Consider the following 144,179-nt stretch of genomic DNA (forward strand, 5'->3'; position numbering starts at 1 on the left):
GGCCTCCTTGCTAGGTGGTGTTACATGTGGAGATGGAAGATAAGTCAGCAAGAACTATTGAAGCAGTTGCCTTAACTATGCCCTTATTCAGTGCCAGAATTTGCACCAGGGCTATTTAATAGGTCATAACAGATGGAAATGGAGGCACAGACTTTGTTTACATCTGATCAGCAAATCCAAACCTGAAGTAAAATGCTTCAAGTGAAGCATATTTGGGGCAAATAATTTGAGACAGGGGAGACTGTCTGCAAAAATAAGTTGGAGAGAATAGGGCATGAGATTTAGGAGTTGCAAAAATCAGGCACTGCAGAGAGAAACTGACCGATTGTGCTGCCTCTTCATGTTAAAAAGATGCAAGACTCAGCAGAGACAAACATCCTGGTGGAAAAAGCCCCTATGTCCCATGATAGAACCCATGAAGTGGGGGAAAACTTGTCTCAGACGAGGAGGCAACCACTTCCGGAGACCACCATAGTGGAAATGGAATCAGGGGATTCAGTCATGTAGAAACTTGGCGTTACCCAGCTGTTGTGAGACTTCAAAATGAGAAGCAGGAACAGGGGCTATATACAAGCCCTTTTTTAATCAGGGCTAGGTAGGCGTGCAACTAGTCTGGCACTGCAGTGAGAAAGTGACACAAATTATGTATTTTCTGTCTTCCTTACTGGCTCTGCATAGATTGGCTCTCTTGTCTCCTTGGTTTCGGGTAAATATACAGTAGGGCCCCACTTATACGGCAGGTTAGGGACCAGACCCCCGCCGAAAAGTGAAAACCGCCGAAAAGCAGAACATCAATCAGCTGTAGTGTGGGGAGCTCCAGCTGACAACGCTATGCCCCTGAAGCTCCCCGCGCAACAGCTGATCGATGTCCCGCTTTTCCATGCATTGCCCTCTCCCTCCCTCCTGCTCGCTCATTCACTCACCCTCATTATGGTGGGGGAGTAGTGCTCCCCTTCCTGCCATGGATCACAGGGAGGGAGCTGCCTGGCTGCTGGCACCTGCTTGCTTGCCCTCCGCCACCTCCCTCGCTCGTCACCCCTTGCCTGCTCCTTCTCCCCCTGCCTGTTCACTTGCTCTCCGCCACCTCCCTCGCTCATCTCCTCCTTGCCCGCTCACTCTCCCCCCTGCCTGTTCGTTCATGCACTCGCTTGCCCTCTGCCACCTCCCTTGCTCATCCTCCTTGTCCATTCGCCCTCTCCCTGCCTGTTCACTCACTCACTCTCCTCTGCCTCCCTTGCTCGTCCCCCCTTGCCTGCCCGCTCTCCCCATCTCCCCTTGCCCGCTCGCTGTCCCCCCTGCCTGTTCGCTCGCATGCTCGCTCACTCTCCACTGCCTCCCTCGACAATAAAATGGCACTGGATGCCCTTCTCAGCTGCTGAGCGCATCGTCAGAGCTTGGAAATGTTTCTTTTTTGAACTACAACTCCCATCAGCCCAAAGTTTTAAAAAGGAACGTTTCCAAGCTCTGACAACACGCTCAGTAGCTGAGTCCGAGAAGGGCATCAGGCGCCATCAATTTGTGCACTCACCGTCTCTCTGTATGCTGGCAATTTTCCACCGCAAAAATGGACAAGCGCCAAACATATGGAACATCGATACTATTCAAAACCACCGCATTAGCGAAGCACCAAGAAGTGAAGCACCAGAAAGCAGGGCCCTACTGTATGGTGCGTGGTGAGAACGTAGGTTCTGGTGGGTTGGGGAGTTGTTTGTTTGGGTGGAGTGCCTCCATCTTCCATATTAATGCAGCATTGGTTAGGGTTATGGTATCCTTCCTCCATTTTTGCATGTGGTGTATTACTGTAACAACTTGCCAGTTCACACAGCATTGGATTCCTCTCTCCAGAAATAACTGCCCCTTCCCAATTCAAGTGGCATTTATCCCCCCCCCCCGGATTATTGCTGAAGCTATGCCATCAGTCCATCTCAGTCCATCTCCTCCTCCCCTCCAGGGTACTGAGTTGCTCCTTAATCTGTTGGTGCAGATGAGGGCTTGGCTGCCCTTTCCTCTCTCTCTTTTCAATAGACTGTTCAGCCTTAATAGCCGTAAGAGGTTGGTGGACAGAATAGAAATCTAGAAGCAGTTTGAAGACAGAAACAAAAACATTTTGGTTTAAATGAGTTTGGGGAACTACAAGAAACCATACTGTTGATCTGTGGAAATCTGACACAGGATCAGTAGCTTTGCAGTTTATTTTAAGGAGATGCTTCCTTCCATAGGTTTTGCATCTATATTTTTGTACACAAAACACTGCAAAGACATAAAAGTCTACTGTGCTCTCTCATCCGAAGGAGCCTTTACCTTGTAGCATTGTATCTGAACCTCTTCCTGCTTCAGAAGTGGGTAATGGTTTTAACAATATCAAGATGATCTGGCATCAGAGATTCACTCTCTCATGATAGTATTAAAACTGTAATGGTAGCTCTCATTATGTCTGTGTGTCCCCATCATTAATAATTCCTGGACATAGCACTGTAGTAACTGCTTAGGCAGACTTGGGACTTATCTACATGGGAGCATAACTTCGTCCTAAATACGCTGTTTTTATCTCCATTTTCTGTTTGCACTGTCCACAGTAAGAGCTCAATGCCAGCTGCAAATATGTTTTCTAGTCACATTTGAGGGGAAGCATCAATTACTCAGTTTCCTAAAGACCACACCCTCTAATTTAACATTTCTACTCCTTCTCGTTACCTAGCAACTAAGCATGCACAGTTTGTTCTACCAGTAAGTTTCATTTTAAGAACAAACAAACCAGAAGTACGATTATTTGTATTTTCACTGGTACAATACAGCTGAAATACAAATCTTTGTTTGAGCAGTGTTATGTTTTTGTGCACAAGTTAGGGGAAAAATAAAATAGAGGCACCGTTTGCAGCAACATAAAAAAGAATTTCAGAATGGGGGAGAGCAGCTGTAGGTTGCAGGAAATAAAATGAATGAAGGGAGGAGGAGGGAATGGGTGTCGAGGAGGGAATGGGTGTCGAGAAGGGAATGGGTGTCGAGAAGGAAACAATTGACACAGCCACCTAAAAGCATTGGAGGAAAGCGTCTGCAAGCACTAGAGATATGGACTGAAGACATTTTTTCCTTCCTTTTTCAGATTATTAGTACGGATTTACAGGGGGAAAACTGTGTGATAGCTTTTGTTTGCCAGTAACGTCATGTGAACCATGTGAGTTAAAAGGGGATGCAAGTAGCACCAGACACACAGTAAAACCCTGCATAGATGAGCCCTTGTTGCCTGCTTTCTTCCTTCTGAACTAATGAACACAGAATCAGCAGAAACCCCCCAGAGCAGTGGTTCGCAACCTGGGGGCCGCAAAGTAATCCAGAGGGGGCCGTGAACAGTAAAGAAATGGATTATTTATTAATTTTTTTAAAAAGTCTTCACTCCTTCTACATTGTCTGCTTTCCACTGCCGCTGCAGATGACACCTCCCCCTTGCTTCAAACAAGAGGGGAGGCCTTTTGCTGAAGTGCCAGAGCTTCTTTCAGGCGCACTAAGGGCAGGCATCTGCCTATAAAATACATGGCAGATGCCAAAGGAGGCTGAGGGTGGAGCTACCAGGAAGAAGAGGGGATTACTATCACTGATTCCTGTCTCCTTGCACTGCCGCTACTGGCAACGCCCTTACTTAGAATGAGAGGAGAGGGCTTTTTGTGAAGCAAAAAGTGAGCCTGCAAAGAAAGGCTGCTTTCCCCCTTCCTTCCTGGCAGCCAGTCTGCCTACCTGCGGGGAGGGGGTCACAAAAAATTTTAAGCTTATAAAGGGGGTCCTGTGCTCATAAAGGTTGGGAATCACTGCCCTAGAGGCTTGATATGGAACATACATTCCCAATGGGCTAGAGCTCTGAAATGTGGTAGTAATATAATCCAAACCATCCCAGTTACAAAACAAAAGAAAAAGAAACTAGAAACTGGCAGTTTTTAGCATTTCAAATGGTTAAGCTACTCATATTAGCTAAGAGGCTAGAATTTGGTACACACATTGTTTAAGACACCTTGGTTAACCCCATATGTCTGGAAGGGGCCATTTCTACAACTCTCATTCAAATAGGGAGATTCAAAGTGCGCCACCAATTGATTATGGCACATCCAGGATACACAGAAAGCTGAAATGTATAACACATGACCCATAACATGCCAAATACCATAAACGTCTGAAAACTGTCAAAATTTGGGACATGAAGTTTATCTCATAACAGAGGCCAATATTCTAGCACAGAAGGAGTAAATTTTGCACATGGCACCAAATGTTGGGATGTTGGAGTTCTGCTGCCTCTGGTTTTGATTTGGTAGCTGTGTCCATTAGCAGCCTCAAATGTAGGTCTATGCTTTTAGACTTCAAAGTTCAGTCACTATTAAATGATAAAGCAACAGCTGTTCATAGTATTACATGCCAACTTATTATAGCTTATGCCTTGGAATTCCTTTCTTTTTAATACAAGTATATGCATGAGCTGAGTGAAGGAGCATCAACTACTAAGCTGAACTGATTTTTTTTCTTTAAAAAAAGGTTTCAAAGAGCTAGCAGAATGTGCATGCTCATTCTTACATTGTTCTGAATGATTTGGATATACAGACAACGAAGACATGGGGTGGCATCCAGTGATGTCTGTCTGCTTGCAGAATGGAAATCTTGTTGTGCAATGGGATTTCTGGTTTTTCTTCACCTCTTCCAGCCCCTTGTATGCTCCCGAGATCTGCTTCAGAGGGTCCCCCAACCTGCAACGTACTAACAGCTCCAGTAGAAGAGAAGGAAAAGTACACCTGCTTATGCTATATTGGATCTCACCCATGCACTACTTAAAATATGTACAAGCACATTTGCTATATAGGAATGCTACTTTATATGGCTATTAACCATGATGGCTATATATTATTCTCAGATCAGAGGCAGTATGCTTCTGAATACTAGTTGCTGGGGAACAATAGTGAGAGAGGACTATTGTTCTGATGTCCTGCTTTTGTGCTTTCCAGAGGCATCTAGTTGGCTATTTAGAAACAGAATGATGACCTAGATTGGCGTTGGGTCCAATCCAGCAGGGCTCTTTCTTATGACATTTCTAGCATATGTCTGAATAACATGGCTAAAAATATGCCTATAAGATTTCCTGTTTTTATTTTCTCTTATTTGTCTTCACTTTGGCATCTGCTTCCATTTTAAAGTCTTTAAACTATTTCCAATATATACTTCCTTGCCCATAATGAGAACTACTTTAATCTTCTGTGCCTCAATTCAGCCATGTATCCATTAGCAGAGAGACTTGAAAAAAACAGAGGATGACCAACAAACCAGATCGCTGAATGCATACAAGTGCATCCTTTTTAAAAAACAGAACCAGATAAAGGCCCTTTAAACACACACACACACACACAGAGGCTGTAATCTGAAAGTAATGTTTACATTTTGCTCATTGTTGGAAGTGTCAGAAATGCAAACCAGTTTAAACAGATTGATAACCCTGAAGCAGAGATGCCACTTTGGCTGAGTTTCTCCCTGCCCCCCAACCAGATGTTTTTAATTTAATGGATTTGGTTCATTGCAAGTCAGTATATAATTCTGACTTTGGACACGTATGCAAAATAACATCAGCAAACAAACAGTGGCATTTATTTAAACTACTGGAAGATTCAGATCCATTGTTGAAAAGTTATTCAGCATTTAAGCCACGCATTCTTAATGTATTTAACTGATTAATCACCACCATCATCATTACCATATTCAGACTTTAAAAACATGCTAAACCCTATTAAAGAGAAAGTGTGGTTTATCCAAAGGTTTACACTATCACAGAAATGACACAGGAAGGGAGGGAGTTTAGAAATAAAGCAAACATCCCCAGTACCAGCTCTCCCATACATCTATGAAGAAAGGCATGGATCTCTCGCCTCCACCAGGCAGATTGTCTGCAGTATTATTTAGGTCTTTCATGTGGTTGATCTCAGAGAGGCCCAGCCTGTGTCATTCTTCCCCATTAAAAATGTAGGTGGGGGATAATACTTTTTTCCATGTGATCCCACCATGACCAGAGAGGAACAAAAATAAACAGAACCTTTAAAAACTTACTCGATTTGTATATCTCTGTGCAGGGAAAGCTCACAATGTCACTTTGATATGTTTCTAATGCTAATTCTTTGGAAAACAATAATTATATAATAAAGATATTCCATATGCCAGGTTTACCCAACCATAAATCCAGGGTTAAATAATACGATGAATGGGTGTTGCGATTTTAAAATTTCCTCTTCTTAATAATATTTCATAAATTGTGTATAAAGTTTGTTGTTTCTTTAATTCATCAAAGTGTCTCAATGTTTTGTGAATGCTGAAATCTAAAAAGAAACAAACCAATCTATGGAGCCATTCTGAATAACAAAAGTTGACCTAATTGTGGGAAAATTTGTTGATACAGTTTTCATTATGGCTGGAAGTCAGATGCTGGCATCTGAGAAGTTTGGAAAAATCCAATTTTGTTTATTCAGATGTTTACTTTTCATGCAAGAGATAAAGCTGAAGCAGAAGATTAAAGGCAAATAATGGTTGTTCATTTCATTTTCTGAGAAGCTGTCTTTGCACATTTATCCATTCATAAGATTATTTCCTTTTACATCTGACCTGTACAACTTGAGGCCCTCTAAGCCAAGTAAGATTTACCAGCAAGTATTGTGGCTTTCCAGGGATGGACTCTCTCTCTCTCTCTCTCGTAGAAACTCTCAGACAGCAAAATTGAGCCTTTGGTGGGCTGTGTGGCAAAATGGACAATCGTACTTCACGTAGCTACTGACCATCTTGCCTAGGAGGATGACCTATTTCATTGGCTCTGCACTAACACTTCATACATTTAACTGCCACCATTCAGAGTTCTCTTTTAACTGCTCTGTGAGTATGGTCTCAGCTTCACCTAAGAAAATCCTATGTCAAATAACAAATTTCCTCCTGTCACATTACTACTAAGCCGGTATTAGTTATAAGAGAAATGGGGATGGATGACTCTGTCTATATTTTTAGTCTGTATCACTTTTGCACGTGCTCACTCAGAAATCTGTTCAATCCCAATCCTACATAAACCTGTTTTTTTCACAAAGTGTGCCGAAATTTGCATAAAATACACATGAAAATATATTTTCTCTCAAAACATGACTTTTTTGGGCCACGAACTACACTGGCACACTTGAGAAGTATGAAAACCGGTGGATATCTGAGTTACAGTCTGCACATTTATCTGGGTGGTGTGGATAAAGTCAATTCATATCAGAGTTCACAAAGATCAAATTCCTCAAGAATCCCTAGAGGGGTTAAAAAGTTACTCATCCAGGGTTTCTTTAAAAAGAAACAATTTATTCTTAGGAAAACAAAACAAACAAAACAATATAATGTAAATCACTGAAAAATTCTGTCTCCAACATGAGCCTTGGAATTAAAGCAGTTAGTAAAATACATACACTTTTCTACCCAAACTTTTCAGCTGTCTACTGTTTTGTTAGACATGTCGACTAATACAATTTTCTTTAACCTAAAGCCTCTTTTTTCCTGTTCCTCTAGTATTCATCTTTCTTTTCTTTTTACTCTGCTTTCACATAGAATCTTTACCAACAAACAGAATTGGAAATATTTATCCCAAATGCATTCATAAAAAAGTTCAACACACTAAACAACCATAGCAAAATGTGATTCAGTTTGCACTTAAAGGCAAACCTACCTAATTTGCACTTTCTGAAATAATGTGGGAACTGAAACACAGCCACCTTTGAAAACTACACTTCTTCTAATTTTGCAGTGCAGTTCTTCAACCAGGTAACGTATATAAAAATGCATATACTAAAGTCACATGGGCATCAAAACACATATATTAGTTGAAACAACATGTGAAAATGCATTATATTAGGGAAAATTGCTTTGTGAAAATGTGCATATTAGGATAAATTCACACTAAAAAAAAATCACAAACTGAAGTGGAAATGTAGAGAACTGACTGAGATTGGAATACTGAAAACCTGAGTGAAACGAAAATTGTCGTATTTGCCCATTCCTAAGCACAACTCATAAACACATATATAAACCAACTCAGTGTTTATACTGTCTCAGGCTACTATTGTCAGGCCCAAAGTCAAAAGGGACAAATATTATCTGGTACATATCTTTCAGCACATATTATGTTATATTATTCCATATCCCCTCTCTCATTTTGCACACATACTGGTCATATAATGTATGTTGTTGTTGTCATTGTTATGTGCCTCCAAGTCGACTGCGACTTAGGTGACCCTATGAATCAGCGACCTCCAAGAGCATCTGTCATGAACCACCCTGCTCAGATCTTGTAAGTTCAGGTCTGTGGCTTCCTTTATGGAATCAATCCATCTCTTGTTTGGCCTTCCTCTTTTTCTACTCCCTTCTGTTTTTCCCAGCATTATTATCTTTTCTAGTGAATTGTGTCTTCTCATTATGTGTCCAAAGTATGATAACCTCAGTTTCATCATTTTAGCCTCTAGTGACAGTTCTGCTTTAATTTGTTCTAACACCCAATTATTGGTCTTTTTTGCAGTCCATGGTATTCGCAATGCTCTCCTCCAACATCACATTTCAAATGAGTTGATTTTTCTCTTATCCGCTTTTTTCACTGTCCAACTTTCACATCCGTACATAGAGATCGGAAACACCATAGTCTGAATGATCCTGACTTTAGTGTTCAGTAGGGTTGCTAGGTTCAATCCCTGAGACTGATCCTGTATCTTTAGGAGAAGAGAAAGTCATCCAAGTGCAGGTGTTCTTGCAACCCTGTAATAGGAAAAACCGCAAGGTGGAATTCTCCCTTCCCCTTGCACAACTTTTAAAGATACAAAAGACCTCTCGGTTGCCAGGCCCAGCCTCCAAGAAGTCTTTTGTATCTTTAAAAGTGACACCTGCTCTACACATAAGAAAGTAGGTTTTGATAGGATTCCTCCACTCAAATGGTGGCTAATTTATTCACATAGCTGAACAAGCTAAGGGCACACCTGGTTTCTTAATGCAAACCCTTTAGTTCAATATCCAAGAATGAAAGCCAGTTAAAAAGTCCAACATGGCTCCCTCTTAGGGGAGGTGATTGCTGACTCTGGGCATGATAGAGTAATATCACCTGTTGCATTCTTGTTGAACATTTATTAACCTGAGACCAAGGAGCTCAGAATTTCTGCGAAAGTTTCTTCTGAATGGGGACGAAAGACAGGTAAAGTAATGAATTTAACAGTATTTACATCTGAATGCTGTGCAGTTTCTGAAGAGTGTAGTAGGAACTAGTTATTGCAAGGACTATTATTTAGTTTAATTGACCCCAGCTGGGCTTGGGAGATTTCTGGCTCAAAGCATTTGAGTACTTGCCAACAGCCTGTCATATTTGATTGCTCACACTGCAATGAACTTGGCGAAGAGAGGTCAGTCACATAAGCAAAAACTAAATCCTCCTCTGTATCCAAGCTTGCATAAAAATGTAGAAATGCTGCCAATGACTAGCAAGCTATTCTCTTTTCAACTTTGTTTTAAGGGGCCCCTGGTTTCTTGGAACTGGGGGAGTGATGTGCTGGTAAGCAATGAGATGTTCCACATGTGGAGTGACGGGCAGACAGAGCTGCTCTACAGTCTTTTAGGCATCTGTTTTTATTAAAGGTCTACTTAATATGAGTTAGACCTAGCAATGAGATTCAGCATATGCCTGTTGATAAAGATGCAGTCTAGGAAGATAGGCAGCATGTTTTACGTCATCAGCATTGCTTTGGTATCAGTATTTCATTCAAAATAGTTTGATGGTTTTATTTTATGGAAATTGATGTCTGATGTGGAAAAAAAATCTGATAGTTAGTCCACATGTTTCCAGAATGATGACCTCTATGTGGCTAATCAAGTAGTACCTACATTTTGATCATGGTGTAAGTAGTCCCAGCAAGAAAAAAAGACCCCAGGAAAGCCATGTGTTTTGCTAGTCTACAACTCATAATTTCTACCTTTAGATGATATTGGAATACAGGAAAGTGACTTTAGTTAAAATTCCTAGAGAAAAACACCATCCTGTCTCTAGCATATACCTCAGAGGAAAAGGGGACCCACCTCAACCACTAAGCCACAACTTGAGGCATCAGAATATAAATCACAGGATATCCTTTATAAATTTGTCCATTTCCTGAAGTGAATGAAACTCTTTGCTTCAACAACATACCACTGGCATCTATTGAAACGTATGGCCTCATCTTAAATTTTGTGGCTATGTAAGATACGGTTTTAAAATCAAATTTTCAATTGAATCCTATCATTATATCAAAAGTATGTCTTTTATTATTCTAGTTATGGATAAGATGATTTTTTAAATCATTTATTGGACTTCTTATGAAAGAAAAATGGCCTTTTGAGTTTATTAGACTCATTTTCTGAATCCATTTACTGTTGTAATTTTTGGTTCGTTCCCCCCCCCCTATATTTTGCCTTTCTAAATGTTGGTTAATTAAGAGAACAATGTGGCTTCAAGTAATGTAATCTTGGATGAAAATCAGCAGCTTCAAACTGTAAAGTATGTACACATTTTGGAACCAGAAATAACAACAGTCATGGAAAGTAATACATTTAGGTTTTAGGGTTTGTTTGCAAACAGTGGCTCCAATCCAAAGATAAGGATGGATAGCAATGGGATGATTCTATATATCTATTTCTTTGAGCATCTAGCCACTCATGAGAAGCTTGGTGATATCAGTTTTGACAGTTCTGATTGCCTATCCAGAGGGGCATTGAAGCTTGATATCCAAGCAGTGTAGCATTCAGTCCTATTGCCCACAAAATCAAGAATCTGCTGAGCATTGAACATTCAGTTCTAAAAGCAGTGGCAGGATCTGTATCCATAGCCCTGGTTTCTGGATACAAAGAGATACAGCCTTGGGAACCATAAGTGTACTATATTTTTGAATGCAGGAGGTTCCCAGGTGGTGTGTATATCAGAAGTGGGATGATTTTGAGGGATTTGGGAATTATTAGAATAGAACAAGGTGGCACTAGATGAAGATGGTACCCCTGAAGTACTTCATGGCACCTTAGCAATACAAACATTTTTAAAATCCTGCAGTCAAAAGTACTAAAAACAAAAGTAAAGTCTTTGAGCTTATCATACAAGGAATAACGCCAGGTGTTGGGGATAGTGAGAGCAAACACAAGCATGGGGAGAAAGCGGAATGAGACCTCTGTTGTGATAGAATGGTCAAGTTTGTTATCAGAGGAAAGTATTTTACTCAGAAATCAAATATTAATTCTGCCACCCAAAACATTTTTCAAGGTATCTAGCAGAAAAACCCCTGTACCTATTTGCAATATGACAGGTTTCTTACCTAGGGGGCACCTCTCATCTGCAGCTTTAAGATCAATTGCCCACAAAACACTAGGAGAATTTCAGTGATTCCTTTGTTAACCACACCAAAATTGTAATGGCTGCCCTCAGAAAGAAACCACTCCAGGCATCTTTATGAAATTTGGCAGAATTCATGTCCTCGGAAGGAGCACCCTTGCCTACAAATTTCATCCAATTATGCCTATAAATAACAAAGTTATATGTTTTCTTTTTAAAATTCAAACTTTAAAGGTGCCCAGAACAAAAACCTCTGGGCCCATTTGCTTGTAAGTTGCAGGCTTTCTAAGTCTAGTATGCCAGCCAAATTTCATCTACTGTCAAAAGGGAAAAAAACACAATCATTTTTTGATTTCCCATTAATAAATTTGGGAGGGTGAGGGAGGAAGGGAGGAACAAAGCAAACATGGGCAGATGCCAAACTGAATTGGGCAGCCTATGGAACATCTCAGATCAAGGCAGGCCATTTTCTAAAAATTGGCAGATACATAATTTTACACATGGGTAAGTTTACACTATATTGCACAATATGAAGCTGGAGTGGGCATAAAACAGGGATGGGGAACCTGTGTTGCTGGAGTACGACTCCCATCATCCCTGATCCCTGACTAGAGCTGCCACATCTGGAGAGTCACAGGTTCCCTATGCCTGATGTAGAACTATATTTCTATCATGCACACCCCAGCATATGCACCCACATAGGCTTTTCCTGGTGCCCACAAGTTCCCCTCCCCTATTGAAATTAGGCTTGAAAGAAAGCCAATAGAATAGATTGTAAAGTGTGCTTGGTTGCAGTGTGTGTGTACAATTTCTCCAGTTTGCAAATGTGCCCATGGGTTCAACAACTTTGCAAACCCCTGTTCTTTGTTATACTATTGGCGTGCTTTAATTAAAGCATCACCATTTTGGCCTTATGACAGTTGAAGTTGCTCCCTACAACCAGGCATCACCAGCATGCAACAAAAATGGTGGTAGGCTCTTTCTCACATTAGAGGGAAAATTTATGGTTTGGGATTACTTGTAGTTAAAGGGTAAAGGGTCTTTGTGTTAGGGTAATGTTTAGTAGTTTCAGAACAGCTCTGTGGCCTGTTTTCTTTTTCCAATCCTAGCTAAAGGTTTGCCTTATGGTGTATAAATATGAAATGCCATATGCAATCAGCAATTATTTGTAACTTCTCAGGAGACCTTTTTAAAAGGACATGTATGTCAGCCTAATTGTTTGGCTTGTAAAAAACTAAATGTATTGTGCTTGCGACGATGTGGCCAGCCAAGTGTCCTCTCGACCTTTGCCCTTCTTGGCTTAGTAAAGCTTGCTGAGGGGGTATGGCTGAATGGATCCAGGGTGTGGTAAATGCGTCTTTGTGGGAGGGAGTGGTCCCAGCCGCCCTGAATGAGGTGATCCGACTGCTCCTGAAAAATCCCAACCTGGACCCGTTGGTTTGTGACAACTACTACCCAGTTGCAAATACCCCCTTCTTAGGGAAGGTGATTGAGAGGGTTGTGGTACAGCAATTGCAAACACTCTTGGATGAAACAGGTTATCTTGACCCATTTCTATCTGGCTTCAGGCCTGGTTATGGGACTGAATTAGCCTTGGTTGCCCTGATTTAATAAATAGTATTAATAATAAACCATAGTTACACAAATTAGATATTCAATTTGGAAAGTAGCATTCAAAAGCGCTGTTTAAATATATTCTTCTTGTAGAATTTGTGTCTCGAAACTTAGATCTCAGCTGTAAGAGATCTAGGCCAGGATCCAAAGAAGGGACCTGATCTAATGAGCTTAAGTTATAGGAGGATAGATTTCAGTTGAAAATTATGAGAACCTCTTGATGGTAAGAGTAGTTTAACAATGGAACCAATCACCTAGGAAGGTGGTGGGTCTCTCCTTTACTAGAGATCTTCAAGCAGAGGCAGGGCAGGCTGTGAATGCTATAACTCTACATTTCCAGCATTAGCAGGAGGTTAGACCAGATGGTCTATAAGGACCCTTCCAACTCTACTATTCTATGTACATGAAGGATAGAAATGCGGGGACATAGGAAGCTGTCTTATACTGAGTCAGGCCATTGGTCTATCTAGCTGAGTATTGTCAACACTGACTGGCAGCAGCTCACCAGGCTTTTCGGTAGGAATCTCTTCCAGCCCTACTTGGAGATGCCGGGGGTTGAACCTGGGTCCTTCTGCATGAAAGACAGATGTTCTACCACTGAGCTATGGCCCTTTTTCGGTGTACACAGAGCTAAAGCTTTGCTGTTTTCTCTCAGCCGGGTCTCATTGTTTATCTTCCCTTTTCACATATTGTGAAGCAAAATTAAAGTTTGTTTAAACAGCAGACAAAATAAAAAGTGGGTGACAGGACCATGGAAAGTGTGGAGTGGGAAAAGTGAAGTGAAAATCAAGGGTTCTCTATTTGTTTTACTGCTGCTGTCAGGATCTCAGATCTGTGACCTAGCAACCCAAGGAGGTGGTTACACTAAACAATCGCCTTCAGTGGAGCTCAAGACTAAAATCCAAGCAAATCAGGCATTTTTGTTTTCACTTTCACAATTGCCAGAAAGCATCTCCATGTTTTTCGTGTCTTCCTTGTTGACTCATCCAAATTTCGACTATTTTTCAAGCAAGGTAGTGTGCAAAATTTCCTAAAAGCTGATTGTTAAGATTCTGGGAGACTGTGGTGTCCCTGAATTAGCCCACAGGGCACAGCAGGAAAAAAAGCACCTGAAGGTTAGATAGAGTCCCTTGATGTGAATAGCCCATGGTGGCTCTCAAGGTTCTGCCAAGCCATTCTCTGGAAGAGACAGAGGCTGCACAGAGCTTGGTAGGTGTTGCAGGACAGGGAGAGCAGAGCATTTTGGAAGTGTGGATTTGACACTGTCAAAAAGGCATCCCTGCCTGATTAAGGAGGGGGTCTGGCCACTTCCTCGCTTAATTTCATGTAGATGGTAAGGAGGGAAAAACAGGATGAAAGATGGTGAAAGAGGTGGCTGAAAGAGGCAGAAAAGGGGATGGCAAAGAGAGCAAGAAAATGGTATGGCCCCCACTCAGTTTTAGCTCTGACTCTGCCTACCTTTGATGCTGCCTTGTCAACTGCTGCTATGTGCTCCCCCAAGATTACTCATAAGGAAATGTGACCCTCTGCAGAAGAAACTGTTGCCCACACCTGCTTTAAAGAAACAAGTTCCACAAATCACTTTCTATGTGAGCATCACATTTAAAGTTCACAAAGATGATATGATGGCCTCTCCTAGGTGGAATCAACTCCACAGTTAAAAGAAAGAAAAGTTTAATCATATTTTAGCAGAATCTCTAGTTCATTTCTCAGGATTTTATCTTTTTTATTGAAGATTAACAGTATTTGAGATAATCTACCTCTGTTATACATTTAGTTTTTGTCTCGCCCTTCGTGGTTTGTTTTTATTCTAGCCAAATCTATCTCAGTGTCTACCAAGTGTTTATTTCTTTATTCTGCAAAATGATATTGGCTGTTTAGAGAATAGGAACAAGAGCTAAACAGGCTAAACTATTCCAGACCTTGTAGCACAAACTCTGCTCCTTAAGATGATAAACTTCAGTTTGCAAGTGTTTAGCACCAAATAAATTGAGATTACTGTTACTGAAGGTTAGGAATATAACTGGTTATGAATATAATTATAGAAATTGCATACAGTGCTCGGACAGTATGGTTCTAAATAGGCCAACCTCCTCCATGTCTAAGGGCAAGGTTGAATGTAGTTACAATTTATTGATTTTTGTTTCACCCAGACACTGAATGTGCATTGCCTTGGACAAGCCTGGACAAACCCAGATTTGCCTTGTCAGATAATCTGTACCAGAAAACTATTCCTTGCTATGTTTTTTACTTTTGTGTCCATTTCACAGACAAAATGTCTGTAAATTAATAACCAAATCTTCAGTTATCAGAAGTCATCCGTCTAGAGTCAGCAGATGCCCTCTGGACAGGGTGACGGGGTGCTTTATCTGAAGTAATCTTCTGTTTAAAGAGAAAGGGAGATCAGGGGCCTTGAAGTTGCCTATTAATACTAAGACCCTGGAGAGCAGACTGAGCAGGCACACAGTCTTCCCTACTATGGTGTATTGTGATTCTATTTAAGTTATAATCATTATTTCTAAATTGCATCTATGCATATTCATTATCAGCACATGCATATTTTATTCACATCTGTGTGCTCTTCGTTTTTTAAATAAATATTTTGATTTCGGTTTTCCAGAACATAACAGAAAAGAACATCATCGAAAATGTTGGGAAATTAATACCCATTCCTTCCTCCCCTGGAATAGGTACAGAGTAGTCAACAGCTGCTCATGAGTCGACAGAGGATGTCAATCATATTATTATAATTCATATAGGCTATAAAAGGGTACCACCTCTCTAAAAAGCAGTCATTGCTCTTTTGGCCATTCAGGACTCCCACTTGTTTAGTCAGTTTTTTTCCATAAGTGTGACAGTCCACACTTTGTGTCTCCAGCTACATGTACATATATTGTCCAAATCTTTCCAGTTTTGAGTAATCCATTGTCTTGCTGCAACTAAAAGGAAGGTGATTAATTCTTTATGTAACAGGTATTTCTGTTCTTCATGAAACATTGTCAATAAAGCCAACCATGGTATACACTTGATGGTCTGTTATGTTATTAAGCTTATTTCTTTGAATACATCTTCCCCAAAGCGGGTGATCACACTGCACGTCTACGTCCACCACATATGAAATAGATCCCAAAACAACCACAGCCCCTCCAGTGCAGGGGCGAGGCTTGTGGATTTATTCTGTTGTATCTCTGTGGAGTTAAGTACCACCTATGCAGTATTTCAAGTGTATTTTCTCAGATTTTAGCAGGAACAGATAATATAGGGTTTTTTAGCCCACATATTATTCCAATCAATTTGTTCAATTTTGAATTTGAAATCAGATTCCCAGAGATGTTTTAAAGAGTCCAAATTTCCTGTGTGAACATCACAGATAATTTTGTAAACTACAGATAGTGTTTTTTCTAAGAATGAGGAAATAGTTCAAGTTCAGGTTTTCAAATGGAGTCCTCTTTTGACCTTTTTCTCTCTCTCTGGTGACACATTGCATTTTTTTTGTCATTTCTAAGACACCATTCTATTTTTGGATTCCATACTACATCTTCTGCTAAGTAGGAAAGAGTCCTTCCTAATCATTCTAACTTAAAACTACTGCCCTTGTCTACATATCTTCTATAGCCAAACAAGAAGATTGCTCCCTTTCTGCAACTAATGTTTCTACTCATACCATCCAGGAGAGTTTTCCAAATGGTAAAATGCCCACAATGTGAGACCTGCTGTGACCTTTTGCTGAGCATTTCAGTGATTAATCACTCATATCCCACTTAACTTAGATGTCACTACTTACGCAGTGCTGTCAGTGGATGTGCCTAGAGCACTGTCTGGTTTTAATTTATTAGATTCATGTCAGAAATCTAGAACCATTTCAGTCTGGCTTCAGCCCTGGATATGGCAACAAAACAGCCTGGGTCGCCCTGACTGAAGATCTTTATTAGGAGAAAGATTGAAGATGTGCTGTCTTGCTCATTCTCCTTAACATCTCAGTGCTGTTTGGTATCATTGATCATTGTAACCTTCTAGAGCAGCTCTGTGGGTTGGAAAGAGGGATGGAAAGATCAGTCAGTTTATCATTTTCCAATCTTAAATTCAGTTCTCATTTCTGCAGCTATTGCTATTTTTTTTTTAAATCCTCATGAAAATTCTCCAGCATTTTAGGCAATTTTTTCCTAATAAACACATTTTTGTAGGCAGTTTTGACTATTGTACACATTTTTGCATGGAATTTCTCATATACTGCATTTTGTATATTATATTCACTCATATTTATTTTTATGCACACTTTCCCGTAACATAGGCATTTTTGTAACCATGGTTTGGTTGGTGAATTGCAAACTGAATTGAAATTCTCCCCCAGCCCTACCGACAAGTGCAGACTCTTCCTGTGATGTATGGCATTCATAATGGTATACAAAGCCCCCAGAAGAGTCTGATATTTCAAGGAGCTGAGCATGTGCTCTCTGATATTTAGTCAGCAAACTTTTGCATGTTTCCCACCTAGACATCCATTTGATCCCCAGTCCTTTAACTTTTCTGGCTATTTTATATTAGATGAGTTGTATCCTATGTGATGCCCTTATTGACCAGCAACCTGAAAGGGAGGTGTGAGAAGCAAGACTGGACTGGATCTCTCATGTTTGGCTCTGATAAATGCATCCCAGCATGACTTCCTAGCCAAACCTCTTGCTTTGTTGACAGAACTGGGGATCCATTTGCTGAGCCATGTAGAAATTTGAGAGAGGGATGCCTCCAAGAGAGGTCAGGTCCCACCAGATACAAAATTGCTGCTTCACCATTTTGAAGGAGGTGAAACAAACAAACAAAGGAGCTAGATTGCATAAGTGAAGTAGTGCCAGCCAAATCTGTCAGGGGTTTACTTGAGGTGTTTTCTCCCAGGCAAAGGAATGGGCAGTCCATCCAAGGCATCAAGCTTCTATGTAGCATAAACAAGCCAGAGACTGGAGATGAGTTGCATCATTGCCCCTCTCTGTCTTCAGACTTCTCCAGCTGGACTTAGGAATAGGAGTTTCTTCAGAAAATGGATTTAAAAAAAACCCAGAGCAGGTGCAGCATCCTGTATTTGTACCTGTAGTAAAGATGGAAGGAATTTTTACACAAATGTTGAATGTACAGTAATCATGGATTTCTAGATCTATTGTGGGAATCTGTAGTAAAGAGGCTACTGAGTTACTGGATATTGTTTGGTGTCTGTGTGCATGTGTGATTTCTGTGTAAATTCATACAGTGATACAAGGACACACATGGATCTCCACACAAATAAGCAGACCGCTGAATTCTCTTTGCTATTGGCTGAGTAATGCTCCATGCATACAATGGTGATGAGCTTGGGGAACCATGAAAGCAACGGGGCAGCCTGTTGTGAAAAAGAAGCTCCAGGTGTGTGTGAAACATTCATGAAGATATAGATCATATTTGCAGTGTATGTGTTTGTCTGGTCTGGATTGGTTTGAGTGGGGTCCCTTTAAGAAATGCTGCTCAGAGCAGGGTGAGGAAGCTGAAACTTGAAGCTAAACCCTGGCACAGCTAAATGTTAGCTTTACAGTCCAAGATCTAATGTACAAGATTAAAATCCATTAGCACTGGAGTACTTGGACTACAAAGGTAATTGCTTTGAAGAAACTGTTCAATAGGCATGCCTTTTATTTGGGAGCAGAGACAGCGATTCAGGGAAAGCATGTAGCCGTGATACACACAGGGCTTAACTTTTAGCTAAACAACCATCACCACCTTTACATTGCTATTAGATTAGTAAAATGTTTGCATTTGCCAAGTTCAATGTTAACAGCAGTCCAAGCATTCATTTAAACTAGTGTTGCATTATTAGACCAAACCTGTGTGTGATTAACCAAATATATATTTTAAAAGAACACCCTTATTTGCTAATCTTTCATCTGAATCTAGTTCAGATGTGTGCTGAATAATGAGATGTCAGCACATACATGATTCCATTATTGTATAGCCAAGTAGAAATGACTTTCCAATAATCTAGTTAAGGTATAGTTAGATTTTGTTTTGATAAATATATTAATAAAATACATGAAAACGTGCTTGTTTTTAACACAAATCTCTGTGACTGTTACAAGAACCTCTTGTTGCACCCAGAAAACTAGAACTTTTCAGATGCTGTAAAGTACCAAATGCTTTTTGCCATTCATTTTCCACTGTATATACTTATAGTGAACTCATTTTTGAGTAGCCAAAACAGCACCATGAATGCATATGATGGAGGTTTCAGCAGAAACCCAAATGCTTACAGATGTATAAAAACCAACAGAAAAAACACTAACCATGCAATCTTATGCATGCCTATTCAGAGTAAGTCCTACTGAATTTAATGCAATGTACTCTCCAGAGTATGGAAAAGTTGTATGTGTACAACTGTGGCCTATGAGAGTAAAAACCTTGAAAACAGCCCTATGAGGTCTGAGCATGCTCATTAGCCACAGAATGCTGAGTGTCTGTTGGGTGAGAAGGGATAATGAAAAACTGTAGGGGGAGGAGTGGAGAAAGAATAGTATGGCATATCCTGGGGGAAAAAGTCATGGCTGGCTGCTGGAACCCCAGACAGGAGCACTTCACAGAACAATGTTGCTGTAGATCCCACTTGTGATCGTCTAGTGACTTCCTAGACTGGTTTGGTTCTCATGACATTGTAAGGTGAACCGTGACTTATCGAGACTGCACAAACATGTAGGCTCCTGGAGACGAGCTTGCAGTCACTTGCTCCTCCCCATTCCCCCCCACACACCACACTGAAGTAAGCCAAGGTTTGGTTTAGTGTGTCATCCAAACCTGTGCTCATGGTTAAGGTCTCTCCTCACTAACTATGAGTTGTATCAGTAGGAGATCCTGATCTGACTTCTGCCTGCCGCTGACTTAAACACTAAACAGATTTATGTTGCATAGGTATGGGTTCTCCACATTTCCACATTTTTGAATGAAAATTCATCAGCACTTGAGTGTGCATTTCTCCTAATATGCATATTTTTGTATGCAATTTTGCCTGCGCACATTTTTGTATGCAGTTTTCACTCATATTTGTTTTTTATGCACATTCACCCTAGTATCTGTGTTTTTGTACACATTACTTGGCTATAGAGAATTGTACTGCAAAATTTGTAGAAATGCAAATTTTGAAGGATAGCTATGTTAAGTAGGTTTGGCTTTAAATGTGAACTGAACCAAATTTCTCCCCAGCCCTAAAGTGGCATAAACCTTCATGGATTACAGTCCTCTTCATCAGATGAGCTAGGAGAATTACACACTTCTGAAAGCAGAACTCACTGTATTCCCCAGTAGAACTCACTGTATACAGGCATTCAGGAGAAGAGCAGAAACAATTATCTATAAGATCCCTGTTATTTCTTTAGATATACTTAGGGTTATATATAAATGAATATTAGTTATCTTGAGAGGGGCATCTTTTATATTTTCTTCAAGTTTTGTTTGGGCACTAAGTGTGATACTGTGGCCATTGTATGTATTTATACTTTATTATTCATCACTTTTGGACTTGTCAGAAAGTATCTAAATTCTCAGAATAAATGCATGATACTTGCTTATTTAGAACATTGTATAATTCCATTGTACCAAAGAATCAAGATGAAGGAATGCATGCATAAGCACATATTTTGTTATGTTGCTGTATCATACTCTAGCAGTTCCTGAATCAACCAAATCTCCATAAGGTATTTCCTAGCTTGTTTGAAAAAAACCCTTTGGAATATCACTATCATACTCTTTTTATAAATGTGTTTTAAAAGGCTCCTGCATCAAATGGCAAGAGGAGAAAATGAAGATCCTGTAGATCCAAAGCCAAATTCTTCTGTCGATTGAATAATTTTTAAAACCTTGGATGAATATTCCATCTATCTGGGAAACTTAGCTGGGAAGAATTTTTGCAATTGATTCAACATGTGTTGATTAAGACTCCAGGACACTGTGAACTTAGAAAGCCTTTCCTGTTCTTAGTGCTAAATATCGTGCCATATTCTTACCTTCCATTTTGTTTTTGTAAGGATTACATGTTATGAGATGCAGTTGAAAAGCAAGGAAACATATTGTCTCCTATAGTGTGCCTGATGCTTAATTATGCAGCCAGATATTTGGTGTTTCTTGGCAGTATTTAAGTCCTTTAAAACTTAAATGATTGCTTTAGATTTTATCCCAGTCCATAATGTAAGTGATTGTTGCAGATTTCACCCATCCTTAAAAACTACACTTAGTACAGCCCATCAGTAAAAAATACTGTCTGTCTTCAATTTTATTGTTGCCTGCCACTATCTGCCAATGTGTTGTTTTTTTAAAAAAAAATTGGTTCAGAAATTACTTGCATAAAAAACATCCACACTATCAGGAAACAGACTGAAATTTAAGCACTAATCATTTGTTAGCAAGGGAAAAATAAAATCTAGGGGGAAAGATAAAAGTTTGCCCAAGTGATCAATCCTGAGCTGCATGTCAGTTTTGACACCCTTGGTGAGGCAAAATACTGTATGATCCCTTGGATTTCTAACCTTTTGATACTAACTCTGTCTAGACACATTTATGTTAAGTGATATTGCAAAAATAACATGCACTTACCACTCTCTTATATAAGATAACTTCCTCAATTCCACAAACATGCAACATTCTTTTGTTTTTATATCCATGAGCGATGTTTCTGATAAGCTTTCACTGCTCTGTTAATGTATTCCTTTGACATAAAAGAACTTGCATATCTGCAGTACTTTCAGACAAAGAGGATAATATGAAGGCTTACAGGAATACACAGAAAAAGATGAGAGAAGGAAATTTATTCTTCACATCATTTACATGCACAAATATCATAACGCTTTCTCAAGCTTTTGAGCAATACACATTTTCCTTCATCCATCAACAGATTGTGAGACCTTCATGTATTTCAAGTCCAAATGCAGTGTGAAGTCACCATAATAGGATGGCAGAGGCTGAATGGTTCATTTCACTTGGCCTTAAAGAAGTTATGAACTTTCATCTGAGGGTCAAACACAGATGCTTTTAAATTGGTGTTATATGTCAGCACCTGCGCAGAAGCATTCTGCACTAGCTGGAGCTTTCAAATTATCTTCAAGCGTAACCCCATGTAGATCACATTACAATAACGAAGCAGGGAAGTTACTAGGGTATGGATTACTCTGGCCATGCTATCCCTGTACAGGAAGGGCCAGAGCTGGCAGTAGGTACTCTGCACAACTGTAGCTACCTTAGCCTTCAATGACAAGGTGAAATCAAGAAGTATTCCCAAGATTATATGCTTGGTCCTTTAGCAGCGAGTGCAAACTCATACAGAACAAGCTGTGAACCCAGTTCCTGGACCCAGGAACCATCAGTCCATAGGATCTCCAAGTTGTCAGGATTCAACTTCAGATTATTGACCCCCATCCAGTCCATTTCTACCTCCAGACATTGATTAAACACCTGCACAGCTTCACCCAATTCCAATGGAAAGGATAGTGTCTGCTGCATAGTGATGACACTTTGTCCCAAATTCCCTTATGTTGTGGCCAACAGCTTCATTAGAGGGAACCTTGCTCCAAATCACCTGATGATTACTCCCTCAGTTTCATATAGATGTTAAATAGCATGGGAAGTCTATTGTGGCACAAATGTCATGGGTCCAAACAGAAGTCCCCCACTGCTACTCTCTGAAACTGGTCCCGCAGGTAGGAGTCAGTTGCCTTCAGTAAGCTCCTACAAGCCACAATGGGCAAGGGTTGAGATTACAGCTGGTAGACTGAACACCTTCAACCATCTTGTCCATATCATCTGGCTGCAACAGCTCATACTGATCCTACCTAACCAGTAGTGCTCAAAATGATCCCTTTGGACCTCTCATAAACAGTGGAGTCAAGGTCAGTGTTATCTGTAAAACTGCAAGGACTGACAGATATTGACTAAAGCAGAACAAATATTTCAAAATTTAGATGATTGGCACTCAGTTCTGGGCTTTGCCACACATCCTCCCCCCACAATGCTACTGTAGAAACCCTGTAGAAAACAATAGGCTGTCATATTGTGAACACTTAGATGGGAATGAGTCCCATTGGACACAATAAGACTTACTTCCAAGTAAACATGCATATCATCACACTGTAATTGTTTTTTCACAGGCAAGGGAACAAAGTTCTGCAGAAGGTTTGTGAACTTGTACATTTCTGCTCCACCTCACTTACATTAGTTTAACACTAAGACTTGTTGGAGACATATGTTGTTTGTTGTATTATAGTCATTTTAAAATAGTAATGCCTGGGTTAATTTTGTTCTGGCACATTTCACAATGATATGGTTATATGATTTGGAAATCACTTCCCAAAATCTTGCAAAAAGGGAATGGCATGTGTAAAGGCATTTTAAAGTGTATTTTTATAGTATTTTATTACTATGTTGTATTCAGGATGTTGTTTGGTTCTTGTATTGTTTGTATGTTTTTGTTTTTTGAGTTATGGTATTTATTGTATTTATATATTGTCCTTGCTTTTACCTTTTATGTACACCGCCCAGAGAGCCTTCGGGCTTCGGGCGGTATATAAATTAAATAAAATAAATAAATAAATAAATAAAAGTGACTCAACTAGTAATTTTGCTATAATCAGATGCTTGGCGAACTAACTACAAGCATAAATGTGACTACCCCTGCATCCTGCAATCTGAAGTTGAACAATCCCAGATGGCATTACATGTGATCTTGCTGAATATGTAGATAAGCCCTTAGACTTTGTTGTGCTACTATATACTTCAATTAATTATCTGAATTTTGTAAAAACAACACGCACATCCACCATGGGGTAAATGGTCTTACAACTGCCTGTTAAACAAACATGCTGACTCTTGCTGGAGATTGTCACTTTTAAACAATCAAACATTCAAAACTGAAATATCTTTTCCTTCTCTTATAGAAGTGTTTGAATAGAAGCTATTTCTACCAAGGCAAAAACCAAAGAATTTGCCTTCTAAAAAGTACCATTATGCATACCCCCCCTTTCAATTGCCCCATTAGGACAATTAAAATCATTTTCATGTAGTTCCAGCAGAAGGATCATTTTTATTCCTCTCAAAGATCTATTGTAATCACTTAATCCCTTTTGTTTACATTATTCCTGCTGCCTAAGCCCCCCTCCCCCACCACTTTTTAATAATATCACTACCTCTAGGACTGCATTGTTTCCTCAAAACCTTCACAGATACATCAGTCCTTTCACCTTTTTCCAGCATTTGTTTTAAAAAGGATTAGAATGAGCTTTGATGAATATTTCACTCTCAAGTCTCCACTAAAGTAATATGGTTATCAGAACAACAGACCTTCTCTACATCACCATGCTCTTTGCATTATTTATGTTATTGTTGTGCTTTCTAGCCATGAATTTCTAGCCAGAGAGTTTCGGCTATGGGGTGGTATACCAGTTTAATAAATAAATAAATAAATTTATATCAAATTTTTATTTATTCATGTACTCATTAATCAGTTGCTTTATACAACAAAAAAAGTTTCAAAGCGACTTGACAAAATAAACATACAATACACGGGCAGCCAGTGCAGCGCTTTCAAACTTTGTATGCTTTAATTTGTTCTCTGGTGCTAAAAACAATTAACCCCAGAAAAAAATTAAAACAATTATTTTTAAAATGGCTGCCAGTGTGCTACCAGTCTCAGTTCCAGCGGTGGATAGACACCTTTGGATTTCACTCCCCTCCTTTTTATTATACTCAAACTATCAGGCTACAAATTATAGTTAGTATTATATTTTTGCAGCCACTATATTGCACCTGCTGGGACAGGTTTAAAGGTTTCCTGTATTATCTAACCAAGGGGAAATGTGATGTGCCTGGACACCCATAGACTTTTAAGGGGCATTTCCCATGACTATCTCATAGGATGGCATGGCATTGTTTCATCTGATCAGTAGCAGCTGAGAAGCCATTTGTCCAGAAGACTGAACAAAAACCAAAAATGCAATGTTGTAGGTGGCCTGCAGCCACAAAGATGGGATGCTGTTACTAGTGATACATAAACATATTAGGTTTTTAAGTACAGTTTTGAAGGGCTTAGGCATTCTATCAACTTAATTACATGCCTGGAAATGGAGGCATAAGAACAACTGTAAAACCTATACAAATCTACTGTGCTTCTTCCAAGGTCTGACGAGGCAAAATCTGTCATGGGTGATTCTGTTACACTGTAAGATCGGAACGCCAATGAAGATGTGCATGTTTCCTCAATATCTTCTTTCACTATTTATTTTGAAATTACAGGACATCCATAAACCTTCCTTCTGGTTTTCCATGTGAAGAGAGTCCAAAAGCTGCTTTTTTCAGTTGAGAAATTGAAATTATTAATGAAAACACACATAAAATTAATGGGCACTGAAGTTTTGGATATTCGGAAGCATCCATGCTGAAGACCCATTCCCTATGTATAATTTTTTGCTGCCTCAGTGCAAATATTAGTTTGTAGTATAAAAGATAACAAAGTTTCTGGTATCTTCTAAAGAAAGCCCCTGAGTCTAATATTAAGAAAAACGTCATTGGCAAGTCATTACTATTCTTGGTAATCATAGAATTGGAAGGGGCCTATAAGGCCTATAAGGCCATCAAGTCCAACCCCCTGCTCAATGCAGGAATCCAAATCAAAGCATTCCCGACAGATGGCTGTCCAGCTGCCTCTTGAATGCCTCCAGCATCAGAGAGTCCACTACCTCTCTAGGTAATTGGTTCCATTGTTGTATGGCTCTAACAGTTAGGAAATTTTTCCTGATGTTCAGTCGAAAACTTGAGCCCATTATTCCGTGTTCTCTGGGACGATTGAGAAGAGATCCCGGTCCTCCTCTGTGTGACAACCTTTCATGTACTTGAAGAGTGCTATCATATCTTCTCTTCTCCAGGCTAAACATGCCCAGTTCTTTCAGTCTCTCCTCATAGGGCTTTGTTTCCAGTCCCCTGATCATCCTTGTTGCCCTCCTCTGAACCTGTTCCAGTTTGTCTGCATCCTTCTTGAAGTGCAGAGACCAGAACTGGATGCAGTACTCAAGATGAGGCCTAACCAGTGCGAAATAGAGGGGAACTAATACTTCACACAATTTGGGAACTATACTTCTGTTAATGCAGCCTAATATAGCATTTGCCTTTTTTGAAGCCACATTGCACTGTTGTCTCATATTCAGCTTGTGATCGACAATTCCAAGATCCTTCTCACATGTCGTATTGCTGAGCCAAGTATCCCCCATCTTATCAGTGCATTTGATTTCTTTTTCCTAAGTGTAGAACTTTACATTTATCCCTGTTGAATTTCATTCTGTTGTTTTCAGCTCAATGCTCCAGCCTATCAAGGTCCCTTTACATTTTGTTTCTATCTTCCACGGTATTAGCTATGCCCCCCAATTTTGTATCATCTGCAAATTTGATAAGCATGCTCTGTACCTCCTCATCCAAGTTGTTAATAAAAATGTTGAAGAGCACTGGGCCCAGGACCGAGCCTTGTGGTACCCCACTCATTACGTCCGCCCAGTTTGAGAAGGAACCATTGATAAGCACTTCTTTCAGTACGATTCTGGAGCCAACTGTGGATCCACCTGATAGTTGTTCCATCCAGCCCACATTTAGTTAGCTTGCTAATCAGAATATCATGGGGCACTTTGTCAAAAGCTTTGCTGAAGTCGAGATATATTATGTCCACAGCATTCCCACAGTCTACCAGGGAGGTTACCCGATCAAAAAATGAGATGAGATTAGTTTGGCAGGATTTGTTCTTCATAAATCCTTGTTGGCTCATAGTAATCTCTGCATTGTTTTCAAGGTGCTTACAGACTGACTGCTTTATAATCTGCTCCAGAATTTTTCCAGTGATTGATGTTAGGCTGACTGGTCTGTAGTTCCCCGGTTCCTCCTTTTTGCCCTTTTTGAAGATAGGCACAACATTAGCTCTTCTCCAGTCATCCAGCACTTCACCACTCCTCCATGATTTAGCAAAGATAATAGACAGCGGTTCTGAGAGTTCTTCCGTCAGTTCCTTCAATACTCTAGGATGCAGTTTATCGGGTCTTGCTGATTTGAACTTGTTCAAAGTGATTAGGTATTCCTTGACCGTTTGTTTATCTCAAGCTCCAAATCCTTCCCCTTCTATTTCATGTTTCCTCGGAAGGTCAGGGACCCTTTTTTGGGAGAAGACTGAGCCAAAGTAGGAATCGAGCACTTCTGCCTTTTCTTTCTCATGTGTTATCATTTTGCTATCCTCACTGAATACCTGTGCCAGCATTTCTTTTCTCTGTCTTTTACTATGGACGTACCTGAAGAAAGCTTTTTTGTTGCTTTTCGCATCCCTCACTAACCTCAGCTCATGCTCAGCTTTAGCCTTCCTGACGCCATCCCTGCAATTCTGTGATACCTGCCTGTACTCTTCCTTTGTGGCCTGGCCTACTTTCCACTTCCTGTATGTGTCCTTTTTTGTTTCCAGGTCATCTCTAAGCTTTTTGTGGAGCCATATTGGCTTCTTCTGCTGTTTTCCCCCTTTTTTCCTTGTTGGAATTGCTTGCCATTGTGCATTTAGAATTTCCTTTTTTAGAAACTCCCACCCATCTTGGACTCCTTTTCTCATTAGGGTTGTTTGCCATGGAACTGTACTAACAATTGTTCTGAGCTTATTAAAATCAGCTTTCCTGAAGTCCAGGGTAAGCGTACTCTAGCTTTTGCTTCTGTTAAAATCAAGAATTCAAATATGGTGTGGGCACGTTCCTCCAGAGTTCCCGTAACTGCCACTTCATTCGCCAAATCATCTCTATTGATTAGAATCAAGTCTGGGATAGCTGATCCTCTGGTTGCTTCCTCCACTTTCTGTAGGAGGAAGTTATCTCCAACACATGTCAGAAATTTCTTGGAGATGCTGTGTTTGGCAGAATTTGTCTCTCAACAGATATCGGGATAATTGAAGTCCCCCATTACTACTACATCATGTCTCCTCAGAACATTGGCAATTTGCTTTTCAAAAGTTACATTCTCGTCTTCTCCCTGATTGGGTGGTTGGTAGTAGACTCCAAGCACCACATTCCTTTTATTACTTGCCCCATTAATTTTAATCCAGATACTCTCGATGAAGCTACCAAAGCTCATCTTCCTGTATTTCTGTGCAGGGATATTTTTTTTATTGAATAGTGTGAATCCACCTCCCTTTTTATTCCTTCTGTTCTTTCTGAACAAGTTATATCCTTCAATTGCTGTATTCCAGTCACTGGGCTCTATTAGAGCCAATCTCTGTGTTCCCGTTACTGTGCACAAGCCTTCATCAGTTGTTACCACCAAGTTTAAGTCTCCCTTCCACTTAAGATTCAGTTTAAAGCCCTCCTGATGAACCCCTCCATGCTGTGGCCAAACACATTCTTCCTAGTCCTTGTGAGATGCAACCCATCACTTGCCAGCAGTCCACCTTCCAGGAACCATAGCCCATAGTCCCAGAATCCAAATCCCTCACGTTGGCACCACCTTTGCAGCCATTCATTCACACGGAATATTTTTCTTTCCCTTTCTACTCCTCTTCTAAGTACTGGAAGGATGGATGAAAAAACTATCTGGAACCCAAAGTCCTTGAGTTTCCTTCCCAGAGCTTCAAAGCCTGATGTGATTTCTTCATAGCTCCGTTTGGCAGTATCATTTGTTCCCACATGGATGAGGAGAAAGGGATACCTGTCGGTGGGCTTCATGAGTGATGGCAACCCTTCCGTCACATCTCTAATCCGTCCTCCTGATAGACAGCATACCTGGTGAGTCCACGGATCTTCTTGGGTTTCAATCCCATGCAGTAGGGAGTCTCCCACTACTAGTACTCTTCTCTTGTTGTGGGGCAAGGTTTCATTGGCCCTGCTTGATTGAGCTTCAGCCTCTTGCTCATTGTTGCATGGGGTTTCCTTTAATTCTTCCACCACAGGCTGTCCTCCACTCTCGTCCTCCAGTAGTTGAAAGTGGTTCCATAGTTCCACAAGTGAAGGGTGTCTTGTAGCTCTTCTGCTCCTAACTGTCACCCTTTCCCACGGACTTTCCTCCACTTTGTTGCTCCTCTCCAAAGCAGCCTCCTCTTCTGCTACCACATGCTGTTGCTCTTCCACCTCCACTTCTCTTTGCTGCTGTTGTTCCAGCATTCTGTCTAAGAACTCTTCATCTTCTCTTATAGTCCTCAGCGTGGCCACCCACTGTTCCAGGCCTCTCACTTTTTCTTCAGACAGTGCCACAAGCTTGCACTTGTTGCACATGTACACTATGTTGTTCTCAGGCAATAAAACAAACATGGCACACACCTTGCAGGTCACAACCACTGGAGTATCCTTCCCGTTCATATTCTCGTCTACACTTTGTTTCTTTCTAACTACTTGCTTTGGAGTGGCCTGTGCTTTGTCCTGTCCTACTTCAGGGTAAACTTGAGAGTCCCATGGGTATGCGGTGCGCTGTACAAGAAGAATTAGTATTTTAATTGGTTTTTATGGTTATCTTATTATAGGTAGGTAGATAAGAGTTTCTGAAATTCTTCTAATCTGAATTTGTTTCTCAATTTTGTAGTTCCAGGTTATCTGGTCTTGTTTCCAAAGTGAATCTGCTGCATTTATTATGTTATTGTCATTGTTGATGATGATGATGATAATTTTATAGACCACTCTTAGTAAAAAAACAAAACAAATAAACACTAGGATGGTCTACATTACATTAGATGTAGTGCTCAGGAACTAAGTGTATGACCTGTTCTGGGATGGGTTGTACTCACCCTGAAGGAACAGGTTCCTAGTCTGGGAGTACTCCCAGCTTCCAATTTGTCACTAGAATCCCAAGAGGCTTCTGTGGCTAGGAGTTTTTATGCCCAGTTGAGGTTGATTTACCTGTTACGGTCATTCCTGGACCAGGATATTCTCAGTTGTCCATGTTCTGGTGATTCCTGTCTGGACTACTGCAATAGGCTGTACGTGGAGCTACCCTTGAAGATGGTCTGAAGGCTGCAGCTGGTGCAGAATTTATTTATTTATTGTATTTATATACCACCCCATAGCCGAAGCTCTCTGGACAGTTTACAATAACTAAAAACATTAAAAGCAAATATACAAATTTAAAAACACATCTTTAAAAAACCATTTAAAACACATGCTAAAATGCCTGGGAGAAGAGGTAAGTCTTGACCTGGTGCCGAAAAGATAACAGTGTGGGTGCCAGGTGCACCTCATCAGAGAGATCATCCCATAATTTGGGGGCTACCACTGAGAAGGCCCTCTCCCTTGTTGCCAGACTCCCAGCTTCCCTCGGAGTAGGCACCCAGAGGAGGGCCTTTGATGTTGAGTGCAGTGTATGGGTGGGTTCATGTCAGGAGAGGTGTTCCATCAGGTATTGTGGTCCCAAGCCGTGTAAGGCTTTAAAGGTTAAAACCAGCACCTTGAATTGAGCTCGGAAACATACAGGCAGCCAATGCAAGTGGGCCAGAATCAGTTTTATATGTTCGGACCGTCTAGTCCCTGTTACCAATCTGGCTGCTGCACTTTGCACAAGCTGCAGTTTCTGAACCATCTTCAAAGGCAGCCCCATGTAGAGCTCATTGCAGTAATCTAACTTGGAGGTTACCAGAGCATGGACAACTGAAGCCAGGTTATCCCTGTCCAGATAAGGGCATAGCTGGACCACCAACCCAAAGTTGGTAGAAAGCTCTCCATGCCACCGAGGCTACATGAGCCTCAAGTGACAGAGATGGTTCTAGGAGAACCCCCAAGCTATGAACCTGCTCTTTCAGGGGGAGTACAACCCCATCCAGGAGAAGGTTGGACATCCACCATCTGGTCAGAAGAACCACCCACTAGCAGCATCTCAGTCTTGTCTGGATTGAGCTTCAGTTTATTAGCCCTCATCCAGTCCATTGTCGCAGCCAGGCACCGGTTCAGCACATTGACAGCCTCACCTGAAGAAGATGAAAAGGAGAAATAGAGCTGCATGTCATCAGCATACTGACGCCAACGCACTCCAAAGCTCCGGATGACCGCAACCAACAGTTTCATGTGATGTTGAACAGCATGGGGGACAGAACTGACCCCTGCAGAACCCCATACTGGAGAGTCCAGGGTGCCGAGCAATGTTCCCCAAGCACCACCTTCTGGAGCTGACCCGCCAAGTAGGAGCAGAACCACTGCCATGCAGTCCCTCTCACTCCCAACTCAGCCAGTGTTCCTAGAAGGATACCATGATCGATGGTATCGAAAGCCGCTGAGAGGTCAAGAAGAATCAACAGAGTCACACTCCCCCTGTCTCTCTCCCGACAAAGGTTATCATACAGGGCGACCAAGGCTGTTTCCGTGCCAAAACCAGGCCTGAAACCTGACTGAAATGGATCCAGATAATCAGTCTCATCCAAGAGTGTCTGGAGCTGGCCCACAACTACTCTTTCAAGGACCTTGCCCAGGAATGGAACATTTGCCATCGGCCTATAGTTATTAAGATTTTCTGGGTCCAGGGAGGGTCTCTTCAGGAGTGGTCTCACTACTGCCTTTTTCAGGCAGCCAGGGACCACCCCCTCTCGCAGAGAGGCACTAATCACTTCCCTGGCCCAGCCGGCTGTTCCATCCCTGCTAGCTTTTATTAGCCAAGAAGGGCAAGGATCCAGCACAGAAGTGGTTGCATGAACTGGTCCAAGCACCTTGTCAACGTCCTCAAGCTGTACCAACTGAAACTCATCCAAGAAATCAGAAGAAGTCTGTGCTTGATACCACGCTTGATTCACCTGCTATAACACTGGAGTCTAAGTCCTGGCAGATGCCAGAGATTTTATCCTGGAAGTGCCTAGCAAATTCATTACAGTGGGCCTCAGATGGTTCTACCATGTCCCTGGGGCCAGAGTGTAACAGGACCCGGACAATTCTGAAGAGGTCTGTTGGGCGGCAGATTGATGATTTGATAGTGGCAGCAGCATATTGTTTTTTTGCTGCCCTCACTGCCCCTAAATACAGCTTACCATAGGCACTTACCAGTGTATAATTGCATCCACTAGGAGTTTGTCTCCATCTGCACTCAAGCTGTCTCCTATATTGTTTCATTGCTCTCAGCTCTGGGGTATACCATGGAGCTGTACGAGCTCTATACAGGAGAGGGCGCTCAGGAGCAATCATGTCAACCACCCAGGTCATTTCTGCATTCCACAGTTCAACCAGGGTTTCAACAGGAGCGCCAGCCCTATCAGCCGGAAAACTCCCCAGAGCCCTTTGGAAACCATCCAGATCCATTAGTCTCTGGGGACGGATCAACCTAATAGGTCCCCCACCCTTGCAGAGGGGAAGAGCCACTGTAAGTCTAAACTTCAGCAAGCAGTGATCTGTTCATGACAGAGGGACTGATGTAAGGCCCGCCACATTCAGATCACCAACTCCATGTCCAGTTGCAAAACCAAATCTGGAGTATGTCCTGCTACATGTGTTGGGCCAATGGCATATTGGGACAGTCCCATATTTGTCATGGAGACCATGAAATCCTGAGCTGCCCCGGGATGGATGTTGACATCCTCCAGAACAACAGTCTGGGGGATTTCAACAGTACACCTGACACCACCTCCGTCAGCTCAGCTAGGGAATTTGTTGGGCAGCGGGGTGGGCAGTACACCAACAGAATCCCCAGTCTGTCTCGGTGTCCCAGCATAAGGTGCAAACACTCCAGACCAGTAGTCACATGGGCAGGGTGCTTGCAGAGGGAGATGGAGCTTCTATAGATCACAGCAACCTCCCCTCCCCAACCCTCAGGTCTACCCTGATGCTGAACCAGGTACCCTGATGGGCATAACTGGGAAAGACTGACTCCTCCCTGCTCACCCACCCAGGTCTCTGTTATACATGCCAGATTGGCTGTCTCATCCACAATTAAATCATGAATGAAGGAGATCTTATTATGTACTGATCTGGCGTTTAGGAGCAGCATCCGGAGGTCTGAGAGCTGGCTGATAGGGCAACCAACAAACCTGCGGGTGTGGGGAGGACCAGAACAAGGCACAGTCGTTAACTGCCTGGCCCGCGTTCCCCTTACCTGGCGAGCCCTCCTCACAACGCCTTATCTCCCTCTACCCATCACTCAAGTCTCCTCACTTGGCTCTGAGTCTTCTCTCCTAGGCATGTGATTCAAGACCCACAAAAAGGCAGGCATAGCAGGAGCCGCCTCAGCCAGCCAGCTTATATATCCCTCTAGAGAAGGGACAGGTGGAAGAAATCAGCAACAGCTGGCTGAGTACCTGAGGCCTGGTCCTGCCAGGCGTGACACCTGACGAGCAGAAGTCCAACAGGGAGAAGGTGGTGGTGGTGGTAGCTGAGTGGCGGCGGCGGCAGCGGCAGCAGCAAGCAAGCAGGCAGGCAGGCAGACAACAGCAGCAGCAAACGGCTCTCCTTTCCTGGACGGTGGTGGTCCCCTTCCTCCTGCAGGCAGAATGCAGCTGCTAGGCTGGTAAGTGGGGCAGTCCAATGGGATCATGTGTCCTGAAAGCACTGTGTAGGCTGCCAGTGACCTACTGGGCCCAATCCAATGTGCTAGTCTAGCATATAAAACCCTAAATGGTTTGGGACTCAAGTATCTAAAAGAGCATCTTTCCCATTAGGGTTGCTATATTCCAGCCTAATTTGCATATTATGCAATTATGTAAATTAAGTATATTAATGGTTGCATTGTCCAGTTGTTTTCTTTTTGTACCTAGTAATTACCACCAAAACTGGGGGAGGATATGAGGAATCTTTTTTTAAAAAAAACAAACAAACCACAACCTTACATTTTCAGCCTTTAACGCCATAAGTCGGAATCGAAGGCAGTCCATTTCCATTTTTGGTTTCCAATACTATGGAATATTTATTTATTAAGAGGATTTATATCCTGCCCTTCCACTGTTAAAAACAAATCAAAATTCAGATAATAAATTTAGAAATACTATAAGTTCTAGATCTAAATCCATTGTGCTACTGGTCCAACTTTGTAAATATTATTTCCCTGCTGATTTTGTTCCTTATAGTTCTTTAACATCTGTTGTAGCTTACTAATTCTGTTATTGTAATACCATGATGTTGGTCTGTACAGAAGGCTTTAAAATATATGAAATATCTCTCACTGACTTGTGAAACCTTACACTGAATATCTATGCTTAATGAGGCAGGCAGAATAGCCTTAACTGGGAACAATAACAATATATTCCAGGGCTATGGGAAATTCTGATCATATCCTCAGTATGAGGTAGTGAAAGAAAATGAACAAAATCTATTTGAATTACTCCACATATCTTTTTTTTAAAAAAATGCATAGAAAATCTAACAAACATAAAAAAACAATTAAGGCTGCAATCCAATACACACTTACCTGAGAGTAAATCTCATTGAACCCAATGGAGCTTACTTGAGTAGACATGTATTGGATTGCATTGTAAATGACACAAGTTTACTAGTCTCATCTAAAGAGACAATCTGATCATATATTCTACTACAGTAATCAACACATTTATACTGTTTCTCTAAAAAGATATATATTGTCCCTCTACATTTAATATTTACTCTGCATCTTTCTAGCTCTGTTTAAAAAAACCTATAGGATAACACAGGGGCAGAATGGCTATAATATGTGATCAGTGCAGTTTGTAGCAGTGTACACAGGAGAATGTTATTATAAACTATGAATCAAAGTCTATGTAGAACATTGGTGTGATATTAGAGTTACCCAAGATGCAAGGTTTAAATCTTTTACAGAAATTGTGAAAGGATTTTAGACTTGATTTCGTAGACTAGACAAGAGATTAGCAGGACCTCCTCTGTGACTAAAGTATGCTCTTACATTGATCCCTTTGGGTTGAACATTGCCTGGGACTCAGGAGCCACCAGTCTTCCCCCCCAGGGCCCACAGCCCAACTCGGCTCACTCACAAGAAACACCATCCCCTGGACTCACCATAGCACCTGACCAAGGAAAAGGCAGCTGCGGTAACAACAGAAAATTACTCGTGGGCAGCACGTGCGCCTGCCAGAGTTCTAAAAGAAAAAGCAAGGAAGTGACATAGGCTTATGGCCTTTATGGATGGAGACTGGTGTCACTCTAAAGCCCTGGTAATCTCTATGGTAAAAACTCTAAATACTTTGCATTGGAAGTCTCGGCAAAATGGGCAGAAAACTGCCTCCACATTTTGCCTTCTATCTCTGGATCCACAAAAGCTAGAGACTACTTTTCTTTTTTTTTTTTAAATGGAAGCTGAAAATCCGGGCTGCCTAATGGACGAATTTGCCGGTTGACCTTCTTTCGCACTTGGTCCATCCCTATCGGGCTCCAGACACCACGCCAACCTCTTCGCAGGAGTATGTCTGACCAAAGCAGACGTACCCAAGGCCAACATTGCCTTATCAACTGCATGCCATGCATGCCTGCCAAACTGAGGGCCATGCCCTTTCGTTGCAACTGAGGGCCATGCCCTTAAGTAACTGAGGCCATCGTTGCCTCCTGAACTGCATGTCTGCACATACCTGCCAAACTGAGGGCCATGCCCTTCCGTTGCCTCGCCAACTGCATGTCCGCACATGCCTGCAACTGAGGGCCATGCCCTTAGGTAACCGAGGCCATTGTTGCATCCCGAACTGCATGTCCGCACATGCCCATCACCTGAGGGTTTTGCCTCAAATACTGAGGTCCCAACTCGGGGAATGACCACCACATGCGGAGATGTCCACACTGAACCAAGCTGGAATAAAGTGGGTAGGAGCCCGTCCCAAAGTATTCCCCACCAGCCAAGTCACCACACTGCAGCCCATTGACTGAGGCCTAACTGTAAGCCCAGGATAGGGTGCGCAGCTGCTCCATCCCTGTCCAGCAACATTGCCGGTCCACTGGGTGTCATGGATAAAATCTGTGTAAAACATGGCTAACCGGGCAATATGGCAACCCTACCTACGATCAGCCTTGTTGGTGCCGCCACTGGGGGCTGCCCAGTTGGTGCTGACGTGTGATAGGGCCTTTTCAGTAGCGGCTTCCCATTTGTGGAATGCCCTCCCTGGTGAGGTGTGTCTGTCTTAGTCACTGCTGCCTTTCAGGAGGAATTTGCGAACATTCCTGTTTACCAAGGCATTTGATTGCTGAATGTGACTGTTCTTGGCAATCTGGAAATCACTGGATGAGCTAATGTTTTTAACTGTAATTATGTTTTAGAAAAAAATTAACTGTAATTGTGTTTTAAAATGTTTTTAATTGTATTTTAGAAGTTTTTCACTGTTTTTAGAATGCTTTTCTTTTTGTTGTTAAATTGTTTTGTTGATGTGTTTGCCACCCTGGGCTCCTTTAGGAGGAAGGGCAGGATATAAATTCAATAAATCATCATAATCAAATAATGAAAAGTTGTTATGAACAAATCACCAGAAATATACATTAAAACCAAGAATTGACAATTCATTAACAATCCAACAGCTGAAAAAAATGAATAGTTAGCCTAGCACCAAACAAAATGTCCCAAAAGCGTGAGTGAAAAGATGTCTTAAGAAGGCTACATAAGCTTGACACCGAGGATGCTTGGTGCACCTCTAAGGTAAGGGAATTCCACAAGCAAGAAACCGCCACTGAGAAGGTCCTATCTCGGGTTACCACACTACGGGCAATGCCCGTCAGTGGGACTGCCACACTGGAGATCCTCCCTTGTTAAAATTATTTATTTCAGAATTTTACACAGAGCTTACAGTATCTTCAGTTCATTCCTTTTCTCTTCTCCCCATTCCCAGGGTCCATTTATATTTTGATACAGCACTGCAAAGGAATAGGACTTTCAGCAATATTGCATTTGGTTTATGACTGTAAAACCTGAGTTATAAAATAGTTGGAAAGTCATAGGAAGGTTAAAAATGTAAGGGAGTGTTTTGCTCAGGAAGTTCTGTACAGGAGGATCAAAGACTCAGCCTAGGAACCTGGCAATTAAGGGGAAAGAGTAAAATCATATTTTGTGTTGTTAAACAATGGCCTGATGCCTTGCTATTTACCCCATGTCTAACTGCCATGTCCCTTTACCCAGTATTGGGAGTAGGATGGGTCAGCTGAAGTCCAGAGATTAAAGGGATGCTTAGTGTAGACAGCCAGAGAAAAATACATGTATAAAGAAATAAAGACAGAAGTGAGGAAGCCCAGGCCAGGAAGTACCATCAGCTCCTGAAGTTGGCCTGAGAATATTTTGTACCATTTGTTTATTCTAATGTTTTAAATTGTCAGGCGCTTTGGGTGCCTTCGCAGAAAGATGGTATATAAATACAATAGATAAATAAATAACAAATATCCACATGTGGCTACAGTGAAGTTAACAAGAAGGGTCAATTTGGCTAGTGTGCATGCCTCTCTTCTCTCTCACAGTGCAGGCTACAATACCAAAAGTATTATAATAAAAAGTGCAGAGTCATCGCATGTTGCAGGAAGGTTCTTTTTGTACTGTATTATTTCAGAGAAAGGGTTCTCTTTCTCTCATATAATGTAGTGAAAAGCAATACCACATTCTCTTCTACAGAGGAACAACACCCCTAGCTTATTTTTTTGTTTATCTAATGAATATATATAGCCTGAACAACTAAGTTGTCAAACGCAGGGGTGCACAGAGGCAAGCCGCTAATTAACAGATACCAGCCGCAGGCCAGACCATAAATCTGCCAGGCAGCTTGTTACCATTTGGGAAGTGCCGAAGGGGAATGCAGATAGTCAAGTCCTTAAGGCAGTCCAATGTTCATAAACCAAGAGATTCCGTTCAGGCAGGGCAGGGTCCAAGGGTACAGGTCGACCGAAGAGCTGGAGTAATGTCTGCAGCAAGGCTTGATGTTGACTCTAGCAAGGAGTCTCCCTTTCCTTCCAGTCTTTTGTACTCTTCAGGCTTACAAGGTCCAGGTGCTTACAATCAGCCGGTGTTCTTGCGAGCTCTCCCACTCCTTAATCATGCTGATTACCTTCATTGCTGCAACACTTGTTGGTGTTTTCTCTCTGCTGGGGAAGGGGCAGCCTCCTGGTCACTTCCTGACTCTGACAGGCAGGCTCCCTCAGGGGCTTGTCCCTGGTCTGGCGAAGGGTCCTGGGCTGTCTCCCTGCTTGTCCCCTCTCCTGCATCTGTGGTCTCCCATTCCTCTTCCTCCTCAGATGAGTCTTCTGAGGGGGGCATGACATAGGTTGTGTGAGGGGCAGAGCAATACAACCCTGCCATGCTGGAATGGGTTTGGAATGTCCATTTGCCCAGCTCTCTCCAGCTCCACCAGCCTCCATCAGCAGGGCTGCTGTGCTGCCAGTGGGGAAGCCCTGCCATCAGCAGGGAAGCCAGGTTTGTGAGGAGATGTGCATGTGGCCACCCAAATGGCAGTAACCACTGGAAAATTACTGGGAGAGGAATGGGCCTTGCTGGATCGTGAACCTGCCCTGCTGCCATCCGGTGATGGCAATGGGCCCAAACCAGACTTCTTTGCTGCACGAGCCTGAGAGCCAGTATAGCAGAGGGGCATGTCTTTCGCCTCGCCACCCAACTTTCCACTCTGAGAATCCTAAAGTGCTGAAAAGACACTATATTACTTGAAAGCTGAAGAACTAGAAAATGTGTGGAGAAAGAAATCTTGCATTTCTTTGTGGCAGTTTCTTTAGGAAAAATTAGGTGGAATTAAAGATGTCACTAACTTTATTGCCTTGAAACACCTTCAGACTGATCTGAATTGCCTGATTGGAACTCCCCAAATTTCCCCTCAACTATCATTTAAGCAAAGTCCACCAGCACTTCAAGTTGGTAGAAGGTTTACAAGCAGCTCAAACAGTAGCCATCTACATGCTAAAGTGTCTAAATGTCTGCAGTGAAAGTGTGATCTAGCATTCCCTGCTCCATTTTGCATATACACATAAATATAAATCCTAGAAGCACAAATAAAAACCTTAACTGTTGTGCCCAGCCATTCCCATTGTTTCACAAGATTAAGTGAAATCTCTTTACAAGGCTGCTATTTTAATCACTTCTTTCAACCTTGAAACACTCTATAGCTGGGACCTGCTTTCTTTTTATACGCCTTCTAAAAATAGATTTTATTGTGGTTTCAGCCTGTTGTGTAACTGATCCTCTTTTAATTATATGGCCTGCACTTCTTGTGGCAATTTCTGTAAATCCCTCATAATGCATTAACTCTTCTAATGAGACATAATTTTAAAGAAATAATGCTCCACAAAAACATCTTGTCTTCTAATGACCAAATCTCCCTCCCTCCAAAAACCAACTAGGCCTATTTTTCCTACTGTTCTGGTGGTCTTAACTTTTGCCAACAAACTACTGATTTATAATATGTATAGTTAAAACAAAAAAAGTTACATTTTTAGTGTGCATTCTAATCAACCAACAGGACTAATAATCCTAAACATTTTAATAAGAATGGCCAGAACTGTTGGGTTCTGCTCCACTGAATTTTGGCAGACCACAGAATGATTTTATATGAATGTGAGTACTAAAATATAAAATCTCATGCGGGCGGGCAGGCGGGGGGGGGATAACTGTTGAAAGCAGTGCTGATTTAGAAGAAAGGGACCCATTTATTTATTTATTTGTATCCCGCCCTTCCTCCCAGCAGGAGCCCAGGGCAGCAAACAAAGCGCTAAAAACAATTTAAAACATCATAAACACAGATCTTAAAATACATTAAAACAGCATTAAAACATTTAAAAAAAACAACTTTTAAAAAGGGTTAAAACATTATTAAAAAACATTAAGCAATTCTAACACAGACGCAGACAATTAACAATTCAGAATGTTAATAGAATAAACTCAGTGACAGAAAGAATTGTATAAAAAACATACAAGGCAGGTATCCTGTAAAAGGCAGGAATATGTAAGGGAAAACATATCAGAAGAACAACCTAGTGTTTGTTTAAATATTTAAAAATGGCACTTCTACAGAAAAATAACAAGGTGACGTATGCAGGGGTAGGAAACTTTTGGCCCTCCAGATGATGTAGAACTACAACTCCCCTCAGCCCCAGCAAGCATGGCCAATGGCCAGGGATGATGGAAGTTGTAGTTCAACAACAGCTGGAGGGCCATAGATTCCCCACAACTGGTGTACAACAAGAAAACATACTACTACAATATTAACACCAATAAAACCATTACAACTGGTTGGTTAAAAAATATCAACGTCTAAAGGCCTATCTGAACTGTACAGCTTTCAAAGGACATCTAGAAGAAAGCAAGGACAACTGGACTTCTGTTGGCAAGGAGTTCCACAGGGCAGGGTCTGCCACACTGAAGACTTGGTCCCTGCTGAAGGCCAGTCGAACCCTGGGGGCATGAGGAACCCCAAAAGTGCCACATCAGAAAATCTCTGTGATCAAGGTGGAACATATGTCATCAGGTGGTTCTTAAGGTACTTTGTACTAGTTGTTTAGGGCTTGGTGCATTAAAACAAGAACATTGAACGTGGCCCAGTAGCACATTGGCTTAAGGCAAGGGTTCACACATTCATAAAAGTCCAAACCAAACTGACATAAAAATGCATGGAAAAAAGAAATCTGAAGGGGAAAATAGACTAAATAAATGTTTGCAACTACTTTCTCACAAAGACAATAAACACCAAAACAATTTGGAAGACTCTCGCCTTTTGTGAAGGAAATCAGAAGGAAATATTGTGTAAATATAATATTTTTTAAAAAGGAAGAAACCCACAAACAGTTAGCAACACACATGAAAAGTTGTTCCTCTAGCTCACTTCAAAGATGGGACCAGTGAGCAAAGGCAGTAAGGGGAAGAAGAGCATCCAAACCTACTGCACAAACTCATACTGGACATGTCAGTTGAACTTATTCCCAGGTAAGTGGGCATAGGATTGTAGCTGAAATCACTGGGTGCAAATAATCATTCAAAGCAGGATGACATAAATGTGTGCATGTGCGTGTGGGAAAGCTAGCTATAGAGGTAGGAATCAAGACCGTTTCTAAAATAAACTAAAGAACTATTTGAAAGTATGTTATCAAAGAGAAAGTAATGGCATTTTACTATGCAGGAAGTATTACCTTCAGGATAAAGTGTGATCTAGTGATGACATAATTATTTTTGTAGCTTCTTCCTTATAAGGAGAACACAGCAGACAAGCATGAATGCAAACAATCTGCTTCTTTATTTGTCTTTTTTGTTTGTGCCATTTCTGTCTCTCTCTTCCCTTCGTTTTTCCTTCTTCCCCTTTCTTTACCCCCTGCTCCTGCCCCCTACTGAGGCCCTCTAGGAATAAATGTCTGAAAAACAAACTGGAAATGGACTGCAGGTATAAGGGTATGACAATGTTGTTAGCCAGTATTCCTCATCCTGCTCAGCTTTGTTCTGAGCCCACTTGAACTTTTCTGGTCCCTTTGGCTTCAGCCTCTCAGAAGCCCCTGTGAAATGAATTAAGAAGGAGGTGATGCCCAGGCCAATAGGTCCATTCAGAGCTGATTCACTGCTTCTGATCTTGCAGAGCAAAGAAAAGTCCTGGGGGTGGGGTCTAACTCTAGCCCTTAATACAAAGTTCTAATATTTAACTCTTCAAGGCTTACTATACAGGCTATATGTTCAACCATTTTATTTCCCTTTTACTGAGTCTATTTGCCTTGAGTTCTGCCTGATCTGTTTACCCCAGCCATGTAGCCAGCCTTCCTTGTTAGGTGGGCCAGCCATATTTCTAGGTGGGCATTTGAGGGGGGGAGAAGACACATACCACCAGCCACATCCCCCTCCACACTCACCGGTGCAGAGGATGTGAGGGCCAGGCCAGGGTAAGGGAAAGGTAGTGACCTTGTCCCTCACTCCTCCTCCATGCCCATATAACTTACGTAATAACGGGCTATGTAAAGCTCAAGTTAACAGAAAACTTAGTATGAATGCAGGAATTAAATGACTGGAATGTTTTTTGTTTCATAAGAAACAAGGATGTCAACAATACCATAAACAAGGGGATACCCAAATGTGCAAAACAAACAAAATAGATTATGCTCTAACAGGTTAAAAACGTCCATGGAGCTTGTTTTCCCAGAAATCCAGTTTTAATCTTGTATCACAACACCAATACAAAAAACGGGGTTAAACCAGAGTAAGAGCACATTATAATGTAACCATAGTCATGCATTTAGGGAGACTGATGCTGAGAACAATATGCATAACTGTCTTGTTGAAGTCAATGACACTGAGTCCTTAACTTTGTAAAATATTTATTGCACAATACACTTCCTTTCATAAACTTATAAAAATGATTGATGAACATGCAAGAAAGCTTTCTGTATGATAGGTTCACAGTGCACCTTTTCAGAGACAGAGAAAAAATGAAATTTAGATTTTCCTTCCTGTTGGACAATTTTAGGAAAAGTTTAACTGGTTGCTATATGAAGTAATAAGTGATTGGTAACTAGTAGTGGAAAGCAATTGGATTTTGTTTTACTGGTTGCTGGGTTGATTTTTTTTGCCAAGAAAACCTGAAAAGGTTTCATGCTGAGCGGCACACACTGGATCATTTTAAGATATCAATTTATTTCACCCTTTAGCAATAAGCACCCAATCCTGCTGTACTCATCATAATACCTGCAGAAGAAACAAACACTTGCTTCTTACTGCAACAAACATGCTTCTTTATTGCTGGCTGGGTAGAGAACACAACTGAAAGTGAAACTGAAAAGCAGAGCAAAGGAAAGTCCTGGGGGTGGGGTCTAACTCTAGCCCTTAATACAAAGTTCTAATATTTAACTCTTCAAGGCTTACTATACAGGCTATATATATAAGGGTTACTATTCAGGATCACTTAAAAAATGTTAGGGTTGTGATAATGAAAAGTCCACCCTCAGTCAGGAAAAGTCTTGAGTGAGCAGATGTTTGGGGGCTCTTCCAGATGAGGCTTTTGTTGTACACTTGCCCTGCCTTATTCACTTTATTTTTCAGAGGGTTCTATTCTTAAATTGGTCCTGTTCTTTAAACAAGCTGGAGGCTCTCATTGTCTGTCATGTTACAAATACTAAATAAATTCCAAAAAAAATCCTGGGGGGGGGGACACAGATCTGGAGGCAGTGCACCAATTTGCCCCACTCTGGCTACAGGACTGGTTTACCCTGAGTTTGCCCAATCATCCCCAAATCAGCCACCTGACTCATGTATTGACCATTGTTCAATGGTTGAGCATCTGCTTTACATACTGGAGACCCCAGGTTCAATTCCTGGCATATCCTGGTAGGTCTGGAGAAAATCCCTTTCTGAACCACTGCCAATGAGCTAGATTGATCAATGATCTGACTCAGGGCCCCTCCAGACATTCTTTTTATTGCACATTCATGATGAGTTGCATTCATGATGCTATTGGGACAATCACACACAATCCCGCTTTTAATATTGTTTGAGCCTGCAAAAGTTTAGGGGTGGTCAAATTGCTTCCTTCCCAGTCAGTGCATATCCCATAATGTCCTGCTGAAACCCATAATTTTTTATACCACAAATGTTCTGGTTTATGTTTGTCCTGTTTTTGTTGCGCTATAGCCCCTGTGGACAACAATAGTGTGATAGCATTTGGGAAGCATTGCAGAACAAGCTGTATGGGAAATGACTGCAAGACATCTTGATGTACGAGGAGGCTTAGTGTGGCATGCTCCATCCCCCTGTCCCATACTCCTGTCTCATGCCCCTGCATCCCAGGAAGGTGGGCTTGTTGCTTTCTTTCTCACCCAGCCTATGTAGAATACAGTAGTACATCTGAGAAGCTTTGCTGATGTAACACAGATGAGGGAAGAGAGGCTCTTAACTGGAAAAATAGATAGTGGATGCCAACAGATCATTAGGAAAAATGTTTTCACACACTGCTAAGACCTGGGAACTTGACCTTCAAAGGCAGCTGCAATGAATCAGGTTGCTACAAAGCAAGGGCACTGACCAACCAAATTGATAAACAAAGGCAGAAGCATGAGACCCAAATTTTTTTAAAAAACCCACAGGTATAGCTAGTTAAAGTCACAGGTGCAAACTTGCACCCAAGTCCAGGGGCTCATTTGGGCATAAATAAGGGTCCCTAATGCCTACTCATGGGGCTTCACCACAGACCATCGGTGCAGTGCTGTGTAAGTGGGTGGCCAACCTGGGATCTTTCCGTTGTTCTTATCTGGGGCTTCCGGACAACAGAAAGGAGATGTAAGATAACAACTGGGCTCATTAGCTGTTTTTTCTGTTTATTGTCTGCCTGCCACAAATCACTAGCTAAATCTTTCTAATAAAACATTGTAAATCTTCTTTTCCACTTGAGTGCTCATTGCCTCTGGAATCCCCTGCATTTTCTTGCCTCTTGGCAACACACAAACTAAAACAGAATAAATCCACTACTAATGCACTATTTTTGTGTCAAGAACATGAGGCAGAGTACACCCACAATAAAACCCCTGTCTTGGAGGGCCCTCAGTATAAGGCAGCTTCCTGTGTTCATGTGCTTCTCTTACTCTGCTTTAAACAATTAGATCTTTGAACTACCAGGAGAAAAACCAGAGCTGTCATCTCATGGCGATATGCACTGTGAGTAGGGATGGGCGGGACATTCTATTCAGTTTGCATTTCAGGCTGGATCTATCAAATTTACACTTTCCAAAACAATATGAGAACCGAAATACAGCCATCCCTTGTAATACCCACTTATTTGAATTTTGCAATACAGTTGGACAACCAAACAATGCTTACAACAATGCATATATTAGGGAAAAGTGTAAATATATGAGTGAAAAAAACATACAAAAATGCATTATATGTGAAATTGCTTGCAAAATGTGTACATTAGTAAAACCTGCCTACAAAAATGTGTTTATTAGGAGAAAATCATACTAAAATGCTGGAGAATTTTCATGAAGATTTTTTTTAAAAAAAAAAATCACAGATTGCTGCAGAAATGTGGAGAACTGAATTTAAGACTGGAAAAATGAGAAATGGAGAGAACTGAAATAGATAGATCTTTCAATCCCTAATTATGAAAGATCATTTAAATCTCAAACATCAGTATCTGCTATCAGTAATGAACTGTGTGGGGGTTCAAGTTGCACTTGGTTGCTGTCACTAACAAGTAGCAATGTGGAGGTAGGGATGAGAGACCATTTGTGCACATTGTACAAACACTGTAGTCTTGCACTTGCCCATGAAATCTTTGGCAATTTATACTGGAAGGTAATGTGAGCTATGGAGAAACAGTGCGCTAATAATGCAATAACTATTCTGTGTTGAAGTGTTCCTAAGTGTATACTCTGAGCAATTGTGTAAATCGGGGATGGTGAACTTGTAGTCCTCTAGATGTTATTGGACTACAATTCCCATCATCCCTGGAAGTTGGGGTCCTGCAACATCTGGAGGGCATAGGTTCAGTTAGTGGTTGGCAACTAAATTGACCAGTGGGCCAGTCCAGCACTCAACACTGAGTCAGTTGACCACCCTCTTCTCCATCTCTGCTCTCACTTTCCTGCTCTTCTTTCCCTCTGCCTGGAATAACTAGCATTATTAAGACTTTTCACAGGGTAGAGATACTGGAGGGTGATGTTTCTATTATTATTTTAAATTAAGACATCTTGGTAGCAGCTGTATGAGTTTCCAGCCAGGTTCTGCTCTCTGTGCTACTAATTGCTAAACAAGAAAGACAGGACAACCTAGTGTTGCATGTTAACTAGGAATAATAGAGGATGCTTGTGTGGTTGCTAGGCAACTCTACATTTGATTTCCCCATAGTTTCTACTCCCCTCCTTTTCTAATTGAACCTAACCTGTCTAGAGTTGAAAGTTATATGGCTGTTGCCACCACACCTTAATATAAAGTGGGGGAAGTTCCAGAAGCACCTGGAGATACTCTAACATTATCCTGAGTGGGCAATGTTCAACAGGTTAGATTCTGCCCATGGACTACTAGATGCTTGTTCCTAGTGTATAGATATTGTGGAGCTCCACCAGGACTACCATCACACTCTGTGAATGCAGCACACCATCACTTACAATGAGTTAAGAGGACATGTCTGGTACCTTGTACTTCCCAGAATTCATAATGATATATTTGTTGGGATCCCTTGATCATGCCTGATCCCTGCTGGTGGATGGAAACTTCTAGGATTCCCAAGGAGCTGTACCCATGGTCAACCATCACAACAGCATCTCAGTTGCTTCAATAGCAGTGCCCCAGATAAAACTTGCCAAGAAAGAGAGCTAGATATTTGGGAGGCATGGCTCCCTTGCTGCAGCAACAGTGATACTTCCTCCCTCTCATGGAAGTCTGGATGTGTCAAAAGTATGTTGGAAGGAGGGGTCCTGTCAAATCTGGAGCAAGCTGTTCACAAGCCAGCTAGACATCCATCAGAGAGGATCAGCCCCAAAGCTCTTTAGCTTTAGAGAGAACAGTAGAGAGAACAGTTGAGGAGTACTCAAGGCGATTAACCCCTCCCTTACAGTGACTGAAGCCAGTAGTGGAAGTGAGCCAGGATGGTGTTCTCAGGCTAACTACACTCTGTTTCTTCTTCTTCTTCTCCTTCTCCTTCTCCTTCTCCTTCTCCTTCTCCTCTCTCTCTCTCTCTCTCTCGCTCGCTCGCTCGCTCGCTCACTCGCTCGCTCTCAGGGGAAATAAATAAATAAATAAATTCTACCAAAAATGACTCATCTATTTTCTACGTCTGATTTCTCAGTGGAAGACAACAAAGCTTCTTATAGTATTCTCTCTTTGGAGCTGGATGTAAGAGAGGGAAGGGAAATGGAGGGCTTTTAACAAGATTGTTTACTCTAGCCTATGAGATTTGGATTTAATGGGTTTCATTTCTGCTCAGCTCTGTTAAATGTCAAACTTAGAGCTTCACTGGAAGAACCAAAGTGGGTGAGCTATCTTATGTTAGGGTCAGCATGAGGTCAGCTGTGACAGTCTAAAATGTGTAAACAAAAGTTGGCCAGAGGCTGTGAACAATAATCACATCCCAAATTAGTCTTTTGGTGGTGGTTTTATTAATCCTTGATGCTGAGAGCCAAGAAATCTAGAGCAGCAATATTAAGAAAGCCACTTCCTCTTCTAGGACAGTTCCCCCTCCTAGCTTGAACATGTAAAAGTTTTGTTTAGAGTTTTGTACAAGGATCTGAGGGGTGCAGCTGACTTGCAGTTTTTGCAAACAGAAGAAGTGGGGTCTTTTGTTTTCAGCAGCATTCCCCAGTACATACTGTTATTTGTCCTAAAGATATCCCCCTGCTGTCAAACTGCTATAAATCCCCCCTGAAAATCTTGATCTAGCCACAAGGTGTCACTGATAGACTATGTAGAAAATACCAGTTGTAGATTTCCCCTGGATTTTTCTAAACCCTTTTGATTTTTTTCTAAATTAAGGTGGACTGGAAACATTTAAATTGGGCAAGGTAGACGTGTGACCACTCATCAATAACAAATAGTTAAAGCTATTCATGGAAAAGTGTTTGATATTCATTCTGCAGAGAAAGCACTGAGGTGTTGTTGTTTTTTGTTTAGAAGAGGTTTGAATAAACTTCAAACATTTGGCCTTTTTGTACCACCATGAAATTATAAACCAGGGACTCCTGTTACAATTTGGATCTAAAATACTGAATGGATTGAGAAGCATATTACTCTTTAGTTCAGCTTGTGTTACTTTTCATCCCTTTCACTTTCCACACATGGTGGCTCTACAGAGTATATACAGAGAGGCTAACTCAGCTCTGATTAGGTTGTGTAGGAAGCTCTTTGACCTTGACCCTTTTGGGCTAGCTCACAGACTTCTCAGTATCCTTTTCCTATGCTTGTCCCTTTAGGGTAGGCAACTGCCAGGCCCACCAGCTATAGTTTATCCTGCCTCAGGGCAGAGGCGTGAAACTGAAGGCCCATTGGCTCCTTTCAAAATATTGTGTCATCAGGTTGTATCCAATGGTGTTCATCATGCTGACAGAAGGCCCTTTGATCAATGGAGGTTTCTGTCAGTGGAACAGGGAAGAGGTGTTTTTTGCCAAATCACCCCGGAGCCTCCCATGCCACTACCCATGTTATTTTGAAGCCCCTCCTGTGGTGTAGTGGTTAAGGTGTTGGACTACGACCTGGGAGACCACACAGCCATGAAGCTCACTGGATGACCTTGGGCCAGTCACCGCCTCTCAGCCTCAGAGGAAGGCAATGGTAAAACCACCTCAGAATACCGCTTACCATGAAAACCCTATTCATAGGGATGCCACAAGTCGGGATCGACTTGAAGGCAGTGCATTTCCATTTCTCCCCAATTTTGAGCAAATTTTGGGTGTGGACAGCGGGCTACAGAAGAAATTTGGCAAAAATTGCCTCTTGCCCCATTCTGCTGACAGAAGCCTCCAAAGGATCAGAGAGCTGCCTGCCAGTATGAGGGACACAACTGGATACTGACTGCTCTATGAGATTTTCAGCCTGTGCAAAAACTAAGTTGTAATGACAAATAAAAGGACTTTCACACTACAATTCCTATAAGAGATGACTACACGAATTGTAATTTGAGCACTACCATATTTCTGGAAGGAGCTGAAGGATATCAAGAACATGAAGAACTAGTAAAAATATTACTGTCCCAGGGAATTGGTCTGTACTGTACACAACTACTAGCCTGCAAGCACGATCTTTGGTGCCTCCAACTACAATGACGCCAAACCCAAAGAGGATTTATTGCTGTGGTTTGGGTTCTCAGCTGTAACCTACGCAATATGCCAGAAACTACAGTGTGAGGCAGCGTGTGGGAAACAAAATGCCATTTACCACAGCAATTCTTTCACCTTGTGAAAACAGATCTGAAAATTTAGTTCCCATTTATTCCTTAAGTATTATTGGAGGGGGAAGCCAATGGAAGATTTTGTTTCAAATGTCTTTTGACTTCTCTGGAGCCAACACTTAATGCATATGCAGAATGTTTATTCATACAAATGTATGTTCTGGTGGCGCCATGGCAACAATGCATTTTTAATGGTGTTATCTATCTTTAGATGTGGCAGAGTTAAACCATTTTTAAGCAAAGACCCTCCAGAAATAATACAAAATTTGTAAGAAAACAACGGAGCAAAGTAAGTATCTTTGTGGTGTGTGTGTGTGTGTGTGTGTGTGTGTAGAACATGTGGTTTGTAGCACTCCAGTTATCTGGTGGTAAAATTATAGGCACAAAGGTCACAATGAAACACATTTTTACATTATATACTTGGGATTTCATTGGGACAAAATATTTATTCCTTTAACATGTGGAGCTCAATGGTTCCCAAAGTTATCCTTTTTTGGGAAGTGAAGGAAAAATTTGTTGTTCAAGAAGGGGTATGATGTTTGTATTTTAATCAGAGGTGATTGGCTGAGGGTTGATTTGATGATATGAGGTCTGGTGGAAATAGCCCATAAGAGATTCTCCCTTTATAAAAAATTTACAACTTCACATTTAGTCTTTGTTAATCTTTCACTGAAACATTCTGTGAGTCCTGGCATGAATACTGCTGAACAGGGTGTATAGGCCAAAGTTTCAAATGCCAGTAAGACCATAATCTTCAAATCTTTGGGTTTGTACCAAATCTCAGTATATTTGTGTATGTCATACAAGAGTCATTTTCAAAAGTTTTATTTTGTGGATGGATGTGAAATTTGCTTTGGTTAGGATTTTAATGCAAACCTACCTAATTAGCATGTTCTGAAACAATTTGTAACCCAAAACACAGTTATCCTTTGTCAATTGCCCTTCTCTGTATTTTGTGATGCAGTTCTCCAACCAAAAAATGTGTATAAAATGTATCTATTAGGGGGAAGTGCACATAAAAATGCATATAGTAGTGAAGATAATATAAAATGCAATATATTAGCAAAAATGCTTGCTAAATGTGTATATTAAGTGAAATTTGAACTAAAATGCTGATGAATGTCATGAGGCCTTTTGTTTAAAAAATTGCAAACTAATGCAGAAATGTGGAGAAACGAACTTAAGACTGGAAAAATAAAAAAAAACTGTCAAAAACAACAATTGACAGATTCATCCATTCCTGCTTGAAGGAACCCTTTCCACATCAATTTGTCTATTGAGGAACTATCACATGTCTGCCATGGGAACCCTGTGCATTGCAAAGGAATCCAGATTATATTATATTTTTAGGAAGCTCATATACTCCTTAACTTCAATTGCCTCTTGAGTGGTGTGCAAATAATACAATATGATGAAAATAAAAATTGGCTAAAACTGTGAAATCAAAATTCCGTATTGCACATCATATACTCTGTTCACACAGAGCACTGGCCAGGCCTGTTGTGCCTCATTACCACCGTGCATCAATTTCCAGAGAGGAAGCCGTGCCAGTCTGTTGTAGCAAAAGGACATAAGAAGAGACCTGCTAGATTTAACCAAAGACCTACTTAGTTCAGCAGTCTGTTCACAGAGATGACTATGGAAATCCCACAAGCAGGACATGAGTGCAATAGCATTGTCTTGGCAGAAGTGACTTTCCTAATGAAGTGGTGCTAGTTTCTTGGCAGGTGTGTCACTGTCACTTACCAGGAAGGGATGGAGGGGATGGCATGGCATAGGAGCACTGTTGTGTCTCCACTTGTTGTATGTGCTGACCTCCTCTCCCCACTGCTAAGTGGCAGCAGATACACCTACCAGGAAGCTAGTGTAGTAGCTCCACCCACCAGGTGAGCTACTGCCATCTCTCGCCTGTGCTCCCCAGTGACTGACCTTCAGAGACATGCTGCCTCTGATGCTGGAAGTAATATAGCTGTCATGACTAGTAGCCATTGATAGCGTTATCCTCCAAAAAGTTGTCTAATCCTCTTTAAAAGCAAGGTTGGTAGTCACCACCACATCTTGTAGCAGCAAATTGCATAAGCAAAAAAGAATCTTTTAGCGCCTTGAAGACGAACACATTTATTGTAATATACACTTTCAGGAGCATGAAATGTTTTCCTCAGTGGGCAAGTTTATATAGACATGGGTGTAGAGGGGGATGGAATGACAATGAATTACAAATTCAGTTAAGGCACAATGAAGATTCACAATAGCTGTAAATGAAACCTCTCTGTCTCTACTTGGCTCAGCCAACCAGTTCATGGGGGCTACATTAACAAAACCATCCTAGCATTGCTAAGTTAACACCTACAGTGGGCCGGGAAACTATTGACTTGGACCCTAAGATAAGTAAACTTGAGGAAGTTCATGGAAGTCTCCCTGTGAACTTTCTAAACTTATTGCAGGATTTGGTTTGGGGCACTTCCCCCTTCCACATGAAGTCCTGCCCATCCCATTCCACCCCACATTGTTTAGAAGGGTCCCCTAACATTCTGAAGAGGTTTCAGAAGGTACAGGAGGTATATCAGCCTATAGAAATTGCATTACGGAGTCAGGTTATTGATGCATTTAGTTCTGCGTTGTCTATACTGACTAGAAGCAGCTCTCTAGGGTTTCAGATGGGACATTCCCAGTCCTACCTGGAGATATCAAGCACTGAACCTGGGAATATCTGCACACAAACCATCTGCTCTAAGCTATGGCACTTGCCCTCAAATATTTGCACCTAACTATAAATATCACAACTGTAATGTTTGAGAAAAACCAGTACAGCATCATGGGTTGGTTTTAATGCACGGGGATAGTGGTCAGTATATTCTATCACATTAGCACTTCTTTGCTGGCTCAGCAACTGGGATACAGGACAACTGTCTATGAAGGGATTTGAAGAGTACAGATAGGCAGCTTAACATGTCAAATAGTTAATATTTTTGAAGAAGATTTTGGGTGTTCTCAAAACTCCCAGGACTAATCTAGACAATTAACAAAGCATGCCATAGCTGCATTTTAGTTTGTGAGATGACATTGCAGGAGCTATAGCTTGGTACAACAAGGTGGTACAGCCTAGCCAGGGAGGGTCATTTCAAAATATGTTAGTTGTTTACTATGCTATGGAAATCCACAGACTGTAAACAAATGTGGGAATGGAGAGAGAAAAATACCATTAAAGAGTTAACAAAGTGGTAGGGTTTTACTGCAAAGAGATAGGGAAAGTCTGCTGTGTTGTGACATGAGCATGGCACAACTGTTTTGATGGGAAGAAAATCCATTTTGAGACATTCTCATGAAAATAACAGTGTCTATGAAACATTGCTGTCCATTTGAATGGAAAACATTGTAACACAGAGACTCCTCAGAATTATGGGAACAAATTGAAATACGCAAGGACTGAAAAGATGATACAAAGGTTCCAATTAATTATATTCTGTTGAAAAGTGTCTCGTCTTATGGAACAAGTCATCAAGCTGGAAAGCCATGAAACAAGAAAGTGAGATAATAGCCAAGAATATCCTGCTTAGGGATAGCTTTCAGGACACATTTTAAATTTACATTTTTAGTACTTCTCTTTGTAGAGCAACCTCCCCTGGCAGGCAAATACAAATGCTAGTCGGATAATAACACTGAAGCATGCTGATTTTATCCACATTTAGAAGCACATAATAGGATATGTCAGAGATCCAGCAACATTGCAGTAAAACCAGCTATTTTATAAGGAAGTGTTGGGTTAATATGAGCATTCTTTGACTTTCCAGTACCAGCAACATGAAGTTGATGGCTCTGTCTACTCTGTAATTTAATTTACTATGTTCACGTTCCATCATGCCAGATGGGCATACTACTTGTCTATCAAGCATCCAAGTCAGTAAAATCATCTAATGGCAACAGCCTTGCTTCATGTTTCAATCATTGCAAAATTCAATATTCAAGGATGGAGCCGTATCTCCATATCATTGAGATTACCTGCCAAAGTTGTTACCAATTAATCTTATTCATTGACTCTACATAGTGTTTTAGTTTGTCAACACAATAATGCACACATGGTTTCACAATGTATAGATGAGCTTGAACAACCCCAAGCAAAGTTTTGGGTTTGTGCACTCCCTTGTCTTCCTCACTTGCAGCCAACAGGAGAAATTCAGCAAAAATGCTTTTCAATTTTATAGAATTCAGGCTTAGTGTTACATTCAGACCAGGGGGTCTGGTTTAACATCAGCCATGGTTTGAAGCTGGTTTGTTATGAAACTTCATAGAGATTATTTTAAACCAGGATGACTGGTTCAAACATGATACTAAGTTGAGATTCTGTAAATGTAAAACTAAACATTGCAACAGTTTTCCTGGCTACATAGCAGCTTTTGCTCAGGCTTATTCAGACATGTCCATGTAGTGCGAAACAAAAAGCCAGCCTTCTTCAACCTGGTGCCCTCCAGATGTTATAGACTACAACTTCTGTAATCACTGACCCACTGGCTGTGCTGGGTGAGGCTGATGAGAATTGGAGTCCAACACGCTTGGGGGGCATCAGATTGGAGAAGTCTAGTCTATGGCAAAAGACATGTGCAAGTATTTACATGTGTGCATGTAAGTTTGTGTAAGTCTGTGTTGGAATTATTTCTTTAGATATTTTTAAAGCTTTTTTTAAAGTATGTTTTAATATGTTTTAAAATATCTTTATTTTAATATGTTTTAAAGTCTTTTGTTTTTAAGATGTTTTGGGGAGTTTGGAGTGTTTTTGTTTGCCACACTGGGCTCCTAGGAGGAAAGGTGGAATTTAAATTTAATAAACAAATAAATAATAAATAAAATTTTGTACACCGCCCTGGGAGCTGCTAGCTATAGGGCGGTTTAGAAATGCAACTAAATAAATAAATAAATAAATAATATTTAAGGAGCTATAGGACTCCTTTTTTCTTTTTCTTTTTTTATTGCAACACACTAACATGACTACCTCTCTGGTAACTTGGAGTGACCTTATTTGTATACAGTGCTAAACCATAGTATAGGCTGTGGGCAATTCTGAATGAGCCTGAGCAAAGTGTTAGCCTGGAGAAGGTGGCATAAGCTTCCATGGACTAGAGAACACTTCTTCAGATGCACAAAGTGTTATCCTCAGTTGGTAGATATATATACATGTGGGTGCAGAGGAGGCAAAAAAAGTAAAGCAGTGGAATGAAATGTCATTAAATGCAAAAAATAGAGCCTTCAACAATTCATTCAAAATGTAAATGTATAAACACAGTGACCATTCACAATAGCAGAATTTGGTGATATCATAATTAGCTCAACAACTCTGCGGTATTTCCAAACTAAGGATTTAGGAGGTGTAGCCAAGGAATAATGATGGCTGTGGCCAGGATGGAGAAGAATGATCACAATTAGCTCAGGTGACAACCCCCTAGATCAGGGGTGGCTAACCTATGGCACGCGTGCCCAAGGTGGCATGCAAAAAATGTTTGTTGGCACACATGGCTCTCCACCTCCCCCAAGAGAGATCACAGTCTGAGAACCTTGTGATCCTCCCACAGAGGCCTTGTGCATCTCTGCCAGGGCTCTAAAGCAACATCCTGTGCTTTCACACACCTTCCTTAGAGCATGGGAGGGAGGATTAAGGGGAGGAACGACTGAAGGAGAAGGACAACAGCAGGCAGCTAGAGAGAAGGAGAGGCAGGAAGGAAGGAAGGCAGGAAGGAAGGGCCTGGTGCTGCCAGGTGGTGGGAGGGGCCTGAGCTGCCAGTGCAGTTTTGGGGTTCTCTCGCTTTCCCCCCTTTCCCCCGCCCCTGACGTAGAGTTGAAAGAGAGCGAGAGGCCGGCAGACTGTTTTTGCACCGAGCTCTGGGAAGGTTGCCTGGCTGGTCTAACCTATAAGGAAGGGACCCTCCAAGTGGTAGGGCCAGAGGAGAAAGACAGACAGAAACCGAGGAGAAGAGGAGACTATGACCTGGTGAGGAGGCTGGTTGGCTACCTTGTTTTAAGAGCCACTGTTGCCAAACAGCACAGAGGCGCAACTGGGCAGGAGTGCAGAAGCCCCCGCGCTGAGGCAAAGAGAGTGAGGCAATTGGCCGCCGCAATTCCCTCCTAAGTTATAGTATCATATTTAAGTTTATTGGTGAGATATTTTTAAATTGTATTTACCCTTTTCAGCTTGTTCAGAATGTCAGCTCAACCAGCAAAGAAACAAAATGTTCAAATGAAGGGAGCAGCGGCAGAGATTTTCAAGAATCATGGAGTGAAAGATTTGGCATGATCAAAAAGGGTGATAAAGTATTATGCATCTTATGTTCTGAAACAGTGGTATGCAGGACTTCCTCCGTAAAGCAGCATTATGGAAGTGTTCATTAATGGCTTTGCAATAAAAGTGAGTAAGAACAAAAAGAACACATTTCTCGAGAAATCAGCAACAACAAAAATGCAGTCAAATGTTTTGATGAAATTTGTTTCAGGTAGTTCCAATTTACTGCTGGTCTTGAGATTTCAAAGATTATTGCTCAACGTGGAAAACCACTTAGTGATGGGGAGTATATTAAAGAAACATGGGTAGAATGTGCTCCTTTCCTTTTTGACGGTTTTCCAGAAAAGGAAAAAATTATTCAGCGCATTAAAGATTTGCCATTGAGTAGAAACACAGTAAAAGATAGAATATTAAAGATGGAAACAAACATAGCAGAACAGCTAACATGTAAAAGATAGAATATTAAAGATGGAAACAAACATAGCAGAACAGCTAACAAAACATATTGGTTCATGTAAATTCCTTTCCGTTTGTCTTGATGAGAATACTGATGTTACATTGTCAGCTAGGCTAGCCATTATTGCTCGATTGTGATGAAATATGTGAAGAACTGGTTAATTTGATAATGTTACCTGAACATACTACAGAGGCTGAAATATGAAAGGCAGTAGTAAACAAATTGTCTAATCGACAGGTTGACCTTTCAAAAATAGTTTCTGTGACAACTGATGGTGCACACAGCATGATTGGTAAAGAAGCAGGATTTGTAAATGTGTTTACAAAATATGTTGGACATCCACTGGTAGGCTTTCATTGTATTGTACATGAAGAGGCTTTGTGTGCAAAAGCAGGCTTTAAGGAACTTAAAGAAGTGATGAAAATTGTAACCAAGGTAGTTAATTTTATTTCTGCAAGCACTTTGAAAAAAATACAATTTCAAAATTTACTGAGCAAGGTGAATTTGGTGTACACATGACTACTTATGTACAACAATGTTTGTTGGCTTAGTAGAGGTTCTGTTCTTAAACGATTTATTGAGTGTTTGAATGAAATTCGTCTGTTTTTGATGAATGAAAAAATTTCTTGTCAAGAATTATCTAATGTTGTGTGGATTTGTAGATTGATGTTTTTTACAGATTTCTCCTAACATTTAAATTACTTGAACACCAAATTACAGGGATCTGGCAAAACACTTGATGTTATGTTTGATAACATAAAAGCCTTTGAAATCAAACTGAAAAATTTTCAACGTGATGTCGACAATGGCACTTTTAAGTATTTCCCAAACCTAAAAAACATGCATGACAGATCTTGAAATTCATGAGAAAACAGACACAGAGCCTTCAAATGCAATTTTTGAGCATCATTGATTCAACTACTGAACAATTTTCTTTAAGATTTACTAAGTTCAGGTCATTTGAAGAAACTGCAAAATTCATAAAGTATGCAGACAGTGTAATATTAGACAAACTGAATTTGAAAATGTTGAAGTGGATTGATTTGGATAATTTTGAGAGGCAATTTATTGATTTACAATGTAACTCAATTTGGAGGCAAAACCTTGTCAATTAAAGAGCTGAACTAGAAAATATTGAAAGAGATCTGTTAGTGACTGGATTAACACAGAACATTGCAGAAAATGAGGTTCTGAAACTCTGGAATTCCTGAAACTTTTGAGTGTCTGACAAATCTCTCAATGGCAGTATTAACAGTATTTTCATTGACATATTCATGTGAGTCATTGTTTTTAGTGATGAACTTTGTGAAGTCTAATTATGGTAGACTTACTGATGAAACTAGCGCTGCATACATAGCTCTCAAAACAACCAAATACAAGCCTGATATAAAATATCCGTCATCACTGCTGCAGCAGGAAAAGTCTCACTGAGAGTAAAACATGCTTATTTTCCTTTCCTTGATTTTTTTATGTTTTATATAATATGAACCAAAGCTTATCATTTCATGTTCACATTACTTATGCGGCTTATAATGCACAATAACAATATTATTTATAAATGATGTTATTTTTCAATTGTCTTTTTAAACACATTGATATTAATAATTTTTTGAATAGGCTATCTAAAGTGCTTTCATTTATTTCAATCTCTCTCTGTTATACTTTTGCTAATAGTAAAATAATGAATACACGTAAATAGGCAACAGGACTCCTTTTTCCTTAAAAAGGTCCATTATTATTGTTACTAATTCATTAATTTTACTTATTAGTTATTATTAACATGTAATTCCTAAAGCTGTCTCATTTTAAACAATTCAGAAGTGTTATTGGTTGCCTAAACAGACTTCTTTAAGAATGCTTTCAAGCATTTTGTTCTCTTTCTCCATAATTTTAAAAAAACACAAATATAATAATAATAAATTATAATCTGCTGCTCAAAATTACCATGGGCACCCAAGAGAATTTTTTAGAATATTATCACCAGTTTGGGCATACACTCTCAAAAAGGTTTTCCACCCCTGCCCTAGATGGTTACATTCTATAATGTCCATATTGTCATTCAGCAAATGCTAGAAACTGCAAGACTAATAAAAGCATATCTTTGTCATACAGTGTGCTGTGTTCTGATGGAAGTCAGACTTAGACCAAATACTTTAAATATAAAGTGTTCTGGCTGAAAGAAGTAGCCCTCCTGGAGGAAGAAAAAAGCAAACCCATCCTAGTTGTTGGGAGTAAAGTACCAATGCAGGTAATAAGTAACTTGAACCAGTGAGGGGCGATAGACAGAAAGGCAATCTATTCTTCGCTTACTGATTCCCTCTTTAAACTACTTGGATCTTTTTCAGCTTTACTTCCTCCCTTCTCTTCTCCCGTATTCAGTCAGAGATAGTGCCTTTGAGTGCAAGCCTCATGGCTCCACAATGGCTGCAACAAAATGTATGATTTATTTCTTTGTAGTAATAAAGTAATATTCAGTTTCCTGACTCCTAACTGAACAAAGCAAAGGGAGCTGTGCCAGGTGGTCCAGAGAAGATAGAAGTGAGCCAGCTCTCAGAGAGTGAGTGAACAGGGAGGGCTAACAGGAGTTTGGCAGAGGAGTGTGTGTGGGAAGTCAAGGGGGAGGTCCCTAAAAAAATTTCCTCTTGTACGGCACGCCATATACCAGTGGGACTCTCCTATTTACCCTGAAGGAGGACAGGACAAAGCACAGGCCATTCAATACAAGTAGAAAGAAACAAACAAAAGGCTGACGAGAGTACGGATGGGAAGGGCACTCCAGTGACGATGACCTGCAAGGTGTGTGTAGTGTTTGTTTTCTTGCCTGAGAACAACGTGGTGTGCAAGCTGGTGGCACTGTTGGACGAATAAGTGAGGGGTCTGGAATGATGGGGGGCCATACTGAAGAGTATTTGAGAAGATGAAGAGTTCTTAGATAGATTGCTGGAACAACAACAGCAAAGAGAAGAACAGGAGGTAGAAAAACAAAAGCATATTGAAGCAGAAGAGGAGACAGTTGTGGAGAGCAACAATCAAGTGGAGGAAACTTAGTGGAAAAGGGTGACAGTTAGGAATAGAAGAGCTAGAAGACACCCTTCACCGGTGGAACTACGGAACTGCTTCCAGGCACTTGAGGATGAGACTAGAGGACAGTATGCAGGGTTAGAATTACAGGAGACCCCACGTGACAGTGAGTGAGAGGCCGAAGCGCAGTGAAGCAAAGGCAATGAAACCATGCCCAGGGCCAGCTCCAGGTTTCTGGGGACCACTGGGTACAGTGGCCACTTGTCCCCAGGGCACCTAGGTGTTGCCTTATGGCAGCCGCCACCACCTTAATACCTTATGCACCCCTTTCCCTGTCGTAGCACTCCATTCATCTTGTAGCTTTTTCTATTCATCTTGTACCTCTTTCCCCCCTCGCACCCCATACCCCTCATTTTCCTTCTTGCCCCATAACCTCTCCCTTTCTCTTTACACCCTCACACCACAAACACCTGTTCTTTCTCTCTCATTCACACACTCACCAGCCACTCCTGCTCCCGACCCCTCCTTCTTCCTTCATCCCAGCCATACACCATAACCCCATTTTTCTTACTTACTCAGTCACTCACTAGCCTCTCCCATCCCCATATCCATCCCTTTCTTCTCATGTCCCAAGACCCCATTTTTGTTTCTATCTCTATCTCACCAATCCCTCATCCCTCCTACCCCTCCATTTTCCTGCACCCCAATCCCTCCTCTTCCATGCCATTTTTCTTTCTCTATCACAGCCCCTCCTGCCTCACACCCACACTTTCTTTCTCTCTCCAACCCCTCCTAATACCCCCAACCCTCCTGCTCCTTGTTACCCCAACACCTCTCTCTTTTGCCTCATCTTAATGCCTTTCCCCTCTTCAGTCCCACCCTCTCTCCCAGAACCCTCTAGGGCTCTCCTTCATTGCACACCCCCCTCTGGTGGGGGCTGCTGCCGCCGCTGCCACTTATAAATCACATGGTCTTCAATGTCTGTATACTAATGCCCAGAGTATGGGAAACAAACAGGACGAACTTGAACTCTTAATACAGGAGAGTAAATAAGACTTGATATGTATAACTGAAACTTGGTGGGATGACTCCCATGACTGGAATACAGCAACTGAAGGATATAACTTGTTCAAAAAGAACAGAAGGAATAGAAAGGGAGCTGGAGTCAGACTGTATATTAAAAGTATATATCCCTGCACAGAAATACAGGAAGATGAACTTGGTAGCTCCACCAAGAGTATGTGGATTAAAATTAATGAGGTAAGAAATAAAAGGAACATGGTAGTTGGAGTGTACTACCAACCACCCAATCAAGGGGAAGACGAGGATGAAACTTTTGCAAAGCAAATTTCTAATGTTTTGGGAAGGCATGATGTAGTAGTAATGGGAGACTTCAATTACCCCAATATCTGTTGGGAGACAGATTCTGCTAAACATGGCTCCTCCAAGAAATTCCTGACTTGTGTTGGAGATAACTTCCTCCTACATAAAGTGGATGAAACAACTAGAGGATCAGCTGTCCTTGACTTGATTCTAACCAACAGAGATGACTTGGTGGATGAAGTGGCAGTCATGGGAACTCTGGGGGAAAGTGACCACACTATACTTAGGTTCTTGATTTTAAAGGAAATAAAAGCTGACAGTAGCCATATGTGTACCCTGGACTACAGGATTTTAATAAACTCAGAACAATGGTAAGTAAGTTTCCATGGCAAGCAACCCTAGTGAGAAAAGGAGTCCAAGATGGATGGAAGTTTCTAAAACAAGAAATTCTAAATGCACAATGGCAAACAATTCCATCATGGAAAAAAGGGGAAAGACAGCAGAAGAAGCCAATATGGCTTCACATAAAGCTTGGAGGTAACCTGAAAACAAAAAGGGCTCATACAGGAAGTGGAAAGAAGGTCAGACCACAAAGGAAGAGTACAGACAGGTAGCACAGAATTGCAGAGATGGTATCAGGAAGGCTAAAGCTAAGAATGAGCTGAGGTTAGTGAGAGATGCCAAAAGCAACGAAAAAGCTTTCTTCAGGTACATCCACAGTAAAATACAGAGAAAAGAAAAGGTGGTACAGCTACTCAGTGAGGATGGCAAAATGATAACACATGAGAAAGAAAAGGCAGAAGTGCTCAATTCCTACTTTGGCTCAGTCTTCTCCCAAAATATGTGGGAGTTCCTGTGAAACATGATGTTGAAGGGGCAGGATTGCAGCTTGAGGTTGATAGCAAAATGGTCAAGAAATACCTAGTCACTTTGAACAAGTTCAAATCTCCAGGGCCTGATGAAGTGCATCTTAGAATATTGAAGGAACTGGCTGAAGAACTCTTAGAACTGCTATATATTATCTTTGTGAAATCATGGAGGATGGGTGAAGTGCTGGATGACAGGAGGAGGGCTAATGTCATCCGTATCTTCAAAAAGGGCAAAAAGGAGGAACCTACAGACAAGTCAGCCTCACATCGATCCCTGGAAAAATTGTGGAGCAGATTATCAAGCGGTCAATCTGTAAGCACCTTGAAAGCAATGGAGTGATTACTAGGAGCCAACATGGATCTATCAAGAACAAATCCTGCCAGACTAATCTTATCTCATTTTTTGATCTGGTAAGCTACATGGTAGACTGTGGGAATGCTATGGACATAATATATCTTGACTTCAGCAAAGCTTTTGATGAAGTGCCCCATGATATTCTGATTAGCAAGCTAGCTAAATGTGGGCTGGATGGAACAACTATCAGTTAGGTCCATAGTTGGCTACAGAATCATACTCAAAATAAATGGTTCCTTCTCAAACTGGGGGGAGGTAATGAGTGGGGTACCTCAGGGTTCGGTCCTGGGTCCAGTACTCTTCAACATTTTTATTAATGATTTGGATGAGGAGGTGCATGGAATGTTTATCAGATTTGCAGATGATAAAAAATTGGGAGGGATAGCTAATACCTTGGAAGACAGAAACAAAATCCAAAGGGATCTTGATGGACTGGAGCATTGAGCTGAAAACAACAGGATGAAATTTAATAGGGATAAGTGCAAAGTTCTACACCTAGGAAAAAGAAACCAAATGCACAGTTATAAGATGGGAGATACTTGGCTCAGCAATACTGAATCTAAGAAGGATCTTGGAATTGTTGTTGATCACAAGCTGAATATGAGTCAACCGTGTGATGTGGCTGCAAAAAAGGCAAATGCTCTTTTAGGCTGCATTAACAATAGTATAGTTTCCAAATTGCGTGAAGTATTGGTTCCCCTCTATTTGTCACTGCTTAGGCCTCATTTTGAGTTCTGCAGTTCTGGACATCACACCTTAAGATGGATGCAGACAAACTGGAATGGGTTCAGAGGAGAGCAACAAGGATGATTAGGGGACTACAAACAAAGCCCTATGAGGAGAAACTGAAAGAACTGGGCATGTTTAGCCTGGAGAAGAGAAGACTGAGAGGAGATATGTTAGCACTCTTTGTACAGGCAAAACATCGGAAGTCATCTAGATGTAAACTGAGGAGTTTAGTGTGGCATGCCCCATTCCCCCTGTCCCAAAATTCTTACATCATACCCCTGATTTATGGGGTGCTTATTGCTTTTGCAAACTGCTTGCATAGTACTGGAATCTGAAACTTTCTGTAAGCTCAAATTGCAGGCTTCCTGATGCTGTTTAGGATAAAAAGCTAGGAGAGAAGCTTTTTCACTCTGCCTAAAAACAGACACTGGAAAAGGCTGTTTAATTAGTCAAAACAACCAGGATGAGCTCGTTAGAGAGAAGGCTTTCACACACTGAAGGTGCATTCTCAGCTCTTGCGAACACAACTTCAAGGCCACTGTAAAATAAACAAAGGTCAGAAGTATGAGATCAAAGACACTAACCTGGGTAAAGATAAAAATCTCACAGGTATAGGTACCATCTGTGCCCCCTTCCAGAGGTTCTTTCTGATATAAATACAAGGTCCTAGAACTGTGCAGATAAGCCTCAACACTGGCCTGCAGGAAAGAGCAGCATAGTGTAAATCCAAACAGGGCCATAAACAGTATCTCTCCGCCTGTCTGTTGACTGGGGCTTCTAGCAGGGAAAACGGAAAACGTAAGGTCAAAGCTGTGCACATCATTATCTGCTGCAAGTGATTACAGCCTGCTTGTCATAAAACCTAACAGCTTTGTTTCAATAAAGGCATTAAGTGTTCTTTCCTCATCAGTGTGTTCCATGGTCATTCTGATCTCAAACTTACTTACCTCAGGGAAGGGAAAAAACCTTTGGCAAAACACTCTTCAGGTACTTGAAAGGTTATCACACAGAGGATGGCCAGGATCTCTTTTCGATTGTCCAGAGTGCAGGACATAGAATAATGGGCTCAAGTTGCAGGAAGCCAGATTTCAATTGAGTATCAGGAAAAATGTCCTAACTGTTAGAGCACTATGACAGTGGAACCAATTACCTAGGGAGGTGGTGAGCTCTCCAACACGAGGCATTCAAGAGGCAGCTGGACAGCCATCTGTTGAGAATGCTTTGATTTGGATTTCTGCATTGTGCAGGGGGTTGGACTTGATGGCCTTATAGGCCCCTTCCAACTCTACTATTCTATGATTCTATGAAAATATTTATATAAGCATGACTTTCTAGGGGGTCTGGTTCAGAAGATATACTTCAAAACATCAGCTGCCCCCTGCAACTTCTGTTAAATGAGCTCATAACTGGCTGCTCTAACTCCGCTCTTTCAGGTTTGTAGCCAATAGATGAAGTCAAGGTTGTGATTGATAAGGGATTTGTTGACCTCCAAGCAATAGCTAGAACCCATTGCAAGGCCAGAAAACGGTTGTTGTTTTTCCTCCTTGTCTGAAAATCTTATAAAGTAAGTAAGTGTATTGCTTTCAGCAATAGCTAAAGTCTCTTTCTCTCTTTTGTGCAGGAGACCTAAATGCCACTACAATGTGTTACGTTTTTCTAATTATGAGGAGTCAAACAAATTTTCCTGGGCTGTTGAAAAGGGCAGTTCATTTGTCTAATTCATAGCTTGTTTAGAAAATTTCACTTTTCTGGGAGTAAAACTGAAATGCTAATCCCACACTGAATTCAATAGGATTTACTTTTGAGTAAACATTATTCGGATTCTCCCGTAAATTAATGGGGCTTTTGAGAGAACATAGCAAAGGATTGTGTATGTGTTGTAAATCTTTCTCTTCCCCTCCCAAAGCAATTAGGCAGGGTTTACTTATTGTAGGCATCACTTCTTTTATTATGTAGGAAACTAATACTGATTTTTTTAAAAAAAAAATGTTCTGCAATGACCAACTGTTTTTGAAAATTAACTATTATATGGGGTATGTGTATTTTGCATCTTCAGTGTGTGGGTATGGAGTCTTACCAATATCCCTGTGAGGTAGGGTTGCCGACTGGAAACCAAGGCAGCTCACAACAAGAAATGAAACCCTTTAAAATCCAATAACCATAAAAACAAGTATAAAACAGTTGCAAAACAGATTAAAGTGGCATAATTCTGAATTTTGGCTTGGGTGAGTGAATTCCTTATCACTTTAGGTTACAGTTCTGTGCAAGTGTCCCTGTTTGAGTAAGCCCCATTGAATACATTGGGACTTGCTTCTGAGTAAATATGCATAGGATTGCACTATAAATATCTTTACGGGTTGTGTAAATAATAAACATCTTTGACATTCATGCTTATATAAACATTTCTTCATACTTTGTCTCAATAAGTATCTAATGTCACACTATGGTTATACATTATTATTTCCTTTATATTTTAAGTGTGTTCTTCTTCCTTGGAATGGTCATTGTTCCCCTCTGTTGTTTTCATCCTGAGGGGCAGATTAGGCTGAGAGATGGTGAGTAGCCCATAATCATCAAGTAAACTTTATAGCTCATTTCCATTAAAAAATGATTTACATGCAGTTTGTGAAGTAGATCCACACAATAAATTTAAAGCACATCCAACTTGCATTTAGAGCATATGGTGTTCTACAAAGAATCCTGGGAAGTGTAGTTTCCCCCTCACAGTTATAGTTCCCACCACCCTTAAAGCCAGTGTGGTGTAGTGGTTAAGGTGTTGTACTATGATCTGGGAGACCAGGGTTCGAATCCTCACACAGCCATGAAGCTCACTGTATGACCTTGGGCCAGTCACTGCCTCTCAGCCTCAGAGGGAGGCAATGGCAAACCACCTCTGAATACCACTTATCACGAAAACCCTATTCATAGGGTCACCATAAGTTGGGATTGCCTTGAAGGCAGTCCATTTCCATTTAACAACCAAATCTCCCATGATTCTGTGTTATGATTAATATGCTTCAAATGTGTGTTGAATGTGCTTTAAATGAATGGTGTCAATCTGCCCTAGGTATGCTGTGCATTCATTAGTGAATTGAAAAGAAAAATGTTAAAATATAATTTTTTAAACATGGGAAGGCCTGTAGCTCAGTGGTAGGACACCTGCATTGCATGCAAAGGTTCAAAATCCAATCTATTGCCTGGAATCCTGGAGATCCAATGCTAGTCCATATCATCAGTACTGAGCTAGATAGTACCAAATGGCCTAAACCTCTATAAGGCAGATTCCTTTGTTCCTAAAAGTGGAAAGACACCCAAGGGCCACAGTGATTCCGGAATGTATATATGTATTTTATTTACAACATTTATATACCAATTTTTTGTAAAACAAAAATCTCAGAGCTGTTTACAGAAGGAATTAAAACATTAGTGGCAAAAACAATTAGACATGTATTTAAAAACATTCAAAGTAATAAAACCAACAATGAGTTAAAAACAGATTAAAAACATAATAGCTTCTACATGCCTGAGTAGGTTTTCCTAAACAAAAATGTTTTTAGCAGGTGCCAAAATGAGTACAATGAAGGTGTTTGCCTAATGGCAGGGAGTTCCAAAGCGTAGGTGCTGACACACTAAAGGTTTGATTTCTTACAAAAGCAGAACAAGTACTATGTGGCACCTGTAATATTTAAAACACACCTTGAACTTGACTTGGTAGCAAATCAGCAACTAGTACAGATTTCAAAGCAGACGTATTATGTGCTGATAGGCCACACCATTCTGTGCTAACTGCAGCCCCTAGGTCAGGTTGTGCTGCATGGGAATGTCTGTGACCTAAGCTAAGTGGCTGCCAGAATGTTTTTAATTTTGGTTTTTGGTTAGGATGCTGAGTTTTCTGCATTACTCACGGGAATCTTGTTGTGATTGGTATGGTATTGCGTTTAGGAAATCATCACTGTCTTTTTTTCTTTTTCTGTTTGCAATTCATTTACCTTTAACCTCACTCCCTTACATCCATAGAAGCAACAACAGTGGATCCAGGCGCTCAACCCACTTAAACCCACTCATGATACACCTTGTTGTTTGCATGACAGTTTGTTTCTTGCCCAATAGTGGTAAAAGAGAAGTCACATACTGGAAAGTGTGGCTGCAATTGTTGTTGTTCCCAATCTACTGCTTGTGAAGGTAGACCAAATCATGTGTGTTTTCTCCTTGTCAATTATTACTCACTGGAATTGGGTTGGCTGTCAAAGTGAGTTTATAGCAGCCCACAGGATAGGCAGTAAAGGGTAGAGAATCTTCTTAACTCTTACTCATTTCTCAAACCTCTTTCTAAAGTGAAGAGTCAAATCTGTAAAGAAGATTGGAGCAGCCCTGTTAAAAGGCAGAGGCAGGGCATTCCAGGGAAGGGCTTGCCAACTCCGCTTGGATATGGATATTTTTTGCAGACAATCCTTTATCAACAGCACAATTGAAACCATATCTACTCAGAAGTAAGTCCTATAGAATTCTATGGGGCTTAGTCTCTTAATAAGTGTGCTTAGAATTGCAGCCTTCAGGGCCATCCATCTTTACTCCTGAGTGCTCCCATCTAACATCACAACACTAGGCTCCTTTCTTCCTACAATGGCCTTCTGGTGGCTGGTCTGGCCTGAGGGCACTTCAATCCTTCTTGCCTGAAGCAAGTAGGCTAGATTAAATATTCCCTATCCAGGCTTCCTAAGAAGGTGAGAAGGGATTCCATCACTTCAGCTGGATCTGGGAACAGCCTCTTTAGGTAAGATTTCTATCTTAATTTCCCAGCAGAGAAATGTTTGTTTGAATTGTATGCATTTTAAAAATTTTAAAATTTGAATTTAAAATTGAAAATTTTTAATTATGTTTTATTGTGTATTGTATTTACATCCACTTGTATTTTAACCTGTTTTATTATGCTGTACACCGCCCTGGGAGCTTATTGCTATAGGGCGGTCTAAAAATGTAATAAAATAAATAAAATAAATAAAAATGCTCCAAGCACCTATGGTTGATGCTTAATGTATCATGCTTAATGACATCATTAGGGCCCACCGTGTGACATCACTAGGGCCTGCCCCATGACATCACTAGGGCCCACCCATGAAATATCAGGGTTTGGGATGCTTCTGACCTGGCAACCCTACTTCAGTTGGTCCAGAACATGGCACCAATTATACATTGGGTTCTTACCAATTGAAGTATTTTACACCCATTTTGCAACAGGTACATTGATTACTAATTTAGTTTCAGGCACAATTCAAAATATTTGTGAATAAAACCCTAAATTTCTTCAACCCCGATGCCAGTGGTAATGTCTTCTCCCATTCCAGCCTACCCACTCCATAAGAACTGCTGGAGAGGCTTTCTTTGCATCCTAACAATGGTAAAGGCAGGGCTGGGTGTGTTTCAGGAGAAACTTTGCAAAGTCTGTTTCTCCCCTCCTCTCTCCTTGCTTGTTGATGCCTGTCCTGGACCGTCTACCTACTGCCAGGCTAATCTCTTTTTTCAGATTTGTTTTTAGTTGTGATTACTTGATTAATTTTTGTTAGATTTTAACTATTGTAAGCTAGTCTGAGTGCTACAAATGAAGTGTGAGGGTGGAAGATAAATATTTAAATGTTCAATAAATTGACTAGAATCTTGCTCCTGAACATATATATATGTGAACTTAGGAAGCTGCTTTTTATTGAGTCAGACCACCTAGTTCAGTTTTGTCTACAATGAATGGCAGCAGCTCTCCAGGGTTTCAAGACAGGCTTCTTTTTCAGCCCTAGCTAGAGATGCTTGGGATTCAGGGCCAGCTCCAGGAATGCCGGGGCCCTTGGGCATCAACTTGCCCTGGGCCCTGGCATGTGCGTGTGTGCACGCACATGCCCCCCCCACCTACCTGTCTGCTGTCTTTTACCATTGCCCTTAACAAAGATGGCAGCCGCGGTTTCCCTAAGGGGATGACGCCTCCACCGCCATCTTTGTTGATGGCTCATATGCGTGCTACATGTGCGCATCTCTGCCATCAACTAAGCTGGTGGCAGGGGCTTCAGTATCTTAGGGAAACCGCGGCCACCATCTTCGTTAAGGGCAATGGTAAAAGATAGCAGACAGGTATGTGGGGTGTGTGGGGGGGGCACAGATTGTGGAAGGGGAGCAGATGGGTAGCTGAGGGGGCCCCTGTAGCTCCAGGGGCTGTCAGGCCAGTGCCCCACCTGGCTGCCCTTTAGAACTGGCCCTGTTGGGATTGAATGTGGGACCTTCTGTTCAACCACTAAGCTACTTCCCTTCATGGACAGTGAGGTGTCTGTGTGGAAGGATGCTAAACATCTAGTGCTTTTCTCAGAGCTCCAATATGCTGGCCATTTCACATTCTGAATTTGAAATTAGGATTCTAGTATGGTTGATTAATCACAAACCATTAAAATTGTCCCTGTTAAATTTGCATTGGTTTATGCAGTTCTTCCATGTGTAGCTTGCTGTTTAAGGGTCATATGAATTTGGATATCACCACACTAATGGGCAGATCTTCAAGCATGCAAATTTACTTTTAACATCCTCTAGTGACTCCCCTATGAGGACAGGTTGCAGCGTTTGGGGCTTTTTAGTTTTGAGAAAAGGCAAGTCAGAGCTGACATGCTAGAAGTGTATAAAATTATGCATGGCATGGAAAAAGTGGAGAGAGAAAAGTTTTTCTCCCTGTCTCAAAACACTAGAACATGTGGACATTCAATGAAGCTGAATGTTAGAAGATGCAGGACAGACAAAATAAAGTACTTCTTCACACAGCACATAGTTAAACTATGGAATTTGCTCCTTCAAGAAGCAGTGATGGCCACCAACTTGGATAGCTTTAAAAGAAGATTAGATGGAGGATAAGGCTACCAATGGTTATTAGCAATGATGACTGTTCTCTGCCACCGTAGTCAGAGGCAGTATGCTAATAATAATAATAATAATAATAATAATAAATTTTATTTCTAGGCCGCCTATCTGGCCATGTCAGCGGCCACTCTAAAAATCAGTTGCCAGTAGCCGCAAAGGAGAGTGCTCTTGCAGTCAGGTTGTAGGGGCAAATAAATCTGCAAGACATCTAGATGTACACTGAGGAGGCTTAGTGTGGCATGCCCCATTCCTACTGTTCCATAATTCTTGTCTCCTACCCCTGATCTATAGGGTCGTGCTAATGATGTTGCTAATTTTAGAAGGATCTAAGACTAAAGCCCTTGTGGAGTTTTTAATTATAGTAAGGGCATTAAGATTAGTAAAATTGCTAATTTTATACAATTACTACAAATTGTGCAGTTTTCTTTGTGGATATGAAAGGTAGCCAAGTGTAGTCATTTGCTGCTGACAAGTTCAGCATCCCAAGTGCAGGGGGACTCAGATTAAGATTCAAGCAGAACTAGGGTTGCCAGGTCGGAGCCATCCAAAAACCTGAGAAAATGGGGGCGGGCCCTAGTGACGTCATGGGGTGGGCCCTAGTGACATCACGGGGCGGGCCCTAGTGACATCACGGGGCGGGCCCTAGTGACATCACGGGGCGGGCCCTAGTGACATCACGGGGCGGGTCTTAGTGATGTCATGGGGCGGGCCCTAGTGACATCATTAAACATGATACATTGTATCAACCACAGTTGCTTGGAGCATACCATTAAAAAAAAAATTCTCTGGAGATTAAAATAGAAATCTTACCTAAAATAGGGTGTTCCTAGGTCCATCTGAAGTGACAAGGTCATTCTTTCTCACATGCTTAGGGTGATGCAAAATGGAAATGGACTGCCTTCAAGTTGATCCCAGATAGGGTCTTCATGGTAAGCAGTATTCAGACAGAGGTGGTTTACTATTGCCTTCCTCTGAGTCTGACAGGCAGTGACTGGCCCAGGGTCACCCAGTGAGCTTCATAGCTGTGTGGGGATTCAAACCCTGGTCTGCCAGGTCACAGTTCAATGCCTTTAGGGAACATTTAATCTAGCTTACTTGCTTCTGGCAAGAAGGGTTTACGTGCCCTCAGGCCAGGCCATTATAGAAAGAAAGGAGCTTAGTGTTGCAGAGATGTTAGATTGGAGCACAGATGGATGCTCCTGAAGGCAGCAATTATAAACATGCTTATTAAGGAACTAAGCCCCATAGAACTCAACAGGACTTACTTCTGAGTAGATATAGTTTGGATTGTGCTGTTAGTAATGCTTGACTAGGGATCCTCTGCAAAGACATCCATATCCAAGCAGGGTTGACAACCCCCTGCATGGAATGCCCTGGCCTTATCTTTTAATGTGGCTGCTCCAAACTTCTTTACAGATTTGACCCTTCACTTCAGAAAGAGGTCTGAGAAATGTGTAAGAGAAAGAAGATTGTCTACCCTTTCTGTCTACTCTGTGGGGTGCTATAAACTCACTTGGACAGCCAATCCAATTCCAGTGAGTAATAATTGACAGAGAGAAAACACCCATGGTTTGGTCTACCTTCACAGGCAGCAGCTTGGGAACAACAACTGCAGCCACACTTTGAAATATGTGAATTCTCTTTTACCATTAGTGGGCAAAAAACAAACCATCATGCAACCAACAAGGCACATCATCAATGGGTTTTAGGGGTTTAGTTGACCACATGGAACCACTGTTGTTGCTTCTATGGATGTAAGGGAGGAGGGTCAAAGGTACATGAAATGCAAACAGAAAATGAAAAAAGACAGTGATGCTTCCCTAAATGCAATACCATACCAACCACAGCAACACATACCAAAGGGTCAGCGTAACCCTTCAACTTCTGGGTAGAACTCTTACTAGGACATTAGGGACATTTCTTGGGAGGTGCAGTTCTGATGCCTTCTAGTTTACTTGCTTCTGGCAAGAAGGGTTTACGTGCCCTCAGACTTGGCCATTATTGGAAGAAAGGAGTTTAGTGTTGCAGAGATGTTAGATGGGAGCACAGATAGATGCCCCTGAAGGCAGCAACTGTAAACATGCTTATTAAGGAACTAAGCCCCATAGAACTCAATAGGACTTACTTCTGAGTAGATACGGTTGCAGCCATGTTAAGGACAAGGGAGGATATTCTAGGCAAAACAGACAAATAATTGGGTGTCCGAACAAATTAAACCAGAACTATCACTAGAAGCTAAAATGATGAAACTGAGGTTATCATACTTTGGACACATCATGAGAAGACATGATTCACTAGAAAAGACAAGAATGCTGGGAAAAACAGAAGGGAGTACAAAAAGAGGAAGGCCAAACAAGAGATGGATTGATTCCATAAAGGAAGCCACAGACCTGAACTTACAAGATCTGAACTAAATAGGACTTACTTCTGAGTAGATACAGTTGCAGCCATGTTAAGGACAAGGGAGGGCATTCTAGGCAAGCAGTTGGCAATCACAATTATACAATTATACAATTACCTCTAGTATTAAGGTAAAGGTAAAAATGTGACAGAAATAAAACCAATAGCACCAGGTTACAAACAATTTTTTTATTAACAAACACTATCTTTAAGAGAACAAAGGCAGGTTACATCACCAATCAATCTGCTAATCATAATCCAATTGCTAGTCCCAACTAGAGTAGAGACCCACTGAAGCAATGAAATTGCAGCTGGTTTTAGACATTTATCTCTCTTACAAAAGAGAAGTGGATGACATCCAAGGGATGTTTTCAACCATTATAAACATTATAAACAGTATTACTCTTTATAAAAGAAAAACAGAAAGAATGAACAAGGTGCTTTCACTGTAGGGCAGGCTCCATTGTGTGTGTGCATGATGTTTTATTTATATGTACAGTCAGAGAATGAATTTGCTATTAGTATATAGGATTTTGAACAAGGGTCTGGAGCCAGGTTTTTAAGGACACAATCCTGTTCTCGGTATCCTCCAACTGTGCAGCTTTAGGAAGTAGTAGAAGCCTTACTATGCAGGCAGATCTTGAGATATGCTGCCAGAATAGCGCATACCAGCAGAATTCCCCTGATATACTTGTGGAAAACACTGCTGACAGAGCCATTCAACTGGTGAAGATATGCTCACAGAGCTGCTGACAAAGGGGGAAGATATGGGCAGCACAGAAAAGCAGCCCACTTAAACCAGATCCTATACCAGTGAATCTTCATCCATGTCAACAGCAGAACTTTTCCCCATAAGGAACTTCCCTTTCATTGATTTCAGCAGCAGGAGGAAAATTAAATATAACTGCCCCCATTATCTGCCATCCTGCATATGTTGCCAAGACTGAGGAGAAGGCATGGTGTAACTGGGAATGTTAGAGAAATTTGCATTTGTGCATTAATTTGGGATGTTCATTTTAGTTTGATTTATTTTTTTTAAAAGTGTTGCTAAACTGCTTAATATTTAAAACTCTAGAGTATACAAAAATACAACATAAAAACAATAAAACTCTATTATAAAAAGCTTTTAAACACACACACACACACACACACACACACGAGAGTCGATTCTAAAATAAACTTTCCCCTCCCCTTGGAGCAAAATTTCTTCTGAGGAGATTAGGTAAATCCATACATTATTTTTTTTGTACAAAAAAAGAGCATTTGGGGGGAAAGAGCTCACTGGCAATTGTACAAGTCCCAGTTGCAAAATAGTTTTGTACTAAAAAAATTAAAACATGAGGTTTGCGAGCAATTGATCTGAACTTTGGAACTGATGTAAAAAAAACTAAAAAAAGAATTTCTTGACAGCAGGCTGCGTGGGCCACATCTCGGCAGCGGTTGCTAGGAGACGGGGCCTATGCAGCCTATCAGCCTCAGCAGGAGCCGTGGAGGGCAGGCCGGCTGGCTCCTTAGCCCCGGAGCTGGTTCCCCTGCTCCAAAAAGGATGGCCGCCGGCTTCACCCCTCCTGCTGTGGGCGCCGCTGGGGGGCAGCGGCCGCGATGGGCCCCCCCAGCGGCACCCACAGCAGGAGGGGTGAAGCCGGCGGCCGTCCTTTTCGGAGCAGGGGAACCGGCTCCGGGGCTAAGGAGCCAGCCCGGCCTGCCCTCCACGGCTCCTGCTGAGGCTGGCAGCAGGCCGCGTGGGCCCCATCTCGGCAGCGGTTGCTAGGAGACGGGGCCTATGCAGCCTATCAGCCTCAGCAGGAGCCATGGAGGGCAGGCCGGGCTGGCTCCTTAGCCCCGGAACCGGTTCCCCTGCTCCAAAAAGGATGGTCGCCGGCTTCACCCCTCCTGCTGTGGGTGCCGCTGGGGGGCAGCGGCCGTGATGGGCCCCCCCAGTGGCCCCCCCCAGCAGGAGGGGTGAAGCCAGCGGCTGTCCTTTTCGGAGCAGGGGAACTGGCTCCGGGGCTAAGGAGCCGGCCCGGCCTGCCCTCCACGGCTCCTGCTGAGGCTGACAGCAGGCCGCGTGGGCTCCGTCTTGAGACGCTGGGTGTGGTAGTGGCCGTGATGCCCCCCCAACCAGAGACTGCAGCAGCCTGAGCCCCAGGGGAACTGGCTCCAGACCGGGCCGGGGCTAAGAGGGACTGAGGAAGCCAGGCTGGCCCAGCCTAGCCTCCGCTGCCACCGCTCGCCTCCACCCACCCATGGGCCATCAGATCACCCTCACGTGCCTCACCTCAGCCTGTATGTTCTGTGGGTGGTGGCGGGAGCGGGCAGGGGCTGCTGCTGGAGAGGTCCCTCACTGTGGCGGCTGCTCAAGTCCTGCCTGCCTGAATGATAAAGAGCGGAAGTCGGCCAGCCACAGCCCAACGTATGCGTGGTTAATCACGCATGCGTGGCTGAGGGGGCCAATAAAAAGCCGGAGATCCACCTTTTTAACTGAAGTACAGCCGGAGGCCGGAGACGGACCTCTTTTCCCTGAGTCTCCGGCAGAATGCCGGAGACCTGGCAAGCCTAAGCAGAACCACCATTGGGTACTTGCTCTTGTTCTGTGTATGCAGTTGAGCATACATAGTAATCACCTGGGATGCTGAAATGAACAGGCCATGTCATAGGCACCAGGGACCCTGGGGGATTTCATTTTCCCAAGATACCCGAGTCCTTAACATGGACACAGAGTGCCCTGGAAACTACATGACCCAAGGATCCTTGCATATGGGACTTTCCTGAGTATGCCAGCATCATCCACCATGTCAAGAGTCATGGGACTTGGATGCTCTCAGAAAACTATGTTTCCCAGGATTGCTGGTGCCTGGACAATGCATATAAATTCCCTGTAATGTTATATCCACTCTGTGAGGCCTAGTGCTCTTACAGGCAGGGTAGGTGTGTCCGGTGCACAGGATGAATGTTTGCAATCTTGTATCCCCAATTCTTAGATCTTATCATCCATTTCTAATCCAAAATAGATAATGAGAGAAGGCCATTTAAATGTACATTTTAGCCAGGGTGGCTTTTAGATTCAGTATTTTTCAGTCTTACACTGAAATGCCTGACAGTGATATATTTAAAATATTGAATTTGAAAATAGTAAAATGAATTCAGAAGAATTTGGAATATTTTACTGTTCTCCTGATTACATTGTTTTATCTTTGAGTATGGTTTTCAATAGTTTTAAGTGTTGTAAGCTGCCACAGGAAGATACTGTGCAGTGAATAGCAGTGAATAAATTTATGAAATGAAAATAAATACATTGCAGACAAAGAAATGCAACCTACAATTTAAACATTACTTGAGTCATTACATTACATTACATGACTTAGGATTCATTTTCATTTTACTTTTTTGTTGTCAGGTCCCTGAGATATGTTCTCCTATACCTGAGAACAAAATGCACACCCAATCCATCTATGTGCATTTCCTTTAAAATACGTGACCAGGGTCTCAATTTGTATGTAGGTTAAAGTGGAATGTGGGAAATACATCTGAGTATTATGAACTTTGATGTACCAAGCACAAAAAATTTGGAATGATTGGCCTTTAATGGTTCCTTTCTTTTTCTTTATAATTGCAGCCCAGTACTACAAGCTATCTGAGAAAGACCGCCACTTTCCTGTTCTCTGTAGCAGCAAAAGGATTAGTGCTAAAATGTGAAATAACACTAGTTATTTCAGAGTAAATTGTTCTCAGTCAAATCACTTCAGAGTTTTTATTTTGAAAAGATTAATTCATGTCTTTCCCCCCACCCCCTTTTAACAATTTGGCCATATGAGGATAACCATCTTGAGAATTATTTCTCCAGCCTAATGGCCTTGAAAAATTTCAAAGCTAGTGCAAACTTGCAAAAATCTATGGGAAAAATCAGTCCTAAATTAGATCAGAATACAAGTGCAGGGAGGTTGTGGCCTTCCACATGTTGCTGGACTACAGCTCTCATCATTCCTGACCGCAGATGATGTTGGGGGCTGAGTCCAACAGCATCTGGAAAGTCACATTGTGCCCTCACCCATTTTAGCCTATTTTTCTAACTATAACCTCTCCAGTTTTTTAAAATAGTATTTCTATAACTAATAGAGTAGAAGATTTCAACAGGGAAACAAGTTGTGTTAGTGCTTTCCTTGTTTGGTGAGAATGTATTCCAAATCTGAAAGTTCCATATCTGCTTCTTTTTTCCTTTGTTCTGGTCAGTTACATGGATGTTTCCAAAAGCTCAGGAGTTAAAGCTATGCCAAACGTGTGTCTTTAATTCATAAGGTAAAATTGCAAGATAATTTTTTAACAGTTATAAAATTACTAAATCAAGCACTAGCAGGTTTTTTTCCAGTAGAACATGCCCTACTACAAGGAAAAGAACATCTTGCTTTCAATCATTATATTCCTTTTTCCAGTCCCCAATGGCCATCATTTTTAAAAAAAGAAATTGAGAGTGTCCCAGCACAATTGAAGTCAGAAGTAGGCTAGAATTGTTCTGTATGAAGTTTGAAAACATTGTGCTAATAGAATTCAAGACAAAAGCCAAAATACATATTATAAAAACAATACATGGTTTTTGATAGATTGGTTCTTATTTGTTGACATGATGGTGCTCATACACTCTGTGGGGTAAGAGTTTTTCCCTGTTAGCCAATGAGATTTCTTGGTGTCAGTGTACTTTCTTGCTATTTCAATATGCTAATGACACTCAGCTCTATCTCTCCCTACCACCTGATTGCAGGGAGGGAGTGCTCATCCTAAACTGGTACCTGGAGGCTGTGAAGGGCTGGATGTGGGCTAACAAACTGAAACATAATCCAGACAAGATGGAAGTACTGCTGGTCAAGGGAAAAACTGCATCAGAGATGGGGTTGCACTCCCCTTGAAGGAGCAGGTCCACAGTTTGGGAGTCCTCCTAGATCCTGCCCTGCTGCTTGAATATCAGGTGGCTGCGGTAGCCAGGAGTGCTTTTGGCCAACTCAAACTGGTCTACCATCTGCGTCCATTCCTGGAAACAGTTGACTTGGCCACAGTGACACATGCATTGGTGACATCGAGGCTTGATTACTGTAACACACTCTATGTGGGTCTGCCTTTGAAAACAGTTCGGAAATTGAAGTTGCTTCAAAATGCAGCAGCCAGAATGTTAACTGGAGCACGGCGCAGGGAGCATATCACGCCTGTGCTTTATTGATTCCACTGGCTCCCAATTGGTTTCCGGGCCCAATTCAAAGTGCTGGTTCTGACCTTTAAAGCCCTAAACAGCCTTGAACCAATGTACCTGAGGGACCTCCTACGCCCATATGTACCTGCCCAGGATTTAAGATCATCTGCCTCTGACCTCCTCTGCATGCCTGGAGTGAAAGATGTTAGATTGACAGGCACAAGGGAGAGAGCTTTTTCAGCTGTGGCTCCCAAGCTTTGGAATACTCTTCCCCAGGAAGTTCTCTCTGCTCCCTCCCTGTTGGTTTTCCAGAGACTTCTGAAAACGATCTTGTTCCGGAGAGCCTTTGGGAGGGACTGAAGGTAGAGCCTGACACTGACTTTATGCCTTCTATGTTAAATTTTACCTTTGTAGTCCGTCAAGTACCAATCCCTATATATTTGTATATATGTGTGTGTGTTTATTGTATTTTAATTGTATTTTAATTTATTTTAATGTTTTTGTGATTTTACTGTTTACAATTTTATTATGTACATGTTTGATTTTATTTTTGTACGCTGCCCTGAGTGCCCTATTATAGGGTAAAAGGGCGGGATATAAATATTTTAAATAAATAAATATTTCTGGTCCTTCCCCAGTACCTTAGCCAATTTTCACCTCTCTCTGCACTTCCTACTTACTCACTTCAGCTTCTATCATTGCAACCACCTTCTCCCATACAAGCATGCCTGTACTTTTAACATTTGCAGAGTCCTGCTCCAGATTCCTCCACATCAGGGTGCCAATGATGGTTCATGGGCAGGATCTTCTTGCCAGTGGCCCCAGGTTTGTGCAACTCCCTTCTGGGGAATGCTTGCTCTGTTTCTCTGCTGATCTTTTTCTCAGATTGACCACATGTCACTCTGCCAACTCCAGACCATAAATCCTATATTATTCTTAATGCCTCCTCCATTTCCCCACTGCGTCTCCCTTGTAGCATACTTTAGCATTATTTTAGAATGTAAGACAGGGGCAGGAGACATTTTCCAGTCCAAGGGCCACATTCCTTCATGGCAACCTTTGAGGGTTCACCTGACAGTGGTGGGCAAGTTCAGAGGCAAATGTGTGCATGACCAGAGACAAAAGTGGGCAGAGAAACAGATGTGACTCTTACCTTTCTACCATAGGCTACATCTCAGTCACATGAAAGTCAGAGGTTTCTGTACATAACATACCCATACCCATTTCTCTGTCATTCACTCAGGTAGGCAAAAGGCATTAACACATTTCAATGACACATGGAATGGTGCAGAGAATGGTTTGGGTGGAGATTGCAGCTGAAGACTCCAAGGCTACATTTGCCTCCAGGCCAGTTGTTCCCCACTGCTGCTGTGAGAATGGTTTAGTCCCTTTAATCAAAATATTAATGCCTGCACTCATCAGATTTTTGGATCTTACTCTTTAAAAAAAAAATTAACTTCCTTGTGGCTCAAGGCAACTTGTGCTTATGCATATCCCTACCAATGTGGTGGCCCCTTAGTAATAAATATAGGCACATGAATGGGAGATTTCCAAACACAAGTGAATCATTTTTAACTTTATTGTGATTGTATGTTTTGGGTTAGCATATTGCCAGGGACCCAATCCTATCATCGATGTACCACCTGTGAGCTGGCACATGACAATTTGCTGGCACTGGGTTGGTGCTTGTGTTCTAATTCATCTGTATTATATTTTCAATAACATATCTTTTTCTAGCACTTTCATTTCATGAAATCATGGTTTTGGCCTTGTACAACTTCAGAACACTCCAACTTGCATGGATTGACTAGTTCATGACATACCATTTTCCATTCCTCTGGCAGCTACTTTATTAGTTCCCTTTTCCAGCTTACCATTCTACATTGTGCAGAAGTGCCACTTATTTTCCTTCCAGATGTGAAAGAGTGACACAAAATGGCTACATTTACTCTTAAATCTAGGCCAAGGACTTTCCTTCTACCTTTCCTTAGTAGACCTTGTATGTATACCCCGAGTGCTCATAAACTCTCACTGGCTTTCTCCCTGAAGGCCCATATTTCTGAAGCAAATATACCCAGCTGCCCACTGTTAGTTCTTCTAGGCTTCATTGTGTGTGCCAGTAGCAAATCCAAGCTTTATGTTATTAACTGCCAATTTACAGTAAACGCCCTTGGCAGAAACCTAAGCTTTTCCCTCTCAAACTGACATCAGCTATGACATTGTTTAAAAACCAATCAATTTAGAGAAAACTTAAACAATCTCAGCTTTCAGCAGTACATGATCTTGATTTTATTGCTTTTCAATGCTTCAAATAATCTGCAGACCAAGAAAGAAGCAGATCTGAGTTTTGTGCAAAGAAAAGTGCAAATCTTCAAAAATGTACTTCATTTTTATTCAGATTTGGACATTTTCTCCAAGTTGCAAGAAAGATAATTCCCGCCATCGTCAGACCTAAGTAGGGTTGCCAGGTTCTTGGCCTGAGACTAAACCTGTATCTTTAGGAGAAGAGAAGGTCAGCCAAGTGCAGGTGTTCTTGCAATTCTGTAATGAGAAGAACCACAAGGTGGAATTCTCCCTCCCCTCTGCACAACTTCTAAAGATACAAAAGTTCTCTTGGTTGCCAGCCCTGGCCTCCAAGAGGTCTTCTGTATCTTTAAAAGTTGGGGAGGGGGGAGGGAGAATTCCACCTTGTGGTTTTTCCCATTACAGTCTTGCAAGAAACCTGCACTTGGCTGACTTTCTCTTCTCCTAAAGATACAGGATCAGTCTCAGGCCATGGACTTGGCAACCCTAGACCTAAGGGCTCTGGTGATGGTGGGCCTTCAAAAGCCCCTTCCCTTAGGTGCGACATGGCCATGTGTACCTGTCACGTAGGGGGCGGAGCAGGGTGGCTATTTAAACCCTGCTCCGTCTCCCCTCAGCCTCTTTCTGGCCTTATGCAACAGCGGAGCGGGTTGCAACTTATCTTTTGATTGCGGCCTGTTCCATTGGGGCATGGGGGTGTCGGAGGGAGGCTGAGGCGCAGCAGCAGAGGCGGCAGAGTGGGAGCAGCAGGCGGTGCGGTAGCAGAGACGGTGGCACAGTAGCAGCAGGTGGAGCGGCAGCATGGGGGCTGTTGACGGGCCTGGTGTGGGCCAGGCAAGTGGCAGAGGGTTGACATCCAGGCGAGCAGTGGAGGGTCAACGGGCCTGGCGTGGGTTAGATGAGTGGTGGCAGCAGCACTTGTTGCGGTGTCAATTGGTGGAGTGGCGACAGTAGAGAGGATTCGGCATAGCTTTCCTGGCAGGCCTTCTGGGCCTGCGCAGTTTGAGGGAGCAGTGGGACTATTCCCAGGGGCTGCTGAGGATGGCATGGCCTGGTGGCATTCCTGGGAGTGCCTAGGGACGGCTGGTTGGGCTTCCTTGGGCTCGGGTTCCGATTGGTGGCCATTGATGGTTTCCTGCCATTTCAGGGGAAGGTCTGTTTCTGGGGGATGGCAGGTGGCCATCTGCAGGTTTCTTACCACTTTCAGTTTGGAAGTTTTACTGCTGCTGGGGGGTGGTAGCCATTTTGGGGCAGCCAGCTTTTGAGGTGGCCATTTTAGGCCTTTTTGGGGTACACTGTGTGGCCATTTTGGAGCACACTTTGCTCCTTCATGTGAGTGGCCGTTTTGGACACATTTGCTGTCTTGTGTTTGGTGGCCATTTTGAGGAGCCATTTTGAACACATTTTGCTACCTCGTGTGTGGTGGCCATTTTGGAGCAGCTATTTTAGAGCACATTTTGCTCCTTTGTGGGTGTCAGTGGCCATGATGAGCAGCCTTCTTCGATGCTTTTTGCATCTAGCTGTTTAGTTTTTTTCTCAAAGGGCTGCCTAGCAGGTGCTAATATGCCTCCCAAGAAGGGTGCCGGGGGCTTAAAAGGTAAGGGTAAGGCTGTGAAGCAGCCAGCTCAGAGGCTGCCTCCTCCACCTCAGGAGTCCTCATCCTTGGAAGATGAGGGGCCTGATATGGCCTCAGTGTTAGCCCGCATTGAGTTGCTAGAGAGGTGGAAAAGGCAGCCCCAAGAGGCTAGTGGGGCGAGGTTTAAGGCAGCTAAGGGTTTACAGAATAAGAACAGTCAGTATGGCACTGATTGGGATTCTGTTTTAGGCTGATTGGCTGCACTGGTGGGCTCCTCAGGTCGGTTTACACCCTTGTTCAAAGGCCTGAGGTGGAGGCTGTGGTTCCTGGGAGTCCTGTGGTGGAGAAGGCTGCAGCCCATCTAGGTTATGGTGAGTCCACACCTGCAGGTAATGTGTGGGGAATGCCTGGGTGGCCTGGCATGGGGCATGGGGGCACGCCTTGGGGAATGGCTCAGGGGTGGCCTCATTCTCCTTATGCAGGTACGGTGCCTTCTGGGTATGGAAGGGGGATGTCTCCTCCAGTCCAACAGCAGCCTGCGAGTGAGGCTTGCAGGCAGGTTTGGACTTCTATGGGCAGTCCTTCTATGGGGCCGGCTCAGATGCCTGCTGATCCTTTGGCTTATGTTCGGGCTGGTGCCTTGCCATTTGTGGAGATGTCAGCTCCCCTGGGGGCTCATTTGTTGTTAGCAACAAAAGAGCGTATATGGAAAGGAGAATATGTTGATGTGTTTTCCTTATTATACCAAGAGCGTGAAGAGAAGGAGAAGGATAGGCAGGAGGAAAGGGATAATGAGAAATTTAAAAAGAAAAAGGTGGACAGAACCTGGGGCTATTGATTGGCAGGGTTTTTGATCTATATGGGGGTAGTGATCCAGCACCAACCTATGAGGGTGGCGGTCTTGGTGAAGTACCTTGATATAATTTTTAGAGTGCATACAGAATTCATGGGATCAGCATGGCTGGCCTATGATGAATCTTTTAGAATGAGGGCAGCAGTGGATGTTCACCTGCAGTGGGACAGGAAGGACCCAGGGTTGTGGTTGCAGTTTATGATTGCAGCTCGACCCATGCAGGGTGACATGGCAGATTGTGGGCATTTGCTTGGTAAGTCTGCCAGTGTGGCTTCTACCCATGGGTCCACGGGGCAGGGGGTTCAACCGCGCCTGCTCCGTTGGGAGTTCAGTGCTAAGGGCTTTTGTAATGGGAACCTGTGTAAATTTAGGCACGAGTGTTCCATTTATGCTGGCTCCCATCCCTTCACCAGTTGCCCTAGGGCTTGGGGATTTAAGGGTTTTCAAAAGGGAAAAAAACCAGGAGCTGGAGGACAGCCTTCAGGAAAGGGGCCCCACAGGTTATGCATTTGCTTTGGCATTATCCTAGAAGGGCAGATGCAGCTTATTTGGGGGAAGGTTCTCGTTTGTGTGGCTCTGTACCGCCAGGGAATTTCAGTGAAGATCATTAGGGGTAAGTTAGAGGAAATTGGATTCCTGCCTAACTGAGGGGTGTGACTGATTCCTCCAGGGACTTTAGGATAAGGAAGATGCTGGAGGGGTGGTCTAGGGTCCATCCTCCTGCACCAGATGCTCGTAGCCCCATTACACCTGAGATTCTGTTGGGTTTTCATGGGCTTTGGCTGTCCTTATGTAGTTCTAATTATGAGGCAGCTTTATTTCATGCAGTTGCTGTTCTAGCATTTTGGGGGGCTTTTCGCATGGGAGAATTGCTTGCTTCTTCGTGGACTGACAGGTCCGGTCGGGTGATGGAGGTAGGTGATGTGATGGTAGCAGCATGTGGATTCATTTGTACAGGTCAAAGACTGACCAGACGGAGTGAGGAGCGGTTATTATGTTGGCCTCTTTCTTGGTAGGTGGGCTGTGTCCAGTCCAAACTTTGGGTTCATTTTTGATAGTCAGGGGTGAGGCTGGGGGCTTTCTGTTTTGTCTTCAGGATGGTCAGCCTTTGACTAAGTTTCAGTTCTGGTCCATCACCAGACGGGCTTTGTCATGTTTGGTTCTGGACCCCGGGATGTTTGGTACACACTCTTTTAGGATAAGTGCTGCTTCCACAGCTACTTTGGGATTTGGAAGCACAGCGATTCAGGCAGTAGGGCACTGGTGATTGGGTGCTTTCCATGCTTATGTTAGACCAATCAGGGGCCCATGTTGAGTGCTGTGCTAATGAGCATATTGTTAATTGTTGTTTCTGTTTTAACAGGTTGGAGGGTGCTGGAGAGAGTCAAGGTACTCATTTGTGGCCACAGCATGGTGTTCTGGACCAAGAGGAGGGTGTCACAGACCAGGCACGGAACCCAGTTGGGGCTCAGCCATTGTGCTTTGGTCCAGTGGCTGGGTAGATGTGGCATACTGTGGGAACGCCTCCTGCCAATGCTGTTTGATGTTTTGTTGGTGCAGCACCCTCCACAAGTTTTGATTATACATTTGGGTGGAAATGACCTGGGAATATTGAAGGGCAAAGCCCTTATCATCCATGCTTGCCTGGACTTTGCAGCCATATGCAGGAGGTGGCCTGGGACGTTGATTGTTTGGTCTGATATCCTCCCTAGGAGGATTTGGAGGGGTGGGATTGATCCCAGGGGCCTGAACAAGGCTCGTTGAAAGGTAAATAGGGAGGTCTGACTCATGCTTGCTGATAAGCAGGGCAAGGTAATACATCATCCATAGGTGAAGTGTGGCTGTCTGGTGGAGCTTTTCCATATTGTCAGGGGTCTGTCGACATCAACTCCAAGAAATGGAGTTTTAGACCCTTCAAAGGTCTACTGTGAATTGTTTGCAAGGCACTTTGAGGGTAAAGTTGCTCACCTCCATAGCAGTCTTGATGCCCCCTCCACATCTACTGTAGTCTCCAATGAGGTGTCCAGTGCAACGTCTGCTGCAACTTCTTGGGAACGGTTTCAGTTGATGCAGCCTGATGATGTAGAGAAGGTGCTTGTGATGATGTGGCCAGCAACTTGTCCTCTCAACCTGTGCCCTTCTTGGTGTATTAAAGCTTGCCGAGGGGGTCTGACCGAGTGGATCCAGGGTGTGGTCAATGCATCATTGCAGGAGGGAGTGGTTCCAGCTGCCTTGAAAGAGATGGTGATCCGGCCATTCCTAAAAAAGCCCACCCTGGACCCTCTGGTTCGTGACAATTACCGACCGGTTGCAAAAAAACCCCCCTTTTTTGGGAAGGTGATTGAGAGAGTTGTGGAGCAGCAATTGCAAGTACTCTTGGATGAAACAGATTATCTTGACCCATCCCAGTCTGGGTTCAGGCCTGGCTGTGGGACTGAATCGGCCTTGGTCACCTTGATGGATGACTTTTATCAGGAGGACAGGGGGAGTGCGACCCTGCTATTCTTACTTGATCTCTCAGCTGCTGTTGATACCATTGACCATGGTATCCTATTGGGCCGACTTGGTGAGATGGGTATTGGAGGCACTGTTTTACCGTGGTTCTGATACTGTCTACAGGTTCACTCTCAGAGAATAGCATTGGGTGACTGTCTTTCGGCCCCCTGGCAGTTGTACTGTGGGGTGCCGCATGGTACCATCTTGTCCCCAATGCTGTTTAACAACCATATGAAGCCCTTGGGAGCAGTCATCAGGAGATTTGGGGCGAGGTGTCAGCAGTACGCTGATGATACCCAGCTCTATTTCTCCATAACATCTGAATCAGGAGAGGCCGTGCAAGTGCTGGACCACTGCCTGGACTAGGTGGTGGGCTGGATGAGGGCCAATAAACTGAGTCTGAATCCTAGCAAGATGGAGGCACTGTGGATTGGTGGTTACCGAGTTCAAATAATTGGTCACTTGCCTGCTTTGGATGGGGTTGTACTCCCTCTGAAAGAGCAGGTCCATAGTCTGAGGGTGCTCCTGGATCCATCTTTGATGCTATAGGCCCAGGTGACCTCCGTGGCTAGGAGTGCCTTTTACCAGCTTTGGCTGGTAAGACAGCTGTGGCTGTTTCTGGACCGGGATAGCCTGACCACTGTTGTCCACACACTGGTAACCTCCAGGCTGGATTACTGTAATGTGCTCTATGTGGGGCTGCCCTTGAGGTTGGTCCAGAAGCTGCAGCTGGTGCAAAATGTGGCAGCGAGACTGCTCACAGGGGCAGGGTATCATGAACATGTCACCCTGCTGCTGAAAGAAATACACTGGCTGCCCATTTGCTACTGGACCAAGTTCAAAGTTCTGGTTTTGGTGTACAAAGCCCTATACAGCTTGGGACCAGGATACCTGAAAGCAGAGTTTGGAAGTAACTCGTTAAAAATAACGAGTTACTTGTAATTCGTTTCTTTTTTAAGTAACGAGGGCATAACATCACTACATTTTGCTAGTAATAGAATGACTAGCAATTTCCTTACTTTTTAGCAGTAACTGTAATGTTTCTGATGTTATATTTGGACGTTACTGGGGCGAGAGGAAGAGGAAGTCTTCTGCTCATGTGATTGGTGGACAGAAGACATGTGCCTCACATGGGAGGTCTCTGCAGCGTCACTCTTCCCTCGTGCTCTGTGTTAGGAGGTACGAGGGAGGAGGTTGTGGAGTGCCGGAGAGGGAAAAAATGGACCGAGAAGGCAGCAGCAGAATGGAGGCGAAGAGAGCTGTGAGTGAGGATGGTGTGTGTGTGTGCGCGCGTGTGCCCCATGCGTCCTGCCACCCCCCCACTGCTCATCCCCCACCCCCGCAGCTCCTGCCATCCCCACCATGTGTCCTGCTCCCGCCCTTGCCACTGTGCGCCCCTCCACCGCTGTCACGCCGTACTTCCTCTTGGAGCCGCCCGCCGCCTTTTCCCTTCTTTCTCAGGAAGGCTGAGGAGGGCACCCTGGGGCAGTGGCGTACCAAGGGGAGGGCAGGGGGAGGCAGCCCACCCCAGGTGCACTCAGTAATGGGGTGCATTGTCTGTTCTGCAACAGACCGTTGTCCCCTTGCCCCCTTGCAGAGCTTGGACAAGTTACTTTTTAAACTACAACTCCCATTAGCCCCAGCCAGCATGACCACTAGGGTACTTGGCGCTCCTGGGTCTCCGAAGAGCGCGGTCTGGCTGACTCTGCCTTAGCGGCTGGGAGGGAGGGAGGGAGTGTTGAATGCGTGCATAGGGACCTGAGGGGTGGGTAGGCAATTGCGGTGGCTGCTGCTGGTAAAGTGTGGGTGGCTCGGCTCGACTGTGCCTGGGGCTGAGGCGAGCCTCCGTTCGGGAGCCTCTGCTGGTTGGTGGCTTTAGTTGCCGAGGTAGCTGCAGGGCACTCAGCCTTGGCTTTCCACCCTCCAGAGGGGAGTTGCCTGCCTAGGTGGTGGGAAGAGGGCGTGTTGGCCCTACGTGCGGGAAGCACCACAGTCCCTCGGCTGGTGGCTCTTTTGAGGAGGACTGTTGTGAGGACAGTAGAAGAAGAAGGGGTGGTGTTGCCCCCACTTCAGCGATGGTGGTCGGGGAAAACCTCCATCGGTTTGGGTTGCTTTGGGGCTTTGGGGGATGCTCACAGTCCCCTGTGAGTTCCGGTAAGGGTTGGGTCCCTGCGGAGGTTCAGTTGCGTCCAAAGGTCCCCCTCCCCACTCACACATGCACTCTCTGAAGGCTACCTGGGTCCCTGAGAAAATTTCCTCGCAGTCCCTTTGCCAGAAGAGGCACAGGGTGTGCAGGAGGAGGGTTGTCTGAAGTGGCAGTTTTTTGTTGCCAAAGGTGGTGGGGTGCCTAAAAAGGTTGCACCCGCTGGAAGAGGATGGGTATTTGGCATGTGTGGTTTTCCTCCATGTGGCCGGTGTTGCTTTAAAGGGGTGGCTCTGGGATAGGCATGGTGTCTGAAAACCTGCCAGGGTCATCTTAATGTGCATTTGAACAGTCTGGAGGACTGTGGTGCTTCCACGCCTCCTTCAGTGGGAGGAGCTGACCGGACAGATTAGCGACATCAGTGTCCAAAATCTCCAACGTAAAAAAAAAAGTTTATATATTGACCCCCTCCTCTGTCTCCAAGTTCGTGTGTGTGTGTGTGCGAGCACACGTCTGTACCCGAGCAGTGCATTCACCTCCGAGTTTGGCTTCCAGATAGATTCGGTTTGGGGACTTTAAACTCCTGTTCTTCACACACACACCCGGTCTTAATTCCCTCTGTGCATTAGAGCACTGTTTCCTTTTCACTTGCTACTTTGATCTGCTGTGCTTGGGGGGTAAAGGGGGGAGGATGTGGCATTTTCTGTGTGTAGACTTAAGGATAAAATAGCTACCCCTGGAGCATAAAGAGGAATTTGGGGGCAGAGGGTACATGAGTGGTTAGGGGATTTGTGGAAACCAAAGATGTAATTTTAAATGACTTGATTTTTTTAAAAAATAGCATTCTGTGTTTGTATATTTTTTGCTTGGGAGTCTTACAACGACTTGTGTATGGAAGGAGAAGGGAGAATATGATGAATGCTAGTTTGGGTCTTCAACTTGAGACAAAGCACCTTAAAGCAGTAGGTGAAATTCTACCAAAAGGATGTACTGTGAAGATAGACCATGGTTCACTGATGAACCACTGGCCAATTTATGGTGGCTGACCTAATGCCTGCTTGGATTCTTGCAAAGCATGCTGGGCTTGATGGGCCTTGGTCTGAGCAAGCAATGCACTTCTTTAGCAGGACTGCATACTCAGGAGCACCTTACACTGCTTAGGTATGCCTTAATCTCCCTATACTCCACAGTTACTAAGTTTAAGGCTGCAATCCAATACATACTTACTGGGAGTTAGTCCCGTTGAACCGAGTGGTGCTTACTTCTGAGTAGACATGTATTTGATTGCTCCTAAGTGTATGTAACGAAAATATATGTATAATGCTACTGCTGCCTTCATCTCTTTTCTCCCTCCACCGCTTGTTCTGTGGTTTGCTCTGTGTCAGATTTTAGATGACAATCTCCTTGGGGCAGGGACCATTGCAAGATGCCAGGCACATGCTGTGTATAGATAATAATAGATCCTAAGTGTGCACTCCTGCTTTGTACATTTATCGTATTGATAGACTATGATATTCTTGCACAAATAAACTGCAAGTGTGAAGTTTAGACTACTCCTGATGCATGAATTTCATAAGGCTGGCTACTATGATTTCGTAGATCTTCTTCATAGGGACTCTTGTCTCCTCTTTCTCCTCCTCCCCCTTCTAAATCCTATCACAAATATCCATACTTTCAGGGGAATAAGTAAATAAATGTGCCAGGCTGGTAATTTAGGACAGAGTTAGCAAGGGCAAGAGACATTTCCTGAGAAGTTATAACAGGCTACTTCCTATAGTCAGTTCTTGCTTGCTCCTCCACATCATGTGGCTGAAGAAATAATTGCACATGTTTCTCACAGGACAAGTAGAAAAGTCCATTAGCAGTGTAGTTACTAACAGAAGGCTTACTGTAGCCCTGAGACCAGGGCTGGGCAATCCCCCCCCATTGGGGCCTATTTCTTTGGGGGTAATTTCTTCCTATTGGGGCTTATTTCTTTAGAGTTGGGTGTCAAGGTACCTCTTATGTACACTTACCTGTTGTTGTTGTTGTTATGTGCCTTCAAGTCGATTATGACTTAGGGCGACCTTATGAATCAGCGGCCTCCAAGAGCATCTGTCATGAACCACCCTGTTCAGATCTTGTAAGTTCAGGTCTGTGGCTTCCTTTATGGAATCAATCCATCTGTTGTTTGGCCTTCCTCTTTTTCTACTCCCTTCTGTTTTCCCAGCATTATTGTCTTTTCTAGTGAATCAGGTCTTCTCACTATGTGTCCAAAGTATGACAACCTCAGTTTCATCATTTTAGCTTCTAGTGACAGTTCTGGTTTAATTTGTTCTAACACCCAGTTATTTGTCTTTTTCGCAGTCCATGGTATGCACAAAGCTCTCCTCCACCACATTTCAAATGAGTTGATTTTTCTCCAATCCACTTTTTTCACTGTCCAACTTTCACAGCCATACATAGAGATCGGGAATACCATGGTCTGAAAGATCCTGACTTTAGTGTTCAGTGATACATCTTTGCATTTGAGGACCTTTTCTCATTCTCTCATAGCTGCTCTCCCCAGTCCTAGCCTTCTTCTGATTTCTTGACTATTGTCTCCATTTTGGTTAATGACTGTGCCAAGCTATTGATAATCCTTGACAAGTTCAATGTCCTCATTGACAACTTTAAAGTTACATAAATCTTCTGTTGTCATCATTTTAGTCTTCCTCACGTTCAGCTGTAGTCCTGTTTTTGTGCTTTCCTCTTTAACTTTCATTACCATCATGGTTTGTGGGTGGGTAGGAGGTGACAAGGGAGGAGGTGGTGACAGGGAGGAGTGGAGAAAACAATTATTTAAAAAAATGGAGTGGAGGGAAAAAGGAGCCGGAGGGCAAGAACATGGATAAAGGAGGAGAAGGAGGCAGCAGCAGAATGGAGATAAAGAACTGTGGAGGTGAAAGATGACAACATGTGTGTATGTGCTTGCACTTGGCACACAAAGTGGCCTCCACCACCCTCTCTGGCTACTGTGCTGCATTTATAGTATTTTTTTTTAACTTTTTTGCATCTCAGGGGAAAATGTTTGCTTGGGTGAGTGTCCTTTAGCTGGTGGCAGGGCAGGGTCTGGGAGGTAGTTAAGTGAGAGAGATTATGCTTGCTGCCTGAGTGGGGGGTGGTACTTGGTTTGAAGTGCAAAGATCTGAGTAGTGGCCTCTGCCTCCCTCCCCACCTCCCTTACCAGTGGAGAGACCACCATTGCTATCATGGATAAAAAGAATGATTCTACTACCTCTGTATGTGTGTGTTTATTTTTAATGTTGTTTCAGGATACTTAAATATGCAGCAGCCAAGTCCAGCACCTTGTAGGCATTTTTTTAAAAAAGTAACTGAAATGTAACTGTAGTGATTACTTCCGAGAACAAGTAAAGTAATCAGTTACTTTCAGAGCAATTGTAATTGTAACAGTAATTACTACTTTTTTGGGCCATGTAACTGTAACTGTAATTTATTACTTTTTAAAAGTAATCTTCCAAGCTCTGCCTGAAAGTCCGTCTTACTCCTTATATACCCAGTTGATCACTGCACTCTGCAGGTGAGGGCCTCCTACAGATACCATCTTAACAGGAGGTTCTTTCTGCACAATATAGGAAATGGACCTTTAGTGTGGTGGCATCTACCCTGTGGAATTCCCTCCCCTTGAATATTAGGCGGGCGCCATCTCTGCTATCATTTCGGCACCTTTTCAAGACTTTACTCTTTCAACAAGCCTTTTAAGTTGAGACCTATCCCTGTCTGCATCTGTGTTAGAATTGCTTGTGAATATATTTTTAATAATATGTTTTAACCCTTTTTAAAAAGATGTTTTTAAAGCTTTTTTAAAAAATGTTTTTAACGTTGTTTTGTTTTAATGTATTTTAAGGTCTGTTTTTATGATATTTTAAAGTATTTTTTAGTGTTTCTGTTTGCTCCCCTGGGCTCCTGCTGGGAGGAAGAGCGGGATATAAATCAAATAATAAATAGATAATAAAAATGCATATATTTCTGAAAATAACATACAAAATGCATTGCTTTAAATAATCTTTTATTCAAAAATGTGTATATTAGACAAAATTGTATTAAAATGTGTATATTAGAAATTCTGATGAATTTTCATGAAGCTTTTTTTTTTTTAAGTGAACTGATATGGAAACATGGCAAACCTAATATAAGATGGGAAAAATGAGAGGGAAATGAAATTGACAGATTTATTCATTTCTATATGTAGCCCTCCAGATGTTCATGGACTCCAACTGCCAGCAGCCCCAGCCACCATGGCCAATGCCAGGGAGAATGGAAATTGTAATGTGATTTGGCATGATAATGCAAAGAAATGGAAGCTACTTTATGTATGTATGTATGTATTTATTTATTTATTTATTTATTGCATTTGTGTACCGCTCCATAGCCGAAGCTCTCTAGGCAGTTTACAACAATTAAAAACATTAGTTTTTCAATCTGTGATATAAAAACAAGAGGATTTAGGCAAAGTCAACAAATGCCTTTGACTTTAGAGCAAAGAGTATTGGTCATGAACAGTGTGTGACAAGTATAAAAAGTTAAGACAAAATTTCATTTGTCCTTACCCTCCCCCTTTACCCCCCGGTTTCCATTCTGCCAATAATTTAAATTCTTATTACCTTACGTTGAAAGCCATATATGAGTTAGGGGAGGGTAGCCAATGTGGTGCCCTCCATGTGTTGTTGAGCAACAACTCCCATAATTCTTAACCACTGGTCATGCTGACTGGGGCTGATGGGAGCTGGAGTACAACAACATTTGGTGGTCACCACATTAGCTGGAAGGCCACAGGTTCCCCATCCCTGCCATAGGAGAAGAATGCTTTTCCTGATTGCAAATGCTACAAATTTTCAGTACATATGTTTGCAAATTTAAAATGCATTAGCTATACCCTACTGGAATTACTTGTAAAACTGTAGTTCCTATTTCCAAGCTGCATCCCTTGCTCTTTATCGGGGTAGTCATCTGGGGTTTCAGGGGGTCTTAGATCCCTTACTTATTTGAGAGCAGGGTTTCAGCAGGGTTCCTATGTCTCCAGTATCCTATGACCCAATCAGCATGAAAGGGGAGTGTGTTAGCCACTGAGAAGAGTCTAACATGCTTCCTTGTCCTTTCTTGCTGATTGGGGCCAATCAAAGTGAAAGGAGGTGAATCAGACACTGAGAAGACTCTTTCCAGTACCTAACACCTTCTCCTTTCATGCTTATTGGATCCTAGGGAGGTCTGTTGTTGTGGAAGAAGGCATTAACCCAGCAGCAAAAAGGGGAGGAGGGGCATGGCTGTATCTATCAGTAAGGTACCCTGCACTTCTGAATTTGCCACCATGCTACTGCTCCTTAGACATATTTCATGTTGTATAATATTAAATGCTATTTATAGACTTCTTACATTCTTTAAAGCTGAATATAGCTACTGAAAAAGTATACAGTCTTGGTGCTAGTATGTAATTTATTACAATCTTAGAGTGAGAAGGAAAAATATGATCTCATAATGTAGGCTGGAAATCTTTGCATGCATTACGATAACCTAAAGGAATTTAGTTGAGAAGTTGACTAAATCCTGTCATGAAACATTTTGATTCTCTGCATTGAGGTAGAAGTGAAAGGGTCATACATCTGAAAGAATTACATCACTTTTCAAGTCACATTTTTGGAGGAATACAAATATTAACACCAGCAAATACCACATTTTCTGTGTAGTGCATACCCTACAGATTTATAGTATATTTAATGTGGATTTTTCTTACTCTTGAAGATTTTATTAAACAGGAAAGTATTGGAAATGTAATGGGCAATAAAAGCACATTTTCTCCTCAAATTCATGACCAATATTACATTGCAACACTTGTATGCTAAATTTTTCACCTCTCACCATATGCTCAAAGGCACATGTTACCAAATTCTTCCAAGCTACACAGGAAGTGGATTGGACTGGGAAAGATCAACCCAAATGGTGTTTGTATTTTGACAAATTTGTAGGGCAGTCCAATATCTCAGAGAGGAGTTCAGGTCTCGTGCTCCCCTGGTGCATTCCCTATAGCTGCCCAATTTCCCTGTTTTTTAAAGTTTGATAGAAATAGCTGTGGGCTATATGTATATTCTTAATCTGCAAGGTTTTTTTTTTTGCCTATTAGCGATTTTCTCTGCTTTTTAATCTGGGAGATAAGAAATCGGATTCTTTGCAAGTTTGCTGACATAGATTGATCATTTGCACGCTTATTGAATTCAGTGGGATTTATTCCTGTGCAATCATGCTTAGTATAGGTGAAACTGACTACAGGAAATGGTAAGGGGAGGAAGAGGAAGGGCAGGGGTAGGGGAGGAGGAGGGAGGGGAGGAAGGACAGAGGGAAGGAGGAGGAGGGGAACAGATAGGAAGGAGAGGGGAGGAGGAGATCAGGTTTGATCATTTGCGTGTTTATTGAGTTCAGTGGGATTTACTCCAGTGCAATCATACTTAGGATAGGTAAAACTGACCTGGGGGAGGGGCAGGGAGAGAAGGATGGCAGGAAGGGGAGTGGGAGGGAGGGGAGGGAGGGGAGGGGAGGAGATTGAGTGGGCAGGCACTGGGCAGAGGGGAAACCCCTTGCCTTTCCAAAAGGAAAACATTGTGAACATTATCAATGTTTTTCAGCGTTTCCCCCACCGTTTTATTCTACAACAGGTACATACAGTCTCCCACCCAAATTTAAAACAAAGCTATCCCTGGCCACATCCACACTAGACCTTTATTTCACTTTAGACAGTCATGGCTTCTCCCAAAGAATCCTGGGAAGTGTAGTTAGTAAAGGGTGCTGAGAGTTGCTAGGAGACGTCCTGTTCCCCTCACAGAGCTTAATTCAGAGTGGCTGACTGTTCAACCACTGTGGCCACTGGAGCTGTCAGGGGAATAGGAGTCTCCTCTCAGCACCCTTCACAAACTACATTTCCCAGGATTCTTTGGGGGAAACCATGACTGACTAAAGTGAAATAAAGGTCTGGTGTGGGTTTGGTGTGATTAGCCAAGTGAAGCAGCTGTGAGTCTGGCTTTTAGAACACTGACAGTTGGTTCTTACTGAGCATGTCCGGGCTTATCATTGAATTCAATGTAAAATTTCTTAAATTAATTAAAAATCAGCTAGGCATTTTTTTTTAACTTTGAAACTGCAGAAGATGAAGGCCAGCGTATGGGGCAAGGTCAGGAAGTACAGGTACTCTGTGAACATGGCTGATTTTTAATCAATTTCAACAAATTATGAGAGCTCTGACAGAAAAAAGTCCAACAGGGGTTTGGTTCCCCCCCTGCCTCTTTTTACACTTTGAACTCTTGATTCTCTCTGACTGTTTTGTGTATCACCATGAAAATTTAGAGGGTTGTTAAGCAAGCGTTACTGAGTTCAGGACTATAAGTTTTGTAAGGTTTTGTTTCGAAATGAGCTTATGGGAAGCATCAGAATGGCAGGGAGGTCATATAAATAAAATATTTTGGGGGTAGTCCATAACTATGGTACCACAACAGGCCTGTGATATGTGCATATCACATAGCTCACTTCAAGAAGGTGGGAAAACACAGCTGGTGACATGAACCAGAGTCTTTTCTGATCAGCTGAGCTCAGGATTATTTGTTAATTGACTAATTTCCATTTCACTGGTCCTCAGATATTGATGAGAAAGCATAGGTATGTACCTTCAGGAGTTGCCAAACTTTTGGGGCTCATGAATGCAAACTGGAGAAACTGCCATGGGCACTGGACACACAGCACCATGAGGATGCATTTGTTCCTGCAGGTGCCACATTGGCTTTTGGATAGGGATATGCTCAAATTTCCAAAATTCAAATTTGACATCAGATTTGCTATTTACTAGCATTTGTTTTGTCCTCACTGATCAGGTTTTTTTCTAGTGGTTTTCTGAGGCTGAAGTTGATTTTAAAAAAAAAATAGCCTCAAAAATATCGATATTAATATTGATATTTTCCTCAAAATATCGATATTAATACTGATATTTTGAGGACAATATAATTTAAAATATATATATGAAAAATAATGTTTTTTAAAATATCGATATTAATATCAACATTTCTGCAGAAAAAACCCTGAATTGGCATTTATTGCCAATAGCGAACATTGATCCCTTAAGAAGTGGTATCAGAAGGGAGTTCGATGGAGTGAAAATTGAACTGGTACTGAAATGCGGATCCCATCCCTGCTTTTGGATATATGATTTCTTCCTAGTTCAAGGTTCAATGGTGAGTTTAAAACAGGGGTGTCGAGAGGAGCAGAACTGGAAACCTTGAAGGATGGTACTGGTATGAAAATTAGCTCAGGAATGGTGCATTACAATACTTTTATAATTGCAGTGTTGAAAATGGTTGAGTAGTGGTGGACCAGTACATCCTGCTTTTCATTTGGTTTTAGAGTTGGAATGTTGAAGTGAACATTGCAAATATAACATAGAAATTCTTAGTCATTCCTTAAGAGCAACCAATATATAGCCCCATCTGTACTATATTTATTTATTTAATTTATTTATTGTATTTATATACCGCCTCATAGCCGAAGCTCTCTGGGTGGTTTACAGTAACTAAACTAACATTTTAAACAGTATCATATCACTTTAGATAGTCATGGCTTCCCTGAAAGTATACTGAGAAATGTAATTTGTGCTGAGAGTTGTTAGGAGATACCTTTATTTTTATTGATTACATGATTTTAAAGTATGTTATTGTAAACTGATTTGTGCATTTTAGGAAAGCCAAAATTTACATGTATTTATACATAAATATACATACTCCTCTTAGCTTCTTTTTGAAGTTTACGCTATGTGTCTTGTTTCATTGGGAACAAAAGTTCATCTGTTTTACATTTCACAATTAAGACACCTCTTTTAGACATTTGCATTTGTGTTTTCTCAGGTTGTTTCTGAGTGGCAACTTCTGGTTTGGCTTATTATCACAACATGTACAAGGAAAAGACAAAACAGGTACTTCGGAAAAGGAGAAATGCTTTTAACCCACCCTGGATCTTATCAACAAACTGCAGAGCCTGCTCTGCCCTGACTCCATATGTATTAATGCCCAAAGCATTGAGGTGGAATGTATATATTCACATTTGATCTCCTTCCAAAATGTCACAGATTCATTGCCATAAACATAACAGGAAGACTCGGGGGGGGGATGTCACCACACTATGGTGTGGGGTAAAAACCAGAAAGAAAATTCAGTTACAAAATCTTTCACCTTCTCCAGCTCCTTTGACTCTTAAGGTGCTTCCAGACTGCCACAATTTTGCAGGTAGGATTCAATCACAAACCTGAAAAGGCTTCACAATTAATGTAGATTTGGGGCTGTTGTGCTACAAACCCACTGCCCCCAAAATAAAGCATTTTGTATTAAGGAAACTGATGAAACAATGCACTGGAAAGTGTGGGAAAACAATTGTATGATGTGACAAATGAAACAAATCAGAATGAGCTCAATTAACAGTCAACATCATATAGCCTCCCTGCAAACTCAAATCAACAGGAATGCTTAATAAACAGGTCACCTGGAAGCAAGGATGTGCTAGAATTCCGCCCAATTGTGATTCTGTACTAATTTTTTTCATTAATTTGCTTATTCTGAATAGCTGAGGATCGGATTTTAATGTTGCAAATTTCTACAGCTAATTTTGAAAATAGGCTTTTTAAAAAAGACACCTCTAAAATATTTGTTTCAAGAATTATAATTTATTGATATTTCTTTTAAAAATAGCGATACTTTTCCTTTAAAAATATCAATATTAAGATTGATTATTTTTCTGAGCAAACAAAACACGGATAGGTAAAGCAGCGGCTTGCAGATAAAAAATGAACTCGAATCGATAGTCGATGGAATGCTTTCAAACTGGCACTGGCCAACGGATCCCATTCCTAAGTAGAAGCAACTCATTACACAGAACTCATTCCATTTTCACCTTATCTGCCCCACTTCCATGTATGAGCAGACAAAAGGCCTAATCTGACTACTGAATATCTCCATGTGATTATGTGGGCACATGATTGCATGGAAAAAGTCTAGTGCTGATGTGGGTGCATGGAGGGGTCTGTCAGTTATCTCCATGATTTCAGCTGCTGGAAAACCCTGATAATGATGGCAAGTGGGGTAGCTCCTGGTTCATCACACACAATCATCTTCATACAAACATTTTATCTACTTAGATGTGGACCTGCCTTCACAATCATATGGATAAACTCCCTTGTAATGTGCCCCTTAATCCAACCATTCTGTGTCTTCCTTAGGATTGTTATTTAATGCCTGGAGTGCTTACAGTAACAAGGTGGAGTACAAAAGAACAAAATATTGAAACAGGTCCTTACCTCTGGGATACAATCTCAGTGACTAAATTCACAAAAAAAAGGGAGTGGACAGAAAAGATAAAGGAGGGGAGAGAGGTTTAAGAAGGACAGATATGAAGAATTAGTTTTTAAAGAGCCATTTAAACATGGCCATGGAAGGTGAGATACAAATGCCAGAAGGTATAGGACTGCAGTGTTGGGGGCCAGCACAGGAGAACAATGAAGCTGAGAGATGGAGGTTTCCAGTTGACCTTTGTGGGGATGGGGGCAGCGTCTCTCCCACTCAACTCTCCTTTGAAAACCATGTATTTTACCTATCTTGTGTTTTACAGAAGGCAAGCTGTGTGTACATTCCCTTGGCTTACACAACATCCACTGTTAGAGTTTCCTAGGATATTGTCATAAACATCACAGTTATTTGACCTTTTCGTGACACTTCTGGGTTTTCTGCCAAGCCTGAATACTCTTGATCAGACTTGCTCTGATATGCTATCAAGTGATTGGGCACAGTTGATTTATTTTGAGTGGCAAAAGATGTTGTTTGTTCAATGAGATCACCTGGGAAAGAATTGCCAAAGGGTATATATCATCAGGCACCATATTATATTGGAATCTCATTTATAATTCTCAGGCCTGTCCTGGGAGATAAAAATCACAGCCTGAAAAATGATGAAGTAACAACCTGACACTATTAAGGACTAGCAGCATATTTCCTCCATCCATTATCCAAGAAATCTGTGCATCTTATGTCTTCCATTAATTATGCTCCTAAAGGTAAAACAGTGGGAGTTGTGTTTTTTCTTCTGTTACTGTGATATCATTTTGCTTTTAGATTAAATGTGTGTGGATTGTACATACTGGAACTGCAAAGGCTTATACTTGACCCTAAACATGCTTGAGGGCAAGTTTGCCGCTGCCAAGTCCTGACATGGAGATTTACTGTTGCTTTATCAGCTCTGGGTCAGAGAGACAGCATTTGCGAATGGCATCTTCCATCCCTTTGATACAACAGTCCATTTTTTGCATCTCATGCACTTGCTCACAACAGCTGTATCTATGACTTGGAGTTGTTAAAAATAACTACTGCAATCTCTGGCTGAGGAGGTTGCAACCTGTTTAAGGAAATTTAGTTATTCAGTCGATTGCATGCCTACCTGCTAGAACTGAACTTTGTGAAAAAGAGGAATGTCAAAATTTGAAGAAACACAATGTTGTGCTAAAATGAAACAAACATTAAAGATTCCCCTCTCTTTTTCTCTCCCCCTCCATCTTTCTCTTTCCCCATATCCAATAAAAAGCCAATGGGCACACTTAAAGGACTTAGAAGAAATATCCAAACTAGAAATACAGTAGGGCCCCGCTTATACGGCGGGTTAGGGACCAGGCCCCTGCCGTAAAGCAGAAATCACCGTAAAGCAGAACCCATTGACTATAATGGGCTGCATCACGCGAAAATGTCGCAAAATGCCGTAAAATCGCAAAATCAGCTTTAAAATGGGGAATTTCCCTGAATTGAAAGCCGCCGCATCAGCAGAACACCGCAAAACGGAATGCCGGTAAGAGTGGCCCTACTGTAAACCAATTAAAGCAATGACTTTCTGAGTCAGCAGGGCTAGTTCTTATGGGTGGGTATATCGGTAAGGTTTTGGATCAGATGAGCAAATTTATTTTCATGTAGGAAAAAATGAGTAGGCAACAATATATAGGGGAGACATTTATGCACCACCAAAGAGGAGGAGAAAAGAAAACATAGATTTGCACAGGCTAGCTTATTTGTCATTTGCTGGAAACTACGGGAGGGGAGAGTGCTCTTGTGCTCAGGTCCTGCTTGTGGGATTCCCATGGGCATCTTGTTGGCCACTGAATGCTGGACTAGATGGGCCATTGGCTTGATCCAGCAGGCTGTTTTTATGTTCTTCTATGTATAGATGCAAATTTAGAAATAATTGCTATAATTTACATAGAAATACAAACACCTCACTATAGTGGGAAAAACTGTGCTCAAGTGGTCTGTGTGCCTGTCCAGGCTGCTGTCCAGATGGGGCTGATGGGCAATCTCAAGCCCCTCCTATCCTTTCATATGGTTCTTCATCTTTAAACCTCTAAAAGGTAGGACATATGGCCACCCTGGCCATATACGATTCTTTTGTCATGATTGCATAGGCTGGAACAGTGCTCTTCAACCTTGGGGGTCCAGATGTTGCTAGAATATAACTCCCATCATCCCTGACCATTGGCTACACTGGCTGGGGATGATAGGAGTTGTAGTCTGGGAGATTTGGAGCCGTCAGAAGGTCGCCCGGTCGAAACCCTGGTGGCAGAGTGGAATAGGAAGATCACCAGGGCAATAGACCGGGTGGCTCCGAAATGTCCTCTCCCCCTGAATAGAACTCAGATTGCACCCTGGTATACACCACGCTTACGGGGTCTGAGGCAGGAGGTGAGACGACTAGAGCGCCGGTGGCAGAAATCTCGCTCTGAAGACGATTGGACACTGGTTAGAGCAGCAATAGCTGCCTACCAAGTGGCAACAAAGGCAACAAAGAGGGATTTCTTTGCTGCCTCTACTGCATCTGCAGAGTGTTGTCCCAGGAGGTTGTTCCAAGCGGTCCGAAGCCTGGTCGGTCCAGTTGCGCAGGAACCCATGGAGCATTCTAGAGCCTCCTGTGACGCATTTGCCAAACACTTTGCTGATAAAATCGAGTGCCTGAAGAGCACGATTCCGTACGCCGTGGATACAGGAAGTGGGCCAGAGCTGGCCAGTTGCATCCCGGTATGGTGGGATTGGTTTCAGCCTCTTCCCTCTGAGGAAGTGGACAAGGTGCTCTCTACTGTGAGGCCGACCACCTGTCTGTTTGATCCTTGCCCTACATGGCTCATTGTGGGCTGCAAAGAGAGACTGAGCGAAGGGATCAAGGCAATGGTAAATGCATCCTTGGAAGAGGGTGCAATGCCATCTGCCCTCAAGGAGGTGGTAATAAAGCCCATCTTGAAAAAGCCCTCCTTGGATCCCCAAGAGTTGAACAACTTTCGCCCAGTCTCTAATTTACCATTTTTGGGCAAGGTGATCGAGCGAGTGGTGGCCAAACAGTTACAGACACACTTGGATGAAGCAGATTATTTAGATCCATTCCAATCGGGCTTCAGGACTGGACATGGAACTGAAACAGCCTTGGTCGCTCTGGTGGATGATTTGAGGAGGGTGTTGGATAGGGGAGAACATTCATTCCTCGTCCTCCTGGATCTCTCAGCAGCTTTCGATGCTGTTGACCATGGTATCCTCTTGGATCACCTGGAGGGAATAGGAATAGGGGGCACTGTTTTACGGTGGTTCCGTTCCTATCTCTCAGACAGGCACCAACGAGTGGCATTGGAAGATGAGGTTTCAGACCCTTGGCCTCTCAATTGTGGTGTGCCACAGGGTTCTATCCTCTCTCCCATGCTATTTAACATCTATGTAAAGCCGCTGGGGGCCATCATCAGGAGATTTGGGTTGCAGTGTCACCAATATGCGGATGACACTCAGCTCTATCTCTCATTTAAGTCCTCACCAGAGTTGGCTGTGGATACTATTTCCAAGTGCCTGGAATCCGTAAGTGAATGGATGGGAGGTAATAGGCTGAAACTGAACCCCGACAAGACCGAGGTACTGCTTGTGGGAGACAAGAGAAGGTTAGGAGATATTGACCTGGTGTTAAATGGGGTAAAATTGCCCCTGAAGGACCAGGTTCGCAGCCTTGGGGTCATTCTTGACTCCCAGCTGTCCATGGAGGCTCAGGTTTTGGCAGTGAGCCGGGCAGCTTGGTATCAATTACATCTGATACAGAGGCTGCGACCCTACCTTCCTGTCCATCTGCTCCCACGGGTGGTACATGCCCTGGTCTCCTCTCGCTTAGACTACTGTAATGCGCTCTATGTTGGGTTACCCTTGAAAACGGTCCGGAAACTACAGCTGGTACAGAATGTGGCGGCACGGTTGATTAAGAACAGCCGCCGCCGTGATCACATCACTCCAGTGCTAGTAGACCTGCACTGGTTACCAGTTGTTTACCGGGCCCAATTCAAGGTGTTGGTGTTAACCTTTAAAGCCCTACATGGTTTCGGTCCAGTTTATCTAAAGGAGCGCCTCCAGCATCACCAAATATGCCGCCTGGCGAGATCAGCCTCTCAAGACCTTCTCTCGGTCCCACCAGTTAAAACAGCTAGGCTGGTGTGGACCAGAGAGAGGGCATTCTCGATTGTGGCCCCCACCCTCTGGAACTCTCTGCCATATGACCTTCGCCATGCCCCCTCCCTGGCAGGTTTCCACCGAGAATTGAAAACCTGGCTGTTTAGGCGGGCCTACGGGACTCCTGGGTAATCTAGTTTTATTTTGTAAAGATGTGGGTGGGTTTGATTAATTAGAGGTTGATGTTGTAATTGTACTTATATGTTGTATCTAAATTTTTTATGTATGCCGCCTAGAGTGGCCGTTAAGTCGGCCAGATAGGCGGCTTAGAAATAAAATTTTATTATTATTATTATTAGTTCAACAACATCTGGACACCCAAGGTTGTAGAACACTGGGCTTGAAAACATGCACAAGGTTCCCAACAGATAAAAACTATGGCAGAACTAAAACTATTTGCTCTTCTTTGGGAATATCAAGAAGTGCTCCCCCAGGATGATTTTTGGACAATGCCTGCAAATAAGTCTGCCTATTCATTTATAGAAACTCAGTATCTATGTATCTACCTTTCTATCTGTCTTGGATTTCACAAAATAGTTTCAAAACAGTTAACAATAATAAAACAATAGAATCAGTTTAAAACCATTTATAAAACCAAAAGAAATAGTAGTAAAGCTGCAGGCCAGACAAAAGAACTAGAAACAAAAAGCACTTGCAAAAAAAAGCATCTGGAATGCCAAGCGGAAAGGAGCCTGATACAAAGCCCACGGAAAAGTTTTCCATAGTTCCCATGTAACAAATGAGAAGGAACATAAAGCAAGGCTTCCTCAGCTGATCTTTTGCTTTCATGAAGGCTTATAAGGAATATACCCAGGACACGGAATATTTATGAATCAAATCTGAAACCTTGAATTATACCTTGAAGCAAACAGGTGACCAATGCAGCTGTTCAAAACAGGCATAATATCATTATAATTTGTAGCATGCAATATGAAGTAGCTTCATTTGCCCTCAAATCATGTAGCCAAATCTCAATTGCTTACATAGTGTAGTGATGTCATCTCATTCATTTTATTTATTTATTTATAAAAATAGTTGTATACCGCTATTTCATTAAAAACAAGAAAGTTATTATTATTATTTATTATTATTTATTGGATTTCTAGACCGCCCGACTAGCAAAAGCTCTCTGGGCGGTGAACAACAAAAAATACAAATACATCTCATAAAAATTACATGATAATACTACAAAACATATAAATACAAAGATCAAAATTTCATAATAATTTCCTGTATAAAATTTAAGTTAAAAACGCCATAGAGAAGAGGTAGGTCTTAAGCACATTAAAAACAACAAGAACCACCAATGTTTTTTTTAATAAAAAATTAAAAATACAATAAAAACAAAGGTCAATTGTTGCAAAAAACCCCAACCCACTGTTGCTTACATAACGCTGGTGGAACAGAAAAGCTTTCAGGAGCCCTTAAAAGTTAAAAGAAAAGGCGCCTGCTGAATCTCTGTTGGCAGAGTATTCCAGACAACTGGGCTGATAACACTGAAGGCTCCATTTTGTGTCAATGTTGAATTAGCCTCACCAACTCAGGGGACGACCGAAAAGCCACTCCTGTAGATGATCTCAGTGATCAAGCTGGGATATAAGGGCTCAGGTGGTCTCTAAAATACCCTGGATTTAAGTTGTTCACAGTTTTATAAATTAATACAAGGACCTTGAACTGGCTCGGCAGTGGATGGGCAGCCAGTGCAGATGTTTTAGAAGTGGTGTCACATGTTGTCAGCCATGTGCTCTCATCAGCAATCTGGCCACCGCACTTTGCACCAGCTGGAGCTTCCAAACCAGAGCCAAGGGCAGCCCCAAATAGAGTGCACTGCAGTAATCCAGCCTCAAGGTTACCAATGCATGGACTACAGAGGTCAGGCTATCCCTGTCCAGGAACAGCTGTAGCTGTACGAACCAGACAAAGCTGGTAAAAGGTATTCCTAGCCACAGAGGACACTTGGGCCTCTAGTGACAAAGATGAATCCAGGAGAACCCCTAGGCTATGGACCTGGTCCTTCAGAAGGAGTGTGACCCCCATCTACAACTGGTAACCCACCTATCTTCCAGACATGGGAACCACCTACCCAAAGAGCCTCAGTCTTCCCAGGATTCAAACACAGTTTATTGGCCTTCATCCAATCCACTACAGCATTCAGACACCAATTCAGAGCGTTCACTGGCTTCCTGATTGAGATGTTATGGAGAAATAGAGCTGCATGTCTTCTACATCCCACTGACACCTTGCTCCAAAACTCCTATTGACTGCTCCCAACAGCTTCATATAAATGTTGAATAGCACTGGGGAGAGAATAGTACCCTGCAGAACCCCATGGCACAAGTGCCAGGGGAGCAAGGAAACAGTCACCTAGTGTTATTTTCTGGATGTGACCCTGAAAGAGTGGAACCATCATAATACATTGCCTCCAATACCCATCCCACTGAGCCAGTCCAAAAGAATACCATGGTCAATGGTATCAAAAGCTGCTGAGATATCAAGCAGAAGTAACAGAGTTGCACTCTCCTTGTCTCTATCACAATAAACGTCATCCATCAGGGCAACCAAGGCTGATTCTGTTCTCAGACCAGGTCTGAATTCAATTTGTGATGGATCAAGATAATCAGTCTCATCCAGGAATATTTACAATTGCTCTTCAACCACCTTCTTCACAACCTTTGGCAACTGGTCTACAGTTGTTGCACTCTATTGGGTCTAGTGTGGGCTTTTCAATAAATGGATGCACTACTGTCTCTTTAAGGGCAGTGGGCATCACACCATCACACAAAGATGCATTTACCAGAGCTTGGAAAAGTTACTTTTTTGAACTATAACTCCCAACAGTCCAATCCAGTGCTCATGCTGGCTGGGGCTGATGGGAGTTGTAGTTCAAAAAAGTAACTTTTCCAAGCTCTGGCATTTACTACACCTGTGACCCATTGAATCACTCCTCTCTGGCTAGCTTTAATAAGTTGGAATGGACAAGGATCTAATGAGCAGGTGGTCAGGTACATCGCGCAAGCATCTTGTCCGAATTATCAGGCTTCATTAACTGGAATTGATTCCATAACACTGGATTCTATGTTGCATTGGAACTGCCACCATAGTAGTGTCTAAATCACTGCAGAGCCAAGTGACTTTGTCCTTGAAGTGTTTAGCCAGTTGGCTACAGTTGGACAACATATGCTCCAGAGGCCTGCCCCCCAGGTCAGGAGTGACCAACCTCCAGACCACATGGAACAACTCAGCCAGATGGCTTCTCAAGGATCTCTTTGCTGCCCCCACTGCCATGTGGTACACCTGATTGTGAGCCTGAACAACATGCTCAGTCAGCTCCGGAGTGAGATTTATGCCACTTACACTCTAGCCCTCGCCTGGTCCTTTTCATCAACTGTAGCTCCTCAGTATGCCAAGGAGCAAAGCATGCTCCACAGAACCGGAGAGGGCCCTCAGGAGTGATTGTGCCAATGGCCCTATGAGTCTCATTGTTTCATAGTGGGACTGAGGCCTAAATAGGAACATATGTGTGACTGATGCAGGAAACATTGCTCTCACTCTCAGTTGACAGCATCACTCATGTTATTATGTAGACAAATCTGATCATATCTGTAGCACTGCAGTGTTATCCTATTCACTAGGTGATCCCCCAGTTGTTTGGGATTTCCAATGTATCCTCACCCCCAGTTTCAGGATCATTCATCTCCCATTAAACTAGGTGGGAACTGCAGTAGATGTAGATGCAGCTGTCTATGCCTTGTTCCTCACTCCCACTCCTCTCATGAACAGGTTCCTGGTTGCTCATCTGCTGCACCCACTTGCCTGTGTGTACTGTTGTTTAACACCAGATTGGTACACAATAAGACCACACCCATTCATGATTTGATCATGGATGAGGGTGCCGATTTGGTGTGCATTACCGAGATCTGGGAGGGTGAGCTTGGAGGAGTTGACCTGACCCAGCTTTGCCCACCTGGATACTCAGTGCAACACCAGCACAGGCTGCAGGAACGGGGGAAGGGTTGTTGTGCTCTACAGAACTTCCATCTCTGTCACCAGGAAACCACTCTGCCTTACAGCTGGCTGTGAGGGCCTGCACCTGGTGTCGGGCTAAGGAGACAGTAAACTAGGGTTGCTGCTGGTGTACCATCCACCCTGCTGCCCAGCTGCTTCTTTACTGAGTTGGTGGAGGCTGTCTCAGCTATGGTATTGGAAGAGCCCAGAACAATAGTCCTAGGTGATTTCAATGTCCATGCTGAGGCTGCCTCTGGTGTTCTGGCTCAGGACCTCATGGCCTCCATAATGACCAGAAAACTGTCTCAAGTTGTCACTGGTCTGACACATCAGGTGGGACACACGATTTGGTTTTTGTTCCAGATGGAGGAAGGGATGGTTTGGAGATAGGGGGTGGATGTTACCTCATTGCCACTTTCTGGTGAAGTTTAGACTTACAATCCTCCCCAAGTGACCTCAGTGGCTAGGAGTGCCTTTTACCAGCTGCGGCTGGTAAGACAGCTGCGGCCTATTCTGGGCCGGAATAGGGAGACCACTGGTAACTTCCAGACTGGATTACAGTAATATGCTCTATGTGAGGTTGTCCTTGAGGTTGGTTCAGAAGCTGCATCTGGTACAAATGTGTTGGCATGACTGCTTACTGAGGCAGGGTATCGCCAAATGTCATCCCATTTCTGAAAGAATTGCACTGGCTGCCCATTAGCCATCAGGCCAGGTTCAAGGTTCTGGTTTTGGTGTACAAAGCCCTATGCAGTTTGGGACCAGCATACCTGAATTATCATCTTATCCCTTCATCTTATCAGTCACTGTGCTCTGCCGTGAGGGCCTCCTACAGATACCATCTAATCAGGAGGTCCATTCTACACAACATAGGAAGTGGACCTTTAGTGTTGTGGCATCAGCACTGTAGAATTCCCTCCCCTTAAATATCAGACATACACCTCTCTGTTTTCTTTTTGTCACCTATTCAATGCCTTCCTCTTTCAGCAAGCCTTTTAAGTAGAGACTTTGTAGAGAATCTGCGTCTGTGCTAGAATGGCTTTTTAAGATGTTTTAAAAGTTTATTATTATTATTATTATTATTATTATTATTATTATTATTATTATTAATCACACCCTTCCTCCCAGCAGGAGCCCAGGGCTGCAAGATGCTTTAAAAGATGCTTTTAAGATGTTTTGTTTTAATATGTTTTAAAGTGCTTTTAGTGTTTTTGTTTGCTGCCCTGGGTTCCTTTTGGGTGGAAGGGCAGGATATAAATAAATAAACAAACAAATAAATAAATATCATTGACTTTGGGGGAGTAGGCAAAAAAAAGATCTTCAGAGTAAACGGTGATGCAATCGTTTTCCCTTGGAGCGCTTGGTTCCTAATTGCTTAGGAATGCTGCCAGCCTACTGAGGGTAGCCAAGCCATTGCTTGAACCTCTACCATATCTTTGTTTTAAAGGAAAACTTGCCAGTCTGTCTTCACGGCAAGCTTACCTTCACCCAAAAAATCTTTGACTCCACCTCTCCTCCCCACTGATTAATCTAATCTTCAGCAGACATTTTTGGCTGACCCTCCATAAGGAATGAAAAAGGCTGGGCCCATTGCCACTAATCACCCCACTCTGGGAAAGTATGAGGAGATAAAAATATATTTATAAATAAATAAATAAATGTGGAACATAGAAGCAGAAATCATAAAGAACAAAAGAGTACAGAGGCAGGAGATCAGAGAAACAATGGGACAGAACAAGACTGAAAAAAGGTGAAATATATACAATTATAGGGACTGAGGAAATGGAAGTAGCTAAATATGAACCATGCTTCAGTGAATATTCAGTGCATTGTTAACAACAATGTAAGGCTGACACTGATGGATCAGACTAAAGGTCCATCTGATCTAGCCATTCTATTTCCATCAGTGGTTAGCCAGATTTTCCTAGGCATTCATCAACAGATTATAAAAATGGTACCCTTTCCCTGTTGTTTGTCCCCAGCACTAGTGCTAGTGTCTCTGCACATGGAGGTTCCATATTCTAATCTTCTGTGCACTTTGCTCTCACACTTTAAAACAATGATCTCTTTTAAGAAAAATGTAATATGTGAAACGGCCAAAATGAATAGCCAGCGTGTACTACAAAACTATGTCTGTGAGAGATAAGGAAAGATTCTGCAGGAATGCTGAAAAAGACAGCTCAAATCAATTACATAGAGGACGGTACAAAATATGACTGGCACATGCTAGCCGATCTTGTTGGCAGCTATTGAGTAACTAAGGAAATAAACTTTACTACAACAGTGTGATCTCCAAGAGCGTAGAAAATGTAGGGGAGAAAAGTGTATGCTGTTTAAAACTGTTCTATTTCTGCTCTTATCAAGTTAAACCTGAACGTATAACTGACAGAAGGATTTGAGAAACAGAATGAAGCATGTGCTCATTTAAAACTTTTGAAAGTGTTGCTTTTAAAATGACAGTTTTATAAGGATCTTGCTGTGAAACAGGACCAGTTCTGCCATACTTCAGGATGAAGCAACCTGATTTAGGCAGCACCATGAAGGGGGGAGGGGAAGAGATGAAAACAGCAAGGCTATTAAGTGTTAGCCCCATTTGGGATCTGCTTCAGTTAGCAAAATTGGCCCCATTTGGGATCTGCTTCAGTTAGCAAAATGTCTTGCCAACAGCCACCACTATTTTGAAAGAAAACAAACTTGTTCAGGTACTTAAAAATAAATACTTTGTTGTAAGAATATAGGCTTAGGTAGAAGCAGGTAGTTGCACTTGCTTTGGTAAGAAGGAAGCAAGGGCATTGTTAGGTACTTATTCATAGTTTATTTAGAATAATTTATAAATGCTTAATCAAAGAATCTCTAAGCAGTATACATAAAACAGTCTAAAACAATGATCTATATACAAATAAAACCAGTAAAAATATGAAAGCAGATATACATAACTTGTTTACATGTCCAGATAGGGTTGCCAAAACAAAAAGTGTTTAAGCAGGCATCTAAATCAGCACAGCAAGAGTATCTGCCTAATGTTAATAGCAGAGAGTTCCAGAGCACAGACCTTAAAGTACTTGTATAAAGTCTACATATGCTAATTTAAAAGTATAAATGGCTCCAGGAAATTAAGATGGTGGGTGGCTGGGATCTCACCAGCCCTGTGCTTTGCCGGGGGCCCAGCTGCTCTCTAAGCAAAGTTTTTAAAAAGAAGAAAGGCACAGGTGATCTGGGGGGCAGTGTAAAAGACCCAGGGCTAAGGCCCCCTGGGAAACTCTAACTCCACCCCTGAAAATGAGACTGAAGAAATCAGGTACACTATGTTTTCAGGCCATCCTGATCCAGTATCTGCTTCAGCTGATCCAAAACACAATTATATAAAAATTAAATACCCATCTGCTATGCTGAAATGAGCAAATGAGTCCTATAATTTGATAATATCCATCTAGCTGTGGTCTGAAATCCCAGTATCTATTGGGTGATATTTAGCACTAGTCAGAATTAGGGTTACCATCATTTTGTCATTTCAAAAAGAGTACATTTGGCTTCGATAAGTGAAAAGTAAGAGTATGCTGTTGCGCCATCTCAAAAAGAGTACATGTACTCTTAAAAGAGTACGGTTGGTAACCCTAGTCAGAATAGACCAACTGAAATCAATGGATTTGATTGGATATGGTGTATTTGGATACCACCCATTGAAAGATATACTGAACACAGAATGTGTTGATATAAAATGTAAGTTTTCCATACTTTCTTGAGATCAATGCCACTTTGTGGAGACATGACCTGTTTTTTCTAATATTGTCATATTTTTTTAAAATGACTTGACCATTTGAAACTTATATTGTATGTTAGCTTTCTGCATGATGATATTTTCAAAACCTGAATATATTCATGAATAGCTTTGTGAACTGGAGAAACACAGATATGGCAAGCAGCAATTCCCATGATTACAACAATACTTTTACTAGCCACTGTGGTGGCTGGTGATCTTAACAGGCCACATTGTACCTTTTTGAGTAGTACCCGGGATGGTTTCAACAGGATTCTTAGGAAATTTGGCTTGCCATATGCATGCTTGATCATGCCATTCCTGGCATATTAGAGCAACCAGAGTGGGGTTCACAAGAAGGTGAAACCTATTATTCAAAAACTCCACCATTAAGTCCCACTGCTATAAATGACTATGGGCCAATTTTGAATACAATTTATTTGGACAAGGTGCTCAAATGTGTTTTTACTGTGTGTTCTTGTCTACCCATATCAGTGATAACATGTCTGTGGGGGTATTCACATCTTACTCTATACTCAAGGAGAAGCCCCCTGTACCTGGGTTCAGCTGCTCTGGAGACAGAGTCTACACGTGGTGATTTGAAAAATCACCACATGTACCGATACCCTGAAGAAACAGGTCTTTTGTTCAGATGTTGATTTTCCCTGCATGTTGTCCATGTGGAGCTGATTGTCCAATCCACTTGCTGTGTAGCTTGGAAGAATTTGGTAACATGTGCCTCTGAGCATATGGTGAGTGGTGGCAACACCTGTAATCAGCCCAAATAATAGAAAGAAGATATGTCCTGTGCTGATCTTGTTTTAGCCGGGAGGAAGCAACATTATTAAGACAGTTGATGTAGTTCAGATGGTCACTTTAAATATGTCTGATCTACTTTGCAATTTTAGTGAAGTTTTCTATAGGAAATCATTTCTTTTGCTTTTGTTTCTATGAATATGTGAAGTACAGCAACACTTTGCAAAATTTATACTAAAAAAACTCCAAACATAATTGTGGAATAATGGCACTGACCTGCAAAATAGTCTCCAGTGGACCTCAGAAGTGTCTCAATTTGCACAAGATAAAACAGTGGGAGGTGAAATATATTCTAGCAAAATTCTAGATGTGCTCTATGTTTTTAATTGATCGTGAACACCTTGCCTTAAATAAAGTGGTTTTAACATAGCAGGCTGAAAACATGCATCTTCTTTTTTCCAACAACTATAGTCATTGCTAAAGTAGCAGCATATTGTAATCAGTCTGATTTTACATTAAACTGCAGTTTCAGGTCCAACTGTTAATGCACCCAAAATAGAAATAGACCATAACCTCCAGTTTGAAACAAAAAAGGTTGTCTTCACCATCATATGACATTGACCAATAAAAAGGCTTTGAAATTAATAAAAATAAATTTGACACAGATTTCTAGGATGAATAATGAGGGAAATAAAATTTTCTAGTTTAGATTCTCTGTAGAAACATTAGTAACACAGGAAATAAGCAAAGTAAGAAGAACACCAACAAACATACAAAAATATAATTCTCCATCTTTGGAGATGGCAGGTGTTGCCACCACTCACCATATGCTCAGAGGCACATGTTACCAAATTCTTCCAAGCTACACAGCAAGTGGATTGGACTGTGAAAGACCAACCCAAATTGTGTTTGCATTTTGACAAATTTGTAGGGCAGTACAATATCTCAGAGAGGAGTTCAGGTCTCCTGCTCCCCTGGTGCATTCTAACTTAATTTTCTAACTATTGCCTTAATATCCCATGCAAGTAAAGAAATGCTCAAGCCTCTACAAGAAAGGCTCTTACCATATATGGAGTGAGAAATGCCAGGCATCCAATTGGATTAGAAAGGGAAGAGGCACCAGAGATCATATCGCAAACATACATCGGATAATGGAATGGACCAAGGATAATGGAATGGACCAATTTCAGAAAGAAATCACCCTGTGCTTTATAATTATTCACTAATAGGCAAAAAACCTTGCAGTTTAAGAACGTGCCTATAGCCCACAGATATTTCTATCAAACTTTAAAAAGCAGGGAAATTGGGCAGCTATAGGGAATGCACAAGGGGAGCAGGAGACCTGACCTCCTCCCTGAGATATTGTACTGCCGTACAAACAAAGAGGCACGTGTTATCAAATTCTTCCAAGCTACACAGGAAGTGGATTGGACTGTGAAAGACCAACCCAAATTGTGTTTGCACTTTGACAAATTCATTAGCCTTTCTAAAAGAACACATTTAAACGCCATTCATTCTGGTAAATTTCCATCTTCAGTACAAACCATCCAGCTCTCTTTCAATTACAGCTGTGTCTTGGCATTGTTAAATCTGAGCTAGAGAGCTGTTTTGATGCCTGGTTTGAGCAGCTGTTCCTTGTTATGAGGGGTGAGGTGCAAAGAGAACTTTAAAAAGCTCTTCAATCATTTATCTTTCACTGGTTTTTGAAACATATTCTTTATACTGCTTTACAGTAGACCCTAACAACGTAAACTCAGAAGTTTCTTAATAATACTACCAAAGACTTTTTTATTTCATTCTATGGCAGTCACCTGAAGGACTTGACTAATAGCTCATTAGTCCTGTCTGACATCCAGATACAAAGACTATATCTAAATCCAGAGGAGTTGCCATCCATGTGGTTCATTTGTTTAACCCACAGCTTTTACATTACTTTCACAGTACATAATGCAACAATGGACTAAAACTAATAAAGAAAGTTCTTGGTGTTCTGTACTTCTAGTCCATTCTAATTTATTTAATTGGACATCTTCCAGTTGATCAAAACCCTAGGAACAACAGCTTGTTTTAGTTAGGTAGGCTGCAACATGTCAGAGGAATTGCAGAATGTATTTTGCAACTGTGGCTTTAGATTGCACATAATGCATGCGTGTGTTGCTCATGTTTATGCACAAGTAGAAATGCATTACAATGGAGAAGTACAACACATTTAGGCACATTCACACAACTGTATTATACCTGCTGAAACTATAACATGTGAACTTTTAAAGTGGATCTCGCAAATACTCTTAACTCAGGCCCAGATCATGACCTGCTTTATCTGTAGTACTTCAAGCAACATTCTGTATTTTTCAGCATTTGGTGAAAATCCATCAGAACTGGTTGCACACATTCAAATTGGTGTGTGAGTGTGTGTGTCAATAAAGCACATTAAAATGGTTGTGCAAATATGTAGATGTTTGTTAGGTCCAATTTTTTTTGTTATGTTCTAACTGAAAAAGAAGAGACAAAGAGAACTGCCACAAGCATACTGGTTTCCTCAGTTTCCTAATTCCTCAGCAAATGGAGATCTGACAATGAAAGAGTTATAAGTTTGGTAGGGGAGGGAAATCCTAATGGTTATCCATACACACAGTGGTAATGTGAGATGATCCTTCCACTGCTGATATCCAACCCTTCAGTGGAATTTTCCCCTGCCAGATTTGTTCCTCCCTAACAAACTGAATGCTTACAGGTTTTCTGTTGGATCCACGTTATATGTCTTGGTACTAGTATATGATGTCTTGCAACCTGTTTTCTTCCATGTGATAGGCTTGGTTCAAGTACAGTCCTGGTTGTGCATTTTGCCGGAACATTTTGCTTAATTTCTTAATATTTACTACAGTGTGATGTGGTGTTGGCCATCTGCCCAGAGGAAATTCTGATGACAAAGGACTGTTTGGACCATAATGAAGTTAGCAAACCCATACAGACTTTTCAGGTCATGGAAGTGGAAAACGCACAGCAGACAATCTGTGTGGGCCATTAAAATTGTGTTTGCATGGAAAGAGATAGACTTACTGGATAAGCTTAGAAGAAATCTTAGGGAATTGTGGTTTCATTTTTAAGCAGAAGTCTCTCGTTATTAAACTAGAGGTGAGAACAACACTCCTGAATCAGAACAGAGCTGCAGTTCAACTATTAACAGTTTTAAGCTTTGTGTTTGCCCTTACAGCTTCAAGATTTTGGGATCTGCTTTTAATTAACAGTATTAATAATGCTGAAAGAGGTAGTATCTATCTAGGCACCAGTTAGTCAAGGAGATAACAAATGAAATGTTCTAGGAACATTACAAAGAATGTAAACAACTATAAATAACTGCTGCATTTTATGAGTTCCTTTCGTCTTGTTAGTAAAACAAAAAACAAAAAAGTCCAGATTTTTTAAAGTAGTGAACATAATATTGAGTTTTTAGTATATACATTGTATAAAAAACATAGAGAATAAAATAATAGCTGTCATCATGTGTGAGCAGTACTTTCTACTCACTCTGCAGTAACTTGCAAAGGTCTCATTCAGACATAATGTTAAACCATTATGTTAAACCAGGGAACTCTGGGAACTGTAACTCTGTAAAGGATATAGAGGTCTCCTAACAACTCCTAGCGCCCTTAACAAACTACATTTCCTAGGATTCTTTGGGAAACCATGACAGTTTAAAGTGGTACAATAGTAATTTAAATGGATGGTGCACATGTGGCTTATTTAATTATTGTGCAGGAGCATCTATTTTTATTATTATGGCATACAAAAAGTATCCACATCAGAAACTGTTAAATTATACTGCTTAATCTTGAATGTGTCTGTGAGCAGGCCTTTAAATGTTTCTGTTAATATGACCTCCTGACTAAAATCTTTGATTTGGACTCAGATATGAGAGCCAGTGTGGTGTAGTGGTTAAGGTGTTACACTATGACCTGGGAGACCAGGCTTCAAATCCCCACATAGCCATGAAACTCACTGGGTGACCTTGGGCCAGTCACTGCCTCTCAGCCTCATGAAAACCCTGTTCATAGGGTCGCCATAAGTTGGAATCGACCTGAAGGCAGTACGTACATGATGTGGTGATGGTAGCCCTGCTTTTCCCAGAAATGATGCCTTGCTTGCCCACGCAGCGTGGATGAGCGGGGCATAGTTGCGGATGGGGGTGATGCCACCGCCACCATCTTGGATGTGGGCAATGTTGCACATCACGGTGATTATGCATGCGTGACGTGCGGCATGGAGGGGAGGGGCCTTGGGCTTATTTAAGTCCAGGCTGCCCCTTCTATTGTCCTCTTTTGGCGCATGACGGAGAAGAGGAAAAAGCATCGCCAGAGAGTATCGGAGCAGCGGTGGCCATTTTACATCACCGCATGGACGGCATCATTTTATTTGGTGCACGAATTGGCCCAGTTGATTGATCCCTGGAGGGGGTGGGAGCCTAAAGCAACCGTGCGGGCGGTGCCGTTTGGGCGCAGCAGTTCTGTGGCTGCTGGTACAGGCCATTTAAAGGCTGCATGTTGTGAGGCCAGGACTTGTAATAGGGGCCTAAATAGAGATTTGTCCCCCTTTTGTGGCGGGAAGGTGCAGGAAGTGAAATAGGTAAGGACAGCTAGGTGTCCCCCCTTAGGCACCTTTGGAGGTGATTGGCGGTTCCAGAGGCCTGTCTGTCAGGGCTTTACGGCTTGAGGGCAGGGTATGGGCTGCTTCTGGGGCCATCTTAACTCATCCACCCAAGGGTAGTATGGCCCCGGGGGGTGGTGATGTGAGAAGGCCCCCCTACTCACCTACTGGGTGTGGCCGGGGTAAGGGGTAAGCAGATGGGCTTGCCCTTGCCCCAGCAGGGGCTGGTCGCCCAAGAGCTGTATGGCAAGATGCTTGCTTATAGACCATGGGTTCTCAACAAGGGGGGAATTCCCCCCCAGGGGGGAATTTTAGGGTTCCAGGGGGGGAATTAGGACCACTATTCAGCAAAGTGTGATGTCCTGTAGATTATGTACAATCTGTAAAATTGTAGTTTGTTTTTAATTTAATCTGCGACATTCAATAAAGTTTATTGAATATCACAAATTAAAATCGATTCTTGAACCTGCAGCATTATTTTCATTTGCAAAATTAAATTATTATTTAAAGACCAGAAAGTGCTCCAAGAAATTATGTTATAGTATAGACTAAGAAATTTTTCTTTCACGAGAAACACCATCGGCACTCGCGAAACGTCAACACGCTATGAGAGACTATCTTGGGAAGGGGGGAATTATATTCTGAACAATGGTGAAAGGGGGGAATGGAGCATTTCTCCCCAATCCCTAACATGACATGAATTAGTATTCCCCCCCACCCTGAAAGTGACAGCCATTTATTTACTTATTTATTAAAAATACTTCCCCCCATGCACAAAGATCGAAAAGGTGATCAAGAAGTACAGTCAAAGCACAAGTGCTGAATTGTGGTCCAGAAAACTTGTGAGGCCTAGATGTAGAAAGAGCAGTGCTGAAGTTGTTTCAGGAGTAGAGGTAAAAATAGGCACACTTTTAATTTAACACAGTTAAATTGAGCTTTACTTTATCAAGCTTTATCAAAAATAAACAATTGTACTCTACTGTCTTCTTTAATTTGTACTGAGGCATTGTATCCCTCACGAACTGTCACTAACATGATTATATTGTTAACCTCACAAAAAAGTCCATATCATACTGAAAATATATGAACTATGTGCTGAAATATTATTTGCACAAGAGTAAAACTCCACCAGCAGAAATATCCTGTCAGTAACTCTGAGTCAGGCAGTGAAATAGAAATCAGCCTTTTTGTAGGCCTTTCATTAAACGTATAAACATGTTTGCCCTCTTAAAGGATATGTAGGGTTTTTTATGTGTACTTGCATGAACAAATTGGACTGTGAGGTTCAGAGAACAGACACACTAAATGGCAAAGGGTGCATTCAAAACTGTAATGCAAGCGGTGACAATGAAATGAAAAATAGTTTCTCATTTGAAATATCATGGTTTATTATTGTTATTGTTATTGTTGTTGTTGTTGTTTTTATTATTATTATTATTATTATTATTATTATTATTATTAAATTTAAATTCCACCCTCCCAGTAGAGCCCAGGGCAGCGAACAAAAACACTAAAAACACAATAAAATATCATAAAAACAGACATTAAAATATATTAAAACAAAACATCTTTAAAAACATCTTTAAACAAAACATCTTTAAAAACATCTTTGTTTAACAAAAGCTTTAAAAACATCTTAAAAAGCAATTTCAACACAGACACAGACTGGGATAAGGTCAATTAAAAGGCTGTCTGAAAGAGGAAGGTCTTCAGTAGGCACCAAAAAGATAACAGAGATGGCACCTGTCTAGTATTTAAGACAAAAATATGTTTTTGTGCATGCTAATGCAAAATAAAATTAAATAAAAATTACAATCCAATATGTCTGAGATTCTCAATGTTGCCAATAGACTGCCAATAAAGCACATCACATTTTAAAGGCCTTTTGAAAACCCTTTTCTCTGTCATAATTTGCCCCATTTTTACCAGTGGCTATTGCATTCCTCATGCCGATCTTGTTACACCTTCTGCCTCTTGATGCATCTAATAATTTCTGGAGGGCTATGATGGATATCTGCAAGCACACACAATTCTTTTGTGTCTAGACCCAGGAACAAAGAGAGGAGCCATCTAAAATGGGTTGAACTAGGCCATATTTTGTTGATAACATCTGCAGGATGCTAATCTCAAACAGCTACCTTGGACATGCCAAACCCTGCCCATGGAAAAGGGCATGACAAGGCATAGCCCCAAGCCTGGGCCTCACCTTCTGGTGAGAAAGAACCTCTTCCTGCCCCGCTTCCTTCCACAGACCTACAACTCCATGCAGGTGCAGTCAGTTAGCCTCATATCCAGGCTAAGGGGTCCATACCCAGAATAGCTGGCCTCTAGATATTCCCTTCACTTTCAAAGGCACCTGTTCACTTCTCTCCCTTTAATTTTTCCTATGCCTTCCTGCTCAAAATGTGACCAACTGCGTTATTTAATATTACCCACCCCTCAACTCTTATTGCTCTCAGCCTCCAATACAGAGCAGGCATAAAAACTTGCCCAATTCCGCCAGTCTGTGGGCAGGCAAAAAATTCCCACTTAGCCCTGAAGCACTGAAATCCTGCGTTGGAACTGATGGTAGGGTGAGCTGGGTGGATGCCAAAGGGTAAAAGAAGCCCAAAGGGACATAGCGTGGGCTTATAAACTCCACAGCTAGCCCCCTTGATGCTGGAGCCAGTGCGTCTTATCTCTCCCCCAGCCAGCCGCCAGTGGTGCTCCTGGGCCACATCATTGCGCAGCCAGAGGGAGCAGGATTCTTTCATTGGCTGTGTGTATGAATGCTAGTGAAGATCTAGCTAGAATGTGAATGAACTAATCCCTAAGAGGATGTGCTTTAGGTCACATTAAGTGGTCTTGCTTAATACAGCCCAGCTCCCCGGCACATAACACAGTTTTTGCTATAAAGTAGTTATTACCACCGCTACTTACCTGAATATTTACCTGAAAGCCTTCCTTTATGTTGTTCTACTTTAAATGGTTTTTATTTGTTGTTAAAGGAGGATACCAGGGAGGGATTTTGGATTTTGAAATTTGAATTGAGGAATGCAACTTTCTATGAACCCTTATCATTTAGCCGGAGTGTTCCAAGTCTTTCGGTGCTCCTTTGGTATTATTGTATATTTTCTTTCTCAAAAAATGTTAATAAAAATAAATTAAATAATAACAGAAAAAAAATTATCTCTGCTCTTACCTATAGGTATGATATGTTCATACTTCTCAGTAGTCAGTACACTGGGTCCTGTCATATTGAACTTCTCTCTCCCCCCCCATCCTCCTGATATATTCTCTTCCTCTTCCCCTCTTTGCTCCCTCCCTGCTCCACCAACAAGCAGCACCATTGGATCTTGGAAGTGTTTCCAAAAATTTTAGTACTTGGAAATATATGCTCTGAAAGGTGTTGGCAGAACATTGAGTTCTGCACCACTGATCACAATGTACAGCATTTTTCTTTAGATTTCCCCCTCCCCCAACTTGTGACATAGTCTAGTTGTGCTGCAGTTACTGTATTATTGGTAGACCCATAACAGATATTCTTAACATTTGGAGATCAGGGATTGAAAGAGAATTTCAAATTGTCTCTTTCAATCACAATACAGCCTTAGTGAAATTATTAAACCGGCCTATGAACTTTTTCTTTTTTTTACAAGTTGTTCTTTATATACAAATGGAATTTTTGTTCAACAAAACAGTCCTAAGAGTACATGTTTAGGACATGAACTGAATAAATCATGTTGGGATTAAAGTGACAAGAAAGTAGTTGCTTTGCTGCTGTGATTCTGCAAGTGTGACAACAAGCTGTATCATTTTTCAGGTATTTATGACAATGGCAACAGCTTTTTTAGCATTTATTTCTGTATTTTAGGCGGTAGACAGCAGCCTGGTTTGCAAACCAGCTGACCCATAAAATTTGGATTAAAAGAGGCTTATGATGCAATGTACTGATCCTGGTGACAGAGTATCAATGTTTTATCCAGCCACATGGAACGATTCAAGACTTTGCAGTCCTATCCATTTCTTTTAAAAATAAGCCCCATTAAACTAATTGAACTCTCATTTAAGCAGATACAGGATTAATTGCAGCCCAGAGCATTGTTATTTGTTTAGAGAAAGAGCCATTACAAGGGGTAACACTTTCTGAAACAATACAAGAAACTGAAACATAGATATCCTTCAAAATTCACACTTCTCTACATTTTGCAATGCAGTTGTCCAGCTAAGTAATGTGTATAAAAATGCGTATACTAAAGTATGCATTACAATTCATATATTAATGAAAATAACATACAAAAATGCATCAACTTAGAGGAAAATGCTTGGCAAAAGTGTATATATTAGGAAAAATGGCATACAAAAATATGTATATTGGAAGAAATTTGTACTAAAAACTTGAATTTTCTGGGGAATTTTTCAAAAAATCACAAACTGAAGGGAAGAATTGAAGAGTGGGAAACTGAGAAACAGAGAAAACAAGACTTGCCTATTCTACACTTGGATTCTTTCTTTCTTTTAATACACTCTGTTAGCTTTTATCAGAATTTTTATAGATCTCTAGTTTTCTAAATTCCATACATTTATTTCAAAATCTGATATCCCACTTGCTAAGGGATTCGAAATAAAAATTATTTTTCCAATGTCAAATGCATACAGTAGGGCCCCACTTTGCAGCGCTCCGCTTTGCAGCATTCCACCGATACAGTGGTTGTCAATTGCAGAAAGGCGCTGCTCCTACAGTGCTTGTTCCACTTTTACGGCATTTTTGGGGCATCAGGCATGATTTTAGACAATGTTAGTCAATGTGTTCCGCTTTACAGCGGATTTCGCTTTACAGCGGCAGTCTGGAACGGAACCTTCTGTATGAACGTGGCCCTACTGTACTGTTAAAAATGTGAAACAATATGTCCACTTTCACCTACTTGTTCAGTTGATGATGATGTTGGCCTTAATCCTACAGATTGAAAAGTAAGCCAGAAACAAGCATTCAGTGCTGCATAAAATGCCATTGGTGCTATTGGCATTTCAACAAAGTACAACAATGTGTTTAAGCTACAAATATGTAACTGATGCATTACTGTTATGAAGAAAATGAAATGGACTGCCTTCAAGTCAATTCCGATTTATGGTGACCCTATGAATAGGGTTTTCATGGTAAGCAGTATTCAGAGGGGGTTTACCATTGCCTTCCTCTGAGGGTGAGAAGCAGTGACTGGCCCAAGGTCACCCAGTGAGCTTTGCGGCTGTGTGGGGATTCGAACCCTGGTCTCCCAGGTCATAGTGTAACACTTTAACCATTATACCACACTGGCTCTCATATTACTATTATATTGAATATATAATTTTCTGGTTTAGCTTATATTTAACTCTTTTTTATGTTAACTCAAAATCATGCAATAGACCAGGGGTCGCCAACCTGGTACCTGTGGGTGCTGCGGGATTATATATAATCCTCAGATTCTCAGATTTCAATTTAAAAAAAATACATTTCTAGCATTTTTAGAATCTGAGATATGAGGCAAAATGTACAGACTCCATTCTCCTATTTTTTTGTGAGAAATGAGCATGTTCCACTCTTTCAGGCTTTTATCTTGCCCTCCCAATCACCCCCCATTTCTGTGGATGTCCATGTTTGGAAGAAAGAAAGTTGCACTTAGAAGAGAGAAGGAGAGGTGTATGTGTGCGTGTGTGAGAGGGGGATGCAAGCTTATGGATGGATGTATGGTCTGTCTGTGTGAGGCAGATATGTGTAAGAGAGAGAGTGTGATGGAGGGAGGAGAGAGGGAGGTATGAATGTGTATGTGTGGTCTTACAGGGAAAAAGCATTTGGCAGTGTTCTTCAAGTTGGAGTCCCCAGATGCTGATGGACTACAACTCCCATCATCCCTGACCATTGACCATGCTGTCTGGGGATGGTGGGAGTTGTAGTCCAACAACATCTGGGGACCCAAGGTTGAAAAACAGTGGGTTAGAGAGAGAGGGAGAGATGTCTAAGTGAAGTGTGTGTATGAGTGAGAGAGATACACATATGTATGCCTGTGGCCTGTATGTATGCTGTGAATGTGTGCATATGCACAAGACAGACAGTGTTTGTGGCCAACCTGAATATTCCTTGTAATTATTAGACAGCAACAGCATCATTGTGTTTATGTGTGGGAAATCAAGACCAGCAGGACATAGCTAACTTGCCATAGTAAGCCTGAGGCAATGGGAGGGAGCAGCAATGCTTCTTTTCTCTCTGATTTTGTCTTATGCCATACCCCCATGGCAGCCATTTTGTATTATGTCATGTCCTCATGGCAGCCATTTTGTGACTGGTGCCTGCAGCAATTTCTCAAAATTCAAAATGTGCCCGCTATTCCAAAAAAGTTGGTGATCCCTGCAACGGACAGTCCTAACATGAAACTGCAAAACAGGCATCAACCCCCATGGTAGGAAATTCTAGCTAAAAATCTTTGGATGAAGAAAATGAGAATCATGGGGGAAAGTATAATATACGTAGGATACACCAATAAGATGCAAACAATAACTGGGTTTATTTCTTAATTTCTTTTCAAGGTTCTCAGTTTGGAATCCATCTTGAAACCACACCCTGAAAGCACAGGCCTCAGGCATGCTCAGATCCAACCTTTCTAAAAAGAACGCTTTACCTTTTCAGCCACTAGGTGGCAATTACATGAACATATCTTATACCTCTCCCCTTTTAGTTTATACTATCAACATACAATCTACCTCTATTACTAAACACCAGATACATTGGTCTTAACAATATCCCTTGCGTTTATAAATTTAGTCTCTCCTTGGGCTTAGGAATTCTTTTTGAACAGCGTAGTGCAACTGTGGGTGTTCCTGGCTTGTCCACCACTGTCACTGGATGTTCTAACTCAGCAGGTGTCTCAGCAGGAGACACCTCTAAATCAGTGTTAGGATCTGATGCAGAAATTGTGGGCCTGTCAATCTCTCTGGCTGTATCAAGTGGGCAGTGTAATGGTTCCATGTCAATTTGCTCTTCTACTTCAGTCTGTGGACTCTCTGCAGGAAACTCTTCTCCATGGTACAAAAACACTTGATTTTGGTGTCGCTGAATATGCTTCCCATCGAGTAATTCCACCACCCGTGAGAGGGGCCCTGCCTGTGCTACAAGATGACCTGCCAGTCAACGAGGTTCAGTCCCAAAATAAAGGGCATAAATTAGGTTACCCACTGTTAGGATTCTTGATGCTGTTTTTAAGTCTCACACACCTTAATAGCCTCATCAGGGTGTAGGATGTCCAGGTGTGTACGCAATTTCCTACACATTAGTAGTTCTGCTGGTGATTTTCCTGTGGTGGAATGTGGTGTAACACGATACTGGAAAAGGAATCTGGCTAAGTTAGTCTCTAAGCTGCCACATGTCATTTTTTGTAGTCCATCTTTCAAGGTCTGCACAGTTCTTTCTGCTAGACCATTGGATGATGTGGAGCAATTCTTACATGCTTGATGTGGTTTTTCTCCAAAAATTCTTGGAAAATTACACCTGTAAATTGTGGCCCATTATCACTTACCACTACTTCCAGCAATCCAGAAGTAGAAAAAGACAGGTGGAGTTTATCCATAGTTGCTTCAGCAGTAGTGGATAACATGGTGTGAACTTCAAACCATTTGGAATGTGCATCTGTTATTATTAAGAACATTTTTCCCATGAATGAACCAACATAATCTATGTGAAGTCTTGCCCAGGATCATTGTGGCCATTCCCATGGATGTAAGGGTGCTTTTGGAGGAGCATGGCGGTTAGATTGACAAGTCCCACACTTTCACACCACTGTCTCAATCTACTGGTCTATTTGCCACCACACATAACTATGTGCTAATGCCTTCATCTGTACAATGCCAGGATGTGCTTAATGAACAATTTTAGCACAGCAGACCGACCCCCTGGTGGTACCACTGTCTGAGACCCCAATAATAAATATCCATCCTGGATACTCAAGGATTCCCTATGCTTATAGTAGGGCTGTAAATCTGTGCTTCCCTCCTTAGTCCATCTATTTGTGATAATTCTTCGCACTCTAGATAATAGAGGATCTTGGCCCATCTCTTGTTTAATCTTTGCTGCATCTATCAAGGATGTGGACATCAATTCAATAAGAAGAATGTTTTCAGCAAGCTAAGGTACTGACTTTGGGCAATCTGGTAGTGGAAGTCTGCTAATGGCATCAACATTACTCAGGGCTTGACCTGGTTTATATTCAAACTTGCAGTCGTACGCAGACAACGTCAAGGCCCATCTCAGGAGTCTAGCAGATGCCATTGGGGGTACTGGCTTGTTCTCTCCCAGCAGACCTGAAGGGGCTTATGATCTGATTGCATGACAAAACATCTGCCATGTAAATATGAATGGAATTTATTTACTGCAAAAACCACTGCTAACCCTTCATGTTCTAGCTGTGAATAGTTTTTTTCTGCTGGGGTTAGGGATCTTGATGCATAACTAATGGGACGCTCTGATCCATCAGGCATTCGTTGGGCTAACACTGCTCCCATTCCATATGGAGAAGCATCACAAGATTAAGAGAAGTTATTTACAACTGCCATAATGAATAAGGAGCGTGGATGACTTGAACAAGTTCTTTGCTGCTGCAAAAGCTGTTGCTTGCTCTTGACCCCTGTGGAATCATCCTTTTTTGTAAAAGTCTATGTAATGGTGCCAATACTGTTGCCAAATTGGGTAAGAATTTGCCATAAATAGTTTAGCAACCCAAAAAAGGACTTCAGTTTTGAAACTGACTTCGGTGCAGGTGCCTCAGTAATGGCATGTACCTCCTATTCCACAGGATGTATGCCAGCTGCATTAATTTTGTGTCCCAGATACACAACTTCTGGGGCCTGAAAAATGCACTTTTCTTTCTTGAGACGTGTGCCTGCAAATGACAGCTTTGATAATGCTTGGTCTAGGTTCTGCAAATGTGCTGCCTCTGTAGTTCCTGTAATCAGAATATCATCAAGATACATACAGACATGCAGCGTAACCTGGAACAAATTGTCCATAGCCCTTTGAAATATTTCAGGGGCAACAGAAAAGCCATAAAGAGAGCCAATTGTAATGAAACAGACCTTTATGAGTAGTTATTGTTACATACTGTTTTGAACTTTCCTCAAGAGGAATCTGACTTACACATCACTTAAGTCGATTTTTGTGAAAGTTTTTCCTCAAGCCAGGGTGGCATATAGATCTTCAATTCTAGGAATGGGGCATGTGTCCAGCTGTGCTCCATGGTTCACAGTGACTTTATAGTCTCCACAAATCCTTACAGTACCATCTGGTTTCAATACAGGGACAACTGGAGCACCCCACTCAGAGAACTGAACAGGTTCAATAAACCTTTACCCTATAGTCAGTCTAATTCTTGCTCCACTTTGTGATGCATAGCATATGGTACTGGACGGGGCTTTAAAAATGTGGTTCAGCATCTGGATCCAAAATCCAGTTTAGCATCCAGTTTATCTTCATCACCAGTATAATATACTTAGCTACACCAGTAAAATGCAAACAATAACTGGGTTTATTTCTTAGGTTCTTTTCACAGTTCTCAGTTTGGAATCCATCTTGGAACCACACCCTGAAAGCACAGGCCTCAGGCATGCTCAGATTCAACCTTTCTTAAAAGAACACTTTACCTATTTGGCTACTAGGTCGCAACCACATGAACATATCTTATAGAAAGTCTCACTAAATCATGTAGGTTAGTGATCTTCAGTCTTTCTATATGCTGAAACCAAGTTTAACTACTAACTATAAAATGGACACCTCCTTTAATTTGTATCTTCTCTATCAGAAGTAGAATGTGGTGCCCTCCAGATGTTGTTGGACTCCAACTTACATCAGCCCCAGGCAGCATGGCCAATGGTTAGGGATGATAGGAGTTTCTCACTCTTCAGTGACAATTTGGAATCTGAGGGCCTAACTGTATATTACTTTAAATGTGTCACTTCAAGCAATGTCAGGTTGTTGTTATTTTAAATGAAGAGCAAGCGTGGGGCCCATTCCAGATTGGGACAGGGAGTTTTCTCTCCCTCCCTGATCCTGAGAAAAACAGCACATGGAGTGGGGAGGAGAAGTTTTACCCTTCCCTCCTCACTATGATCCTAAAAATATCAGCCTTCAAGGCAAATAGTGATAATAAAAATGCTTTCACTGGCACCAGTTGGATCTTTTTTTGCTATTCCTATTTGCAGGAGTGAGGCTTTTTTCCATGATTGTAGCAGGGAAATGAAAGATAAAACTTCTGTTTCCTGTGTGCTGTCGTCCTAATCCCAATTAACCTTTTGTGCTTGGTTTTAATTTTTACAACATTGCTTCAAGTGATGCATTTAAAGTAACATGTAGTTATTCCCTAAACATGTTTGGATTCTGTATTGCTGACTTTGGGAAGGATAGTTATTTATTCCTGTTGACATGTGTATCTGGATATCTCACCTTGAGGATTTTATTGAACGATACGATATAAATCTTACAAACAAACAATTTCCAAAGTTCCTGACTGTGGACAAATTCTCTGCTGGAGAGTTTGAGCATGCTAAAAAGTCTTAATTACAGAGAACTGGAAATGTAGGGGAAGCCCTTGCATGACTTTTGCATGTCTTTTGAGCTGCCATTTTAACTCCCCTTTCCACTCCCTGCAACTTGGTCAGAGCGTGGGGAAGGAGGAACGGGGTAGTGGTGGGAGATAATATCTTCCAAGTCCTTTCCAAGCCTTGGAGAATTTTCAGATAAGGCTCAATCTTTCTGCAAGTATTACTCAATAAAGTATAAGAGAAAAATCAACCTATTCAAAATTAATACAGCTATGGTTTTGCCCATATAATATATAATAAAAACATGATTGGTTCTCTTTAAAGCAAATATGAATAATTAAGACAAAGCTTTTGGGAATGTTCACAGAGGATCTTCAAACAGTTTTAATTATATCTATACTTAAGATTGGTCTAATAGTCTTGTGAAAAAGTGCTATTTGAGAAGGCAGCCTGTTAAGAGTCACAGATAGAGCTATAAAACAGGTACATTGGTGTACACTTGTCAAATTCATTTGCTCAATGGGGTGACGTGCTACACTGAACAGTGACCTTTTTACTTAAAGAACATCTTTGGGCACTGTTGGAAAGGCAACATCACTGACCCAGTTAAAGCAATTTTCCTGAAAACTGGCAGCAAAGCTTACATTTCCATGTCTCTGTTTTCAGAGTTCTGAAGTTAATTCTTATGCCAAAAATGCTTTTATTATTTGTTAAACAAAATGTATACTTATGGCATTGGATATTCTAACTGAATAGTACTCCAGCTGTGAAGATGAGATGACTGCATTGAGAGGGTATGGAGAAACCCTGAATCCTTGGAGATGGAGATTTGTTTAGGAAGGAGATATGGTGAATTGTAACAGATAGGTTGAGATAAAAACACAAAATGTGAGAGATCAACTTGGAGGCCATTTCACATTGTGTACTGGCTCTAAGAATACAGAAATTTGGATTTCAGATTTTGATTGTGCATGAGAACAAATGGTCAATGAGAAAGGCCCAGGAACCTATTTTGTGTCTCTCCATATGTGTACCAAAATCAAGGAAAAATAATTTGAGGAAATGTATTAAGGCTGCTTTCTCAATGCTTCTTAATAATGTTCTCTATGTTTCTTACTATAAACTCTTACAATATGTATATACAAATGTCTTATATACTTTTATATAACAGTATGTAATGAGACATTTTGATACTACCTGAACTTTGTCCTAAGATGAAGATGCTACTAAATATTGTGTTTATCATTTAAATGTTTGACTTTAGATATAACTGTATATATCTAAATAAGGCTGCAATCTTAGCACTTCTACTTGGAAGAAGTCCCACTGAATCCAGTGGGACTTACTTCCAATAAAAATGCATAGAATTGGGCTGTTAAACCACATACTTAATTACCTGTTACTTTCTATCATTCATACTGTCATATTCCTGGAGATCCTAGTTCAGTGTTGGGGAACCTGTGGTCGTCCAGATGTTGGACTCCTAAGCCCATCTGTCCCAGTCACCATGGCCAATGGTCAGGGATGATGGGAACTGTAGTCCATCAACATCTAGAGGGCCACAGGTTCCCCATCCCTGCCTAATTATTTTAGTGACTGCATTATGCAATATAATTTCATATGAAATATTTCTGTAAAGGAAGATTAATCACAATTCATCATTTCCTTTAGCTGTCCTGAACTCTGAAGCCACCACATCTGGACTTTATATCTTCACTGTTGCATCAGAGTGACACTTCAAACAAACCATGTCAAGAACAGTAAAAGATACAGTACTTATTACCACCTCACAAGAACAATGATCTGTGGTCAGACAACAGGCTAAGAAGCTCATTTTCTGCTGAAATCATTTGAAGTCACTTTTTAAAAACATACACAAAAGGAAACATGCTGATTTCAACTTATTGAACCTTTTAGCCAACATAGCCTGAGGGGACTCCATTACAGATGGTGCTTGCTTCTTCCTACTCAACTGAAACCTTCCTCTTTCAAATGATAATTGTTTCCAGTTGATAAGTGCAACATTCAATATGGGTAGGTGAATCACTTCTTGAATGAAAGTCCTTTGGAGACTCCAGAGATGAGAAACTCTCTGGAAATCACTCTTATCACAGGAAAGAGAATGGATTACATGTTACAGCTTTCACATCTGCTCTCACTTTCATGCATCGTCCACATTTGTCAGTAATTCTAGCTGAAAGCAGCCAGTGTATGGAATTTCTCTTATTATGTTTTGTCTATAGATGATGCTAAAGAAAAAATGGGAATTGGGGAAGAAGGGGGAAAATTTGTCAGGGAACCCTTCTCCTTGTGAGAGTAAATGTGAAGGTGCTCTGCTGCCTGTTTTGGCTGTGTGTTGCATGCCATTATCATGGAGGGAGCCACAAATGGAAACAAGGATTGTAATTCACTAATAGCCAAAACACCTTGCGGTTCAAGAATGTACCTATAGCCCACAGATATTTCTATCAAACTTTAAAAAGCAAGGAAATTGGGTAGCTATAGTGAATGCAACAGGGGAGCAAGAGACCTGACCTCCTCTCTGAGATATTGGACTGCCCTACAAATTTGTCAAAACGCAAACACAATTTGGGTTGGTCTTTCACTGTCCAATCCACTTGCTGTGTAGCTTGGAAGAATTTGGTAACATGTGCCTCTGAGCATATGGTGAGTGGTGGCAATACCTGCCATCTCCAAAGATGAATGACATTTTTGTATGTTTATTGGTGTCCTTACTTTGCTTCATTCCTGTGTTACTATTGTTTCTACAGAGAATCTAATCTAGAAAATTTTATTTCTCTCATTATTCATCTTAGAAACCTGTGTCAAATTTATTTTTATTAATTTCAAAGCCTTTTTATTGGTCAGTGTCATATGATGGTGAAGACAGCCTTTTGTGTTTCAAATTGGAGGTTATGTTCATAACAACAACCGTTGAATCTGAAATGGCAGTTTAATGTAAAATCAGACTGATTACAATATGTTGCTCCTTCGGGAATGACTCTAGCTGTTGGAAAAAACAAACTTAGCCTGCCCAAGATGCATGTTTTCAACCTGCTATGTTTAAACCATTTCATTTAAGGCAAGGTGGGCACGGTCAATTAAAAACACAGAGCACACCTAGAATATATTTCACCTCGCACTGTTTTACCTTGTGCAAACTGAGACACTCCTGATGTCCACTGGAGACTATTCTGCAGAATAGTCAGTGCCATTGTTCCATAATTATATTTGGACTTTTTGTAGTGTAAATTTTGCAAAGTGTTGCTGTATTTCACATATTCACAGAAACAGAAGCAAAAGAAAATGATTTCCTATAGGAAACTTCACTGAAATTGCAAAGTAAATCAAACATATTTAAACTGACTATCTAAAATATGTCAACTGTCTTAATAATGTTGCTTCTTCCCTGCTAAAACAAGATCAGCATAGCACATGTCTTCTTTCTATTATTTGAGCAGATTGCAGGTGTTGCTACCACTCAGCATATGCTCAAAGGCACATTACCAAATTCTTTCAAGCTACACAGGAAGTGGATTGAACTGTGAAAGACCAACCCAAATTGTGTTCGCATTTTGACAAATGTGTAGGGCAGTCCAATATCTCAGACAGGAGGTCAGGTCTCCTGCTCCCCTGGTGCATTCACTATAGCTGCCCAATCTCCCTGCTTTTTAAAGTTTGATAGAAATATATGTGGGCTATAGGTACGTTCTTAAAGCACAAGGTTTTTTGCCTATTAGCGGATTTCTCTGCTTTTTAATCCGGGAGGTAAGAAATGGGATCCTGTGCAAGCCTGCTGAGAATGGATCGATCATTTGCATGCTTATTGAGTTCAGTGAGATTTACTCCCCTGCAATCATGCTTAGGATGGGTGAAACTGACCACAGGCGATGGGGAGGAGGAGAGGAGAAGGAGGGAGGGAAGGGAGGGTGGAGGGGAGAAGGAGGGAGGGGAGGAGGGTGATGGGAGCAGGAAGGAGGGGAAAGCCAGGTCTGATCATTTGCATGCTTATTGAGTTGAATGGGATTTACTCCTATGTAATCATGGTTAGGATAGGTAAAAGTGACCATGGGGGAGGAGCAGAGGAAGGGGAGAGGAGAGGGAAAGAGAAAGGGAGGGGAGAGGGGAGCAGAAGGAGGGGGACAGGGAAAGAGGGGATTGGAGGGGAAGGGGCAAAGGAAGGAGCAGGGCAGGTTTGATAATTTGCATGCTTATTGAGTTCAATGGTATTTACTCCCGTTCAGTCATGCTCAAGATAGGTAAAACTGACCATGGGGAGGAGGAGGGGGAGGGGAGGGGGAGGAGATTGGAGGGGGAGGGGACTGGAAGGGGAGGGGATTGGAGTGGAAAGGGCAAGAGGAAGGAGATATGAAGAAGGAGAAGGGGGTGGGTTTTATCAGTTGAATACTTTTTGAGTTCAATGGGGTTTATTTCTGTGCAAGTCGATCCCAACTTATGGTGATTGTATGAATATGGTTTTCATGCTAAATGGTATTCAGAAGTATTCAGAGCCTGGCTGGGAGTCCAGAGTCTGTGAGTTCAAATCCCCGCTCGTGTCTCCTGGGTGAAAAGGGCCAGCTAAAGATCACCTCCACAGTGAGTGACTCAGGGGTTATGTGCCCTGCTACCTGTGCAGCCGTGGGCAAGGTGCATAGTCCCAAGGAGCCCAGTTGCCTCCCAGCTGGCAGTTGTGGACAAGGGACTGGCTTGTGCAGCTGTGGGAAGCTGAGCGGGCCCTAGCCAGCTGGGGAGGACTAGCCTCAGAGGAGGGCAATGGTAAACCCCCTCTGAATACTGCTTACCATGAAATCCCTATTCATAGGGTCACCCTAAGTCGGGATCGACTTGAAGGCAGTCCATTCCCATTCCTTTGAGACTGAGAGGCAGTGACTGGCCCAAGGACACCCAGTGAGCTTAATGGCTGTGTGGGGATTCGAACCCTGGTCTCCCTGGTGGTAGTCCAACAATGACCCAGGGGAGGGGCAGGGAGGGGAGGAGGAAGGGGAGGAGAGGAGATTGGATGGGTGGGCACTGGGCAGAGGGGAACCCCCTTTCATTTCCAAAAGGAAAACATTGTGAACAGTATCGTTGCTTTTTAGGCTTTCCCCCACTGTTTTATTCTACAGCAGGCACATGTAGCCTCCCACCTAAATTTAAACCAAAGCTGTCCATATCCACACCAGACGTTTATTTCACTTTAGACAGTCATGGCTTCTCTCAAAGAATCCTGGGAAGTGTAGTTAGTGAAGGGTGCTGAGAGTTGCTAGGAGATGCCCTGTTCTCCTCACAGACCTTCAATCAGAACAGCTGACTGTTAAACCAGTCTGGCCAATGGAGCTCTCTCAGTGGAATAGAAGTCTCCTCTCACCACCCTTCACAAACTACACTTCCCAGGATTCTCTGACTGTCTCACGTGAAATCAAAGTCTGGTGTGGGTGTGGCCTCCAGTGCTGAAGGAGTTGCACTGGTTACCGGTTGTTTTCCGGACCCAATTCAAGGTGTTGGTTATGACCTTTAAAACCCTGTACGGTTTCATCCCAGTCTATCTGAAGGAGCGCCTCCAAAATCATCAGGGATGCTGCTCAACAAGAATAGCCTCAAAAGGCCTTCTCTCTATCCCACCAGTTAAAACAGCTAGACTGGTGAGAACTAGGGAGAGGGGTTTTTCCAATTGTGGCTCCCACTTTGTAGAATTCCCTCCCAAATGATCTCCGCCATGCTCCCTCTATGATGAGCTTCCGCTGGTTCTTGAAGACCTGGATCTTCAGACAGGCTTTTGGGGTGGGTTAGGTTTTATTATTGTTGTTGAGATTTTTAATGTTTTAATGTATTTGTATGTTTTTATTTTGTACGTTGCCCAGAGTGGCTGGACAGCCAGCCAGATGGGCGACTAATAAATTTAATAAATAAATAAATAAATTAGCCAAGCCAAGCAGCTGTGAGTCTGGCTTTTATTAATAATAATAATAATAATAAATTTTATTTGTTAGTCACCTATCTGTTTGACTGAACAAACACTCTAGGCGACTTACATAACATTTTAAAATACAATATAAAAACAACATATTCAACAATCAATCCAACATCACAAAAACAGCAATTAAAAGATACAAAAAACTACTCCACCCCAACATTCTTATAGGCCTGCCTGAATAGCCAGGTCTTTAAGGCTCGGCGAAAACTCAACAGGGAGGAGGCATGTCGGAGATCGTAGGGGAGAGAATTCCAGAGGGTGGGGGCCACCACCGAGAACGCTCTCTCTCTGGTCGGCACCAGCCTAGCTGTTTTGACTGGTGGGACCGAGAGAAAATCCTGCGTGGCTGATCTTGTAAGGCGGCCTAATTGGTGATACTGGAGGCGGTCCTTCAGATAAACTGGGCCAGAACTGTATAGGGTTTTAAAGGTCAACACCAACACCTTGAATTGGGCTTGGTAAGCCACTGGTAACCAGTGTAGATCTAACAACACCGGAGTGATGTGATCCCGGCGGCGGCTATGCTTAATCAAACGTGCCGCCGCATTCTGTACCAGTTGTAGCTTCCGGACCGTTTTCAAGGGTAACCCCACATAGAGCGCATTACAATAGTCCAAGCGAGAGGAGACCAGGGCATGTACCACCTGTGGGAGTAGATGTATGGGAAGGTAGGGCCGCAGCCGTTGTATCAGATGTAATTGATACCAAGCTGCCCGACTCACTGCCGAAACCTGAGCCTCCATGGACAGCTGGGAGTCAAGAATGACCCCTAGGCTGCGGACCTGGTCTTTTAGGGGTAATTTCACCCCATTAAGCACCATGTCGATGTCTCCCAACCTTCCCCTATCACCCACAAGTAGCACCTCAGTCTTATCAGGGTTTAGCTTCAGCCTGTTCTTGCCCATCCATCCACTTACGGACTCCAGGCTCTTGGACATGGTTTTCACAGCCAACTCTGGTGAAGATTTGAATGAGAGATAGAGCTGAGTGTCATCTGCATATTGGTGACACTGCAGCCCAAAACTCCTGATGATGGCTCCCAGCGGCTTCATATAGATGTTAAATAGCATGGGGGAGAGGATAGAACCCTGTGGTACTCCACAGTTAAGAGACCAAGGGTCTGAAACCTCATCCCCCAATGCCACCCGTTGGTATCTACCTGAGAGATAGGAATGGAACCACCGTAAGACAGTGCCCCCTATTCCCAATCCCTTAAGGCAGTTTAACAAGATACCGTGGTCAACGGTATCAAAAGCCGCTGAGAGGTCGAGGAGGACAAGGAAGGTATATTCACCCTTATCCAGTGCCCTCCTCATATCATCCACCAGAGCGACCAAGGCTGTTTCAGTTCCATGTCCAGTCCTGAAGCCCGATTGGAATGGATCTAAATAATCTGCTTCATCCAAGTGTGTCTGTAATTGCTTGGCCACCACTCACTCTATCACCTTGCCCAAGAATGGTAAATTAGAGACTGGGCGAAAGTTGTTCAACTCTTGGGGATCCAAGGAGGGTTTTTTTAGGATAGGTTTTATTACCGCCTCCTTGAGGGCTAATGGCACTGCACCCTCTTCCAAGGATGCATTGACCACTGCCTTGATCCCTTCGCCCAGTCTTTCTTTACAGCTCATAATGAGCCAAGAAGGGCAAGGATCCAGCAGACAGGTGGTTGGCTTCACAGTAGAGAGCACCTTGTCCACATCCTCAGCGAGGAGAGGCTGAAACTGATCCCATTGGACCGGAATGCAACTGGCCGACTCTGGCCCACTTCTTGTATCCACGGCGTGCGGAATCATGCTCTTCAGGCACTCGATTTTATCGGCAAAGTGTCCAGCAAATATGTCACAGGAGGCTTTAGAGTGTTCCATTGGTTCCTGAGCAACCAGACCGACCAGGCTCCGGACCACTTGGAACAGCCTCCTGGGACAGCACTCTGCCGATGCAATAGAGGCAGCGAAGAATTGTCTCTTCACTGCCTTTGTTGCCACCTGGTAGGCTGCTATTGCTGCTCTAACCAGTGTCCGATCGTCTTCAGTGCAAGATTTCCGCCACCGGCGCTCTAGTCGTCTCACCTCCTGCCTCAGACCTCGCAACCGTGGTGTGTAGCAGGGTGCTGTCTGAGTCCTATTCAGGGGGAGAGGACATTTCGGAGCCACCCGGTCTATCGCCCTAGCGATTTCCCTATTCCACTCCCCCACCAGGGTTTCGACTGGGTGCCCTTCAGCAAGCTCCAAATCCCCCAGTGCAGTCAGGAATCCTTTAGATTCCATCAGGCGTCTGGGGTGGACCATCCTAATGGGTCCTTGACCCCTGCGGAGGGTGTGCAGCATTGAGAGGTCCATATTCACCAGGTGGTGAGCTGACCATGACACGGGGTTAGAATGAATAGCCCCCATTTCCAGAGCACTTACCTCCCCGCCCGAGACAAACACAAGGTCAATGCCATGACCGGCTACATGGGTGGGCCCAGTATTACTAAGCTGCAGTTCCCAAGAAGCCATGGTTTCAATGAAATCCTGAGGTGCCCCTATGAGAACGGCATCAGCATGTACGTTAAAGTCCCCCAAAACCAACAGGTTAGGGGAGAGCAATCGCACAGCCGAGACCATCTCGAGCACCTCGGCCAGGGAGTCTACTGTGGAGCGGGGTGGGCGGTACACTAGTAGAATCCCTAAACTGCCCTTTGGGCCCAACCTCCAGTACATGCCATCAACAAACTTGGTCTCCGGGAGGGGGGGCCTGGTGAAAACCAAGGACCCTCGATATATAACTGCCACACCCCCTCCCCGCCTGCCAATCCTCGGTTGTTGTGCATATCGGAAACCAGCCGGACACATGGCCTCAAGTATGGGAGCCGAGGCCTCGTCCAGCCAGGTCTCCGTAATACATACAAGATCTGGGTCCTCATCCAGGATCATATCATGGATGATGGAGGTCTTCTGTACCACAGATCTGGCATTGCATAATAACAGCCGAAGATTGGATGGAGTCCTGCATCCCCCAGTTACCTTCTGGTCATGGATAGGCCTGGAACAAGGGATGGGTATGACGTATCTATCCCTTGTTCCCCTAGATTGGCGTGGCCTACCACCACCTCTCCATGATCTGCCGCCCAGCCGTTTAATGTGGTGGCCCCCCAGTCCTCCCACAACATTCCCCTCCGATCTACACATGTCCTCCCCCCTGTGTGCCAATCGGGCAGGCCCTACCACCCCCAATAGTTTAGTTAAAATAATGTCAGATAGTCCCTGTCTCTCCTGTTCCACACTGCGAGGTTGGTTCACCTACAACCAGATCTTCAACAGTCAAGGGATCTAAAAAGTCTAAAAAGTCTCTGCCCTCTTGCCTCTCGTCGCTCTCAAGGCTCCACCACGACTCTTCCAGCCGGTACAGCTGCCAATTCCATTCCTTCACTGCCTCTCCCATACGATAAACAACGCCGTCTCTGCCTCCCAACCTTGAATCGGCTCCCTCAAGCCACATCTGCCGCCAGCCGTCGCCCCCACCAAGCAAAGAAACGCCGTCTCCCCCAAGAGGCAGCCGGACAATGGCGGGAGCCGCAAAGCACAGCGGCGGCGGCAACGGCCGCAACGACGGCAGCAAGAAGACACAAGCCGTGACGAAGCACAAGCCGCAACGCCGGGAAGCCACGGCGCCGGCAGCGGCGACAAGAGAAACAAGGAGCGGCGGCAGCAAGCACAAGCCGCGGGAGAGAGCAGACCGCACAACGGCGGCAGCAGCAGGAACCACAAGCCGCGACAGGAGCGGGAGGAGCAAGACGCCAGGACACAGATCACAAACACAGCGGCAGAGGCGACAAAAGGAGAGCCACAGCAGGGAGCAGCAACATCGAGAAGGGATAACATCGGAGGGAACGTCCACGCCCCTCTCAAGCCCCGGTCGCCGAAGCCAGCAACAGACGGCAATCGTGCCCGCTCCCCGGCAATGCCCCCAATGCCGGCGCTCCAACTGCCAACACGCCTCCAGACCACAAGAGGACAATAGGGGTGACCAGGTAGAGTAAGAGGGGGGTAAAACGCTTCCCTAGCGATGTTAAAGATGTTAAAATATATGCGGCGGAGCTCTAACCGATGGAGCTCTAAACAGTACCTCCTCCTCCTACGCCGCCATTTTTAAGTTTTTAAGCTCACTGGGTGACCTTGGGCCAGTCACTGCCTCTTTTAGAACACTGACAGTTGGTTCTTACTGAGCATGCCTGACATTATCCTTGAGTTCAAGCCAAAATTTATTAAATTAATTAAAAATCAGCCCGACATTTTTTAAAACGTTTAAACTGCAGAAGATGAAGGTCAGAGTATGGGGCAAGGTCAGCAACAGGATTACAGGTACTCTGTGAACATGGCTGGTTTTTAATGAATTTCAACAAATTATGAGAACTCTCAGAGAAAAAAGTTCAAAAGGCGTCTGGTTTTTTTTTCTTTCTCTTTCGACTTTGAACTCTCGATTCTTTCTGTTTTGTTTATTGCCATGAAAATTTACAGGGTTGTTAAGCAAGCGTTTCTGAGTTCAGGACTATAGGTTTTGTAAGGTTTTGTTTTCAAATGTGGTTATGGGAAGCATCAGAATGGGAAGGGGGTATTTTCAATTTAACATTGTGGAATGTGAAAAATCCACACTGGCTATAGTATACAGCCACTCTTGTGGCTATATAATCAAGTAGGCACTGACGTTTTTACTGGTTTTGTTAGTGTACACCTGGGGGGTATGTAGGAAGAGCCCTGGTGGATCAAGCCAAAGGCTCATCTAGTCCAGAACTCACAGATGCCAGTGGGAAGCCTGCTAGCGTGACCTCAGCACAACAGTACTCTTCCCACCTGCAGTTCCCAGCAATTGATATTCAGAAGTAGGTATGGCACAGGAGAGGATGTAATCCAGCTTTTCCGCTCCCCAAATAAGTATCTGGTAAGTTGCAACCAAAATGCTCTTATCTGAACAGTTATGTTTTTAATAGCAATGTCTTTAAGTTAAGCTGCTGACACCAGCTGTTCCTGTTCCTATTTTGATTCTTTTAAAACAGGCCTGGGAAGCATTTTTTCAGCCTGAGGGTTGCATTCCCTTGTGAAGAACTTTCCAGGGGTTGTATGTCAGCAGTGGGCAGGGTCAACACAAGAATGGATGCAGTGAAAGCAAGAGGAACCAGACCTGGCACGCACAGAGTCACATGCAGAGTCACATGCAGCACACGCGACAGACACATGCATACATCACACATAGGCAGACGCTCAACCTGTGCTGTGTGTAACTATGCACATGTGATGATCTTTAATTGCTGTAAACCGCCCAGAGAGCTTCGGCTATGGGGCAGTATATAAATGTAATAAACAAACAAACAAACAAATAAAATCTTCAAGTAGATTGCAGTTTCATGCAATTTTCAGATCTCTTATGAAGGTGAGTGTGTGACTAGAAGGGTTTTATGTTTTACTTATTTATAGTAAGTGGCTCATTTTATTTATAGTTCTTAGATTTTCCTTATTCTCCATTTTGATTCACTACCACCTAAAAATCGCATACCTTTCTAGCCTTCATTGGGCATGAAAGGACTAATCTTCTTGAGTTTGCAAAATATAGAGTTTTGAAAGTCCTTCAAAACGCACCACACACCCAGCACAAAACTTGGCACTAGATCTGAGATGTCTGGAAATTAAGAACCCTGATGATCATTTAGAAAGAAAACAAAAGTATGATGATTATGACATCTTGGCACTTACCAGGCATAGAATGAAGAGCTCTCATCACCCATTTTGCTTTGGGATGGGAATCGGGGAAGAAAGAAAAACTTAAGGGTGTTGGGTAGCTCAGAGCCATTAAAACCAAAGGGAGACGTCATTGACTTCAGTGGGTTGTGGATTGCACCCACAAATCCTATCTTCACATCTCTTTAACCTCCAAGCCCTGCATGTCTCTAAAAAAGATAAATGATTTGGCACAACATAAAAATACATTTTTCTTATTATTTTCTACCTCACTATTAGATTTTCTGTTTAGAAGGTCTGTGAGAATTTGTTTCTCCCTTATGAATAGCAACAAGAGAAATCAGTCTTCTTTTAAAAAGCTAGTTTATGCCAAGGTAGAAGGGAGGAAAGGGGGGGGGAACTGTCTCGGGAAAATACAAAGCTTGAAGTATTTTTACAGAGGATGTATTATACCTGAAACTCAACTGCAGGATGCACTTGAAAGGAAATGGTATGGTTTGGATATTTGACTATACTTCTCTAGACCAAACTTGATAAAAGATTAAGAGAACAGTCAATCCTCAAATAAATACCTAATTATATACTACCACTGCTTCCCATACAAAGGCTCCTTTATGGATTGCCCTCTGTTTTCAGTTCATAGCTTATCTTCAGCTATGATAGGATAGGTGTGCCTTGGAGTCTTGAAAATTTTCTAAGATTTTTTTAAGCACTTCAGATCTTGCATGAGACACAAAGGCTTGCATTGTTGGAGAAAGCTACATCAAAGGTTTCCCATACAAAATAATGGTAGAAAGAATTAATATTGTCTCCCCTTGTGACAAATAAAGCTTTCTTTGAAAAGATTTGCTGCAGTGGCCCTACATCTTTGGAACTCCCTCCCTGTAGGGGTGTAGCAGGCAGCTACACTGCAGGATTTTCAGAAGACCTTAAAGATTCACTTATTTCAATTGGACTACACAGAGTAATTTTTTATCCTGCCACTGGATGGAGGCTAGAATATTATATTGTTGGAGTTCTGAGTTTTTATTTTTGTGAATTCTGTTTTATTTTCAATTTTAATAATACTGATTTTTAATACTTACAGTGTTGTATCCAATGCTGCATGAGTGTACCCCAAACTCTGCTCTCGAAGCCCAGTGTGCTGCAGGGGAGAGGAGGGGGAAGTTCTGCTAAGGAGAGATCAGTGGTGGCCCAATTCTGATGTGAGTGCCCCTGGAAAGTCACTCACATGATGAAAAACTCAAGACCTGTTTATATGCTCTGGAGAGCAATGTGGCTGCTGTCTTGCTGTGGTTGGTCCCACAGGTTGCATGGTAACATACTGAACTAGCAACACAAGTATGCACTCTACCCTGCTTTAGAGCTGAGCCAAAATTTCTCAGTAGATATTTTTCTGAGATTTTTTTCTCTGCCCCCTCACCCCAAAAAAGGGTGTTGTAGTGGTTAAGGTGTTGGACTACGACCTGAGAGACCAGGGTTCGAATCACCACATAGCCATAAAGCTCACTGGGTGACCTTGGGCCAGTCACTGCATCTCAGCCTCATGAAAACCCTATTCATAGGGTTGCCATAAGTCGGAATCGACTTGAGGGCAGTACATCTACATGCTTCATCATTTTGTGTGTGTGGCAGCCCCACAATGTCTCAGAATCGTGCTAGGTCTTGGACATTGTGAAGGATGCAGAATGGAAGCAGGTAACCAACACAGTTGCTGCTGCTGCTATCACAGAAGAAGACAAAGAAACTACTGCCACTGCTAATGAGAAACCCCATCCTGAGAAACTGTTGTAGAAATTTGTTGAAATTGTCTGCTCAAATTCTCTCCCAACAAATAGGATGGAGATTTTGAGAGATAATGTATGCACAGCTCTACCCTAAGGAGATAGCTGAAAGTTGCAGACATCACTGGAGTGAGATTGGATGGTATGCACAGTGTTGCTCCAGGTCACATGTTGACAGGTCATCCTTGACATGGTAATGTCAAGAATATGAATGGATTGCCAATACTGTACCTTACTCAGAAGTAAACATCCATCTTCAGTGTAATCTTTTCTGACATTTACAAGTTTAGCCAGGTGGATGCTGAGGAAGAAAAACAGTAAGGTCAGAAGTAACTTTCAAAGGAGATACAAGTCTTAAGTGAACCATAAATGTGGAATTTCACTTGAAGCTATTGGGAAGGGAGATTTATTACAACTAGTTAGGCTAAAGGAGTTTATATATGGAGTAAATATGGAATATGTAAAAAGGTTAGGTTTTCCTCATTACAGTTACCTTCTTTCTTTCCTTTTTTCTTTGGTACACCAGCATTAATAATATAGCAGGCTATGGGTTGCTGGTTTTATTGCTGTTTATAGTCCCTTCACTATGCATGACTTTATAAAAAGTCCGAGAGTCAGTGTGGTATAGTGGCTAGAGTGCTGGACTACGACCTGGGAGACCAGGGTTGAATCCTCACACAGCCATGAAGCTCACTGGGTGACCTTGGGCCAGTCACTGCCTCTCAGCCTCAGAGGAAGGCAATGGTAAACCACCTCTGAATACCACTTACCATGAAAACCCTATTCATAGGGTTGCCATTAGTCGGGATCGACTTGAAGGCAGTCCATTTCCATTTTATCAGAAGTCCAGGGAGCAGGTCCGTGGTTTCAGAAACTTACCATCTAAAATGAAACACTGGGGAGATAACAGAGGAAGAAAGTGGAGGTAGGGGTAGATGTGGAAACATGATGTATCCATTTAAGTTACATGTATGTTGGCATAGTTACAATGGAGTTTACTGGGACTAAGGGCCTATGCCAAAGGCTTCATGGGAAAAGACTGGTTTTGAAGAGGTATATGAAAGAAGGCTAAGGACTTTTACTTTTGAAAAGGACAGGACTTTCTCTTTCCTTTCCGGATGTTTTCACACTTATAGAAAAACCATTTGTTAAATGTGAAGCCTTTTCTTCTCCAATTTCCTTGTGTGGATTTTTTTATCACAATATTTAGATTCTACTGTAAAGTGCCTGTAGGAGTGTCCCAATTTGAGTGTAAGTCAAGTTTGAGCCACATCTATGAGTTAATGGTGTCTCCTCACGTGACAGTTAAGTTTACTGTAGAGCTGTGCACAAATGGCTTCTTATTTCTCCAATATATTTGTGTGCTTCACCAAATTTTTCCAGAGGAAAGACACATTTTCCAACAGTTTCTCAGGGGTAGGGTTCTCGATTAGCAGTGGGAGTAGCACCATGCTGCAAATGTCAACAACAACTATTTTGGCACTGATTACCATTTTGCATCATCCAAAATGACCCCAGACCTAGTTTCACTCCAAAACATTATTTGGAAGGGGGGTAGAGAATGGGGGCAGCTGTCACCAAATGTGGTGGAGAATGTTCAGAAAAAAATCTGCATAGTGGATTTTTCCCCTAAGGGGAGAAAAAGAGCAATCTTTTCTTCTGAGAAATTTTGGCTCAGTTCTTGGTTACTGTGAGCATTTTTCATGTTCCTCTCAAGAACAGCAAATAACTAGCTGTCTTGTTCTCTGCTTGTTCTATAGTAGTAGTTCCCAAATGTTCCTCCTCCCAGGCTACTTGAAAATAGCTGAGAGCCTTGGCAGAGAATTTTTCTGCTTGTTGTAGCAATTGTAATTCCATAGAATTCAAACTGTAACACAATAAAATACAATATACCAAATACAAGCAATAAAATACAATTAAAATCATATTCAGTGCAATGGATGTGTCACCTCCCATCTTCAACCACAAATCCACAGACATACTGCAGTCCACCTGGATGAAGCTCGTGGACCATTGGTGGGCCACAGACCATAGTTTAGGAACTCTGTTCTATAGCAGTTGGCAATACCACAAGAATTCAGAAGCAAGCTTCCTTTGGTATAAGAGCCATGCATCACTCTTCTTTTGGGAAAGCTGTAGTTATAGAAAGCAGTTGACCAATCAGAAATATAAAGTTTCTGATAGTTTCCCCACTGACTATTAGATTTCCCAAGCTGAATAATGGTGTTGGGTGGGTTAACTTTCCATTCCTTTGCACTCGACCACTTGCTTATTTGGGAAGCTTGAAATTTATAATGACTGTGCTGAGCCAGAAGCATTGCAAAGAAGAATACTGGAAAAAGCCTTATTTGTAGTTTAATACCACTATTAAAATTACATCAAAATGTTATAAGAAAAATAATAGGAATTGCTTCAATTTGCTAGTAAGAATGAGGCTAAAATTAAGATCAGTGTACTTAGTCCCTCAGAAAGTTAATGGCATGCGCAAGTAAAATTTAAAGGAAAAATAAGTCTTCATTCCAGATCCAGGGAACATGGCCCAGCTCCCAGCCATTGTGATGCCTTCTACATGTGATCCATTCTTGAAGGGTGGGGGTCACAATCTAAAGGATATATAATTGTTAGTCTTTCTTTTTTCCATTAAAAAAATATGGTTTACTAAAATCTAATTAGAAATCTGTTTATTTATTTGGCTTATTAAATGCCCAATAGTTGCTCCTTTCTGCACATTGTGCAAACAAAGCAAAAAAATTACACATTAGAACAATTTCTAACACAAAAGCACTAGAACTAAAATTAATATTAATTGCAAAATGCCTTAGTAAAGTTATCAGGCTTTCACAACATTCACTGACTTCCAGATCCATTGACTTTCTGTTTCAGTTCATTGCTTAGTTGGTCCTGCTCAGCTAAACAGGGCCAGGTACAGGTTTGAGGAAATCTGTGGCAAGGTGCTCTTCCTATAGTGCCCATTGTGTTGTTGGGCAGCCCTTCCCCTCCTCTTTTTTATTTCTGGGCAGGAGTGAATGAGTGGGCTTTCCCACAATGCTCCACACTGGGACATTTTGAGCAATTATGGTGGCAGTACCATACACTTACTGGTGCACTGGAAAAGGGGTCCTTAGCAGCTCACCTTAGATACCTGACATCAGCTCTGTAACTAAGTCCTGGAGGCAGAATCAGATTTTGTTCCCGATGAAGTATAGGATTCTGTAGAAGTCAAGGAGGAGATAGGAGATTGGAGATCAGGAAGGAAGGACAGCAAAAAACAAACAAGGAGAAATCATGGGAACCAAAAATCACAATTACCACGTCAGGTTTTTACTGAGGCATTGGTGTTGGCTATCCCTGAGCCAGCAAGTGAACTGATCTGAGCAAGAGGGTGAAACTCATTAGAAGGCCATTCAGCAGGCCTTCTCCAAGATAAGTCTATCGCAAAACAGAAAGGGAAAAGATCACCACCCCAAGCTGGTCCAAGATCTGTCATTACCAACATCTGTAAACTGTCTTTTAGTGAAGGGGGATCATTTAATGTTTTCCCTTTCTAAAGCCCTTCTAGAAAAGTACTTCTTCAAGACCCTTCCATGTTAAGATTAGAATCCAATGATCCAAAGAGCAGCTAAGCCCTATTACACATTTTACTGACATAATATTTCCTGGCAGTAATATAAATAGTTCACCCTTTTTTAGGAAAAGAATGGCAGCATCTGGAATAATACAGTCAAGGCCTAGAAATTAGAAAGCTGCCAAAAAATAGCCTTGTCCCAGAAATACTTCACTAACAGTTTAGTAAAATTAAACTAGTAAAATATCTTTAGTAAGACACAGTCTGTGGTGGCCTCCAGCTAGGTTTCTAGAAATCATGCCTTCTGGATCCGGGGGGTGGGGGAAGCAGAAGTAATATTTCCAATTGTTTGCAGAGAAATTGTCTTGTGCACACTAGAAACTGTTGATGATACCATGAACTGGCAGCCATGGCAGCTTCTCATCTACATCTGATCTCCGATCAATTAAATGGTGCCTACAACTGAACTGAATGTATGTAAGCTGGGATGGGGTAGGGGCATGTTTAAGCAACTTTGTGTTTGTTTTTCTCTAAATCTAAGTCTTGAACAACTCAGAAGCTACTGGGGTAGTGGAGTAAAATATCAGAAATAGGTACTTGGAAGTAATCACAATGCTGTCATCATACTATTTCTCCATGCTTCCAAGCTTGGCTCACCTTTCAGGCCACTTCATCATCATCATCATCATCATTACATTTATTTCTACCCCGCCTTTTGGCCAAAGGCCAAAATAGGTACAAGCATAAAAATACATCGATGAAGGCAATACAATTTACAAAAATTAAACAACAAATATCATTATTAAAAAAAACAGCAATTACAACATTATTAAAAAACAGCAATTAAAACTTATACCCCTGCAGATGTTGCTGGACTGGATTGGATGTATGCATCGTCACCTATTCCCACAAATGGAACCTGAGAAACACTGAATAGTCACCTATGCCATGAATAACATCAGAACTAGATAGGACAGAGTCATTGAAGTTGTTAGAGGTTGCTGGCACATTTAGTTGGAATCAGCATGAATTACCAGGAGTCTTCTGATAGTGCTGTTGAAATCTTAGTGCCACTTGCAGCAGCTGCATGGCATGGGTGGAGGAAAGGTCCAGGCTGTCCTTCTTGGCCATGAGTTCGGGCAAGTACTTGCCCTCGGGCTCAGCCTTGGCCGTGGACTCGGTGCCAGGCAGCACTGGGGTAGGGGTGGCTCTGGAAGCCGGCGGAGGTAAACTGGTCACTGAGGGCAGCAGGAGGGGTGGCAACTGAAGTCCGTGGTGGCCTCCACGAGGAAGATGCGGCCTGAAGTGACTGGAGGCGGTCCAAAGGAGCTACCAGGCCCAGAGCCCTGGAAACCTGCTGTTGGAAGCCAGCGGGGCTGAGCCAGTGGCCAAGGGCAGCAGGAGGGACGGCGGCTGAAGCCTGTGGCAGCAATCAACAATCACGACAAAAATCATGTGATGCCGACCTTCCTCAGTGATATCATGGGTAAGGAATCACTGCAGTAATTGATTTGTCCTACACACTCCCTCCCCCCACTATTGCATCAAGACTGACTTTAAGTCTCCATTTGTTAGTTTTATATCGGTTTTATTATTTTTCTTATATGTCGCTTTGGGTTCATTTTTATGAAGAAAAATGACTTATAAGTGTAATAAATAAATAAAAATAATAAGATGTCAACTTGATCACCATAAATTATCACCATATTCTAGTAAATTAGCCTTTTTCATGAGATCTGTCCAAGCCTTGATGGAGATTTTTTGCTCTGCCATTGCCAAGCTTTAAAATGGTGAGCTACTCTGTTTGCCTGGCCTGATGCCCTCACTCAGAAATAGTATAAAGGAAGAACAATAAGGAGGCTGTAGAAGTGCGCTGAGATTTTGAAAATTGGATCAAAATTAATCCATCTAAACTGAAGCCAGGCAAGTACACTCTGATCAAAAAAGAAAGGTTCTTTATTTCACTTTCTTTTCAATGAACTGAATGGCTTTTCTTTTTAGCAGTTCTTTTCTGGGAAACACAACAGCATGTTTATATTTTTTAGCAAACATTCTATACTTTCAGGATATGCTCAGCTAAATTTATGATTAATTATAGCAGGGGTGGGAAACTCCAGCCCACTGCCTTCATTAACCCCTCCAAGCCATTTTGGGCAAGCCACACCCACCTTTCCTGTGCCTGACGTCATATACAATATCAGGCACAGGAAACTTAAAATAAAGACAACTTGGAAGTATGTTCTTGATTCTTCCCTAGAACCATAATGTCAGCACTTTGTAAAATGTGGCGTCTGCCATATCTCACTCTCATTGGAGTGATGTGTTCATATCTCCCATTCTCATTTAGCATTTCATAGTCATGTTCTGTACTAACAGAAGATTCTGAATTGTCTTCAGTTCAAAGACAACCCCATGCACAATGCATTGTGGTAGTCCAAATGGAAGGTTACTAGGGATGCATAAGTGATGCCAGGATATCTCTGTCCACCCTCTGACTAGACTAAGCTGGTCGAAGATGCCTGGGGCCACAGGGGTTACTTGTGTTTCGAACAACAAAGGTAGATCAGTGAATACCTCCAGATTACAAACCTGATCATTTAGGAGGAATGCAACTCCTTTTACAAGCTGAACTGTAGTTCTATTATGTTGAATCTTTTTACTTAAAAAAATACTTTTAATTAGCAATTATCCTGATGTTTTGACTTTTTATAAAACTAATTTACTCTTCTTATTAGCTGATGTGATAAGCTTGCAGGAAAAACATGAAATTTACATTCTGAAAAATATATACCACAAAGATTTACAGTGTAATCCTATAAGTGTCTTCTCAAATGTCATACCCATTCCTTTCAATTTGATTGCTTTTGATGGAACTTTCTCAGGTAAGTGTGTGTAGGATTGGATTACAGCTTTATGAAAATACTTCAGAAATATAGCAAGAGACAAAGAAACAAAGGTTGATAAGTATGTAAGTATGTAAGAAAAGATGCTTATGACATTTATGTCAGAGAGAGAGAGAGATCACATCTGCACTATGCATTTAAAGCAGTATTATTCCAAAGAATCCTGGGAACTGTAGTTTGTTGAGGGTGCTGAGAGTTGTTAGGAGATGGCTATTCCCTTCATAGAGTTTCAGTTCCAAGAGTGGTTTAACAATCAACCCCTCTTCCCAAGAAATTCTGGGGATTGTAGCTCTGTGAAGGGGATAGGGGTCTCCTAACAACTATCAACACCCTTAAACTACAGTTCCCAGGATTCTTTAGGTGAAACCTTTACTGTTTA

General features: G+C 42.2%; 1 long non-coding RNA gene across 2 annotated transcripts; it reads left to right on the plus strand.

Annotated features, from left to right (window-relative positions):
• The first annotated feature begins 8,979 nt into the window (after positions 1-8,979).
• On the plus strand, positions 8,980-96,231 carry LOC133385242 (uncharacterized). Of its 2 annotated transcripts, XR_009762826.1 has the most exons (6): positions 8,980-9,214; positions 48,946-49,023; positions 54,915-55,128; positions 89,827-89,947; positions 93,684-93,844; positions 94,511-96,231. It is a non-coding gene; the product is annotated as an uncharacterized LOC133385242 (long non-coding RNA). The 2 variants fall into 2 exon arrangements; XR_009762827.1 differs by lacking the exon at positions 93,684-93,844.
• The last annotated feature ends 47,948 nt before the right edge of the window (positions 96,232-144,179 follow it).

Source organism: Rhineura floridana, chromosome 5 (assembly GCF_030035675.1).
Source record: "Rhineura floridana isolate rRhiFlo1 chromosome 5, rRhiFlo1.hap2, whole genome shotgun sequence".
In the NCBI taxonomy this organism is placed as follows: Eukaryota; Metazoa; Chordata; class Lepidosauria; order Squamata; family Rhineuridae; genus Rhineura; species Rhineura floridana.